General features: G+C 36.1%; 1 protein-coding gene and 1 long non-coding RNA gene across 3 annotated transcripts; one reads left to right on the top strand and one right to left on the bottom strand.

The window, feature by feature from the left end:
- Nucleotides 1-12,041: 12,041 nt before the first annotated feature.
- On the bottom strand, nucleotides 12,042-13,136 carry LOC118687586 (uncharacterized). Its single transcript, XR_004980351.1, has 2 exons — nucleotides 12,814-13,136; nucleotides 12,042-12,732 (listed from the first exon to the last, which is right to left on the bottom strand). It is a non-coding gene; the product is annotated as an uncharacterized LOC118687586 (long non-coding RNA).
- Nucleotides 13,137-26,616: 13,480 nt separating this feature from the next.
- Nucleotides 26,617-142,015, top strand: PRKD1 (protein kinase D1). 2 transcript variants are annotated; one of them, XM_036384735.1, is made up of 19 exons: nucleotides 26,617-27,032; nucleotides 83,715-83,853; nucleotides 99,320-99,451; nucleotides 100,141-100,301; nucleotides 103,026-103,049; nucleotides 112,251-112,461; nucleotides 114,127-114,204; nucleotides 117,130-117,334; nucleotides 119,795-119,918; nucleotides 120,691-120,768; nucleotides 121,344-121,623; nucleotides 123,834-123,886; nucleotides 124,964-125,036; nucleotides 126,018-126,124; nucleotides 126,547-126,708; nucleotides 128,052-128,150; nucleotides 129,190-129,457; nucleotides 138,746-138,831; nucleotides 141,046-142,015. In XM_036384735.1, the coding sequence occupies exons 1-19, from the start codon at nucleotides 26,844-26,846 to the stop codon at nucleotides 141,262-141,264; spliced, it is 2,688 nt and encodes an 895-aa protein (XP_036240628.1). In that variant the 5' UTR covers nucleotides 26,617-26,843; the 3' UTR covers nucleotides 141,265-142,015. The 2 variants fall into 2 exon arrangements, with proteins under 2 accessions (XP_036240628.1, XP_036240629.1); XM_036384736.1 differs by lacking the exon at nucleotides 103,026-103,049.
- The last annotated feature ends 2,164 nt before the right edge of the window (nucleotides 142,016-144,179 follow it).

Here is a 144,179-nt window from a genome sequence, read left to right as displayed (position 1 = left end):
TCTTCCTTTATAGCTTTTTTTTTTTTTTGGCAGCACTATTCTGACAATTATATAAAGATGCACTGAATATGCTATGCAAAGTTTAGAAGGACTACTCTAACAACCAGTACAATATGGAGAGTTTGAGAGTGGTTTAGTCCAGTCAGCCCATCTTTCCTTATTTTTCCTAGCTGTCCATTTGGAACAGATTTTCCAGAGAAATTGTGGAGTCTCCCTCATGGGAGTTATTCCAGAACTGCCTGGAGGCAATCCTGTGTCCTGTGCTCTAGGATGACCTTGCTTGTGGACCCACAGAAGCAGGAGTGGACCCATTCTGATTCTGTGGTTTGTCCAGTGCTTATTATTTCTGTCTTTCTGTTCCTGGTAATCTCCAAAAGATACAGAGAGGTTGGACCCAAAGAGGAACTCGACACTTAAAGTTACATTTAGCGACATTTTCAAAATGCAGACACAGAATGAGACTTTAAAGCCCAAAGACAAGATTTGTGACAGCAATAAGGCTATCCTGCTTTACTCAGTGGATGGTCAGGGCTTTCATTCATCACAGAGACCTGTGAGATTAGAATTTGCATCTAAGCAGCTCACTTTCACTTCTGTTATTCTGTGCACATACAGAATATTGACCGAGATATTTTTGGGTCAAACTGTCATTGTTTTACCTGCGCTGCAATCTCATTATATTGAAGTAGCTATAGAAGGGTTATCGCACAGCAGTGACCCACATTGCTTTTAAGGAAATTTCCTCCAAGTCTCCAGATTCAATGTGAAAGTATAGGGAAGAAAAAACTTATAGGCAATGCTGGTATGAATTCTTATTGTTTTAATCCCATTCAGAGACCCTGTTAAGAAGGGCTGCCACATTCAGCAAGAACATCTACAGCAGTCACTTTTTCAACTACTGTAATGTAATATCTAATTTATCTAGCTGTAATGCCTGAGGTAAGGGTTAATTTAGGGCTTCCTGATTCTTCCATAAAAGATATTATGAAAGTAAAGTACCATAAATGAAAGCCTGTATATGTACTTTAATTTAAAGTTTGTGTCTGTGTAATTGCTTCAACAGTGCACCAACAAATCTGTAAATGCAGTTTGAGTAAATGTTATAAACCTAAACACAGCAGCTGTTAAATCTCTTAACATCTGTAAAGCTTCTTTCAAACACTGGGAAACCTGCTCTCTCTCATGATTAACTCCTTGTTGGGTAATGTAATATAGCATGGATACACCAACTGGTGGGACTTTTTTGATTTCAGGAGTTATTTTCCCGCTTTAGTTGGAAACTTGTTTTTTCCTTTGTGAGGCAGTAACCTAGCAGGATTAGAAGTAGTGTACACATTTTATTTTCTGAGGGAATTTAAAACCATGCTTCTAATATATGCTTTGTCTTATTTATAAATAATCGCAATTGTTCTAAATGTTCCAAAAAAAGGTCTAGGGAACTAGGGAATATATGGAAATGTTAAACAGAATGATACCAGTTTATTAATATTATTTTTACTAAGGCTTTAGGTAAAATTACTGTTTATTTCCAAACAAAAATCTGTGTACCTTGAGAAACAGAAAATCAGAATCCTTCTTGGCACAGTAAGTCAACACCAGAGTCAATAGCTTTGTTCTTCATTTATAGAGATCTACCTCTCAACAGTGAATTATGAGACAATATAATAAATCTACATCAAACTGTCTTTACTTTTATACAAACTGAGTCTTACTGTGTCAGTCTTGTCAACACTGCTGAATATTAATGGGAATAAAGTTAATTGCTGGGTGTATAAAGGTCTGATGCAGTCAAAGTGAAAGAAAGCACTGAACAGAAATCTGTCAATTTTGACAAGCTGTAATTTATTTCTACTTCATGATATGTGCTGACACGTTTCAAATCTTACTCTAGTCTTTACCATAAATTGCAATTATTATAATTCACAGCGACATTTGACACAGAGGTTGGGACCTAGTTTACCATATATAAAAGAGTTTACATTTCAGGGAATTCACTTGCTAACTCCAGCATGTATTTCTCATTGTAAACCCAATTGTTTCCACTCATAGTGAACATGCACAATAAATTTTGTGACTTGCATGGCTTAAGAAAAGAAATAGCACATTGCTTTAGCTAAAAGATAAAGTGTTTATGACAAAATATTTACAGATATTTAAAAACTAAGATTACATTTCAGTGTGACTGTACAATTAAGTAAGTTTTATAATATTAGACACTGGTGACATATAAGTATAAATGGTGGATTTTTTGGAGTATTTTTATAACCAATCAACATTGGTATTAATAAGTGTTGTTAGTGGTACCATCAACAGCATAATGGAAGTTTACTCAGTTTAGTCCCTGAACTTTTGCTCCTCTCTTACTTAGTATAGTTTATAAGAAAGTTGTTGATGAGTATTCAGTTCTTGGACAGAAGAAAAATTCCCAAGATGACTGACTGAGTTTAAGGTGAATGTCTCTAGATCAATAACCCTAGTTTTGAAGTCTGGGTTTATTATGAGCCTCATCATTTCTAGTGCTTTATAACTGTAACTCGCAAATACAAATATCTCTGTTTAAAATTATATCAATCTAGACAGGATCAAAAAGATTGTAAAGGTCATGATGCAGGTTATAAGAAGAAATGTGCTACCTCTAAAACATCAGTCTTTTCAAAAGATTTAAAATTCTTCAGAAGACCCTATAATTCTAATAGTAGCACCTGTGAGTTATGATCATTTGGTATACTTTTAATTAACTACACAGCTTTATTTGTCTTGACTGTACCTTTGCCTTCTCAGGCCAACAGCTTGTCACCAAGCAACTATCAATGCTCTTCCTGCCATAAAAGTACCTTTTAAGAGAAACATAATCTGCATTTTCACAAAAGCTCCAAATTCCAATTTAATTCACTGAGATCAGAGTCAGTATTTTCTTCCTGCTTCTCATGACAATTGCACTAACACTGTAGAGACATTTAGAGAACCGTAAACAGAAAAAACAACAATAATAATAGTAATGATAATAATAATAATTTAACTGGGAATAACAGAAAGACCTATGTAAGATATCCACTTATTTTCTCTCAACAGAGCACATTTTCAACTGCTTCTAAACCATCAAGTGGCTTTACTGAGAAAGTAGTAGAGCCATCCACAGCATCACACAAGGGAAATCATATATGGAGGACTAGATTAAGCTGAGATATCACACTTTTTTTTTTTTTTTTGTTTTGGGCTTTCTGTGGATTCTTATCATAGCAAAAGCACAGAATAGTGAGCTGAAACCATTACTGTGTGTCTATTTACATAGATAAATGATGGATGTCAAGAATGGTGTTAGAGGAGAGAGGAGCAGGAATGTTTTCTATCAACCACAAGGACTGAATTTAGAAAATTTTAGGGTCACCAGAGGAGGGGAGAAGTGTAGTATAGTTTACAATATTTTAGGTATAATTTTGATATGCTTTTTTCAGTAAAAACTGTAAAGAGAAGATTTATGAAGCTACTATTGTTTGAGTCTTACATATGCTTGTTAGCCAGAACCCCTTCTGTCTTCCATTCCTTTTGCAGCCATTTGTTTTTTGTCAATAGAAGCAAACAGAAAAAGTAAATGTCTCTACAAACATTTAATTATATACTGGAAGAGGGTGTTGATTTGTTTTTGTGATAAAAGACACTAGTTTTTGACAGAAACATAATGGAATAGAACTGTGGCAAAATCATGTGGCCTTAGTGGACATCTCTATTATGCATTCTGTGTGAATTTTATTTGAAATACTGAAACTGTCTTACAATGAAGGCATTTGAATGCTTTTTTCCCCACATGTTTTTCTATGTGGTGCTAGAACTATTAAGATTTAAAAGTTTCAAATCAAAGTTGTTAACGGTTTACATCATTATTTTAGACATATAGAGAACAATAAGAAGAAAGAAATATTGTAAAAAAGACATCTGAATCTGAAAATTCAGATTCATATATGTGTTTTTTAAAAAAAATTGGGTATTCCAGAGACGATTCTCTATTTCATTATTTGCAGTACTGCTCTAGAACTTCAAGTTTACCAAATAGATGAAAAGCAGTGAGTTGGGTCACTATATGAGAGCAGTAATATCCAAAAGCATTTTTTTGGTCTTTACAGAATAATGAACATTAGAACATGGAAACTATTAACTCTGCAATTTAGAACTGAAGCAAACCTTTAGTGCAAGTTACATTATAACCTCTCCATTATGGCATTCTGAGTATCCCTTGTGCCAAGTACCCATTTAACCATGTGATTAGCCAAGGTTTCTGCAGCCTTTACAAAGATACTTCTGAAACTGATCCCCTATGGCAAATGAGCAAATGCAGGACATTCCAAATGAATACATTTCACATGTCCTCCCCTTCTGAATTATTTCACTTGAACACACATATACTTACTGAAATCCAGATTGCTTAGAATGTAAGTCCCTGAAGTATTGTTCTTCTTAGCTAAAAGGATCTGGATGAAACATTTAGAGCTGATCCTGGTTTAATTACCATGATCTAAAATAATTTCAACAGACACTTATAATAAATCCCTGCATATAACAAAGCTAGTTATAGCAGCTACTTGTCTGGAATTCATCATCTTATCCCACTGCCTACTGAGCATATGTCAGAATAAAAAATAGTGCTGAATGGTATGTTCACTAGAGCAATAGTATGTCAAAGTTTGGAGTGATGTAGCACATGACAATTCTTTTCCTCACTGGCTGGCCCTTCCAGCTGTGGTTGTGAAACATGCTTACTGTTATAAGGTAAAAGCTCCACCTTTTTTGATCCTGAAAAGCATTGTTACTGAAAATTCAATTTTATTATTACCAAGAACCTCTTTTGGTCATAATTTCTAACACTTAGGGAATTAAGCAAAGAATTCAGCATTTGACCATGGGATCAAATCTACTATACATAAACACCTTGTAAATCTGCCAGAAGGCATACATCTGAACAGCAAATCTTTGATTTTTTTGCTAGACATGCTAGGAAATGTTATGCTTTTAATAAGGACCTGGCTTGTTTTCAGGCTCACCTTTTTGTTAAGGGAGAACTGAAAGCAAAAGCCTTGGAAGTAGTTAGAAAAACAGCGTAATCACCAAGACACCATTATCCTGTCTCTTGTAGCTTTTATATTTGTGCTTCTCAAAGCTATGGACAGCAAATTACTCATTTGATACCTGAGCTGCATAAAGAACATTGAGTCTGGGCTGTTAATGATCTTTCCCTCTGTTAAGGCGTTTCTCTGTAAAAAGCTCACATGTAGCTCAGATGCTGGGTGTCTGTATTATTCCCAGGTACCCAACGAAATACAGAGATGGAAAGTGTCCTTCATTTCAGATACAGTACTGCTGAAAGAAATCTTATTTCTGTACGAAATTTTTTTTGAAGAAGGAGTTGGTTTTCTAGGACACCAGATACGACTTGCAGAAAAGCATTAGGTTCCTCTTTATTTTTTGGTAGTAAGTGACACACTTATTACTACTACTTATTACTAAATACCTCGAATTATCAACTCGGTTGCAACAGAAATTTTGGCTAGCAATTAGGTGGTGATTATTAAGAGTATAGACAGGGAAATTATTTACTCAAAACATTATTATCCTATTATACTATTTACTCAAAACATTATTATATTTTTATGCTTAATTAAAAATAAAAGCTTTAGGCAGAAATGAAATGTATAAGATAAAAGATCACTACTTATTATTTGGCTGAAGATACAAAGAATTTTTAATTTTTTTTTTTATGGTAATTTCAAGATAGAAGTTTTTACCGCAAACTTCTCCCAGGAACTCCAGAGAGATAGGAAAAATATCATCATTACTGATAGTACAAAGCTGGAGCTTACAAAAGATCAGCGGGTGTGCTTAAAGTTGGAGCATGCAGGCTTCATGCTGTGATCAACCATAACCACCTGACTTCTTCTCACTTCTCTTCCTGTGCCCTTTTATTAACCAGGTAAATGCAGCTGTTCCAGGATGACATTGCTAATTCCAAAAAAATTTATAGCAATCATTAATTTTCTATGATCCTTTATCAACTACTCTAGTTGGTGAAATGTGTGCATGTAGTCATATGATTTCACCCTTTTATCACCTTTAGATAGCACATATCAGACAGAAGTGCATCTGGTTCTGAATGGCCTCAACTGGAGGAAATCAAAGACAAGGCTTTCGAGTAGAACACCTTGATGAATAAATCAATTTTAAATTTTAAACTTCCTCTGTTAAAAAAGATACTAATGATCTCTTCTTTCTATCCTGGGAAGGTTTAACACAGAAAACCTCTGCAAAAAGAAAAAAAAAACGGTGGATTATCACTAGTTGACATGGTTGTAGGAAACTGTCACACTGACCCAAATTCTTTCTCAAGAAAACAAGATAAACATGGAAGATCTCATACTGTTTTGATAGTACATTAAGTAATAAAAATATTGATTTAGGACAACTCCTTGAAGCAAAAAGAAATTTTTAAAAATGAGTTCATCTATGGCAACCTCAAGAAATCAATATTTTTTTTTCTTTTTAATTAATAGCTAAATAACTTAGCAAAACCCATTGAGAGTTACACTCTTATAGGTAGACAGCATAACACCAAAATTGTGCTTCTTTTCTACTGATTTCTTTTCCTGGAATCCAACCCCAAAGGACAACTAGAATACTGAAAGGAAAGGAAAAAAACTATTCACTCCATGAAAAGACACACAGCTTAACTTAGTTCAGTTTATTTTAGTTCAGAAGAAATAAACATTTGCATGCATGAAGGTAATGGAAGCATTTTATTTTGCTTTTCCTCTGATTTCAATAAATCTAACTGTATGCTTGCATGCTTCCTTGCATGCTTGGAAAAATCTCACACAGTAGATCTCCATGACAAAAAAGTAACTTCAGACATTTATAGAACAAAGTGATTACAGAACCTTTACACAGTATTTGTGGGGAATCACTTGAACAGATCATGGTGATCCCTTTTTCTAGTAGGTGGCAGAAGATGCACATTTGTGGGGAAGCCAATAGCACAGAAATCTGCCTGATATAAAGTAAAAGAGCAGTTCTGATTGGGAAGTCTAGAACAAGCAAATGCCTGCTCCACACTGATATTAAACTTGGGATGATATTTGCCTTGAAAAAGAAAACAGTGTTTTAATATTTCCTCTTTTGCTGTGGACTACCCGCATCACTGCTTGGAATAATGTGCAAAACATCCTTCAGGCAGCATTTAACCTATCTAAATGCAGAAAGATGAATTTGGAACGCTATCAAAGCACATAAAGAATAAAAGAACCATTCTGTTTCAGCAGCAACACAAGAGGCCTGTTTTTCATTATGCATGTGAAGTGTTTAATTTAAACTGGTAATGGTTAACCAGGTCTTGCCTGGAGCTATGGAGAACTGGGGGAAACATCCATAAACAAAATCTCTTCTATCACTCTTCAGTTTTTTCTTCTCCAAAGTCAAAGAGAGAGAGAGAGAGAGAGAGAGAGGAGAGAAACATTTCTGGAAAATATGAAGATTGCTTATGTGTCTCCCTGATTGTGCAGAGAAAAAAGTTAAAAAGTGGATTGCTCATACAGAGAAGCCCAGCAGCCTTAGGGTTCCCTGTACTAAAATTGTAAGGAATACCTTCCAATGGAACCTGGAGTCAGAGGTCATCAGGGGAGCATACACAAAGCATTCATGCAAAAGGTATCTTGGATGTCTATGGTTTGCAGATGTTCAGGTGTATGTGGTTAGCTTTGCACAGAGCAATCCCAGCCTCAGCATGGGGCCTAACTGCATCTCTCAGATGAAGGAGTTTGCCACTATTCAAAAGGGGGTTTGCATATTTTATCAATAAATGACACTATTAAAGTGCATTTATAATTCACAATAAATGAGTTTATTTTAATAAACAAATAAATATTACTTCAATAAGAAAATAACTAATATAGAATCCATGCCCTGTGTATGCTTCCAAAATTAAACTAGCATATATACAGTTCAAACAGAAGGCAAAAGTTCAAGATCTTCTTTGCCTAAAGCATTTATATTTTCCAGTGAGATTAACTATTGTCCAACTCTGTCAGTTAGTGGTATAGAAATTTCAACTATTTCCTATCCCAGTGTGAGAAAGAAGAAATTTAATTTTAAGAGACAAAATAATTTTACTGCTTATTCATAGTTTCTCTGGTAAAGTAATAAATTATACTGTTATAGGTTATTAAACTAAAAGAAAGCAAACATAGAAGAATAAACATATATAATTTCTACCTTAGCAACAGAGTCTAGAAAAGCACTACAATTGAGTCATAAATTATTCACAATGTAGTACTCTCAGAGTGCCTTAATAATGGGCAATAAAAGTGAGTATTATTACCCCAAATTAAATGGTATTCAGTATTATAGTCTTATAAAATACCCTTCCCAGGGCTGAAAATTACATTCCATAATAATCTTTTAGGAATTCAGCAAAACTTCCTCAATGACAACTGGTGACCTTCTTTGTTTCCCTTTCAAGCCTGTCATGGTTTGTTTAACTATAGATTTAAAAAAGGTAAATAGACAATTAATTATTTCTCTTCCTTTTTGCAGTTTGATCTGATGGAAACTCATCTTACCAAGCAATTGATATTAGACTTTCTTGTTAATATGCAGGCAGAATACTGTTTCTCGTATCAAAATGGATCTTGGGAGGTCCTATTTCTTGGAAGCTGCCACTAATTCTTTTCTCTTTCTGTTCCAAGTACTTTGGAATTAGTAAACCAAATCAAATGGTGTTTTAGTCAGACTGTCCCAAATCCAGGGGCAACAAAAGACTAATACACATCTTTACATTTGAATGACTTTTTCTGATTTTAAGCAACCCTGAGTGACCGTACTGGAAAGAAATTACTGTGATAAATGGGACCAGAACTAAAAGACAAGAAGAGATGAAAATGGACCTAATGTAATTTACCAGTGTCTTAAAGATGAGACCTCAGTCAGAGTAAAATCACTTTAATAACAACAAGATCACTAGTTTATGTAGGTGTAATTTTAAAATACTGTAAGTATTCTTTTTTAAAGTATAAAAATAAAGACCTGAAAATTATTTGTCTGCCTTCACTTGTACACATTGTACATATCACGAAATGGATGTTCGTGTGGAATGGGTCAGGAAAGCTGGCAAAGGTTTTTCTTACACTTAATTCTTAATACTTGCTTAGATTAATTTAAAATTAATTCATTAACAATCTGAAATTTTAGGAGTTGAAAATCCGATTTAAATTTGAAGACTTCTACTTTTAAATAAAACAATAAATTAAATAATGAATGTTGAAGTTATTTTAATTTTTTTTTACTGAAAAAAGTAAGAGTGGTAGAATGATACATGTATTGGCTGAACAGCTAGCATGATAAAACTTAAATGCATTGTCCTTGTACTTCCAGTAGATGGCAGGTATAGTACTTCAAACTTTTAAAAAGTCATAAAACTCAAACTTTTTAAAACAATAATATACTATTATCTGGGAAATTTTACTTATAATACAACCCTTTCCATATGCATGTATTTTTACATTTAATATCATTATGGAAGATATGCCAAGATGAGAATAAATGTTTAATACAAACACATTAAGTACTGAAAACAAATTATAAGTTAAAACAAAACAGAAAGAACTCACTGGACAACATGCATAGAGAACTGGAATCCTCAGAATAATAGTCACAATAAAGTAAAAGTCACAATAAAATAAAATGGCAATCTTAAATAGGAACTTCAAAGCCTTTGTTTTTATTTTTATTTTTCATAAATTTGCCTCTTTCTAAAGCAATGGCTGTATCTTTTTCCATAACAGAACTTTCAATTTTCTGTTATGTGTCACTGCAAAACTAAGAACCATGTTATGACAGTCAAGCATTTATAAATTCAGAGATTCAAGCAGTAAGGTTGTTGGTTAAACCAAGATAAACATACACAAGAAATGATGACTCTTTTTTTGCTGCAAGATGGAGTTATTAAACTGTGCCTGAAGTAGAGGAGTTCCTCCTCTCTCAGAACACAGAACAGCTAATATTAAGTTACAGATTAGGGACAAAACCTTTAATTTTCTTTCCATTGCTCAGTATATGACTCCATGCCTTGTTCATTGCACATTGCTACAGCTTCAAACTACTCTGAAGTCTATCCTGCAAGTGCTTTTCTGTGTGCTATTCCACTTTAAAATGTCCTCAATGCCACTTTTTCTTGACTAAGTTTTAGTTAGTTGGCTTTCTGATATCATCTCTGTTTTAGAAAGTGGAAAACAGAGATACTTTGAAATTAAGGTCAAAAGTATTTGGAAATGTTCCTTGGATTGTCTGATGGTTTTTGGTAGTGGTGGTACATGTTACACATTATAATAGCACAAATATGTCAAAAAGATATTTTATTAATTTTTTTCAGTCATGCGTGCAACTTGAATGCAAACCAAGATAATTGTACACCTAGTGAGAATTTATGAGATGGATGGTTGAAAGAAAAAGACTAATATAACACACAAACTGCCATAAAAATCACCTAAACAGAAATTTTCAGGCAGATCTCCCCATTATCATAATGAAACCATATCTTGTGTTCTTTCTATTCCATGCCTCATTCTATCTTCTGCACAAAAGAGAACAGTACCTACTTTTTAGTAATTTTCTGTAGTTGTCCACTGTTTGGTCACACAGCACTGAAAGAAGGAGCAGAGTAATAATAGCAGCATGTTTACTGCCCTTGGTTTCTCACTCAGACTCACCATGTGAATATTAATTATGCTGTCTATTTCCTGTTTTGGACCTCATGTCCTCCAGCCAATTTCTCATGAAATTTCAGACAGTTTATCTTTGTACTTAGTAAACTCTTCTGTCCTCTAACCAATATTGGCATTCATTGTTTTTCCTCTTCATTTTCTTTCCATCCAACCTTCTCCCTGGCTTCTTATGTCCAGCTATCTGCTAGATTATTTCACTCCTTCCCCCTGTGTCAGGTCAAATCATTTTCTGTAGTTCTTATCCCTCCTCCAACCTTCCCTGAAAACAATGTACTGCTATCTTGTTTCAATATTCCTATGTAATCGATTTTGACTTTGAGTTTGACTTTGATTTTGTTCCAGCAATTCATTAGCCTGTCTTTTATGTTCTACAGTTTGGACACCTGTGTCCTTTCTCCTGCCTATACTGTTTCTTCTGGATTCAGGAGCTCTGAGTCCCTTCACTTCAGTTTTAAGGTGCCAGACTTGCATGAGATGCCTCCCTTACTTTTGTTGCCTGAAAATCACAAAACAAGGCAGGCACCATATAATGAAATAAACCAGTAACAGATGATCATGAACACATCAACACTTGTAATCTCTTCAGTCCAGAGCCCAATATTGACTTTCTAAATGAAGAAGCTCATGCAAGGAAACCTGGCTTTTGTCATGTACTCTAAAGTTTGCCTGCTCAGTTCCAGGGTGAAAATGGCAAAAGTCCCATCTTGTCAGTAATAAGAGGTGTGAGAGATATAAGCAATGATGGCATCAACAATTATGAAACATCTAGTGAGCACGCAGAAAGTGACATTCCCTAAAATCCTGTTACTTTAACAATTTTCCTTTTAAAAGAAATGGGAAGAATTTTTTTAGTAATAAAACGCTGTCAAATCTCGTCTTCTGTTTATAAATATGTGAGTTGCAAAGTTTTTCAAGGAAAAGATCAGGAAAGTTTTGTTCCTTGGCTTCATTCTTGGAAACCATGCAATTAGTTTTTGTTGAATTACAAAATAAATTCTCATGCAGGCACCAAACATGAAAGACTTCAGTGAAACGAATAAATTAAATAAAGTTGTATGACACAAATAACAGAGAAGTAACCATAGTAAAAAGTAGAAAACCTTGATGATAACCAGGTTTGCATTTAATATGTGTTCACAGAAAGCACAAGGTAGCCACAGCTTACACTGCTCATACCCTTCCCAGTGTTTCATCTGCACTCTGCCTACTTCCTGCCTTGGCCATTGCACTGAGGTCATAACTTGGATCACAAGAGTTGTTTTGATTTGAGTAGGAGAGTGATTTCTAGTGAAGACAATTATGACTTTATTGCAATCTTATTTATTTATCAAGAGTACAAAAATTTTCTCCTTTCTAGTTAGGAGTTACAATGTTTGTCTGGGCTGCCATGCCCCAGTTAAAAATCAGAACAAAAAGCTGCTTCCAAGCTTGAAATTCTGCAGCATTTAATTCATTTTTTGCAATATATTTTGTTGTCCCCTCATGCACATAGATATAACATGCAATATAATCACTTAATTAATCCACATTCAGATACAATTTTTAAAACCATTGAGACATTTCCTCTAATTATAAATACCATAAAAATATAGGTACCGATTATACATCCACTGCAACTGCTTAAGTTCTCAGACAGTAGCCACTTCTACAAGAATGTGAAACCAATACTAGCTTTTTAAAAGTGGAACTTCTTTAAATAAAAAAATGTGAGTTTGCACATATCATAAAAAATTCTAGCTAATCATTTTTTATTTAAATGGGTTACTGCATATACATGTTACATATAGGCTATGCAAAATAACACAAGGACACTGTTCAAATGTGAAAAGGACAATTTTCTTTTTGGATAATAAAGATGCCCAATGATGATGAAAGGACAGGATTTTTCTTTAGAACTAAGTAGCAGTATTAACCTCAGCCATCTTCCAGGTTTTTTGGTCACTTGACTTCACTTGGGAAAAATAATCTGTCCCTGAAAATATAGAAAGAAAAGGTGAGAAATAAAAGAACAAAAGACTTCAGGAAGTAGGCCAAAACAAATAATGTTCCCTACCTAATAATATTGCAAGACTTTGTCAGCCTGATTCAGTCCAGAGCCTTGAATCTATTCCCTGTGAACATATTACTGTTAAAAAAAGAGAGAATGGAGCTTTAACATGGCACTCTGTAGTCAGTTTATTTCACAAGTGTTGAAGGCTAGTTGAGAAAGTGGAAAATTTTTGAAGATCTTGTCACATGCTCTAAATATGTCAAACAGATCTAGAACTAAAGCTTTGAATGCGTATTTAGGGATAGCACTATACAACAATAACTTTTTTTTTACAGTGCTCTTGCAGCATGGTAGCAGTGAATGTATCCTGAATGCTTTGCATTTGATTATCAACTGCAAAATATTTCTGAGGAATTAATTTCCATCACATTTTCCTTCTTTTTCATATTGCCATACAGCAGCACAAAAACACAGAAAATTGCAAAATTCTCCTGTAATACAAATCTTCAATATGTCACAATCATATAAAGCAGTAAGCCCCACAGAAGATGCACAGTAACACATGACAAAGACTATGCAAAAGAGAACAATATCTGAAGCCAAATTAGTTTATGTAATATCCTGTGTACTTCAATGTGAATATACTGCCATGTAAATTTTCAGTAAATATTATGAGATTTTAAAAGTCCTAAAAATTTAAAAAAACCCCTCCACCCAACAATGAAAAAACCCAGAAACTACCTTGTTTGTGTAGTTTCAATAACCTGCAATGGGATACTGTTCAGAGTTATTAACAATCTAGGGATTAAAAAACCCCAAACAACCACAACCCCCACAAAAACAGATGAAGAAGCCAAACCCTTAGTAACCCACAAATCGTGGTGGTCAGGACTTTGAGTCCTTTTATTGGAAAACCACACCAACACTTTTACTACCTTCTTTCTCCTGAAATATTAAGCTCAGTCTTTTGTCACCTCTTCTCTCAGCAGGGCATAATAAAGATATTTTTCCCCTCCAAACAAAGGTCTTTAACTGAAATGTTCCAGGCTGCTACACATGTGTGGTGGAAATGGGCCTGGCCTAATCATTTTTCCTCCCTGTCCCGTGACAAATTCAGCAGAGAGTATCACTACCTCTAGAAGCTCTGCCCAGACAGAGCTGTCAGGCAGCCCATGGCTTCTTGTTTACATGTAGATGTCAAAACCAAGTTTCCTGTTCTCTAGGGGTTTAGGCCAAAAATCTAATCACAAACACATGCATGGAAGTGGTAGCCATCAGTCTTAGGAAATTAGGTCATTGAATTATAAGGAAAAAAGGTTCTGAAGTAGACATTTACTGGGATTTTCAAAATCATTATTTAAAAAACAGCAGCTAGCTCTCTCTGAAACTAGAGCGTGGCCAGACTAACAAGGCCATTTTGAAAACACTAAAATTCTTTTAAAAAACCATGAATGAATGCTGGCAGTATTTCCCCAAACAATGATAGAGGAATACAGGACTGGAGAACATGTTTGTTCAACGTGCCTGTATAGACAACGGAGAGAGACAAGAATCCCAGAGGCTGAGTTAGTTCATAAAGCAGAGAGTGCCTCTCTCACCACTGACTATATAAGACACCTAAAATAATTCACTTACAGGAGCCTTTGCTAAGTGCATTGAAAAACATGGTTTTCATCTGAACTAATGGACAAATGAATCTCTAATTTGATGAGTTCAAAAAATTAAAGGGGAAGGATGTAAAGTTGTTCAGTAGTACTGTGGGCCAGATACAGGATTTTGGATAACTTTTCAATAGTACTGAAACAGAGAAGGAGCACTGAAGCAAGAAATCAGATATAAACTAACTTAATGTGCATGGCCTTAGATATCTGGGGTCTTATTAATTCAATTGTTTCTGAAGTCACAGTCAAACTTTTCCAGAACAAAGAAAATTATTATTTCTCTTTACTCCCTCTTGCTATTAAGAGGGAGTAAAGAGAAATAATAATTTTCTTGATATTACAAAGGTGGAAATTTTATATATGAGCAACAAATGAAGACAAATATTTTCAGTCCTGAAAGGTTTCAATGTTTTTTTTGATGAAAAAAAGATAGCTGAATGAAGAAAAGAGGCATTTGAAGGGTGTGGTGAACTGACTCTAGCTAGACACCAGATGCCCACCAAAGCTTCTCTGTCACTTCCCTCCTCAGCTGAGAAGAGAGAATATAAAGGAAGGCTTGTGTGTCATGGTAAGGACAGTGAGAGACACCTACTATCACAGGCAAAACAGGCTTGACTTGAGGAAATTAGTGCCTGCTTTGGCCACATCCACCTGTTTCAGAGTGGGGTCCTCCATGATCAACAGGTGGATTTCTACTCACTGTGGCCCCCATGGGCTGCAGAGGCACAGCCGGACTCACCACGGTCTTCACCATGGGCTGCTTTGGCACTTGGGGCGCTTTCTCCCTCTCCTTCACTCATCTGGGTGCCTGCAGAGCTGTTCCTCTCAAATATTCTCACTCCTCTCTTCTGACTTCTGTTGGTCTGTGCAGGTTGTGCCCTCCCTTCTTAATTACGTTTTCAGAGAGGTGTTTCCACCATCACTGCAGGGCTCAGCCTTGGCCAGCGGTGGCTCTGTCCTGGAGCCACCTGGCATCCCTTCCTCCAGGAGCTTCCCAAAGAAGCAATGCCTGCAGACCTTTCACTACCAGAACCTTGCCACACAAACCCAATATGAAGGCATGAGGTTACCATCACCACAGATGATCCTGGCCATGCATTTATTCTTTGAGATTATAAAGCCTATTTGCCTTAATCATCACATCACCATGGATTTTGCTGTGAAACACACATTGGTTTAACTGTCTCTTCAGTACTGAGTAACACTCCTCTAACTTAGGGAAGTGATTGTGTTAAAATGGCTTGGAGCAAATGACAGAGAAAATAATAGTCTTAACTTTGAATTAATTGCTTGGAAACTAAAGTCAATGAAACTATTTCTCTTCTTACATTGAAGTGTAGTTAATTGTCTGTAGGTCATAGTACTCTTGCATAAACCTGGAATCTGCACATTTTGCACATAAACTAACCTATTAATTTTGTCTTCACCTCACTGTAACTAATTAAATTTTCAGATTTTCCAGGATAACTATATCCAGCTGCCATTACATTAAGGCAATTCTTGCTGTAAGCCATGCTAACAAATTTTCCTGTGTCTATTATAGAATCTCAAGTGTCACAGGCTGGAATGTGACATAGTTGAATATTTCTATTACAATGATTTCTCAGTCTACATGTTTCAATGCTGTTTTTTTAATTATGCTTCAGAACTGGGCCAGATCACAATTGTCTGTTTTGTTCAGGGTGTAGTAAAAATAATTAAATATATCTCTGCTCATTTAGTTAAGAACTGCGTGTAAAAATGATGAGTGAGTGTTGCAAAACAGATAATTGATATGCCTCCATTATAATTTATTCTTATTTCTAACCAACATTTCCCCCAAGGCAGAACAATACCAGTATTATGGAGGTTTTTGATGCAAAGCAACCCATGTACTAACCTTTGATCATGAAATAGGGTGGTTCTTAATCTTATTCTGTATCTCTACAGTTTCATTCACTGCAAGTGAAGTGCTGAATTTATAGAACAAACTGCCAGACAAATGCTACCCTGAGTAGGCTGTTCTTTGCAATATGTATATTTGAATTAGAAAGGTCAATTGCATCCAGAAAGAATGCTTAGAACTTTTGAAATCTTTAGATCAAAAGTGTACAATGTACATAAACACCAGAATCTCATATAAGAAGAGTCATATTTGTCTAAAAGCTACAGTTTTCAAGTGTAGAACATTTACAGGATCTCAAAGAAGTATGAAATTAATTTTTTTTCCTTTGCAGAAAGATTGTTTTGTCTGTAGAAATGTCTTTAAGCAGACTACAGTTAAGTCCAATCTATTCTTCAGCCATGATCATCTAATGGCTCTTTTCAAACTACTTTTTAAACATCTCTTTATCATGAACAGACATTAAAATTTGCTATCCATACTTCTTGCTTAAGAGTGATAGCTAAGATAAAACCTAACTGGATGAATTTATTGTAGGTTTTATTACAAGCACATATGACTGTAGTTGTTGAAGATTATTGACAGTCTGCAAATATTTTTGTCATTAAAATACACAGTACTGTGGAAAAAGAACAGAATAGGTATGCATATCAATGAAAATTTATTTAAAGTTTAAAATAAATTTAAGAAATATTTTTGAAATCCCTGTTTAAAATTTATGTAAAGCTTTCAAGGTAGTGGGACTTCAAAAGAAAATATAGTTCTATAGACCCAGCTAAAACTTTGAAACTACATTTTCAACATGGTAAGAAAGCCCTGTCTCTCTTCTGCAAATAACAATCTGTAGATAATGTTCGTGAGCATCATGTGATTCCTATCTCTCCAAACATTCGTTATTGTACTCATGAAAGGAATAAGGGAAGTGGTCTCAGACCTTTGCAATGAAACACTTCTGTGACAACAGCTGAACTTTATCCCAGGCAGAATAAACTTTTGACGAAGAGCTCTGGCGGAAATGTTGAACATCTATCTTCATGAACAGCATACAGGATAAATAATCCAAGTGATATTATTACAAGAAGCACTTTGTGAGTGTTAACTAGAGAATTCAGAGCTTAATCCAGTTTATTACCATATATTCAACATAAAGATTTAATTTAATCTAGTGTTATAGATGAAAATTTAAATATGCCAGACTCAGGAAATATAAAATTGAGGTTCTCACAGCCATTGGCATTGAGGCCCTTTGCAGAGGCATTGAATTTTATTAGATCAATGCTGTAAGGATATGCTGCTGGCTACAATGCAGTTAAGTGACAGGTGCTGTGAAAAACATAACATTCAAGTTCCCAGCTTCCCCACACTTTCCATATCCTCTTGAATTAACATAAATATTTGTAATGAATATAATATATGGCATTCCACACTGAATTATTTTGGCGTTTGGAAAAAAAGATAATTTTTCATTGGAAAGTACCTCTGTAATCTACCAACTACTGACTAAATTTAATGAGGTGCTATATACTAAATGTGCTTCAAATCTTTATGTTAATAGCTGTTATTTTCGGTTCCTGCTTTGTATGGGTTGTCTATTGCAAAATGCCTTAAAAGGTAATGTATTCTAAACTTTTATTGAAACCCATGAGGTAAAGGGATTTGGGTTGATGGAAATGAGAAAAAAATTTTCTGATAATTTGCTTCTCGCTTTTTCCTTCAAGGTCCCTAGAGTTTCCAGCAGAGCTTTGTACCTGTATGCTTTATATTTGCTTATATTAACTTTGAGATACCATGTTGCTGGTTGAGGATTCACGTAATTTATGAAATGTAACTGAATGCATTTAGGTGTTGTGGTGAACACAGAGAAGGAACCCTATGATGGCAAACAGCTGCAAGGGTCTACAGTGCACAAAGATCAACCATCCTAAAATTAAAGATGTGAGTCACTAAAAAAATATAATTAACTATTTCCTACACCACATCACCTGAGATTAGGTCAAAGTAATACTGACCAGCTGTTTCATGATCCCCTGACCCCAAACATCATTGCTGCAATTAATATGGACCAGCCAGACAGGACCACCTAGAATCCTAATGAACCAAGCCTTAGACAAATGCCTATTCTTTGCTAGGTCTGTGAGGACTTTCCCATCTCAGTGTCTTAAAGAAGGAAGATACAAATTATCTAAAACTATTATTTCACCACATTTCTTTAATCAGGTTTATTATAAAATGCCATCTTGTAACACATGCATTCAGACATTACTAAAGAGCTCTCTGCAATGCTGTGTGCTCAAGCCTGAATGGAAAGCAGCAGCTAAAGTTTTGCCCCAACACACACACATGTACAGTCTCCTCAGAGATTGCATTTTCTTTCTTTCTAGGTAGGAGGCAGGTGGGGGGCAAGTGGTTATTGAGTTAATTTGATACTGGTCATACCTAAATTCAATTGCCTGCTCTATTACAGAACAACGGGGTCCATAATTTATGAGAAATTTTCTCAGCTGTAAAGCACAGACCATTGGTATGAGATTAGCTTTAAATAAATTAATTTGCATCTCTGTAGCTGGCTAACTACAAAAGTATAACTCTTACATGTGTACAATGTTTTAATCAAGACTGCATACCTTTGTTTTCACAAAGTTCGTGAATTAAAAATATGCTCCATTCCATGGCACTCAATATGGAAATAATAGTCTTGCTCTGCTTTGCAAAGCTGCTGTAAAAATATACTTCAGAAACAGCAGTATATTGACATGGCATAGGACGAACATATACAACTCATGTTTGGAAGACATTCACATACATATTTGTCCACTTTGTGAAATTCAAAGGGAAAACCAAAAAAAATTGTGACTTATTTCTATGTTTGATTTCCACATGCAATTTTTGAAAATTTTTTTCTTAAAAAATCCTTTATTCTGGATAATATAAACCATGATCAAGATCAGATTAATTATGGGGGTTTTTTATATTCTTCTGTTTGTCTCTCTTTTCTTCTAATTTCGCACTGCTACATTCTTTTGTATCCCAAAAAAACATTATTCTAATCAAGTTACTTTTAAGACTCTCTTCACATGATTCATCGTGTCAAGATCCATTAAATTTAAGCATAATCAAACACAGTTAGAAATCTGTTTGAAATGTGTTTCTACTGTATCTTATGATTTCCTTGTTTATTTAACCCTGGGTGACAATGCTGCAGCATTGTTTAGAGCTTCATGTTGAGATGTTTGTCTATTATGACAGAGAAAAGATACACGTTTTTCTCCCTGTGATTAAACCTAAATTATGGTTTAAACGAAAGGGCCTTTTATTACCTGAAGAAGTTCACCAATTAAGTCTTTTTTATATTTTTTTGGTGTTTTTTATGTTGGAGTAAGATACATGAACAGAGGTTTTGTTTTCTGAGTGTATTTAGTTCTATGTGGTTATCCTAAATAAACATGTGATGCAATTGGTGTAAAAGTGAACTTTTATTTTTACAAACTTGTATGGAATAACTTTTAGTGTTCATACTATACGTAGTGTGTTTATCACTCTTTTATTAGTTGAAAATGAAATGAAATATTTCTTAATTTGAACCCCAAATTGAAAAGCTACATTAAGGTAAAGTTAATACTGCAAGGCAGTGACTGTAAATGAAGGGAAACTATTGTTTTAGTTATCATAAAACAGAGTCTGCTCAACTGTTAGGGTCAAATTTCAAAATCTCAATATTTTCCAGTAAGAAACTATGATGTACGACTGTAGTACTCCTTGCAATGAATTTTTCTTTTCTGTGTATCTTCTCTCTTTCCATTTTGCCATTTTTACCTTCTCCTCTTCTGCAGTTTCTTGTGATCCCCTGCATCATTCCATTCCTTCATCCTCTCTCCTCCTGTGTAAAATACTAGGTTTCCCCATAATGTTGTTCTTAGCTCTGCCTTTTCAGTGTCATGCAGTGAAACCAAAGCAGCAGCAGTAACCAACATCAATAAATATTAAAAGATCAATGATAATTTAGGTAAGAAAGCTATTGATTCTCTGTTCCTATACACAATCTCCCTTAAGTCATTAAATCATCACAGGTGAGGAAACTTGCACTTAAGAACACAGGAACAGAGTTTATCTACTGTATTATATCTTTGTCTTAACAATCCCACCTGTTTTACCTGGACCCATGTGTGGTCTTATTATTCATGCAACAATCATTATATAATTTAGGTTAACCACAGTTTTATTTATTCAAATTATATTGGACAACAAGGCTGTTTTTATAAATATATAAATATAAAATAAAAATATCGAACCACATAAAAGTATGTTAAAAATGGTCATAGAGAGACTAATCAGCCTGGCAAGATCAGTTAGCATATTTTTAAATACCAGAGCAGAAATTCAGTAAACATTTCAGGCATATCCAGCAGTTAGATAAATTTCTATCTCAGTTTTAAAACTGCTTGTAAACCTATGTCCTTTCTGTACTATCAGACATTGCTCAGCTCACAAATAAGACTCTGTCATCCTTACTTTCTCTTGGCCACTCTGCTTGTTATCTACTTTGTCTCCATAAGCTTTGGACACAGCTGTTGATAGACAGTTAACAGACTCTTTTTTCAGGCTGCATCCACTCACAGAAATATTAGGACAATGACACCTATTCCTACAGGTCAAAATCATGGATCAATTACAGCACACATATCTGATTCTGCAATGGCAGTATTTTCATTCCCAGGACCTGATGAAGGTCCCTTTTGAACTGATGAAGAACTTCAAAGATAATGAGAAGGAGATCTGGACAGTAGTCACAAAAATACTAGTGTTGAGTAACAGTACAATACCCTCCTGATGTGTAAAAGAACAAAGTTTGTAAATTTGTTATGTTTGTATGTACTAATAAGAGAAGCACATAGTGCTTCAAGAAATCTGCTATTATAATTTAAAAATAAGAAAATTCTGTATAATTGGTTTTCAATTAAATACATCTTTTACTAATGGGGTTATCAATCTAGTTTCAAGAAAATCACCAAAGTGCAGCAAACACACTAGCTGCTTATTGAAAATTATGCCCAGCTAAAAAGTGAAAATCATGCAATGATTTCTGAAGAGGGAATACATAATATGTATTATTAGAAGTATAGCTCTTGGACCCAGAGATTTCAAGTCACTGTAGAATTGTAAGATGGTACTATTCAGGACTGTTTAGTGAAATGGCAGTATGCAAGTGACAGTGTCCTTCACACAGGATACTCTGTTCAGAAATCACCTAAGAAGTAGCATTAAGAAATCACTGAATTAAACCTGTGCTTTGTCTTCCTTTAGGCACGATGACTACCTCACTTCAGTATCCCCAGAATGGGAAAAGTGCCTCAGCAGTTTCAAGCAGCAGTGACCATCTTGTTCCAGCCATACTGTGCTCCTCAGAACCAGAGAGCCAGTGAGAACAATTTGAGAACAATATGCACAAACAATGCCAAGATACTCATGTTTATCTGAATGCATCAGCTATTCTATCATCAAGCCATAACAAACATCCTCAGTTCATACTTTGGGATAAACAGAGCCTGCCATATGCCAAAAATTTTCAAGTATTGTGAGATCAGTTTGGTACACAGAGAGTAAATAAAACCAAAGAAACCTTTTCCCTCTCAAAGCAGCACACTTTTTGCTCAAAAAAAACCAGAGTATGCAGATATTTGACATAAAAATGCTTTATCCTGCAATATTTCAGATTCTATATTAATTTTATCTACCTTTTATGTCCATGATCAGTTTGGTTCAGGCCGGCAAAACTGTTTGCTGACTATGGAAGCCTATCACCGGGGCAGAGTTTAACTTCCAATTCCAAGATATAAAACGAGAAAAAAATCAGAATGTTTTGTGATCCATTTATAAAAAACACTACACTGAGTTGTATCAGATTATTGAACTTGAATTCTAAATTATTAGGCTGACTGTTTTTAAATGTTTTGTTACCAATTATCTACAACATTTACTAGAAAGCCATGGAAGATAATGCTCCTTTGCTTTTAGGAATGATGAAGCATTTTCAACAATTGGAAACATTTTTTTTAAAAAAAACAACAGAACCAAAACAACAAACAAAAAATTTGGAAGATTTACTGTATTCACAACAACCACTTAGATCCTGAAATGTTATCATTTTCTCAGGGACATAAGTAGCTTATCGGAAAATCCCTAACCAGTTGTACAGCTAACATCTGCTTCTCTCCAAATAAATACCCAGGAGCTTATCTGTGAAACTATGCTGTCACTATTTCAGATATCAGCTCCATTTTACTTATCAGTTCAGCCCTAACACAATACCAATCCCAGATTCAGTGACATTTGCATTGCTAACCCCAGTATCCTTTTACTTTCCATCATAGTCTACACAGTTCTTTCCAAATTTCATTCCATTGTATTTACCAGTCAGTTTTTCTCTTTTTTCCTTGGTTAATTAGTTTTCAATGCTTTGCTTTTGTTTCAGGAGAGAAATTATAGGAGCATGCAGTTCACTTTAAATATCATTTCAGCATCTGAAAACAGCAAAAAGAAAAAGTGTTTTCACTTTTGTAGACCTGTCTTTATTAAAGCACATTTTGCTGCTTAGTAAGAATGCAAATAACACAGTCTGTATTCAACTGTAGAAACAGGATATGTTCCCTTATTCTTACCATAAACTGATTTGGCTGCATATTCGATGTTAAAATCCTAGCCTATATAGAGAACATGTAACCCACCTCTAGATATGAGAGCTACTCCTCGTAAAATTTGAGGTTTCTGCTAAGCATAGACGTGTTTGAGTAGATTGGGAATAAGTAAGATGAATGAAGTGAAAAAATTTAGGGGCAGAATGCAAAAATGAGTATTGGCCTGATTCAGCAATGAAGTGTCTTTGCCCACTTAAACACTTGATCTGCTGTTGCATGCTGAAGAGATAAATTTTCAAGGATGAAAAATTGTTATCTTCAGTAGTGGCTTGGAAAGTAAATCTTCCACAGGCTCCTGCTCTGTGTGGAACTGCATATGGAGCCTCCAGCAGAAGTGCACAAGTGAATGTGACCTGAGGCACAAGGGATTTATGCCAAATCACTTTCTTCCTAGACAGGTGATGACTTCCTTCTGAAAAAAGATACATTTCTTACAAGGGAGAAAGAAAAATTACTATCTTTACATCCTTGAATTCATGTTGTCTGTCTTTTCTGGATCCCATTAGGAACATAACAAACAGCTAAAGTCAAATATCTTCCACTCTGACCTTGGGAAACCAAAGAAGTTACCACAGTACTGAGCCCAAAAAGCTTGTGAGTAAACATTCAGTCTAAACTTGCAAACATCATTAAAGGTTACCTGTCACTTTCATGGCCTATTAATTCTAAGGACTACTTGTTTTCACAGTGAAAATTTGAACTTTATTTTCAGTTGCACTTTCTATCCAGTGACTATGTCTTTTTACTCTTTTTTTTTCTTTTTTCTATTCTGTTCTCCTTGCCAAGTATTTTGAAAAATATTGCCAAGCAATTACCAAGAAAAATAGATTGAAAAATATTGCCAAGCAATCTATTTTTCAAAATACTGATCACATAATGAGATATGATATTCCACTACCTGCCTCACAAAACCAGCAGTAAATATCTCATTGCAATCACCTGTGTTCTACTCTCTTTGTAAACATACAGGAACTAAATTTTAGGTCAACAACTTTAACCTAGAAACTACCACCATCTAAGTCAAACTGACTTACAGAATATTCTCCATTGTTTAGGCATATTTTGCATTAATCTTTGCTGGCTGTTTGATATTTTTAGAAATTAAAACATATGTGACATAAAATTGCTTCTGTTGAAAATATGAAAGATAAATGGACTGTTCAAAAAATGACCAGTTACATCACAGACAGACAAAAGTAGAAAGAAATAAAAACTTTATGAAGGGGATGTTACTCACTCCTGATGAATTGAATAGAATATTATCTATGCAATGCAGAAAGAAGAGAAGATCACAGGTTCAGAAACACATCAAAGTGGAGGGTCAACTATACAGTGCATGAAAACATACAAGGGCCACTATTCACCCGTCATAGTCTGGCCATGTAGAGCAATTAGAAGTAACATTACAGCCACTGTACCTTGAGGGTAGCTTGGAGATGCTTTCACAATGTGATGTTACAGTGACATCCTCTGCTGACTGCCCTGTTCCTTCACATAGCCAGTTGCATAAACTGTGGAGATGTGTCTGACAAATTCATTTTTCCCCTGCAAGCTTGAGCGGTTCATGTATTGCTGAATTGATTTGTACAGGTGCAGTAAAACCCAAGCTTCCAATGTTTTTTCCCCTGTGCATGTACAGATTAGTAACCAGGCATGCACTCTGTATGAGGTCAGATACTGCTATGAATGATTTTTTCCCTTCCCTGTCATCAGCACAACAATTCCCTGATCTGGAAGGATCATGAAATAGATGACATTTCAGTAAGTACAACAGGCCAGGTTGTACTCAGGATCACATCATGTGGTTCCACTGAATGCTTTTATAAATGGCATTTGTATACGACTGGCTGACACAGCGCTGAAGAAATCCTGCCCTCATCAATTCTCATTACAAAGGTGTATTCAACACAGCTGACCCACTAAACAAATAACTCAGCAACCTACAGCTTTTAAAAAATACTGTAACCTTTCTTTTTGAAAAAATAGTTGTATTTATACAGATGATGTGGAGCTGCAGGTAAGTCATGACATATGAGCTCTATCACTTGATTTCACATACATGAGAAAACAAGGACATGTAATTCTCAACATTGATACTGCCACCTCTGCTCTGGTTATCTGAGGAATTGCAAAAGAGCTGTGTTGTGAATGAGTGGTTTAGGTTGCTCACAGAATTGCCATCAAATACATCAGCGAAAGTAGGTTTGATATGAATTTGTAAAAGCACAACTTTAAGTCTGATGGCAAGGTTCACTATATTACTTACAATATGGACGAAATACACAAAAGAAAATCTATTTCTAATTAAGTCTGCCTAGAAGACACATAAGGGAAAGGGAGACCCTCCCATTGAGTGCTTTAGGTATTATTTTATATCCTTTAAGATATGAGTCGTTGACTATGTCTGAGTCAAAGATTTGAACTAGCCACCTCTAAGCTCTCATTAGGAGTTTAGGAAGTAAGTGGGTCCACTCTGAACCTCAGATTCACCAATGAATGCAGCAGGGCTGCAGGATCTTCTAGTATGCTTCTCCTACGTTGACTCCTGTATAGAAAAGCTGGCTGGGCCATGAGGTCATGGGAAGTTTGCAGTACTTCCCAGGCTGGAAATAAGCTGACAACTGTAAAATGAGTCCTACTAACAGGATCAAAATAAAACAACGCTGCAGATGTAAATTTTGGCCAAAAAAAAAAAAAAAAGAAGCAATTTGCAATGAAACAAGTTGTAAATCAGATCAACTGCTGAATTTTCAAACGTACATGTATTATTTTCACACTACCTGTAGTAGTTCAAACAAAGCTACAGGTACCACATATACCTAGCTTAAGAGCCTTTCCGTTGGTGTTTCAAACATTTACCGCTCAGATTTCCACTGCCTTTGCACATCTTCAAGAGGAGGTTTTTAAGACTAAATATTGCCCTGCTATGAATGCTGCTTGTGCAAACGGGTGGGGCTTGCACCGATCCCAAAAGCTGGGAAGAGTAACTCATCCTGGTTTTGGGCGGTAGGGTGCTCCTCCTTAACACACACTGTATTTAAAACTGGAAGCTGGTTTAGAAAAGGGATGGGTGCAACCTGTGCCTTGCTTCTTCCCAAAAGGCGCGGGGACTGCTGGAAGCGGCTGCACGATGCTGACCGGAGATGCTGGCCGAGGCAGAAGAGCCGGACTCAGACGGGAGCTCCCGCTTCCCTGGCACTGCTTTCCGTCCTCGGGTGCAGCTGCCGCCCCGCCCGGGAAAGGGCACCGTGTTGCCTGCCAGCAAGGGAATCTCCGACTCTCCTCGGGCTCTGCTTCCACCTGGCCCTTGAGGTACTGCCCAACGGGGATCGCGGGGCAAGAGGAGGCTCTCAGCCCCGCCAGCACCGCAGCCTGGCCAGGTGGGGAGACAGAGCCGGCTCAGCCGAGCTCCGCCGCGGGGAACCAGCCGACAACGCCGCGCTCGCTCCTGCCCGGCCGAGCACGGCCGCCGTTTGGCGGCGGAGCGGTGCGGTGCGGCGGCCGGCCCGGCCCAGCGGGGCGCGGGCCCGTCCCGGCGGAGGGCGCGGCCCGTCCCGCCCCCGCGCCGCGCACGGCGCCAGCAGCCCGAGCGGCGGCACCACCTCGGCGGCGCTGGGCTGGGCTCCCCCCGCGCGTCTTTCTCGCCGCCTTTTCCTGTCTGCATCCTCCCCGGTCCTCCCCCCCTCCCCCCCCGCCATTTTCACCCGGGAGGAGCTCGGCGGGACTTTCCTGAAACTTCTCGGGGAAACTCGCCCGGCGCCTCCGGGGCGGCCGCAAACTTTTCGCGGCGGTGCCCGACTCTGCCCCCTCCGTCCGTGACTCCTCTGCTCCGGCGGCGGCTTCGGCGGGAAGTTTCCGATGAGTGCCCCTCCGCTGATCCGGCCGCCCAGCCCGCTGCCGCCGCCGGGCGCTGCTGCCGGCGGCGGCGTCGCCTTCCACCTCCAGATCGGGCTGAGCCGGGAGCCGGTGCTGCTGCTGCAGGACTCCTCGGGGGACTTCAGCCTCGCCCACGTCCGGGAAATGGCTTGCTCCATCGTAGACCAGAAGGTAAGAAGGCCCCAAAGCGAGCCCCCTCGCCGCCAGCCCGGACCCGCTTCCCGCGGCCGCTGTTGTTGGCTGTGAACTTTCCTTTCCCGGCGGCTCTGCTCCTGGGGTAAACGAAACCTATCCCAAGTTCCCCGCCGCCGGTCCCACTTCCTTCCCCCGGCGCCCCACTTGTCTCTCTGCCGTGCCCCCCACGACCCCGGTGCGGAGGAGGTTCTGTGTGGGATGCTCACATGCGAGCTTGACTTTTATTGCGCTGCCAGGGGGTGTAAGTGGCTGTGCGAACTAAAAGCCGTTATTAAAAACAAACTCCGGCCGGATCTATCCGCTGCTTTTTAATGCTGCGGAAGGGGGGGCGCGGGGGGCAGAAAGCTGTCAGCTCTGATGGCAGCGCGGCGCCCCGGGGCAGTTCACGCTCTCCCGGCCTCTCCTGGGAAAGGAAAGTTTCCATTAAAAAAAAAAAAAAAAGGCAAAAAAGCAAACAGTAACAAGGAAAAACCAACCCCGACAGCCCAGGATTCAAAGCGGCGCGCAGCCTTTCCTTGTGCCGGGCCGCCCGGCGGAGCTGCCGGCCGGGGCTGGGGCCCCGCGGTGCTGCCCGGCCGGGCCGGTGCTGGCGCTGGGGCGGGCGCCGGCCGGGGCTGCGCGGTGCGGGTGGCGCCGGGGGCAGCCCCCGCAGCTGGCAGGTGGCCGCGGCGCGGGAGGGGCTGAGTCAGCCCCGGCTGGCGGCTCTGGGTCACCGGGCCGGCGGGTGGGGAGCCCCGCTGCCCGCGCGGGTGGCGCTCACCGCAACCCCTCCGGAGCGGCACCGGCGTCAGGCGCGGTTCACCTGCGCTTCGGGGAAACTCGCGCTGTGCGCTGAAATCCACCGGGCTTCTGCCTGATCCACCGCTGCCTTTGTCTTCTCTGATTTCTCTGTTTTAACAATCCTATTGTGTAATTTACTTTATACGTGTTTGTTGTGTGAAAGGCCCATAGGTAAAAGTATCATAGTGATTCTAAATGATAAAAAAGTCTGCCTAAATATTCAGGATTATTAAAATGGAAAAAAATTCTTCCTCTTCCCCCTTTGTTTTTACCGAGGTAAAAAAATTTCAGACAGGGATTGACTTTATTTTTTGTTGTTCTTTAAGTTATAGCTTTGCCTTGTATCTCTCTGTAGATCATCAACCTGAACTTCACTGAATAGTGGAACTCCTTTTTTGTTGAAGAGCAACTCATGAAGCGTTTTCAAAAAAGTATAAAATATGCATCCATTTTCTAAATTGTGCATTCTTTATGGTTTAAGAAATTGCGACCTGCTTTTTAAAGTTAAATTTTGGAGAAAGGTGTACCCTTTCACGTTACTATATTTGTTTTTAAAGCTGGGCCAACCCTTTCACTCGGTTACATATACATCTGAAATAGCTTAAATGTATTCCATATTTCACCATTCAGAAGTTATTGTGCTAGCAATAATGGAAAAGCTAAGATTGTTGTTTCATTGGTTCTATTTACTGCTCTTGAATAGTTAATTAATTAATGGGCTTACTGCAAGCTTGATTTTAAACCTTATTTCCTAACAATATACCATTGTGTAAAGAAAATTACATGTGCTGGTCTGTGCTCAAACAGTCAAACTTACTTGAGTGAGTACTGACATAAAAATTTTGAACACTAGTTTGTTGTAGTTTCTTAATTGTATGAAAGAGAGCATCATGTAGCTGCTTCTCTGTAGGGCACATTTGAATGAGGAACTTTCTTCTAGTCAGTTTCTCATAGCTGAAATATCTGCCTTCCCAAGGCTGTCGAGAGGGAAGTGGCTCACAGAAAGGGAAAACTGGAAGAAAGGTTTTGGTTTGTTTGTTTTTAATTTCTTTTCTTGTTAAATTGTGGCCTCTACCTCCTCCACCCTGCAGAGCAATTCATATGTTGTTTAGTCCTTAGAGCCTCCATTTTCAGCTTTAGACTGCAAGTATGTACAGACTATATACATGATTTTATTGTTTCACTAATCCTGATGGGATTGTTTGCATATTCAGAGTTACTTGGCATACTGGCAGAGACTTAAAAAAAGTTATGTGATATCTAAAACTGTTACAAGATAACTATTTGTGTGTTGTAGGTTTATGATTTTATCTTTTCCTGAAATGATTTGCAATGGTGTCTACTCTTGATTTTATAACAAACATGCATTTGCTTATCACAATCAAGCAGGAGACTACACTGTGAAGAATTTTATATTGAAATCTCATGCTATTTTGGAAGTTTTTCTGGGTCTGTAGAGTAGTCGTCAACTAGGCAACAATTTCCTTCGAAACTTCCTATTTGGTCTGGACAGTTGAAGCAGTATATAAGGATGAGAAATTGTGGTTTTGATTTTCTCGATGGTTGTCATCTTAGACTGCTAAAATCAACACTGTGTCTGTAGTGTGCTGTTAAATATTTAAGCAGTCCTCTTGCACACAGCTTTTTTTTAGGATTGTGCTGACTTTTCTTCAGTATCAGAGTCAGATGATCTGCTTATAAGGGGCCTCTTCCATGGTGATGTGGGCGTACCTGATTTCAGGTGATTATGACCCTTACTCTGCTCAGGTTTATGCACCCATTTAATTTACTCCTGCTCAAAGTTTATGTTAAATTGAAATAAACCTCTCAAAGTGTGCAGAATGGAGCGTATGTAGGCCTGAGTAGGATGTTAATACAGTGTGTGTGTGTATATAGATACATTTATGGGTGTGTATATGTATAGACACTCTATATCTTTATATGGTGTTTTTGTATATAAATAATATACATGTGAGTTCACATGTATAAAACTTAATGCTATGTATAATTTAGAAGTTTACATTTCCTTATAAACATGTATTTGCATTTACTTACATTAGAGTAACTTTTGCACTTCAGATGCTGTCTTGTTTTTAATTTTGGTAGAGAGTATAATTGTACTGATGATCTAATGTACATGACGTGTAAAATGGAATGAGCAAAGTGTGGCTATTCCTCTGCTTTCAATGAGAGGCATTCCTTCAGAAGTTTTATCCTGAGATAACTATAAAGAAACTTCCTCTACAAATCGGAAGATGAAATGGTACATACTGATTTCTGGCATAAATTCAAACACATTTCAATCTGTTAAGAAGTGTTCTGAAGACAACAAAATTGGATTCCTTTGAGTTTGTGTGTTTTGCCTGTCTTGCCTAGAACCAGTGACATGAAAACTTTGAGACTTGTCAATGTGGGATTATTTCTTCTTCAGTTAAAATGGATCTTTAGCATTTAAATGATGATGTAGTTGACAAGAAATGAGGATCAACTTTAAAATATATGCCAGTGTTTGACTTCTAGGCTGATGTCCCACAAGAACAGTGGGAGGATATTGTAAAATACAATCTTTGTTTTCTGAAGACAATTAGTATGAATTATTGCCTTTTTTGTGTTAGCTGCCCACAGTAAAACCACTTCTCCAGGACAAGTGTAATGCAAAGTACACTTTAACTGTATATGGAATTACCATGTTACCAAAGACTTTTTATTCTAAAAAGACAAAGAAAGTAATCTTTATGCAACTTTTTAATACAAATTCATGCAAGTTTAATTTGAAGGAGATATTATTGTGTTTCGTGTTTCTTGAAATTCTTTGTCATCGTTATAGCTCACATATGATGAGTTGGGGTACTGTAGTGGCATTGCCAAGTTTTGGTAACTTAGACTTCTCAAGTAAATACATAAGGCAGTGTTATATGACTTGAGAATGTATTTTATAGAATAGCTCTTAGGTCAGCTGTTAGGATCATATGCTGGCTTAGGCCTTCAGCACTTGAAGACTTAGAAGTTATGAGGAATACAAAAATCGTAAATACAAGAAAAAATGTGATCAGAAACAGAGGAAATAAAATTTGAGCTGCATAGGCTGTGTAGTTCAGACTGATTTATTAAAGTGGTGTTGTGGATGATTTGCAGTGGTTTGAATAATTCTGCAATTTTACAGTGGGGAAAAAGTAATAAGGAGAGAGGCTATTTTGGGAAAGGGAAAGGACAAAAAGAAAAGTACTTGGTTCAAGTAGCATACTGCAGTTGGAATACTGTGCCCAGATTCATCTTTATGTAAGGTTATCTGGTGTTAAATTATGAGAATTGCTACAAATCAAATCAAAAACCATTTTAAGAGTATTCCTGAGAATTGAACCAAATTCAGGAGCACTGTTCGGGAGCAGGTATGCATTCACTTTTGCTTCTAGTTGTCATTATAAGGAAAATCTAACTTATTCTTAAATAAATAAAAAAGGAAAACAAAAATTAACTCAGTTTTGTTTTCTCAGGCTGGAATCTCTTGTGGCCTGAGCAGAGAAAGAATAAAACCTCTTCCAAAGGTTGATGTGAAAATATATTTATCTTTTTCTGCAATGTTTTTAAGCATTCATGAAAAACTTGTGGGGTTTGTTTATATGAATGATGGGGGATTTGTTTGTTTGTGGGTGTTTTTGTTTGGGTGGGATTTTTTGTTTGTTTTCCCCCCAAACCTACACATTCTCCTAAAATAAACAAAAGCCCGGTGGTAATGAAATCAATTCCCTGAGAGTCGGATGGAGACTCAGAGTACATGAGGTACTATAGAGATTTTTAGCTTCAGGATAAACAGAGAAACTGACAGGTTTTCACCATGCTGACCAAGAGTCATATATCTTCATCCAAACATACAAGTGTAAACATTTCATGTATTCACAACAATGTTGTCTATGCAAGTTGTTAAATTGAATTTAAAAATGCAAGGTGCCTTGTTACTGTGCACATAAACATCTTCCAAACTCAAGGGATACTTTTGATGTTTACAGTTTAATCCTTTATTGACTTTACATTTAGTGTTCTCCATTCTGAAAACTGTAAGCTGCTGTATGTAACATTAGTTTGTAACTTAGTTATAGTTACTTTTGAACCATATCTGAGAAGATGCTAGTAAAATGTAACTTCAGTGAAAGGGAGTCAGTCTGAATTACTTTAAAGGAACTAGAGGTTTAAGAAATGTTAACTCTGTTATGTAATCCATCATGCATCCAGATAAGGAAAATTGGTTTAATACCACAAACTGTGTAGAGTACTTGAGAACTTCCTAGCTCATGATTAAAGACTATTGAATGCATTGTCATAGAATAAAAAATAAGATGTAGCTTTGGATAGAGGACAGCCTTGTAACCAAAGCACTTTACATCTTAATTTTTAAAGGAATTACAGAAGGAATGTGTTGATCTTGTGTTATTGATGCTGCTGGGGAAAGCACTGATGCTTTCCCCAGGAAATACATAATTTCCATAATGATTTAAAGGAAGTAGAAGATGAATAGGCATTTGAGATACTTCTCTCACTGCTGATGAGATTCAGCTCTGTTGCTGGAGAAAGGATGGAATTTATTGAATGAAGTTTCAACATTTCCCAGACAGAGGTGCCATGTGGAGATAGTATGGCATGTGCTCAATGAATTTGAAATACCCACGGTCTGACTGTTCCATAGAAGACTTACTGAGTGTAAACCACATGATGACCTGAGAATGCACAGAAAGCCCAGTGTGTCCTGAAAGTGTGGTGGGTTTATGAGATCTCTGCTGTGGATTGTGGGAAACACCCTGGCATGTGTCAAATCCCTGTAAGGATTTGCTTGGACTTTGACTATAGGTGTTTTCCTGTCATTTCTGGAAATCTTTCACAAACATCTGAAATTAACTTGTTCTTCTTACCTTGATTTTATTTTCTCTCCTCTGTGTTTGGAGAAATCTGCCTGTATGTTCATACTGTGTTTACTTGCAAGGAAACAAACACGCTTAGTGAAGTCTGCATATTGTTACTTTTGGTTTCTTATTTTTACTGTATTTTGTATATGAAACTGTTTCAGTTAAAAACTTCTGCCAAATATGTGTTTGCCTTTTTTTTTAGTGATTATGCTAGCAATTATTTTTAAGATACAAAAATGTAAAATTAAAAATTAGAGTAGAGACAATTCTTGGTCTCAATGTACTCAGTGTATATCTCAAGCAACCTGTGATAAGCACATGCATTGTTTGTGGATTTTTTTAAATTACTGTTGTGTAGGCCATCTCTGGCTTCTGGACTGGTTGACATCAGACATGTTTACATTGATGTTATGTAATCTGGTTTTGGTTGCATAGTTGCAATCAAGTATATAATTAAAATGTCTCTTTTAAGTGTTTATCTGAAGTGCAGGTGAACTGTCATCTAAAATAGTTGATTAATCTTCCCTGTAGATACACCCTGTATATGTGGTGTATCTTTTTGTATATCTTTAGTCAGTGCTAGCTGTTGACTTGTATATGTTTCTTGGTGCTTGGAGGAAGACTTCCCTTTCTTCTGGAGCAATTACATGCCTTTTGCATACTGTCAAATTGTCATTTGTAAAGTCTTCCTTATGGTGTGTTCTGCTAAAATCATGGAATGATTAGTGGTTGGAAGGCATCTTAATGATCACAGAATCACAGAATGGGTAAGGTTGCTCAGAGTTGGCCTCTGGGCTGCAAGTGTACATTGACAGCTCATGTTGAGCTTTTTGGTCCACAAACATCCTGAAGTCTCTCCCCAGGGCTAGTCTTGATCTCTTCTCCACCCAGGCTGTGTTTATGCGGGGATTGCCTTGATCCAGGTGCAGGACCTTGCACTTGGCCTCTTTGAACTTCCTGAGGTTTGCACAAGCCCCCATTTAAAGCCTGTCGGGGACCCTCTGGATGGCTTCCCTTCCCTCCAGCTCATCAATTGCACCACACAGCTTGGTGTCAGCAGCAAGCTTGCTGAAGGTGCTCTCAGTCCTAACACCAGTAAAGATGTTAAAAATTTCCCTTTCAGTACCACCGCCTGAGGAGAATCCACTCCTCACTGCTTTCTGTTGGATATTGAGCTCACAACTCTGAGTCCATCCATCCAGCCAAATTTTATCTACCGAAAGGTCCATCCATTAAATCCACATCTCTTCACCTTACAGAAGAGGATGTCCTGCAGGACAGTGTCAACTGCTTTGCACAAGTCCATGTATATAGTGTCCTGTGCTCTTCCCTCATCCACTGCTGCTGTAACCCCATTGTAGAAGGCCACCAAATTTCTCAGCTATGATTTGCCTTTAGTGAAGCCATGGTAGCTGTCACCAATCACCTTATTATTTTCCATCTGCCTTAGCATAGTGTCCAAGAGAAGCATGGACCATGCTGCTGCATGATTTTGCCAGGCACTGGGGTGAGAAAATAGTTGTTTCATTTTTCCATATCAGACTTGAGTGTCACTTTTGCAGGGTTGATGGTAGAGGTTCTGCTAGAAAGGCTGCCTAAATTTTGTAATCCTGTCTCACTTGCTACAAAATAACCTGCTCTGCTCTGGCATCCCTTTTGTTTGCATTTTCCTTGCTTGTGGTTTTGGCATGAACCTCCAGGATTTTGCAGACCAAAACAGATTTCTTTCACAGACTTTCAACTTTTTCCTTCTTCATACACTTTTAGTACTGCTAAATGAGCTCTTGCTTTTTGAGACTTTTCTTTCTTTTTAAATATTTCTATCCAGGAAATGGTCTAAAATGATGGCAGACTTGTTGTCACTCAAAAACTATGTTTGCGATTAAAATGAATTGTGCATATCAGCTTTTGATAGTTGAAAGTATAGAATATTGATGTATTGATGTATGCACTTCATGGAAGTCAGCTACTTCATGAAGCAGATTTTTGTTTCTAAATGCTCTTCTAGTTTTATCTGCTAAAACAACATGTAAGGTTTGCAGGGTAGTGTAGTGCATCACCCTATGTTGAGATAGTACTATGGACATATTGCAGTGATTTATGCATAGACATAAAATTAGGCACAAATTACAGTGTATATCTCTGTCGTCTGCTTTCTCTTCCTCCACCTACTTGTGTCTTCCTTTTTCTTGTTCCTTGTATGTGTTTTCTTCAGCTGAGGAAAATTTTGTCAAGAGGTAAGCTTTCACTTCTCCAACTATACAATGTTTATATTCGTGTTGTGATTGTATCTCTTATGCAGTCTTTTGTGTGTGCCTCTTCTGGAGTCAGAACCATATCAGAAACAGTATTATGACATTCAAGATAAAGCATAGGTAATTATTTTGATTAAAAATATCATTTTTTTTTTAATTAAGAAGCATGAATGTACACCTGGTTCTTGGCTGTTTTCTAAGAGAGGAAAACAGGCATTCAAAGACTTTGATTACTGGTTGGCATAAAAATCCCAATGTGACTTTAGGCCCAAGGTGTATACTAAGATCTAAATAAAGATCTGTACTAAAGATCCACTAAGAGAAGCTGCAAACCATGACCATGGTTGCCAGCTCTAAGCCTCTACCTTGTACATTTTAAAAGAGCTGAATCTGAACATGTCCTGTGTAGTCTGAAAGAACGTTCTATTTCTTCTTTCTTCAAATTATTTTTAAAAAAGTCAACCTTGAGAAATAATTTTTCCCAAGTGTTAGAAGGAGTTTTTGTCGACAGCTTGTTAGATGCAAAAGCATAGACAGACACAGCTGGGTCTGGGAGAAACATTCTGGCTATGAGGCCATTTGCCTGAAAGATGCTTGTGCTTAAAAACATCAAATTACCTATTGTCTGATCTTTCCCTTTGAGACCTCCCTTTACATAATAGGAATACAAATGTATTCCTATTATACAATAGGAATACAAATACAATAGAAATACAAATGTATGTGGGCCATAGTGGTCAAGCATACCCTGTTCTCCCTGTCAGCAGTGCTGTATGTCCTTTTGTAATTTATGGGTCCTAGCCTAGGGTCTGAGTCAGGCTGAAACATTTCTTAAAGCCCCTTAGAACCTTGGGCCACAAAGGGTTAAACTTCTTAAATTGTGTTATTAATCCATGGAGTGAGGGTCTGTGCCATGAAGGAAACCTCACTGATAAGGAGATGACAATGTGAGCTGATGTTTTCTGTTAAGCTGTAATAATTTTCCCATTTTGTTTTGAGGTTCAGCCCCCTTTTGGATCAGCTTTTAAGGGCTGGTTTACAGGTTTGCTGTCTATGTGACAGGACTCCAGGTGTGCTGATCATGCTGTCTAATATTGTAAGTGCTGTTCTTATCTCTCTGAGGATTGTGTTGCCACCCAAAATCAAGTACATCTAGGAAAATGTGAAAATACCAGAATAATAAAAACACATATACTGTAGGTAGCTGAAAGGTTGAACTCCTGCCTTTGCTTTCTTATATTTATTGTACCTACCTCTAAATAGAAGGAATGCAGCAAAATATGTAGAATATGAGTAGGAGTCTGTTCAATTCCAAACCCACATGGTTTTCACTGCATTTTTTCCTAAAGATTTGGCTGTCCTATGCTTGAAAAAAAAGTTGAGTGAAAATTGAAACAATCTGGTCAAAGTCTGTGTGCACTTATATGGATGGAGGGAATTAAGTTAGGGAAAAAGATCTCTTGGTTTTAGACTATGTGATTTCCTGATTTCTGGAGGAAAGTTAAACATTGCTGTCTGTATGTTATCTTTCTCATGTAACAGTATACCTACAGGCCATTTTGTCACAAGGCAAATGGTCATAGCAGCAAGAGTTCAAGTAACTGTAACAGATTGTCAGGCAGAAAATATAGTCAAATCAAATAGTTCAGAAAATAAAAATACTTGTCTCCACATCTAGAAATGTCTCTCTGGTATATCTTTAATCTTTGTTTATGGTCATGTATCATGCCATGTGGACTTGACCCAGGGATTGACATGTTTTTCAAACCTTACGAAGAGATGCCAGTGTCCTGACTTTCAGTTCTTAAACTAGTGTAAATGGAAATCCAGTGTAAACCTCCTCTTTCTTTCTTTCATTTGATTACTTTTATTTAGCAACTCCCACAAGACTGGGGAGGTTCTGAGCTCTATTTTGGTGCTAAATTGGTTCTTGTGATGGGAACCCTTAAGAGGAGTTTACAAAGCTGATAGAGCTAAACTCTTCCAGCTGGTGACAGAGGCTGAATCAAAGAGCTGAGAGTTATGGTTTGAAAGAGATTCAGATTGGACACTAGGTTAAAATTTCTTTGATAGGAGAGCTGTGCAATATTGCAACAGGTACCTAGAGAGATGGTGGAGATGTCATCCTTCGTTTTTGCACTTGGGTAAACAAAACCTTGTGTCGATGATAGTTCAGCTATAAGAGAGAAGTCAGACTAGATAACTTTCAGAGGTTCTGATGTTTCTGTGATTCTCAGAGTATGCAGTGAATCTTTGTTTATATTTGTCCATTTGTTACATTAATGCCTAATAGATATTAGGTGGCCTGTAGTATAATAGAACCTTATTATATATATTGCTATATTTTTGTGTACAGGGAATAAGTCCCTCCCCTCAGTACTTTGCAGTCAAGGGGTAGTGGAACAGGTGGTGATTTCACCACATCTTAAACTGTATTGAATGATATCTCAGCATATAAAGCCAGCAGTTTATTGGCAGTATCTTTGAAAAAAACTCTATGAGAAATCCATTAGGTGGTGGGCAAAAGCACAGTAATTCCTTAAGGAAAATTATTAATAAAAACGACACCAATCCTTTCCATATGAAATAAAGACCTCAAATCTTACAGATTAGACATAAAGAATAGTTAGAGGAATGGTCTGCTAAGTTATCTCTTGTTATGGAATGGTGGTGGGTTGGTCTGTGCAGAAATGAAGGGAAGGGTTGATACACTGAAGTAACACGCCCATCTACTGCAAAATTTGTTTCAAAGGGAACAATGTACAACTTTTCAATGAAGGAAGATGATACAGTGCTTAAGAAGTGAACTGAAGAGTACATGTTTGATTTATCTGTCTTTGCAGGAAGGACACGTGCATGTTAGAGGTGTTTTGCGGGGCAGAAGATGCATTATTTATTAGGGCTTAGGGGGAAGACCAAGGTAACAGCCCAGCTAAAATTGGTGTTTGTTGTATTGCTTCTTATTTTAACTCCTCTTTCACCTGTGCTTATTTTTCCTGTGCTTCTTAACAGGCTCTTATTGACTGGTGACATTATGTAATCTAGGCATCTAAAATTAATGTCCTGGACTGGTAGACAGTTGAGTAAACTAAGGGCATGCAGTTCAACCTAAAATTTGGCTGCTGATTTTTCAACATATTTTAATGTGCTGTGCATTCCCAGTTAGCACATATGTGCAATTGTATGTTTAAATGGAAGAATGTTAAGAAAACTTGGTAACATTCAGAGCACTGTGTCATACTGCAGTCACGTAATTTTGTTAAATACCTTAGTCTGCCCAGAAGTAAATAATTTATGTTGTTTAAAAAGGGAAAAATAAATTCGTGTGAGTTTTACTAACAGTTGAGCAAGTCTCGTTTTCTTAGGTATAATATAGTGAAGAGAGTATAGTCCTTTTGGAGACTGATATGTGAAACAATAATTTCTAAACTTTTTTTAAAGATACTTAATATCACACCTGTTTGTTCAAAGGTGGCCTAAGAACAAAAAATTTCATCTCATCAATTAAAAAGGTCAGCAAATATCTGCTTCCTTATTTGAGAGGTAAATAATCCCTATGTAAAAACTTGCCTCAGGAAAAGATCTGAAGGGAAAAATAACTTGTTTGTTAGTCTCAGTGATATACAGAGTGTATCTCCATCAATTGCTGATGAGTGAAGCTACGCTGCTTAATTTAGAAAGCATATTTTTTTTTCTGTTAACTGAATTTTTGAGTAATAATGTCACTGTTTCCCCCCTCTATATAGCAGTACAAGACTTTCTGAAAACAACAAAAAATCGTTACATAATGAGAGGGGCTTTCCAAACAGCAAGTCAAAGCTTAACTTCCATCTTTTGAATAGCAATGCATAAAAATCTTTCACTAGTATGACTTGATTGTTATCCCCTTCTTTTCCTTATGTGTTTCAAACAAAAAATGAATGTTGAATATCACTTGCCATGTTGAAAACATGCTTAAATGAGTACAGATAAACTGTAGGACAAGAGTTAAAAAAAATTGAATCTGCACCTTATGATAACTACATTTCTAAATATTACTATTTCCTTTTAATCCAAGAACGATGCTATTTTTTTTATTCCAAAGTTTGCATTCAGATTCTTATAAAATGGTAATCAACCAGCTCTGTGACAATTTGAAAATGCATGAAGCTTTAAATTAGAATAATCTGTTTTTTTGTTCTTTCTTTGGACATCAGTGGGGGAATGGGAACAAATGACAGGTGAATTGAGTGGACACTGTTGAAAGAACTAGATCTTGTTTTTTTATGAGAATTAAGTTGCTTTTTATTCTTTAATCCCTGCCCTCTCATGCTCAGGTTTTTTTGGTTTTTTTTTTTTTTTTGGTTTTTTTTGCTTTTTTTTCATATTTATCAAGTTCAGTTACATTTGGTGAAAAACTAGTAATATCAAAGAAAAGTTAGTTCTGTTTTTTTCAAAATGGCCAACATTTGGGTAGAACAAGGGGCAAAATGATGTTACTGAAGGTAGGCTGCCTTGGACTTCAGGTTTTTAGTTAGGAGAGGATTCATATGGGATTCAAATATTTCAGCAAGGTTAAGCATAGAAAAATTTGTGTCAGAATTCACAAACTATTGTGAGACAAATACTTTGGAAATCAAGCTTTATTATTACCAGATTAAATGGATGCAAATCATTGAGCATCCTTGGATTTAATTTTGCCTTCTAATTTGCCTCAGCAGATAACATTAAAGAAGATTGTTACTGGGTTCTCTAGTTATGTGTAAATTCTTAAAATATTGATAGAATGTTAATATGTTTTCCTAAATTAGTTGTTTATTATAAAGGCTTTTCATCCCTGCACTCAGCTTACAGGACTGGCTCCATGGAGAGCAAACTGATGTGAAGATGAAATTTAACCTCTTGCTGGTTTTGATAGAATTTGAGCTTTCCTGTGGTACCTGCAGTGTTCAAAAGTTTAATTCTGAAATCAATTTGGACCAATTAAAGATAGTCTTTCAAGTTAATAAACAATCTAAAAGTTCGAATAAAAATCTAAGTTAGTGATCTGTTCTAGGCAATGTTCTGAGTTTTTACTGTCTTACTTTTAGACTTCCCCCATTCCCCATCTGGTCCCAAGTGTATTTGGTACCTACATTCTTATGTTTTCCATTTTTATTACTTGGGTTATGTATGATGTCAAGGATTTCTGAGTAGTGTTGAAGTCATTTACAGGGCTGCCAGGTGCAAATGAGGTCTGGTGCACTCAGCCCAAGAAGGCTCTGGGTAGCAGTTGTGTGGAGAAAGGTAGATAAATGGCCATTGGAGATTTCCCTGGTTAGGTGTTATACTGTCAGTGAGCAGTGTATTGGCAACTCTTGTCCCTGATTTTAGGTAATGATCAACTTATAATGTTTGTTAATTATAAAATAGAAACCAAAAAGCCTTTAAATACATACATTGAAATAAATTGTTGTGAGGGGAGGAAGTTTTAAAATTTTTTTGGTTGAATTTTTATTCAGGAAGAAAAGTGAAGCGCACTTGTTCTTTGTGTAATATGTATATATCTGCTCTGCATCTTCAGATGTGTGCCAGGTTGTAGTACAGCCAGGTAAGCAAGCTGCTATTGCTACAAAGCCAAATTTCAGCTAGCAGCTCTAGAAACAGAGGCACGATTTGAAAGTGGTTGTTTGTCTTAGTAGGTATTTGTTTTCTTCTGACAGGAGGGGGAAAAAAGATCTTTCCGCCACTTTACCTGTATTTATTTTCACATTTCTGTTTCCTTGTGTGCAGACTTGATTATGTCACACAGTTTCAAACACTGTTTATCTTCTACCCGCTGCTTTCTGAAACTACATTGATGTGTCTCAGCTGTCTTTTCTTCTGCCAAATCCTTAACTAATGACAAAATGGTGCTTTAAAAATTAATCAGACCATTTCTGGGGGAATGAAAGAGTGATCTGCATGTAATCACTTTATCCAAAGAGAAGAAAAATAGTCAAATACATAAATTAATAGTACATAAAAAAGCATAAGACTTAGAAGTGTGTACTCTGCTGTATTTTGTTAAAAGTTCTTACAGCTCCTCAATTTTATTTTTCAACCCATTTTTAAAATGTATTACTACAAGTGAATCAAATGTGACTCATAAATCTGAAGGCATATTGGATATAGTTGTGTTAGAGTATTCAAAAATTTCTTGAAATTCAAATTTTGAATTTTGAAGTGTTTATAAAGCTGTGTAGCATCATGGTTTTCAAAGCAAAATGTTCTCATTTTCCACTTTTTTTGGTCCTACTTAAAGATTTGTAAATTAATTATGTATTTTTAAATCTTACCAGCAAGTACCAGCTTGCTGCAGGTAGGAAATAAATGACTAGTTTATCTTGTGTTATTTTTCCTACTGAATATGTTGCATTTTTTTTCGAGTGTCATTATGGCTATGCTGACCCTTTTTCTTGATAAAAAATAATAATCAAGAAAGTCTCAATTTCACTGTAACTGACCAAGAAAAGAGCCTGAGAGAGTTAAGAAAAGATGATGAATTCTGTATTTTTCCTCATGTGTTTCCACTACTTGGTTTTAGAAATGGATTTGAGTGAAGTTATGGATCATCTGAGACAGTAGTTTATCTTGTCTGGATTATGTGGAAATCAGTTGTATTTTCCCTGAAGAATGCCTCTACCTTACAGGTTTTTTTGTAAAATCCAGCCGAACATTTTGCATACTGATGAAATTTGAAAATGTGCTAATTTTGCAGACTTTCTCAATGATATTTTGTGCAATCTCTCTAGAGGCCTTTTAAAAATAGATGTAGTATAATTAGGATTTATCAACAGAAATCCAGCCATACATACAAAAATTATAATGTGCTCTCTCCTCCCCAAAATCAAGACAGTGAAAATCAGTTTCATGAACCTGAGGGCTACGACTTCTTTTCCATCAGTAATATTCTCTGTAGGAGTTAAGTAAATGGGATGGTTGTTGAACAATGCCTATTCAGTCAGCTTAACATTTACAGCCTAAAACTATCAACTCTGTCTCTCAGTATCCTAAGTGGTCTCCTTTTTCATATTGGATGAGATTCAGAAAAGTGCAGCCTTGACTTTTGCTAAATATTTAGGATGTCTCCAAGATCAATTAGACTTTGCAATATGGTAGCAGGTGCAGATATGTTGCATATGGTAAGGCATACTGTATTTCAGTTGTAAACTGATTTAAGTTTTTTGTATTTGTGAGGTTGCTTCTTGAAAGGTTGGAAAATCCTTCTGGTTGAAAGCAGCAAGCTGGAGTGATTTTCCAGAATCTTCTGGTCTAAACTGACCAGTGTGTCTATAAATGTGCAGAAAATTGCCATGCTTTAATAGGATAAATTGGTTCATGCTTCGCATATATTGGGCACTTTGATATAGCAGTAAAATGTACATTTAAAACCTTTGGTCATATTATTTCTGCTTATAGCCATAAATCTGAGCAAAAACTAGATCCTCTGAAGTTATCTTCAATTTGAGCGTTTTGTTGTTATCATATTAGTATGCATGAATGCTTATGAAAAAGGGTGTGCAGCTGAATGGGTGTGCTCTTGCTCATCATACACTAAACCTAATTTGTTTGGTCTTTGTCTCATGAAATGTGGAGGAAATCTCAACTAGAGTTCTTGTAATTGTTGATTGCATCCATTTTTTTTCCTCTCTCTCCAATTAAAAATGGAATTACATTTTGTGTGACCTGCTTAGGATAATCATGAAGCAGATTCATGATTGAATCTGCTGTGTTGTCATGACATAAGAAATAAGTTGAGTAAGCAATGACCAATGCAATTAGAATAGGTAACTCAATTTAAAAAGTAGGGGGCAAGGTGAGAAAAAATAGCTGGAAATGTGTTTATGTTTTGGGAATATTTGACTGAGAGCAAGGGCAATTTGTTTTGAACTACAGAAACTACAAAAATACAGGTCTAGGTTAGATATGTAGCGTTTTGGATCATTTTGGTTTATCTTTATGGAGAGGGGATTGTAGAGGAAGAATTCTGCAACAAAATTAAAGATTTGGCTTACCAAATTAATTTAGTTCAAAAAGCCTTTACAACTTAATCTGAGGAACATAACTGAAGAGTATCAGTTACATTTTTATTTCCAGCTTTTTGTTAAGAGAATGTAATTTATTCCCACAGACAAGCATAAATATTACATTTTATGCAATGGACAATGTATAATTAAACTCAGGAATAGTATGCTAAAAAACATACAAGGAAATGCTGGGCACAGTTTTAGCCCAGAATGAATCTTGTGTTTTAATCTTGACTGTGTTCTTCCAAGGAGAACAAATTTGATTTAAACTGACTTGGAAAAACACTGCACTTTTACTTTGGTTAGAGTTTGAAGCTGTAAAACTTTAATGTGATTTGACTTTACATCTTAAGAATATAATTATATTTAAAGCAAGGCTTTTACTGAACAGTAAGGTAGTAATGTCCTTAATGCTCTCTGTAGCTGCCAGAGATTTTCTCTTTCTGTCAAGATGAGGATAGTCACCTGCATTCCTTAAAGTAAATTAAGCAACAGTAAAATAAATACTTGAGCCTGGATGGAAGTGGTCATTTAGATCTGATCTCAAAGCCTTGAGAAATAGTTGCCTGTGAACTTTTTAATTTGCCATACACTTCCAGTGTTAGGTTGTTTTGTATTTGTTTTTCCATCAACTGTTTGCACATGCATGCTTCTTGCGTAGCTCCCTGAATGTCAGCCAGCACTTGAGGGCACTTGAGATTGTGTATCTACAAAAGGAATCTGTTTCCTGGGGAACCTGAAGTTTTTTCTTCTTTTAAGTTTTGAATTCTTTTTGTGCAAGCCCAACAATTCTTTCAGAGCTGTAGAAATACTTAGATACTAGTTTTGGGAGACACAAGTAATATGTGAGTGAGTTCTTACTAGTCAGTGCATGTGCTACTGTAGCTGCAAGAAACAGCCCTTGGAAGAAACAAATTTTCAGAGCCTCTCCCCAGCATTACATGAGTGAATAGGATTTTTGGAATGAAAACTGGGGAACAAAAACATAGTGGAATTTACTGATTGAAATAATGCAAGAAGAAGTGTACCCATTTAAAAAAAAATTAATAATATATATTAATTTTTTTTAAACCTGAGAATAAGATGCTCTATAAAATGTGCAAACTGAGGTTGACCTTTGAAAAAGTAGAAGACAATTAGGGCAGAGCTGTAAAACTGTTGACATCTGGTTCTTTATGCAACATCTGTATCTGGAACCACTTACATGCTGTGTTCTAACTTATTTGCAATAGTAGAGCAGGAAATCATGTTTGTACAGCTCACTGTACAAATACATTGAAGTAGTGAATATCTAGTGGATTTAAAGTGATAGGACCATGCTAGAGAAGGCCAACATGAAAGCATAGAATCATAGAATGTTAAGGGGTTAGAAGGGAACTTGAAGATCATCATCATCTAGTCCCACCCTGCTGCCATGGGCAGGGACACCAAGATCACTAGGCCAGGCCTTGTCCACTCTGGCCTTGAACACTGCCAGGGTTGGGGCACCCGCAGCGTCCCTGGGTAACCTGTGGGTTGTCTGACCACCCTCACAGTCAAAAGTCTTTCTAATATCACACTCAAGTTTCCTCTCTTTCAATGTGTGCCCATTGCTCCTTCTCCTATCAGTAGAGTTCCTGATGAAGAGTCCCTCTCCAGCTTTCCTGTAGGTCCCATTGAGATACTGAAAGGTTGCTGTGAGCTCTCCATGCAACCTTCTCTTTTCCAGTCTGAGTTGTTGCAGATCTTGAAGTGTATCTGGTGAATAAGGCAGGGAGAAAACTGGTAAAGAGAAGAGATAATGGCATAGTTTATAAAGTTGAGTGCCGTTTTTTGTGTTTGTATTTCTTCCCGTACCTGCTGCCAAATTGCTTTGTGGAGCAAGTCAAGTAGCTAATACTGCTCTGTTGCTTTCTGTCTGCTCAATCCATGAGACCTGACTTGCTAAAGCATCAGAGCCTGCAACTGCTACTTCAAGAAGTGCTTCATTTTGAATGAATTAATCATGATATAACAAATACAGACTTATTTTGGGTGTAGGGAAGGAGCAAAAGGGAAGAAGGTATTGTGGCTTTATCTTCTCAATTACCTTCCATCATCCTTCATGTCTATAGCCATATATATTTATATAACTGTGTACATTTATATAAATGTATAAAAAAGTGTTTTCCCTTAGTGTTCATGCTGTGGCTCTAACCACATCCCTTCCTTATATTTTGTCACACAAGAGGGTGTGCCACCTTCATTTCTTGGTTTGCACTTGCTGCATATAATGGGAAGTACTTTGGAAGCCAGACAAAACAACTAAGATCAAACTGGGCACAGGCAGCTACTTTTGGCTTACTCTTCCTTGGACTAAGTTCCTGACAATTCACAGACCTAATCATATTTCTCATTTCATGTGCCTGTTAACACAACAATATTAAAAAAAAATATTGATATACTCTAGCAAACAGTATCATACAAAAGCAATTAAGAAATTTTTTCTCAATTGTTATTTACAAAAATGATCAGCATCTTCAAATAAGTTGCTCCATACTGTATCCAAACAGTAAAGGGAAAACAAACCAATTAATTCCAGGCATGGATTGATGGAGGCATCACAAGTAGTATAATTACAAGTGTAGTGACTCAGTAGTATGGTCCTGCAGAGCAGATGGAGTTTTCATAGACAGCCTTAATTTTGGCACTTTGAATTTTTAAATGTCTGGCTTTGCAAACCTAAACATCTTTTTGTGTATATTCAGATACATATACTGTTATACTGATTCAGAAACATACAAAGAGAATAGAATTTATTTGTACCAATGTTCATGTGCTTTATCACTGGGTTTGAAAAACTGAAATGCTTCTTAGAGTTTGCCAATTGACCTAATAATCCAGAGAAATATGTGTAATGTTTTTGTTTTCATCCTGCAGCTGGTCATATCATCACATTCAGTGATGAAATATTCTATGTTTAGAAAATATCTGTAAATGCTTCACATTTAGAGAAATTCTCAGATAGTGTTCTAGTTAAATACTTTTGCCAAATTGGTTTTGGGTAAGTAGTTCAGGTGATCAAACATTGTTTCTCTTTTACTGGGTCATTTGTTGAACAGTATAGCAGAAGAAAATCAGTGCCAGAAAAAAGACTCAGTGATCAAGTCGTGTGGTTCTTATGAATTGCACTATTTGTACATTAGTCAGATTCATACTCAGAAACAATTCTAATTTGTACTTAGGTTCTCTAATAAAAAAGTATATTATATGCATTTGGTTTAAGAGCACTAATATCTTAAATGAATGTATTTTATATAGAATTTTCTCCCAGTAAATGGTATCCAATGCTGATGAGTGGCATAGTAAATTGAATCCAGCCTCATCATCTTAGGTCAAGTCCACCCATCACTCATTCCAATGACTTGGAACTACTTGGTGCAGTTAACTTTGCTTCTTCTAGGAGATTAGATGTGTCAGCTGTCCCTTCTGCAAATCTGTGCAGGCCTTCAAAGGTCCTTTAAAATGGATACCCTGAGGCAACTACTTTCTGTACTAGGAATAAGGTTTAAAGAATTACCTGCCTTGTGAAGGACGTTAAGTGTGGATGCTATTACTGACATTCTTCTACTTAGAACATCTGCAGCAGGAATTCTGTTTCCTTTCTCCTCACGTGCCTTCATTTATTTTTGGTTAAGGGAGGAACGCAGGAAATGGATTGAATTGACCATTGCATATGTAGCTCTTGTGGTGAACAATTAAAATGTTTCTTTTGGGTTTTTAAATTTTATTAAATGATACTTTGTTTTTCTTCTGGTCTCCATGCTGCACCAATTTGCCTCTTGGATCTAAGTTTTTCAGTACATCAAAGATCTCAAGAGTCAGACTGGCTGTTTTTTACCCCAGTACATTGGTTCCCAGCAGTAATAGTGACATCATTAAAGAGGCGTCTCATGTCTGGCCCCCTCTTATAAGCTTATTTCTCATGCTGCCCCCCAAGTTCCTGTCATTTATTAGGGATTTTAAAGAGCATATCCATATTTATTTCAGCTTTGGACCTATGGTCCATTTATTTGTGTAATGTGTTCTTGATTCTGTTGATACTTCTGCTTCTACACTTTTTTCATATAATTTCCAGAAGATCCCTATATGATCTGTAAGAAAAGAGCTTAGAAATTTTCTCTAAGTCTTGTCTGCTCTCTGTGTAAGGAACTAAACTTTTCTTGCTAGAGTGGTATTTCCAGTTAGAGGCAAAGAGATGTCAGTACTTGTTAGATGGAATATTCTGAGAGCAGTGTGTGTAAACCTTTTCCTCCCATTTTCTCATATCTCATAGTCCTCTTAAGTATTTTGCACTGTATTCTGGGAATACAGTAGAAGGTTTTGGAACTATGGGCCTGAATAAAGTGAATGATTGATGCAGCCAAATCAGTTGGTCTGTTGTGTCACAGCTGTGCCTTGCACCCTCTTTCATGAGCTCCTTGCAGATATTCAGGAGTTGTGTGTACATTTTTAATGTGGGGAAAAGAGCAGTCATCCTTTGCCTTGTGATGGATAATCTGCTTAGGTTCATTTGGTGTGAGCTAACTGGAGAGTTAATGAAGCATGGCTAAATTATCTTAGCCACATTTGATGCTGTAACTGTTTCTTTTTGGCTCATCTAAGTTTCAAAGTAAAACATGTTTTAGCCATAATGTAAGCATCAATCATTTGTTTGTCCATCAATCACAGTTCATCATGACTTGGGTTCTTTGGTACTGAATTGAATATTGCAAGAATAATAGATTTTTCAGTGCTTTGGTTTTGTTTTTTTTTTTAATCCCAGGAAGCATGAAAAACTCAATACATGTAATGCCTCACTGTGATACTGTATATAGAAGCCTCCTGTATATTTACCATAATTGTTGCTTCTGAACAAATTATGACAAGTCTCCTTACATTTTTGGCTAGGTGAGGGTATCATACAGGAAAACAACAGTTTCCAATTTGATATTTGTCGCCCCTTTTTTCCAAGATTTATTCTTTCTTTTGTGTTTCTTCTGGCTGTAAATTAAATGTTTCTTTAAATTTTGGAGTTTCCTTATGCATCTCTTAGGCATCCTAATTCAGAAAAAGATGTAGAAAGAGATATAACTGGATGTATACACTAGCAAATATGATAGCTTTAAAATTATGTTTATTAATAGGTAAATAGAAAGAAAAGTTTCTGGATGAAGCACTAATCTGCGGCATTTTTTGTATCGTGATGTATTTGAAGTTTGCATTTTTTTTGTAACTCAGTTGATCTGCTGTTAAAAAAACAGTGACTTGGACAATTACAGCTTTTCCAGATGAGGAAATAAGGGAATGTCTGCACTGCAGTCATGTAGAGATTTGCCTTCTGAAGGCCAGTGAGGATATATGGTGCTCACAAGGTGGTAGGATGACTGTACACTCTAAGTGGCAATGGACAGGCTATCAAGTTTTTATGCATTTTTCTTTCCCCTCATCTCCCAAAAAAGGTCACCAATTTATTTTGACATCTGTCTCATCAGACTGAATACTTTGTGATGTGCTGTACAGATAGGGTTCCACAGCTGAAAAAGACAATCTGGCAAGTTGTTTTGGTTTTCATCTGTTTTACTAATTGCTATGTATGTAAAAAACATTAAGTGGAAATAGAACTGCAACATATGAATTTTCATTATCCTGAAATAAAAGCCCCTACTGTTTTTTAGAAAAAAACAAAAAAATAATGATTTTACCTACTGATAGTGGTTTTTTTTTTCATGGTGTAGATTACATGGTGTAGATCTTTCTTTGTATATTTAATGTAGAATTATTGTCATGTGATTCAAAAACTGAAAGGTCATCGTTACTTCCTTGAAAAACAATTATTCCTAAGAAGTTTGGCTGTGTAGCAGCAAGGCATTTCAATACAAAATGACTGTATATTTTGTTTGGTTGGGTTTTTTTTTTGGCTGTTGCACCTGAATGAGGTCAAAACATATTTTATATCAAATCTCTTTAAAATGTTTTGCTTTCTGATTCTTTATCTCTTCTCTCTTATGGTAAAAAATATTTATTTCACATACTATGTTTTACAAAACTCCTTAGGAAATTTCCTTAACTGTCTTCTAAAGATTGCACTTAAATGAAGAAGGGAATGTACGTACACTTGTTTTATATGTGTCTGGCTAATGTGTTTCAAAGTGTGTCTAAAACCTGTAAAAATTTTAAAACATAAGCCTTTCTTCTCTAAATCTTTGATCTCTCTGTTTTGACATACTGCTGTAGATAGAACTGGCCTTACATATGGACTGTGATGTCAAATGTGGCATGAAAGTGCTGACATTAAGTTACTATTGCTTTCAATATTTTGTCTCTGTTGTGAAAATTTTACTCTTTGATGCTTTCATGTAAGTGACAGAGTCATTACATCACTCTGTGCCTTGTTTGGAAAGGACAATTATATTTCAGTCTTTTTTCAGTTATGTATTTTGAGATCAATGGGCAAAGCTTACTGGAGCATTACTGCTAATAGTACTGGTAATTAGCTATTAAAAATTATTTATATTCAGAATAAGAATGGGTGATTAATAAAGGGTATAGAAACAACTAGTGCTATGAGGACAAAGTTTATATGTGGAATATGGTGTAAAGATGTATGTTTTTAAAATGTATGTTTAAACATAAGATGTATGTTTTAGATGTAATGTAAAGATGTATATTTAATCATTCTTATAGGAATACAATTAATTTGTTATAGTGCATATCAAGAAAAAAGCATTGAATTTTAGTTCATATCAGTTCTGAAATCATAAAAGATAAAGACTGATGCTTTAGGCTTTACTATAAAGAAGTGACATTTCTGTTTAGATTTTGGAATGCTAACATGTGTCTTTGTGCTATGGTGTCTCTTTTTGCCATAGGTCATGTACTTGACTCCTTGCATTCACACCTCTTTCAGTGATGCACAATTGAGCGTTTATGTAAAAATATGGGGGCCAATGTCTCGGTTTTTGCTTTTTTCCCATGGTGTATTGCTAAGCAACATGTGTAGAAACAACAGTCTTTGCTTTCATTTTATCTTTTCACTGTCCCCTTCAGCACCCCACTTCACTTAATAGTGATACAAGTTTGAAAGGTATGTATTACCTTGTCAGGCAAAACAGTAGTTTTAGTTTGTAGTCTGTGAAAAATGAAAGATGCAGTAGATAGTGAGGATTTTGGATGTTGGATGCTCTTCAGTTTCACTACTTAAATATTGATCACATTCCCAGCAATTACTTCATTCTCCTTGCAATCACCTTTTTTTTTTTCTTCTGGAAGCAATGCCTCATTAGGATATTTTTACACATTCTCAGCCATATTCACTGAGGAAAATAGTTTTGGAATACTGTTGTCTCATGTATATTGTTATATATATACATGAGATATATATATATATATATATACATATATATATACCTGTTATATTGTACCTGTACAAGGTATGGGTAAATTATAGATGTGTTTATTTTTGATATTGCTGAAGACATTTTATTGCGCTTTTCTAGATTCCTGAAGTGTAAATGGTAGAACATGATGCAAATGTGTGTGTGTGTAAAGAGAGAGACAGGATTTCCTGTAACTAGAGCTTATGATGTATGGCATTTTACATTCATGTATAGCAAATTAGATTCTGGTGAGAGAATTGAGGATGGAAACCTCAATAGTCAACTGAATTGAAAAACAACTCATAGTCAACAGAGCTGAGAAAAAATGGAAGTAAAGGGCACGTTTTCTTGCCTGAGCTATCACTAAAGGCAAAACTCAGGAAGGGGATATATTCAAAGATGTTTGATCAATTTCATTTTTATTTTCTGAGCAATAACTTTATTTTTCAGTATTAATTTTACTTGTATTGTGAAAAGAATGTCTGAGATTTCTCCCCACTGTGTGGACTTCTCTGTTTATGTATTGCTAGGTTTTTATGTGGTGGTGTGTTCTGACTACCTTGTCTTGTTTTTCCTGGTTTTCTAGAAGGAACAGTTTCAGAATTTCTGAATATGAGCTGTCATTGCTTGTCCTGCTTGGACTAGGAACAGTTGAGTATGTTGTTTACTGATGGCTTGCTTTGTAACTGTACTGGATTTCAAATCTGGTATTCAAAATCTGAACTGCTTTCACAGATTTTGCCATTAAAATTATCTTACGGAAGTGAAATCTTGCACATATTTGATACTACCATTTGCATGTAACATATAGCTGAAGGCGATCACTAGTATACTTATTTGATTTACAGTTTCTACTTTTATTGGAAGACTGGTAGCTTTGTTCCTATTTGCCTTTCCTTTTATTTTTCCAATTTTTGAGGAGAAAAAGAATGTCTTTCCCAGAATGTTTGATTATACAAAGGTGAACTCCATTATTCTTCTCATTTGATATTCATCAATTTGCATGTTAATGTTTTCAGTGGAGACTAAATATGCTAATTTCACAGCTTCTTAGCAGATTCCTTAATCATGAAGATATTTATTTGTATGTCTAAAAAGAAATGAGGTAAACTGCCAACATTGCTTCATAAAATTATGCTACAGGTCAATCTGAAAATTGTGACTGCTCCAGGGACCTTGTCACCATAGGGACTAGAACCAGCTATCACTGAAGTTGAAGTTAACTATAAGATTTGGGCTGGTTCTGGGTTGGTTGATTCCTCTGTCTTTTAGCTATGGTTTAGGTAAACAGTTAAGCAAATGTTCAGTCAGCAAGTCAGTCAACAGGTCTTCCAATTGTTTTTGTGCATGTTCTTCAAAAATATGTTTGTACACATAGTAAATATAGGTAGCTTCTTTACATTCAGTTGTGATTAGATGGATAAGGACTTCAATGCTTTTGTCTGTTGTAAAATGGAGTTAGCCTGATGAAAGCCAAGAAGCAATGTTTTAGAATTAATATACGTTAGAAAAACTAAAATGTTTTGGTAAGACTTTCAAAGCTTCTCTTATGAAGCTAACTGAATTTTTTGCTTAGCATGAAGTTAATCCCTTCCATGTCTGCAGAGATAAGACTGTAATGTTAAGGTGCAATAAGCTAAAACACATTAAAATAGTGGTACAATTAACAGGTTTGCTGTCCTGGTAGCATAGTAAGCAGGGCCACTGTAGGGTTGGGAGCATATTTGAGATATACTTAAAATACATTGGGCTCTTCTGCATAGTGATGGGGGGAAGTAAGTTTCAGAAAACAGTTCAGAGTACCTCTGTTAGGATTTACACTAATGGCCTGTATTACCCCTAATAGAGTCACCCTCCTGGGCAGCTGGCAGTGGTGGGACTGAGTACTATCAAATGACTGGGAGCTCTTTTAAATATATTGAGAATTTTTTCAATAATATTAGATCACAGAACAGTTTAATTTGAACTGCTTGCAGAATATTATTACTAACTTGCTGGATATCATTTGTGCCACATTATCATTGTATTTAAACTTGATTAATATGTCTCCTGACTTAATTTTCTTATACTGTATGGTAAATGCTGAATAATTAGGTCTGTAAATTCATGCAGTTTAGAGCTTATTCATTGCATTTTGTAGTCAAATTTTACAATCGTCATTCAAATGTCCTCATTTAAATGAGATATGCATCTCATGAGGCTATCCCAATAAGAAAAATTTAAATAAAATGTATGTTGTCTTGTCATTATGGTCTCTATGAAGAGGTTTTTCTCTTCAGCTGTGTTTCAGTGTGAACCCAATTCACCATAGTAATTCCAGTAACATTGTTGTTTCAAAGGAATAAAACATTAATTACATGCTTTTCCTTTAAAATGTACTCCAACCTTTAAACAATCTATCTATAATATGTATTAAGCACTGTTACTATTTTAATAATAACTAGTTGAACCTTGACTATAGGCTGATGTCTGGAAATGGATATTTTGGTGTCCCTTAAATTAATAATTGCTGCCCCTTGTTGCAAAAAGATTACAAAGGCAGACTGATACTGTACAATCTCTTGGAGCTAAGTTAATATTTAAAAATCACATATTTTAAATAGTTTCTTAACAGGAATAATTTTGTGACCTTCAATAAGTAGATTTGATGAGGTGAATGCCTTTTCCAGACCAGATTTCAAATAAGACTAAGTAAAATCAATACTTTAAAAAAAAAATGTGTTCAGCAGAAATAAGTGCAGTTTGCAACAAAAATACTGTTTCAAACAATTTCTATGAACAGACTAAGACAGATTTTTATTCTCTAATCATATGTTTAGGGGGTCGGCTATTTAGCAGATTTTTAGCTTTCCAGATGCTCAAACAATGCACTCTTAAGTACAGTATCCATAGATTATCCCCAGAATGCTGTAGATTAGCTATTTTAAGATTTGAATTGTGACTAAAAGCTGAGAAAAAGCAACAGCAGTTGCAGTTGCAAATGTGTTGTCTCCATTAGCTCATTTAAAATGTATTTATCAGGGAAAGAGACAAAGTAGGCTGTGTCTGCATGTAACACTGGTACTTCATTAATATTTTACATACATATGTGTGTATCTATAAATAAAACCTTTATGTGAATTCTGTCAACAACAAAGAGTATCCAAATGCGAGGCCGGTTTTGTTTGTTTATTTCACTAGGAGGGCAGTACAAATTGTGATCACCAAGGACTGATTAGCAAATTTTGGACAATAATGAACATAGTTAAATTTTAAGTAGAGCTTCTTTCTGTTTGTTTAGATGCTCAGAATTTTACAGTTTTGGCAGATAGGTTATTTTACTGAACAGTGAAATACAGTACTTTTAATTTGCGTTAATTTAGTAATTGTAACTCTTGCAAAAATATCTTTTCATTGAATAGTTTGTAACATGTAATTTTTAATCCTTAAAATTAATGATAACATATGTTTAATTTAGGATAATTTGCTTTAAATGTTTTTCTTACTAACAAACCATACTTGCTGGATCTAGGTCTTGCTGGGCTACCTGATTTAGTCAACTTAAGGCAAATCAAGTTTGAAGCTCTGCTTCTTAAAATATTTAGATTGAAAAAATCTCATAGGGTGACAGCTTCCTCCCAAGCATCCACTCGCTCCAGCATGGGGCTTCTCCACAGGCTGCCGGCTGATCCCTGCATCCTCTCTGGGAACAGCCAGCTTCACTGTGGTCTGCACTACAGGCTGCAGGGGAATGAATCTCTGCTCCTTTTCCACTGATCTGGCTGTCTGCATGTTGTTCTGCTCACATATTCTCACTCTTCTCTGACTGGAATTAAAACTGTGCAACATTTGTTATGATTTCTTCTTAAATGTGTTATCACAGAGGCGTCGCCACCATCTCTGATTGGCCAGCCTTGGCCAGTGGCGTGTCCATCTTCAGAGCCATCCGGGATTGGCTCTGCCAGACATGAAGGAAGCTTCTGGCAGCTTCTCACAGAAGCCACAACTGTAGCCCCTCAGTTCCAAAAAGCAGACCATGAGAGCACTTAGATTGAGGTAGAACATTTCCTCATGCAGCTTCTACCTGTTACCCATATTTTTCTGCGTGGCTTCTTGTGAAGAGGGAAGTTTCTGTCCTCATTGTACCCACCCTTTAAGTACTCAAATATGGGTACGAGTGGGTTAGTACTGTTGATGTTTTTGCCTCTATTTTGGGGAATTTTCACCCAAGTATCTGGGACACTGCAAAATATAAATTAAAAATATATATCTCTGAGCAAAAAAGAGGATGATAATTAAGACATTTTTTGCAGTTCTGAATTTAAGAATGTATAATATCAGCATGCTGAAAGCTAAGCTTCAGTATTTTTTGAGCAGTCCAGCTGCAGTTGCTGGAAACAATAGTTCAGATACATCAGATTTGTCTTGTCAACCTATAAGCTGGTCATATTACCAACTGTATTTCACATCCAGCACTGACCATGAGTTAAATGCACAGAGGAGTTGGAGGCATCGAAGTGTCAGCTATCAGTGGAGTACTGATAACCATCTGAAGAGTATTTTAAAAAAAAGCATTGTTTCATTTTTTCCATACCTCACATTCTCTAATATGAAAACATTTTTTGCTCTCTGTTGTTTGCTCAGAATAACACTGTAGGCACTGCTGGGACTATAGGACTGTTCTTGCTGCAGATAACTCACTTGAAATGCGCGTGGATTGATTAAAGCGCTGAAGTGCCCTGAGCGCTGACTCCCAGCTGTGCTCGTTCTGATTGCTGCTCACGGTGTGTGCTGGGAGCTCTGCTCATGGAGAACTGGCAGGCATTTGGTATAACCCTGCTCAATACTCATTGTGTAATAAAACTGGGAATAGGGAAGAATGGGCCTAATATCCTCAGGTATGAATGGCCTTCTGAAAGAAAAGGAAAAACCTGGCATTACCACATAAAATCAGTGTGGAGATGTTGAATTTTCATGTACTTTTTATATATAAATGCTAGCTGTATAACTAAGAGCACAAACTAGATGGTTTACTGAATCCTGTTGTCATAGTGGAATTTTTCCTCAATTTTGCCTATCAAGGCTAATTTTTTGTAAGATCTTGTGAGTTTTTTTTATTTTTACTGGACTGATCTTATTTGCATTCTTGTTTACTGAAAAATACTGAAGGCAACATGACAGCAGTTTCTGAAGGAGGAATATTAGTTATTTTTTAGTATTAATCATTACTATGAAATTGGAAATTACAGAGGGAATCCTGTTATAGATTATCATATTTTATTGTTAAGGTGCAAACTATGTTGCTGGTATTTAAGATGGGCAGGTGACTGTCAGTGATACCAGATCATCACATTGTGACACTTAGGAGGTCAAAAAGACTGTAGTGAAGCCATTGTGTTAATTGTTGGAGTTACTAAATTTGATCTGTTGGTGACTGAGGTCTTCATCTTGAACGTAATGAATACTTAGCACTAAACAACTATGTATTATTTATTCAAATCTTTCATCCAGAAAACTAGATCATTTTCTGGGCTGATGGGAAAAGAGTGACTGTGAGTGTAATCCATGAGCTAGATACTAGTAGAAGCAGAGGCAAGGAATAAATATCCTTAAATATACAGAGAATTGGATTCACTGAGTTTTCAGCAGAAGTTCACGGTAATTGATTACAAGTATGTACTTGTTGTGTAAGTACTGATTTTGACAATAAATTGGTGTGAGATGTGAGTCAAGAAAGCTAAGACTAGTCCTTTATTTTATGGTATGTTTTTTTTGTTTGTACATGTGGTTTGGTTCCAGCTAAGAATTTTCTGGCTTATTTTTTATAGTACAGACATATTTCAGATATTGCCCCACAAAGAAAGAAATTTTATGCAAACTAAATAGGCTTTTTTCTTTTAGAAAATCTAGCTATTGGCTAGAGTCACTGTTTTGAAATGTGAAAGATTTCTCACCAACACTGGGTTGGATTTTTCACTTAAATAAGCTTCTCAGTGTTATTACTGAATGAATAGTAAACTTACAATCTAAAATCTGGTAACTGTTCCATGATTTTATTTTTACTTCTACATGAATTTAAGGTTGAAGTAGTTGAAATTAATGTTCAAGAACTGTTTAGCCAACCCTCTTGCTAGCAAATGGCTGGCAGTAATAGTTCCACTTTCTTTGTTCTTAAGGAAATTAGATTTCAAATAAAGTTAGTAATGAAATTGAAGCTCCAGATTTCTCCTATAGTGATCATATATGACTTAAAATTCTTGTATTTAAAAATGGGTTTGAGACTAGCAGCAGTTCAATAAAATTGCTTGCAGTTTCCTTATTAGTAGATAAACTTTTTGGAGATCACCATTTAGTACTGTCTCCAGTAGGCCTAAAACTGCAGAATGAAAGATGGCTCTTATTTCACTGAAGCTTTGCTGTCGTACCTTTCAACTTTCGAGCCTGCCAGTGTGTGTGATAGAAGGCATCAAAATGTGTGAGAAGTGACCCAAATGCAGAGCTGTTATTTGCAGTTATCAATACAAACTGTTATTTTGCCATAATTGACAGATGGTTTTGCACTCTAATATCTGTTTTTAAGGATATTTTTACACTGATTTAGACAGAGTCGTGTTGCGGGTTGTGGGGGTTTTGTGTGTTTTTGTGTGTTGGTTTTTTTGGTTTGGTTTTGTTTTGTTTTTGTTGTGGGAGGGTATGTTTTTTTTGTTTTGTTCTTTTTCCCCCTAACGCAGCAGACGCAAACCCCACAAATTAATGGTACTCAGCAAGAAGGAATTGCACTGTAAAAAATTGGGGACATATAGTAACAAATTGGAATTTGTTATTTGAGCTGGGGAGCACAAAGGCTGAAACACACTCTGAACCCTCCTAAAAATTCTGGTGAATAGCTGGATGTTCTAGTTTGAAATATATTTTTTTTCTTTCTGTAAAACTCTCTAACATCTGAAATTTATTTTCCTGCAGAGAGGAAAAACTACTTGAGAATTTATAAAGCTGGATAAAATGAAAACTGATTTGTTTCTAGTTCCCTGGCAGGCTCATTTTGCTAAAGCAGTGACAAAGTCTACTGTTAAAGTGGCTTCACCCAGTTCTTCCCTCCTGTCCAGTTATTTACTTGGAGTGAACAAATGGTAATTGTAGCTCTGCTTGAACACTGGCAAACACTGGCATTAAAATTAATGTGTTCTTAGAAAGTTCTTATTTTCATACAGGGCACATCTTGTTTTCCTTAGGTGTACCATTTCAAAACTAATGTCAGGACCAAAAGTAGATTTCTCCAATTTGATGTAATTTCTACTTGAATTTTCTCAGAACATTAAATTGTATATTTTAAAACTAAATTAAAAATTTCTTGGTTGAAAATCAACAGTTTACAGTTCATTGCTTGAGATGTTTGTAATATAGAAAAGCATTGCAGTTATTAGGGAGGTAGATGTTAGGGTTTGCTGGCCTGTTATGAATATTGCTGTGTTTCAGTGGAGGGTGTTGCTTTTTGGGGAGCTCTATAAAAACCCACGTGGTTTGCAATTATGTTCTGTTACAGAGAGTTTTGTAACTTCCATTGTGCTCCTTCGACAGATTAATCTGATTAATCTTTTTGGCTCATGTCTTAACTGTTGATGGATAAGAAGACAATGTGAGCAGTAGAACTATATTTCTGCAACACCATAAAATTTCCATAGATCCTTTACTGGTGTTAATTACAGCAGAATTCCCCATGAGAAGAATTTAAATGACTGGTTTGAAACGTCTTCAGTCTCGCTGTCAGCAAGGTTTTCTTCTAAAGGTTACTTCTGCAAAGTAGAAATACAGGAAGCTGTGTTGGCTGTGGAAGCTGTGGTGTTGCTGTGGCTCTTGGGTGAAATGGTGGTGGAATTAAAGAACCTACTTGATAGTCTGAGGATCTACCTAAATCTGGAGCTTGGTGTTTCCACCTGAAATGGGATTTTTTTTGTGGAGAATAGAAGAAAGTTGATCTTAAGAGACATTTAAGTGAGGTAAAATGATAGGGTCCAGGTCAGGGAGGCAACTGTTTGAAGGAAATCTGAGAGGAGAAGTAGAAGCAGAAAGGAAGAATCATGTAAGATGAGAATAAGATGATAAGGAATGTTAAGCTGGTGTACAACTACAGAAAGTACAAAAAACTGAGCTCTGAAATGTTTTCTTTTTGTCTATGAAACAAGCCATATTAGGTATTGGGGAGAAGAAGAGACAAAGCCCACAAAGAAGCCCCAGCAGTAGAGGGAAATAAGAAGCACGAAGACGGAGCATTTGGGAATACGGACTTGTCACCGTTACTTCATACTGCACATGCTCACAACTCTTCTTCCCTAACGTGGCCTTCTTGTATAATTGCTAGTCCAAAGTTGTTTATATGCAGATCTCTCCTCAGGCCCTTCTGTGTGTCAGTAGAACCATTTCTGGTATTTAAAAGTCCAGAAAACTAATTTCTTACTACACCAATCCATCTCTCCATATTCTAAGTCTGCAGCTTTGCTTACTCCCAGTGGGTTTTAGGGGTTTTCCTCAGCATTTACTGAAGGTAAATGTTAGTTGTGTATCAGTGACAGCTGCATGGAATGTGTTCATAGCAGCCACCTTTAAGCACTATTTGAAATTGCTAGATGCATTTCCTGAAATTTTAGTAGAAAACTGTCACCCAATATGTTTAGTTTCCTACACATGTGCATAAATATACATATATATAGTTTATCTCTTTGTGTTTTTATTGCCTTTAACCCATTGAAGATCTAATGCTTGGAGCTGTCACAGGAGGTTGCTTTGTCTCCTGTCAGTTGCTATAAATATTTCTGTCATAATCTTAACAACAATCTGTAATGATACAAAATTTGCCAGTTTGCAAAAGTATTCTCAGAGCTACATTTGTGGGCTAACAATGAGTTTGGTATTAAAAGAATGAAGAATGAGCTCCAGAAATAGCTTGTTTGTGATCTAGTATCACTTCCTACCCTTGCATGCATGCATGTTTTTTTTTTTATACTGTGGGTTGTTTTTTTTTTTCTTCTCTGTTTTATATACCTTCTGGGGGACTACTGGAACCTTTGTACAGGGATTAAAAAAGTGATAAAAGCAAGTGTCAAATATGTTGGTGCTTTATGTAAACCAGAGTTTTAGTATGATGAACAGCAACACCTAGCCTTTAGGCATGAATGTTCAGCTGCTGAGAGCTTCAGCACTAGGTACTAATGTGGGCATTCATACCCACTGCCCCTTGCTGTAGTAATTCCCTGTAACTTATTTACTTTATCAAAGACACCAACTCTAATCTAACAGCATTTGCAATCTGCCAAAGTGTAAAACTGTCACAAGATGCATTTACATATATAGCAGAATCTGCATAGCTGTACAGGAGGTGAAAATCAGCCGATATAAACCTGTGTCAGTGAAGATGGGATTTTGTGTACAAAATCTGGCAAAACAGTTTATCAGATTTTGAGCTGTCCTTGGTGCCGGATGAGAAATGGAAAATTTTATGAGGGAACAAATGACAAAATTTTGTATTGGTTTATTATAGGCCAAAGTACAAACAGTAAACTAGCCACTCCAGTATTAAAAGCACACAGTACATGGATATTAACCACTGCCTAGAACATGTTGCTAATTTATAATTCTCTTTCAGAGGCTAGCTACTTTTCAAGGTGACCATGCTTTCCATCAAAGCTTTGACTTTATTTTAGGGTTTGATATCTTGATGTAGTTGTTGAAATGCTCAAAGAAGATAAAAATAAAATAACTGAGAAATCCCAAACAATTCTATGTAACATGAGGATCAGACTAATGGCGTTGATTTTTGTTTTGGTGTTTGGGGTTTTTTTTTGTGTGTATGTTTAGTTTTGTGAGTTTTTTGGTGTTTTTTGGTGTCTAAAATTGTTAAAATGGTGCAATAAAATGCTTCAGATATTAAAATACAAGGCATGTCTGTGAATCCTCTGTCTGGTAACATTAGCTAGCGAAAAATGAATGTTGCATGATGGGACTATAAATACACATCTATTGTGTTAAATTATCCTGGATGGAGGAGTAACGTGGAATTGCATAGCATCACATAGCTTTTTAAATGCAAACTTGTAACTAATTGTAACTAATTGTAACTAATAGAATCATCATTAGTTTCTAAAATTACTGTTTCTATTAAAAGATGTGGAATTCAGTGACACTTTTTCGGTCGAAATGTAGCTGTTTTTGCTAGATAAAATTGTGAGTTGTTGCAGAAAGTGGAGTGTCAGGAAACTGAAACTTTGGAAAACAGGAGATGAAGCATTAACCACCATGCTGACATAGGAAGGTCAAACCCTTAATTTACTCACAGTTAGCTTTACTTAGAAGTTGGAAATACATGTGCTTTATATTGTAATGAGAATTCATGTAGATTTGTTCCAGACTCACTAATTAAGTACCACTTGAAATTAATGATTGTTTTATGCTGAAAGCATATTTATATTTTTTCTTTTTGTTGTGGCAAGGGATAGTCCAACATGAATATTTATCATAACTTTTCAATTTTTTTAACAATTTTACACAGTGCTTCTTTATTAGTGCTTCTTTTAGCAGTTTGTTTTTCCCATATCAGTTTTAGAGCAGGAATGCAAGAAGAGATTTTTGTTGAGATACTGAAATTGAGCAAAACGTTTGTTCCTTGTCCCCCTTGAGAAAACAATGTGAACTTTTGCGCTTGGGTTTTTTGTTTGCTTAGATTTATTTTAATGTTTATAGATTACATGCATAATTTTTTTAGTAGATGTCAGATCACGTGCCTTGAAAGCATCTGGGTTTTTTTGTCATATAGCTGGATAACACATCACGTATTCACACCTTCAAGTTAGTGGTATTTAACCTTTCAATTTCCAGTACTTTTCATTACAAGAGACATTTAATGGCATATGCGTTACTCATGGGGATTTTGAATGTATGTTCCTCAGGTGTACCCTGTCTTTGCATAAAAGTACTCAAAAATTGCTTCTAATTTTTCAGTAAGAGATATCTAAGAAGGGGGATACATTCCTGTTTAATGGCCCCCTTAAATTTAATGAACCTGAAAATTTAGGTAAGTTCTAGATTTGGTAATGTAATGTAATCACTAATATACTATAATTTTTTCCCAGACTGCTACAGAGAAAATATATATTTTGATTTCTGTCCGTTACTTTGGAGTAAACATCTTTCTGATACTTTTAGGCACTTGATTTTGCAAGAATACTAGGTTAAAACTTGTAAGCAAGGAATACAGAGGAAGAGCTTACAGGAGAAGTAGTCAATATAATGCATAATTTATCTCGGACTGTGTTTTTGAAAACAAAAAGATAATACTTTAGTATTTGTCAGACCATTGAGAGGGGACTTTGGTAAGTAAAGGAAATAAGAATTTTTCTTTTCCTCATCCAATTACATTGTGTTGCCTATGTATTCAGCTTTAAAATCTTGTGCTTTGACAGTCCATGTTTTCTGCTCTTGGCTAGTAGAACTGACTTTATTCTTCCAAGCTATTTTGTACTGTTTTACAGGTGAGGTGTGTAACCTGTATCATTGACACAAAAAATGAGAGATGAATGCTTTCTCCAGCTACCAATACAAACAGAAATGTTATAGTGCAATGATGACTTACAGTGAAATCTAGTATTGTGCAAAAATGTCTTTGTCATGTCTTAGCAGAATGAATCTTAAAAAGGTGATAGATTTTTATTTTAAAATTCTGTTGCACTGGTTTTGGACCAGGTGGTGCGACAGGTAATTAAATTTGTTTGTCCATTCCATCATGCTTAGTGTTCTTTTTTTGTATCTCAGTCACACTGTTAAAAGATGCCTCTGATAAGTGCCTGTGGATAAGTGTCTGATAAGCCTCTGTGGAGACTTAGATACATTACAGAAGGTTATGATGTGAGGTTGTGGACATTATAAGCTTGGATCGTGAGCTCTTGTATGGCTTTAGATTTGAAAGACTTTGTATTTTCATGTAACAGTTTTGAAGGACAATCTATTTTCATGTAATAACTTGAAAAACAGGTGATCTGACTGTCCAAGTATTTATCATTGTGTGTAAAGCATAACTTCAGTGAGTCTTTATGGTGTGCACTGGGTGGATGGGACAGGTGAGAAAGGACTGGACTACCAAGATGTATACTGACTGATGCTGCAGTCTCTCAGAAGCTGGTAGATGGGTCATCAGCAAAATATTCTGCCCAGATAAGACAAGTGCTTTCCCATGAACTTTACCCTTCTCCTTCCTCCAGTCGTTGATGAGGTGTGAGAGTGCTGGTCCATTTTCGTTACAAAGATGTAGCAAGCAAGAGACATCAGAAAGTGCCTTTATTGTGGTGCTTTTATACAGCAGAGACAGAATGACTAGAGTTGGTGCTTTCCTCCAGTGTTCTGTGGCTAAAGAATCCTTACTTTTCCTTTTTCTCAAGCTTAAGCTGCAGGCTGCAGCCTGTCTCCTAGACAGGACTCTGCTACTGCTCCATCCTTCTGCTCTTAAGGAAACTTGTTTGAGCTTTCTGGCTTGGACTTCTTGGCATTTATGTTTCTATTCACTGTAACTTTTTATGTTGATGTGTGAAGTAAGACCTAAGTGTTGGCATACCAGAAAGATGTCAGTGTCTTGGGGAGGTTGGACTGTGCATTGTGTTCTGGTTTGCAGTGGTTTGCCCAAGGAAAATTCTTGTCCTGTGCTAATGGGATCTCTTTCATCCCTCTCTTCATGGTTACAAATACTAAGCCTAAACATATTTTATTTTGTGTATCCAAGCATGTGTTCAGATGTAAATACATACATGTATGTCTATATGTGTATATAACAACGTTTAAACTTTTGTCATCCACAAGAGAGGGCGGGGGAGAATGGTGGTAAAACTTGTCACATATATTCCACTGGGAATGATGGCTGTTGGAAAGTCTCTTGGGTAAAATCATGTAGTCAATCAGCTAAAGTTCTTACTAAATTATTTTTACTTTTCCTGTAACTCTTGGTGTCTGATGGTAATTAAATTATTTGATGTATTTCCCCATATAATACTTAAATTATTTGATGTAGTGTCGGCGAACTCTGCTCTGCAATGGCACACATCCACTGATGGTGTTAGCTGCTGGATAGATGTTCACTTGTTGATGTCCTGAGGAGCAGGAGAATGAACAGGGAGATCTTGTATAACAATGGTTTCCTTGTGATGCTGACTATGTACAAATGCCAGAGCAAAATTAATATTCCTTAAACCACCATGGATGTTTTAGAGATCATATTCAATTAAAAGAGAAATGGGAGATTTGACTCTATAGAAATTCAAACTTGATTTTGGTTTTTGTCTCTTAGACTGAAATGCAACATTGCTTTGCCTTTCATTTGCTTCCAGGCTGAAGTTCCCACAGGGAGGAATTTCTGGCAGTAAGTGATTAGGTATTGTGTCAGGTAGCTTTAGAAGGCAAAGGAATACACTGTTTATTCAGAGGGCAATCAAAAGTTATGTGATGTTACTGTAGCCTCTTTAGCTTGAGGTGCTTAAAAAGCAGAAGTATTAACTGAATTCCCACAGAGTGGTGTAAACCCCTCAAAGATTGATTGAAACCCCTTATTGTTTCTCAAGCTGTGACAAAATGCTGCTTGTTGTTTCTGTGCAGTGGTATTGCTAAGCATGTCTGCATTTATTATGGTATAAATACAGGATGTGGTTGTGCTACTGTAGCCTCTTTCTTTAAGTTTGATTTGACTGTTTTCAGAGGTATGACTAAGATGGTGTTAATGCAGAAAACTGCCTTTAAAAAAGTAAACTGTAGATCATTCTATAGAACTGTATACTTTTTTCAAGTATAAAGTTAAGACCAGATACATGGAACTAAATGCAATGATGCAGCTCTGTCAACTCTCAGTCCCAATTAATTTGCTTCATATTTACTTTGAATCTCTTTAGACTAAAATTGATAAGCAGATGGGGGGAGTTGTCAGTGGACTTGATGGAGATGAAAGATATGAGGTTATGAAAATAATTAGATAGAAATGAATTATTTTAAAATACTAAATAAATGTATGTTATAGAATATAAAATTACTACAATTATAATAAAATCAAAAGAAACTATAAAACCATGAAATTATATAATCAGATTTAATAATTCTCATATGAAGAATGCAGAAAACATTAATCAGAATTTTGTAACAGTTGCCCATTGGTATGGGAAATTGCAATATCCAGCCCATTGAAAAAGCCATACCATCACACTAGAAGAGAATAAAACTTAAAGCAGGAATGACAATTTGAATGATATTTGAAATACTACAGAAGGAATGGATGTCAGTGGTAGCAATGGAGCTTTATTGAAAGTAAGTACTAAAGCCTGGTGAAGATAGCACCTCTGTTGTAAATGAGAGAAGATTTATGTTGTTTGATTATGAAATTAAAAAAGGGACAGATAACTATGATCTTTGACTTCTGTGGTAGGAAGTGGTAACGTTTTTGTGCATGCATTAATTGAGATATTTGGTAACATCACGCCAGCCCTTCATTAGGGTTGGCATGATGTTACGTCTAAGTGGCTGTACAGCTAAGTAGAACTGAGAACATCTGCTCTGAACTTTTGTTAGTTATGTTAATCCAGTTTTCAGTGAAAAGAAGCTTGGAACAGCTCTTGGGCAGAGAGAAATATTAGCAAAGGGAGTGGCAGTAAGTTTGTCAGCCTGTGTAAAAAAAGGGAGCAAGACAAGTAATTATTGCTTGTACAACACTAAGAACTGTTTGAAGTTCTACATCATCACAACTGCAGCACTAATTAATTTTTCTTCGCTTCTTTCTGCCAGTAGCTCATTTGCCAGCTGACTGATAAGTCAGTCCAGTTTGGGATTCCAGTTCATCTGGTGAGATGGCACCTCAGAAATAAATCATCTGTGTACAAAAAACTCACTTGAGCATTACTATTAACAGAAGTAGCTTGATGTAAAAATACCTAAACAAAATTTTAATTTAGTATCTAGATAGTGAAACAACAGAGAGAATATAATAGACATATTTTATATATATTAGATATTACTATGTTGTAATGCAGCTAGGTATATAGAAAAAGGTTACGAAAGTTCTCAGGTCAATAGGAAAGAGTTTCTGGGCTGATGAAAGTAGAATTAATGAGTTTGGTTTTATATTTCTATTAATCTTCAAGAACTTTCTGGAGGAAAGCTGCATTATTTGATTTATTATTGTACATATTAAAACTTAGCAAAAGTTAATGCTTTCTACATTATTTCTTTGTCATAAGCCAGTATAAAACGTGAAAATTTAGCTCTGGGAGATTTCAGCTTTTGTATTCGCATGGTTCAAAAGATTTTACATTGCTTCAGCAGCTTATTCTTTATGCCTACTTCTAAGAGGATAAAACTGATTAACAGATTAGTAATAATTTAGTATTTTGGTAAGATTAATGGCAATGTGGATGTCTTGGAGTTTTTTGGGTTTTTCTCCTTCTTAAACTCTAAATAGGATTCTAGAACTGGCAAGGATCTCCTGTGTTAGTGTCTGCCATTGCAGACAGTCGTATCATTTAACTTTGTCATAAAATTGTCAAACTTGACTTTTAAGAAGATTTGGGTTTCTATCCTGGGGATTTACTTGGAAAAACTGTCCAAAAGATAAATTTCTTTGTAGCTATGGAATTATTTTTAAATATGCAGCATGATTCTCTTCCTAGTCACCTGATAGTCACTTTTGTTGGCTGTATCTTGGGTTTTGTTGTTATTTTTCTTCTTTTCTAGATCACTACCTCTGGAAGCTTGTCTTACTTTCTTTTCAAGTTCATTCAGACAGATTAACCAAGCAAAACTTTTTCTCACCCCATAAGATATATTATGTATTTCCTTAATTCTGTTAATTTTACCTTATTTCCAAATATTCTATTTGATATTTTTTTATTTATTTATTTATTTATTTCTTGGCAGAGGAGTTTAGGGATTATGCATCATACCTACATTGAATTCTACCAGTGGTTTTTACTAAAGCATGAACAGATCACTTTACTGAATATATGCTATAACTATACTTATAGTCAAAGGTGCAGATTTTCATCTGTAGAGGCACATCTCCATTCTCATAGTTAGCTTCTGTTGAAGGTGAGGTCAGCTGGCCATTGTTTAACAATACATTTCTGCTGGATACTAGGCCAAATGCTGATGTCTAATTTAGTAAGAGATTGTGAACACAAAAGTTGTTTCTGAAGGAGTTTTGATGTGTTCAAAAGGGGGTTAAAGAGGCTACTTGACATGACCTGACTCTTTTTTGACTTGCCAGTCTAAATCAGAATTTTATAACTGCTGTTTTTCCTGATAGTGGAGGCAACAGTGTCTCTGCAATGTACTGGTAACACATGGAATATATGAGATGACAACAAGAATATGGTGAAGCAGAGCTTTCCAATGCATTTCACAAATTATACAAATTATGAAACTTACTAAACCCTAATGGTAGAAATAAAAATTATATATGGCATGTGTCAGAAGTCAGGGTACAGGTGCTGGAAGTCTTTGGGTTTAGTCCATATGTATGTCTGTCCCAGTTTCTAGCCTAGCATTTTACTTCCTTTTGAGCAGTCTATAACAGCACTAGATTGTTTTGTACTTTAATGTCTCATTTTATGTACTTTTTGTGTCTCCTTCATTCTAGAATATTTGCTACACCTTGTGCTGCTAGTAGCCATACAAAGGATACCACTACCTTGTCAGGTCTGGTGTGCTAGATTTTTATCAGTCTTATTAACAAACAGTCAAAGAGTATTTTTGTGTTTTATTGCTGAAAGGGTAGACTGGCTCATATAGTAGGTAGCGATGTGTAAAGGAAATCACTAGTATATTAAAAAGAGTGAGCATGGCGTAAATGAAACAGCTAAACAAATGTATCAACCTTAGAAGTTTTTGAATTTGAACTATCAGTGGCCTTTGATATAATATAATTGTGGATAGAAATGTGAAATACATGCCCTTTTTCATTGTCAGGCCCTGCAAAGAACCCAAGTCAGATGACAGAGTCTGAAATGTTTCTTTCTACTTTTCTTTAGGGGTAGGAGAGGGATAGTTGTTGAATATGAGATTAAGAGTTTTCTTCATTCTAATTCTGAAATCTGTGGTCAAGGAACTTTGTGCCCTGTTCTCCTTGTATCACACTCATTCACTGGCATTGACCAAACCTAATGTTCTTGTTGTTTAAATGATTTTTCAATATTCCTTTGTTTTTCTTCTTCCTCTAGTCATAGTTGTAGAGGTTAAACATCAGAATCAATTAGTGAAATTAATCTATGTAGCAATTTTGCTTTTTTTATTAGGGAAAAAGCTTTTTGAGCTGATTACCTACTCAAGCCACTGTAAAGAGATGCATTGCATTGTATGCTTGTATGACGACACAAACTCATCTTTTTTAGTAAAGAACAATTCGTTGTTAAAAGATTTTAAAATTTTCTCATATAATTTCAGTGATCGTTTTGCTGTGTGCATTTTTATTTGTTTCAAAATCTCAAGGAATACATTTGTGTAAAATGCTGCTGATACATGGCGAGCTATTCAGCCATTGTGGTTGGCAGGCATGGCACCCTGTGGTTTAGTGGCTTCTTATATCTTTGTGCAGGCACAGACTTCGGAGGAAGGAGAAGGGGGGAAGGGAGAGGTTAATATGTTTCCTTATGATTATGTTTTTATTAAAAAAGAGTTGCTAAGTGTTGTTTTTTGACTAATTTGCTTCTTGCTATTTTGAAATTTTCTTCAAGAACCTGTTTCAGAGATGACTGCTGCATTTAAAATACAGGATTGGGTGTCTCTTTGAAATGCCATTCTGTTTTGAAAGAACACCTACCATTTAAGTAAAATTATAGTGCTCTGAAAGCAAAAAAATAGTCTTTTGTCACTCCTGTATATTTATGCATATTTCATTTTAAACAAAGAGGAATTTTTTTCTAGCTTGGCAGAAGTAATCATTGGCAAATTTTATTTTGTTTTTTTTTTACTTTTTCACATACCAGTGTGAAGACTTCTCTTTCTGTTTCATAATTAATCTTAACAGCGTAGATTTTTTTATTTTTTTTTTTTTTTAGCTTCAGCTTTTTCATAAACACAACCAGTTCCATTCAGGATTGGATGATTCCATTGTTTTGGTTGTGTGGGCTTTTGGGTGAAATTAAATGCTTTTCTCTTGGATCCAGCTGTAGTTCAGGGGAAGGGAGGAGGAGGCTGATGTGATGTGGGGAAGTTGGCATGGACTCTTGGTTGTTATACGGAGTGGGCAGAGTAGCTATGAGTGATTTGGCCAGCTTTTTTTTTTTTTTTTATGAGACAACCACTGCAAAATGGTCACTTTCCTCCACTTACATGGTTATAAAAGCTTTAGAACAAAAAAGAAACTGGACTGTATTAGGATAAGATTTAGCAAAATATCGGTAAGTTTGCAAATTGGAAACAGCCTGAGTGATGGTGAGGTATGACAGATGTATTATTGCACTAAAGAACATAAAACATTTTGTCTTCTTCCTTTTACTAGTAAATAGAAATACACAGTTGCAAAGAATATTTCTAGATTATTTCGAGACTACTCAAACCTTTTTATATCTATATTTTCAGCTGTATCATTGTAAGCATCCAGTTGTTACAGTTTTCTCTGTAATTTACCTTTTTCTGTGGTGTATTTTTTGCATGTTGAGGGAGATTATCTGCACAGACTTCCGTAGGCTGTAAACAGAACTTTTTGCTGCAACCAGGTTTGTGGCTGTGGGCTGAGATGATCTTCAGTCTCTAATCAGATCAGTCCAAAGAGGGAGCAGTGGGCAGGAAGGGAGGGAGTGGTCAGAAAACAAGAAGTACAATGTTCATGTGCCTGTAATTTAAATATGCACCTGCCCATGGTGCCACGTCTGTGCATGCAAAATTGTTCCTGGCCCTAGAAAATGGTCTATATTTAGCTTTGGCTTTACCTGACTTCTTTTTGCTACTTGTTAATTTTTCTTCATTTTTTAGTGGGTTTTGAATGTGAATAATTAAAATCCCATTCTCCTTCCATGCATAATTATCAATGGTAGAAATGATGATGCTGGTGAATCTTTTTGTGTGGAAAATGTGATCCAATATACATAGAATCTTTGCTTATATGCATCCATTTAATGGACAGGTTTGACTTTTTTTAGCTTTCTTATTACATTTTAAGTTTTAGTGTGGTACAGGTTACAAATGCTTAGCACAGCAATAAGAAATAAATGTAAACCAAATTAATCTAGTTCCTAAAGGTCAATTTTCACTTACTGTACATAGGAGCAATGACCAGATGCTTTAAAAAATCATGGCCTCAGCTGTTATTTTACCTTGCTGAAAATTCCAGAAATTCAAACTGATATGTCAGTGCATTGTATCCAGTTTCAACTGCTCATTTACCTTATTGGAGCATAGTAATTAATGACCACTGTATGTTTCTAATGGTACATTGCATAAAGTGAATCAAAGGTGACATATCCCATGAAGCATTCTTCAGTGACTGCTTTAGGGTTTTGAAATGTCATTTGTTGTTGCTGAAGCTATACATGTTGGCAGTTCAGCTTAGCATGCTTGATCACTGCAGTCAGATGAGCGCTTATTTGAAATGTTTATAGCTTTGTTCTCACACAGTTGTGCACTTGCTGGGTTTAAAGGCAAAAAATAATTGAGGCAAAATTACCTGCTGATAATATGTTATTAGTTGAGTAAAAGTACTTGTTGGTGTGAGGGGAAAAAAATGAGAAGCCATTCACGAAGCACAAATATTACCTGTACAGAACTTTGGTAAACATTGCTAGGACAACCCCCCCCCCCCCCCCAGTTTTGTTATTCAGGTACAGAGGATCTGATGCAGCGAAACAGATCTGTTTGTCATAATAACACATCCATCCATTATTTCATGCTTTGATTGTGTATAGTAAGAATACTGCCACTTACAGAGAATCAGAACTGTTGAACAGGTCATGGGAAACTATGTAGCTTTATACTTCCAAATGATTATTAAAATGTTTTATGATAATAGTGACCTTTTCAGTGCTTGTGGAGAGAGTAAAGTATTGGAGCTGGTTGGCATGAAGGGTGTTAGGTAGCATGTGGCAGTAGGTGTTTCTGTATGGAGCCCTTGAATTCAGTATTGGGAAACACTGGTGGGTTTCACACAGAGAGAGTGGAGAGCAGAAGCACCCAGCTGCAGCCAGGCTGGCTTGGTTTGGACTCTGGCATATTGTCAGAATCTGTGGGCCAGGAGTCTCCTTGTGAGGGGACACTGAGAATTTGTGGCTTGCTGCCACACAAGTAAAATGCATGTGGTCAGTACCAAATGGATTAACCACCACTGTTTTTGAATAAAAAAATGGCATTACTTTTTTTTTTTAACTTGTCACTTTACTTGTTGCCTCTTCTCAATGTTTTTCTTGTCTTGCCAGGAAAGATGTGTGTCTCAGCTATGAGAGGAAGATTCAAGCAGCTTAACTAAGTTACTAGATTTTAAAATGATGGTGAAAGAGGCTAGCTGTGTTGGTCCCTCTGTTTTCCTTTCATCAGAAGTTAAACTCCTAATGTTTCTACTCACATTTGTAGGGTCACACAGCTTATGGGACATACGGGTGTCTGCCCCCTTTGACTATGAACTCCACTGCCCATCTTCCTGCCTCTGATCTATTCCAAAAGACAAAGGTGGCCCTTGAGCACACAGTTTTGTATATTCCTTCTCAGTGTATGAGATCTTGATCACTCAGCTGCTGGCAATACAATCCCCTGCTCCCTGCAGACTACTAGTTGCTAGGATCTTTGTATATTAAGTGTCTGTCTTTTCACCCTGGCTGGCTGGGTGCCAAATGGCCGAGACTTCAAGCAAATAAGATTATTTTACAATGACTGGTTTGTTTTTAGAACTTAGAAGGGTTTCTTTATATGTTAAATGAAGGTCTAAAAAGTTTTCTAACTTCGTGACAGCTGCTTTTTCCCTGGCAGGAATAGAATTTTGACTTTGCTTGTAGTGCTCTTCAAATATTGTGGTTAATGCCAAAGACTTCAATTTCTCTATGAAAGGAAGGAAGCCATAATTTCCTTGCTCTAAGTGATATATTTTTAATGTATGAAAATACCCTTGTGAACAAGATGCTTCAAGGAGCTGATTCACTTTTTTGTTCTCAGTGTAAATTTCTTCTCTGCATCATTTGTAAGTTAGCTGTTCTGATTTTAAGTAAGAAAAAAAAATCTTTATTTTATGGCCTTGTTTAAAAAATTGTTAGGAAGATGACTATAAAAGAGGAAAAAAAGAAGCTTTCTTAAAAACTTCTAGCATCAGTTGTGGAACAGTTCCAGAACTGAAAATTGTAACACTGCTCAATGAATGGATAGTGCATTAAAAAAGACTTTTTTAAAATAGAGTTTTCAGGAAGGCAGGAGCCAACAGTTGAAATTAAATATTCAGAGACATGATTAAGTCAATGTCTTTTCACAAAGGCATTTATAATTTTTTTAGCAGCAGCAGAACTTCCATCTCTTCAAAAACAATAGGGAGGAAGCTACCTAAAGTTTAAAATTAGAGGGGAAGAGCCACGAGAAATGTTCCAGTCCCTTGTTGTGCCCGAGAACAATAGTGTCAAATATCCTCTTTATGGTAGTGAAAGAAGTCAAATTTAATGAGTGTGAAATTCTGTACTGGAAAAATTAAGTACTTAAGTAGGGCAATATGATGGAAGTGGATATTTGAACAACCAAACCCATGCAGGAGTTTAGGGTTGACAGTGTGCTCATTTCATGTGTTAGATACATGTTTTCAAAGATGCACATCCCAGACACATTAAACTCCAAGACAACTTTTGTCTTGATGTTTAAAAATATTCTTGAGGCAGATAGGTCTGACTGAAACTAAACTGTCAAATAATCTGTCAGTACTAGTTGGATGGGGGTGGACATGTATTCACCCACGCTGAGATGCAAATACTTCCCTTGTGAAATCTGGCAGCTATTTAGGAGCTCTGCACAACCGTTCAGAGTAAAAAATGGGGAAGTATTTATCCAGTTGAACTTACAATGAGAGTTTTAGATAATCAGAAAGGAAAGTCACAGGAATGTGATTTGCAGAAAGGAACATTAAGCATGGGAATTTATATTACATAGTTCCTTACTTTGCACTGGAAGTTGGGAGTTTTTTATGTCTTACAGGAGAGATACCGACTTTCAAAGACCCAAAAGGATTTCTTCCTATTTCAAGTCAGAATGAGCTCTGTCTGCACCTATCTTTGTCTAACCTGTTCTGGGAACCTCCAGTGATGGAAATATCACACGCACCCTCCAAAAGATATTGCTGGTGTTTAAGCTATCCTGTTCTCTTGATATTGAAGTTTAATTCACTTTATATGCATGTATTACTGCCTATCTAGAGGCAGAAGTAAGGACTGTCAAAGTTTCCTTCTGTCTATCTTCTTTCACCTCATCTTCACCTTTTGTAGCACATTCTGCAAAATTTTTTCTGCTGATCCTTGGACTGTCTTTGGACACACAGAACAAGACTGATGACATTTGAGGTGTCAGGATAATTTCAGATACCTGTTGTATTAAATACCTCTTTTTATGCCCTGAGACTGAAAGAAAAGGATGTTCTGAGAAGTGTCAAGCTCCACCTCCTGTTTGTCCCAAGAAACCTGTTAGGCAATCTCTCCAATTTAGCCTTACACTGAGTGTTGTTGCAGAATATGACATTATAGTAATTTGTTCCAATACCTTTTTGTATAAGAAAGCCATAGGAGTTGTCTAAATTAACTCCTTTTTAAATACAGTGTCTCTATTAGAAACAAAAATCCTATAATGTGGAAATAGCACAGCCATATTTGTTTTTCACTAAGCATTTGTTTTAGATACTTAAATTAAGCAAGAAAAGAAGTTGGACCAGCAAAATAATTGTTGTGTAATCTAATTCTACATAGCCTCAGCTGCTAGAAATTGGAACTTGCAGTTTCTTTGTCTGCTAGGCAGATGAATCAATAGAAAATCAGATTTCACTTTCTAGGACTGATGCTTATCAAAGATTATCAAATCCTGACCTGCCTTTAGAAATTAAACAGTTTAATCTCCTTTTGCCATGGACGGGAGAGCATGTCTTTCAGTTCCTTAATTATTCTATTAGTCCTTCCTGAATCCTTTTGCCAATGGCCTAGTTTTTTAAATTTTAAATGCTTGGTGTGAGAAGATTTCTGATTGCATTTATATCACTGCCAAAAGCAAAGGTAGTAAATCCATATGCTTTTGATATTCCCCAATTTATGGCAAAAACTATGTTCACTACATGTGTTTAAGTGCATGTTCACCTAATGATCTATTACACTGACTAAATTTCATTGTTGTTTTTTAGAATAGAGTCCCTTTTACATCAGAGCAGTTTATATTCCATGTTTCCATGTGTCTGAAATAATATTTTGCAAAGACTGAATCTGTGTCAGTGTTAAGCTATGCTTGCATTTTCCTCATTACATAACCAAGTTATCTAGTTCTGCAAAAGCAAAGGTAGTTAAATAGTAATAGTGTCTGTCATGTTTTCATTTGCTCTATTATTTTGAGGAGCCTACAGCTCTGTGCCCCTTTATGAAGAGGAGCAAATAAGTTTTCTTCATCTTGATTACTCTAGAACCCAATCACTGACTTTTCAGCTATTTCAGTTTTGCCTTTTTGGACTTGAAAATATGCGTACAGCTTTTGTGAGTCCTCTCCAGCATCCATATCAACTGATGCTAGGGTACAAAGTGTTTAATCATTAATATTCAGTAATATCTTTTCCCCAAATGGGAAGGTGATTGATAAATCTATGTGGGTGGTAGAATTGTTAAAGTTCTTTTTGTTCCTAAAGTATTAGCAAAATTTTTAGTGTGCTTTAAGTGTGCTCACAGTGATATTTCCACATTACTTTGGGCCTCTTCCTTGGTTTTCTACAACTCTTCATGTTTTCTATTTATATCTGTTGCTATCAAGTTTCTGTTTTGAACATTATAGTTCTATATATGTATATAGATACATGGAGGACATACCTTAAAAGCTCCTTTTTGTGACCTGGCAATTTCTGTGTTTAATGCAGTTATTGTTTTGAAAGCAATAAAAAAATAGAAAATTATCCTTAAGGTTTATTCATATACTTATCTTTTGTGTGTTTCTAGATTAACAGAAGGCTTAAACATATGTGAATCTTTATGCCTCTTTGTGCTGTGTGTTCCTGCAATGAATACCTACAACTAAAGGAAGCACTGGGTGCGAATGGTCCCATTACAGAGACAGAAACTTTGTTGTGATCTGCTTCTGATCCATTCTCCTTTCAGTGGTTTCATTTTCTTTACTGACAGTGTCCTGGTATCGTGATTAGGAGTCCATTCAGAAAGTTGTACACTCCACCTTTGAAATGCTAAGGTAGGAAGGTGTGGAACCCAAATGGCCTCTTCCCAAATGATTCACTCTCTAGAAGCCTATATATAGATTTTGTATTACTATATAAAAGCTGCCATTTTTTGTCATGTTAAAAAAAGAAAAAAACCTCATGTTGTTTTCCTATCCCTAAACAGGTGTTTGGCAAGGGAAATCCTTTTGGGTGTTGGAGACAATGAAACTCAAAACTTCCTATGACATGGCTTACTCAGAGCTACAAAGCAATGCTAAATCTGCATAAAACAATAATTTACAGGCACGTTTGTCCTAATGTTTTTACTAGCTCTTATGGACAGCTTCCTTGTAATGTTTTGGAATGGGGAATTAGTGTGTATAACCTGGCATTATGAGTTGTTTTTTCTAAGTTAGTTATCTTATGCCCAATACAGACCTGGTTCTAGGCATGTGTGCTCATGTTTGAACTGGTGTCCAGCATGAGTGCCCTCAGCCTTTTCTTCTGCTAGAATTCCCTCCTGACTATAGTCCTTACAGAATTAGGCAGCCCAGTAATCCTTCGGGCTGCCTAATTCTTTTTGGGCTAATCACCACTGTTACTTGGTGATGTCACTTTATGCTTTATTAAAAAGGACACTAGTTACTGATAAATGGAAGTTTTGTCCTTTATTAATAAGGATCCTAATTATTAGTAATAAATGGAAGCCAAACTGACAACTAAGGAGCAAACTAATTATTAGTATTAAAAACTGAACCAATATGACCATTAAACGTTCACATTTCTGTCACATTCAGTATGAGAGTGCCCTTTACAAGTATTTTTCAAATGACTCTTAGTGTATTTCCTGAAATATAGAATTAATATTGGGAGGGGATGAAAGAGTAAGTAATTTTCAGATTCTCTCTTAATATTTTACTTAAAGTGTGTGGGAATTCTGCTTTTTCAGGATTAAACCACATACTTGCAATACTTTATTTAAAATAGTACTCTTGATCAGAGATATTTTGTTTCCTGTTTCTGTGCAAAACAAAAAAATATTTTAAGCAGTTATGTAGACTGGCATCTATCTGGAAGGAAATGAAGTTGAATTTGAAAGTACAGCAGAGGTATAAGGAAGTGAAAGGTCTCTTACCTTCATTAGATCTTTTGAGATCTCTTACCTCAGGAACAGAAGCTTTGACTGCATGTAAGCAGTTTGTGTTGTGCAATCTGTAAAAAGATCAAAGACACTTGTTCTGCATCTGTGTAGTCTGTTGAGTGAGGTACGTGACTGGTGACTGAGTCTCCTGAGTTGATGTAATGCATCAAAAAATGATGCTGGAACATATCTGGTGGTAGACTCTCACAGAAATGGGAGGTTTGGGGTTTGTTTTGTTTTGGTTTGGTTATTTTATTAATAGTGTATGGAATTGGCTCTTGAATTGTTTTCTTAATCTTTCTTAAATTACGAATCCCAGATGTAGTATATGGCATAGAACTAGTAAGACTACAGGTTCAGAAGCAGTCAATACTTGTGAGAAGGGGCTCTTTAGATGGTTTTATGTTAATGGAACTAGAAAAAAACACTTGAATTTTTTTAGTGATTCATCATCCTTTTTCTGCCTGTTTGCTGAAGGGCACGGAAGTTTCTGCTCCATTTCTCAACCTCCTTGGTGAGAAATGCAATCTGTTCGTGAAGTGTCTATATAAATGCATGCCTGTCAACAATCTGGCACTTGTTGTCACGTTCTTCTCCTAAACATTGCACAGGAAGCTCCGTGATTCTACACTAGGGTGGACAGTGTTGAGCTGCACAGAGAATGTGTATAGGAACTGTGGGAGCCTTTCTGCTGAGGTCCCCCTGTTGTCTTAGAGAAATGTGGATTAATAGATCAGCGTAGATCTCAAACTCTCAGCACGAAACAACTGAGAAGACAGAAACTCAAAGTGGTCTCCCTCACTGCTTCTGCTCATGAAAATTTTCAATTCAATAATGCTGTATATGCAGATGTGGTAGATGTGATAATATTTTTGCCACCAACAGGATGCAAAGACCAGTTTATATTCTGAGTCTCTTTGTGATTTAATTGCAATTTTTTTTTCTAAATATTTCTATTGAATTACCCTCTTAATCTACATGACAGAGCAGTCAGCTATGCAAGTGTGTTTTGATTTGCATGGGACATTGACTTATAGGATTTTTATGTGACAAAATTGAGTGTTTTCTCAATTTCTGAGTTATTGAACTTATTCTTTCTTTACAGCTTCTTGACTCTGCATTGTCTCCATTGCATTGGAAGTTTTAATAGAATATTCACAAAATGCTGAGGAAATAATAGTAAAAAAGATTAGTCTTGGAGAAGAGACATTATATCTGAGAGACAAAGGCTACTTTAAATTAAGGTAGCCTTTGTATGCTATCAATGAAAATCAACTTCAAAGACAATCAACATATTTTTGGTAATCCATTGCATGTGGTAATTCAGAATAAAGTACTTCATAGAAGTTTCATTGAAAAATATATCAAATATTTTCAATGGAAATGGAGATGTATTTGTATCTTGTGATAGAACAAATAGAGAAACACTAATTATGCTAAAGTTCTCTTTGTTTGAGGGAAAAGTGTTATTATTTTAGATTTTTCATGTTCAGTTGCCATGGTGGATTGACCCCAGCCAGCAGCCACTTGCCAGACACAGTCCAGGAGCAGTGAGAGGAGACTCAGGTCTGGTTGCCCGGAACTGGGAGTTCTTAAATCTGCACGGAAGTAGCATGAATAATGGTGGTGTATACTCTGTAATTTTGGCAGTGAGCAATTTGCGTGACAGAAGGCAAACTGACATACAGTGACAGGAAGCATAGGTAGCAAGAGAACCTGTTTGTTTGAAGCAATACAAAGGAAACAACTCCTACCCTGAATGGGCAGGGTAGGAAACAACCTGTACTAAAAAAGGCTGATGAATAGATTGTTCAGCGTTCAGGCTCTCTCCAGAAAAGCCATATTTTTATGTTTCACCATGGCCATATTTTTCTTTTTCATGAGTAGTTCTGTGAAGGAGCTCAGCTGTGTTTTAACTCTGTGGATCTTCATTGTTCCGCAGCCAGTCCATGTGAGTATGTGTGGGCAACATACTCTGTTCCTGCTGTAAGAGAGATGGAAGAATCTGATTTCTGCAGCAGATCACTGCTGCAGAGATAGAAAAATGTTTGTATGTATGTATTTGTTATCTAAAATACTGTTTACACCATGAAGCAGTCAGTAAGAAGTTTGGTGTTTTCAGATGGCCCATTTGGAAGCTGCTTATATATATTTATATAAGCAGCTTCCAATATTAATATAACTGGTATTCTACAGGTAATGAGTCCTTTATAAAACATGTTTGTATATCAATCATTGTAGTAAAAATGTAAAAGGAATAATGAATACTGTAAGTAAGGAATGATACTGCCCACAGTAAAGCATTAGGAAGCTTCACTGATGTTCAGAATGTACCACATGGTGATCGCTCCTGAGGTTATATCTAAAAATATATTTATAAATAAACTGAAATGAGGATACAGGCTCAAGCATTGGCCCAAAATCACATAAACTTTTCAGTTGTTTAATTGCATGCTTCCTGATGCAGTTTGATCTGTGCCAAATCGCATTCCTTCAGATGATGCTCAGACAGTTTGGGTCCTAGCATGTGTAAGAGACTGTTTAAAATAAGGAGTGGCAATGTCATCTCCCTGCTTCTGGGGAAAGAGGTCATCTGTGTGGCTGTGAGCCATTTCCATGCCACTTAGCTGTGGATCCAGAGAATGGTTCCTGGCTGGTATAGTCAGTATATTCTTAGTAACTTGTCTGTTTCACTTAGCAGTTAGCTTGGAAGGAAATTGCTAATACATTTTTAGGAATGCAAAGGCAAAAAGGGATCAAAGACCTATATTGCTGTTCCCATTTACCACTTTAACCCTTGTGAATCTTGGCTCTTGGCGATCCTCAAGGGTCATGAGACAATCAAGGTCTTTCCTGTGTCTCTCTTCTAAGTGTATTTTTCTTGCTCTGGTCATCTCTTCCTCACCTTTCCAGATTTCTTCAGTTGCCCCTTTGCCTTTCCAAATCAAGATATTTGTTCTTGATTTGGAAAGGCATAGGGATAGACGTATCATTTGTCTGTTTTTCTGAACCTGTGACAAACGGGTTTGACCTGAGCCTGTCTTGGGTAGTACTGCAACATAGGCAGCATCAAGTTGATTGGTACTACTCGCTATATTTTCCTTTTCCTCCCTATATAACTGAAGACTGATTGCCTGGGAAAAATAAAAAAATAAGGAAAAAAAGATTAGGAAATAATTCGTTGCCTGTCCTTGCTGTTTGTCTGCCTGGCAAGTGCAAATGAAGTTACTGGAAAGGTCTAGGGTGAGTCACCATTTCTGAGATGTCTTAAGCATGGAATGTGATATCCTGGATTGAGGTGGAGATGCCACTGCTGCTGGAACAAGCTCCACCTCCTGTTTGTACTCAGATGTTGCTACGTTATTCTGTATAACGTCCTTTAAACTTCTGTTTAAACTCCAGAGTTTGTGTTCCTTTGTAGTAACTGTAGTGGTGTAAGTGTGGAGGAAGTCTTTGAACACTAACTGATGTTTCTTGCCACAAAACCTTGAAGTCTTGTGATATTTCTTTATGCATAAGACTAATATTTTCATGATAGCATTGGTAAATAGAGCCTTTTAAAAATCTCTTGAGTTTTGCTAAAGAGTTAATAATGACTGCCACAACCAAGTGAAAATTTAGGCAGTCCTCTTAATGAAACATTGGCTTTTCAGGGTTATGATTTTGCTGTGCTCTGACCTCTAGAGAAAGGAAATTCTGACTTCTAAAAATAAAGTGCACTCTTATTTTAAGACTATAAAAGAAAAATGTTTCAGTTTGGTTGGTATGATTGTTGAAGTTTTGTATGTGTATATCTTTATACTAAAACAGGAATATTGATGTAAGACTATTTATTTACTTATTTATTTATGTATGTTAGGGTCAGATCAACAGTCTTGTTCAAGTTAGATCAAGGTTACTTGTGTTTTAGCCAGTTAAGTTAACAAACATTCAGTGTGACTCAGCTTCTTCACATGCTGTGAAGACATTGTTCAGCCCACAGCCCTTATGTGTGCTGGATCAATATCTTGGTGCTGTAAAAGAATTCCAGATTTTATCAAAGTTTTTGTTGCTGATGCTGATATGAAAATCACTAAGGGCTTCTAAAAACCTAACTAATCTAGAAGAAAAAAACCAGTCATCACTAAAAGAGACAGTTAAATTTAATTTTAAGGAAAAGTTCAATGATGACTGAAAAAAGTAAAAAAACAACTGTCATGACTTCCTAGAATAAAGCAACAGAAACTAAACCTTACAGAAGATGTGCAAAATTGTAGTAATATAAAAAGACAAAAACAGGAAGATGACTTTTTTTTTCACTCTTAGCAGTGAGTATCTGTCTGCCTGTATGTTTCAATTTTATTATGTCAAAAGAAGTATTTTTGCAAAATTATCACAGAAACAGACTTTTTTGACTGTTGGACCACATTATTAATTGAAATGAAGCATCATCATTGTTTAGAGTATATGTTTTCCAGTTCTTCTAGGTTAAGTTCTTCAGTGGAAGAAATTTATTTTTCATGTGGTTTTCATTTGACATAGCTACTATGCTAATCTTTCTAATACATATTTATTAAACCAAACTGGTGAAGTGTTGTCTCACCTTAGAGACTCTTATCTTTCTTTGAAGTTAATTTCCATTCTAAATTGTGGTTTACCCGAAAAGGAGGCAGAGTAGGTTTCCATTCAGATAACCGTGTATATGATTTGTTATTATTAATTAATTTTTGAAAGCTTCACAATTCAATTTGGAAATATGTTAGCATTTAGATATATCAGGTCTTGTAAAGTTTCTGTCTCTAATAATAAAACCATTTGATTGTCACAATAAATAGAGTGTTAAATATAACCAACATTTTCTTCTGTCAGCTGCTCTTTGATCCTTATTTTGAGAAAAACTGTTAATAACAGCACAGTTATGACTGTACATAGTTCAGCTCATATTCGCATGTGGAGGGACCAATGCCATTGAAATTACTGACTGATATGATGGATAGTGGATTAAATGAATTATTGAATATTTAAAATTAGATGTTCTAGTTATTGAAATTTGAATCTACTTTTTTTTTTTTTGTAGTAACACTTGAAGGCTTTTTAATTGAAAATCCAGAATTTGCATAATCACTTGTCTTCTATATGGTTATTGGTAAAAATATTTTGGTGGATTTTCTTGAGATTTACAGTTGCTAAGGGTAAAAACACTTCATTGCTTCTGTGTTTCTGAGGAAAGATTAGTGCTCCTCTTTCTCTGTTTTATGGATGATCTGCTGCCAAAGTGCCCACAATCTGGGCAGTAAAAAATTGACTTATAATAACTTGAGATCCTGATCAGCAGTCTTTTTCATCTGAAAACATGATTTTATTTTGTATTTCTTTAAAGTCTTATGGGTTAGATAATCGTGATGTAATATTTTTAGAAAATAAAAGGAGCACACAGTTTCAGTGTGCTTATTACATACAGGTGACTTCAAATGCTAGTAGCACTTCCTGTTTTTACCATAAAAGCTACTACAATATCATATAAGATATGTTCTATACAGGTATTTAGACAGCATTTCTTTTAATGCTCAGTGTTTGGAATAAAAGTCTGTTATTTGCCTGTTGCAGTTTTACTTGTTAGCAAATTTATTTTTTCACTTATATCTGGTCATATTTTGTTTCTGCTTATTGGTGGAAAGGGATTGGTTAAAACAAAGGGGGAGAACTCATTTTAGAGTGTTTCCCTTCATTTTCTCAAACCAAGACAGGAGGGTATCTAATAAATAACACTGAGGATAGAGTTGAGTTGACTTAGTAATTTTGCTAAATTTTAAATCTTGAACCTACAATTTCTGGTAATCGATCACGTTAAAAATCGAATATTTCTGTTTCTAAAAAGGGGGAGGCAGGAGATGTTTGAAATACACAGCTAAACTGTAGCAGTTAAGCAAGTTATTATGCTGTAAAGGTCATTTACCCAGTTGCACTTGTAAACTAAGGCACCTTTGACTGAAGCATACTGAAAGGCCATTAAAGTGATTCATTTTGCTTCTCACTTGGAGTAGGCAAACAAGGTGTTTATGGACAGCTTTGATATCTTAATTGCTACTGAAGACTTGTTAAGCAGCCAGAAATACATCCTGTTTCTGAATCTGTAAGCAAGTCTTCCACTCCTGATTCTTACAGATGTGCTGTATTTCCTCACTATGGCCATTATAATGACCATTTAACTCTGAGAATTCTGCTTTAAGCAGCTATTGTAGTGAAAGAAGGCCTTCTCTTGGTATTGGGGAGTTTAGCTCCAATACCATAAATTCCCTGCTTTGTCTCCTGTTTAGCAGAACTGAATGCTGTTTGTACTGGTGTAATACCAAAAGCATCGTGGCTTCTTTTTGTTTACTTTGGTCTGTGCCTATCAGCATTATTGTTGGCAAGAATAAGTTTAGCTGAGGGAATTTCTGTCACTGTTGCAACAGTTGGTCCTTATATAATGTTTGAGAATCACACCATCAAAATGACTGTTTTGACATGAGAGTAGTGTATCTGGGGAAAACTAATTCAAACAGAAGCTTTCTTGTATGTAATTTATCAAAAAATGCTGTGGTTGAATTTACTTTTTTCTACAGAATATAAAAACTTGTACCTCATGATACACATATTTCTACATACATACATAGAATGTGTAATATTGCAAATATTTTTTTAGGTAGAAAAAGTTGAGATATTTAAAAAAAGCAAATGGAATGGGAATGTAAAGAGAGAGCAAGCAATTTAAATCATAATGAATTTAGAGGGAAATGCCTCTGGTATTTCTGAAATCCAGTGAAATGAGGAAAATTTTGCAGTTTTTGAAAAGGATCAGCAGTTCCCATTTTGAATAATATTTCACTGCCTCTATAAAGAAAATTCTTAGGAATACCACTGTGTTTGTGTATAACCTCAAAACATACCAGTTTATTTCTCTGGCTGTACTTGTCATTGTGTTTTTTTCATTGCATGTTGCCAAAACATGGAGTAGTGCATTGATGTAAAATTGAGTGGATTCTCCTCTAACACAAAAAAGGTTTCTTGGTTGTGTTTTCAGAACAAAGTCTAAGTTCTTTAGGCTGGGAGTATGAAGAAAGCACAAATTTTTTTTGCTTCAGAAAACAAAAAAAAAAAGAGGAAAAAAGTCACCTAGATGATAATCTCCAGTGTATAACCTCAGAGTTTTTAAAAAAACCTTTTTTAGTTTAAATAGGACTTAATATGATTTTGAAGCTCCAGTTTCTCTGCATTGAAACAAAAGATTATGATTAAATTTTGAAATATTGTTTTGAAACATTGTTTTATGTGCCTGGTAACTTCGAGCTCAAAAACCAGATATTTCATATTGAGTTGTTGTTTAAGCATTGCATCTTAAGCAGAGCTAAAATATATTTCTTTTGGCTTCAAGGCATCTTTTGGGCAGACATCTGGGGAGAGATCATAGAATCATGGAATAATATAATATAGACTAGAAGGGCACTCCAAAGAACATCTAGTCCAAACAACTGCTCCAGGTCTAATTAAATCATCTTACTCAGGAACTCGTGTGAGGAAAAAGTTACCAGTGGTGGCTGCAAGATACATTTGCTTCTCTCTCATTTCCTAGTGGATACTGCATTGTTCACAGGAAGAAAAAGGCAAATGAGCTTACTTGCTTGGTGGTAAAAACATTTCAGAATATAGTGATAAATATTTTCATAGATGAAAAAATATATAACCTATTTGATACTAGTGTGAGAAGTGATCCAGTCTGCCCTCAAAATTTCATTAGACGTTCATTGTGTTTTACAGTTTTGTATTTTACAGTTATGTGTTTTACAGCATAGTGAATTCTCATGGGTTTGTGTTTGCAGTTTCCCGAATGTGGTTTTTATGGAATGTACGACAAAATCTTGCTCTTCCGCCATGACCCTACCTCTGAAAACATTCTCCAGTTGGTGAAATCAGCTGCAGATATCCAAGAAGGAGACCTAGTTGAAGTTGTCTTATCAGGTAACTAAAAAACAATGAAAATTACTATCATTCTTTTGCAAATGAAAGTATCCAGAGAAGTTTTCTCCCAATTGGATTTTAACCCAGCATAGGTGAGAGTCCATACAACCAAAATTTCCTTTTTCTTGATTCCTTTCTCAGACGTATATTAGGCATATTATGCCTTTTACTTTTTTTTTCCTATTGCCCTGTGTATTTTGTAGCAACTCCTTTCATCCATATTACTAGTTAAGCAACAGGTTAACTAGTTAATAGTGTTAATAAGCTAGTTAACTAGTTAATATTAGCATTAATAAGCTTTTTGCTAGAGTGCTATGAAAGTGTCCACTGGAAATAGAGTAATTGCTTTTTCAAAGCTCTGCATAGTTTTGCTTGCCAAGACTGCTCCGACTCTTTACATGATCTATTTTTTGGAATTATGAGAGGAAGAGGAGAGCACAATAATGTGACTCAAATACAGAAGTCTGAGGATGTCATTAGGTGTCAATAGGACTTGTCAAAAGCTTAGATGTAAGATATGAGCTTTGTGACTTAGAATGGTGCAGAGTTTGCATGGGTGTGCAGTAGAGTGAATGCTGGAATCTTAAAGATGTAAAGCTGCTATTTGGCAAGTAAAACTTGGAAGATGGTTGAAAGGCTGAATTTTTGCAGTTGGAACATGCAGTTAGAGCATCTGGAAAGATGCTTAAATAGAGAGACATGTATGCCATATGAAAGTAAAAATTGCAACTGTAGAAGGGTGTAGGGTAGTGAAGAGAAAGGCCAAGTCCTAATGGATGCTGAAAAGAGTGGAAGTAAGGTCATATAATCTAGCCAACTGAGCTTTTAAACACATTTGATATGCTTTTATCAAATATCATAGCTTTTATTTGATATATTGTTTATATGAAGTGTAGATCACATACCTTCTAGTTTGCCAAAATCAGGCAACTAACTGTTTAAATCTTTAGGAGCAAAGGACAGCAAATGAAACTTCTAATATGTCATGGCCTAACTGATGGCACTATTACAAATTAAACACATTTCCTCAATAAACACTTAAAAGCATTAGTGTCCTCCCTCAAATGAGCTTAAGCTAAATGCAGCAATTCATTTTTGCAGACAATTCCTGTGTCATGTAAAGCGGGGGAAGTATTCCCAGTTCTGCAACACTGAAAATGAGAAAGAAATGTACAAACAATCTGTAATGTTTAAGGAATTATTCAAACTAATGCAGACAGTTTTTTATTGAAAAATATTCAGTTAAAATAGTTTAAAATTATTATGGATTTTGACCATAGTGCATATCAAAGTAGCTGTAGATGGTTTATCTCCTTTTTAATTAAAGGACAAAGTCTATCTAAATACAGGGCCATAAGAAGTCTTTTTCAGGATGTTTAATAATATGCATTGAAAATTTATTTTGAAGGGATTAAAAAAACCTTCTGGAAACAGAAGAGATTGGCCTTCAGCACAACAGTGTTTGATATTGAGTGCTTGAGTGGTGGAAGGACAAATGAAATACAATATGTGTTCAGCTGCATATGCTGAACTGATCGAAGTGTTTCATTTCTGACCTTCATTATAGAGAGCTAAACAGAATATACCTTCTAAAGTTCTGTCGATTCAAGGTATATTTTGGTAATTGTTTTTGAGTGTCACGTCCAAAAGAGGCAGTAGAACACATTGTTGCTGCTCTGGCTTTGCTGCTTAAAACTCCTTGTGCTTTGGGTCAGCATCCCCTGAGGCACTGGTATCTGATGTCAAAAGCTGTACTGATCCACTGCATTCATTTTTTATTGCTCAGGTCAATACTGTTCAGAGTACAGAAAGCTGAACTGTCAGTCCTTGTATTCAGGATTGTACATTCATTAGTATGCGTTTTCTTTTTTTCATTGTAGTTTAATTAAAACTTTATTAATAAAGCTGGACCACCCATGATTTTTTTCCTACTGCATATGTTCTTGGCAGTTTAAGGATTACTAAACATGATTGTTTGCTGGTTTAGAGCTTATATTACAAGTTCTTGAAAGAGCTGAAATTTATCTACAGAAACTTAGAGGTGTTGCTCACTGTAGCTGAAGCTGCTTAGTCTGTTTTAGTGAATAAAATTGGACCTGTAGATGTCATGCAATGTAACTGAAACAGTTTGTGTTAGAGCAAAAAATTTCTGGTGAAACACAAGAAATTTACTCAGCTCACATTGCAGCACCTGCTGTGCTTTTTTATTCCAAATGAAAATTATTATTTGCATTTTTCATTGGTGCAATACAATGTGGTATTTTAATGGACTGCAAGAATCATGTAATGTGCTGAACAAATGTTGTGTGTCTGTCTGCTGACTCCTCCAGAGGAGATAAGCACAGGCTGTTGCAGTCAGCCAGATGAATTGTGGTTCAGTGCCAATATAGATTCTGGCATTTTGGAACTGAAAGGTCAAACATTATTATAAGGGTAGAAGCAAAAGTGTATGTTGAGTGTATGAGATTTGGTTAGCTGCACACTAAAAGAGGAAAATGGAAATTTTATTATGAATGTAGTAGCCCAAATAAATAAATAGTTTTACTTCTATTACTTTTTCCATTTATTTTATGTATTTTTAAAAATATCTGTTTGAACACTTTTTATTTATGTTTTTTATTTTTATTGTTTTTTATTTATGGGATTCTGATAGTGTTGGTATAGGAATATGGGAACACTTCAGAAATGTAGTAGAACCAGAAATGTTGAATACATTTGGTTTATTAGGCTGCACTCCTGGGCATTCATTGAACAGTATCACTAACACCCTTCTGGCTGTAACATATAACTCACCATGTTTCTGTTTTCTTAGCTGTGGATTTTCTATATTATTTTTTCTTAAAATATTGGAAGGTTCATCTTTTCTTCAGATGCCCAAAGGAAGAAAATTCTTTACTGCTTCTGTGGAAATCTCTGCTAATGTGTTCATTGAATCCAGTATATACTTATTTCTATGCATTTCAGACTGAAAAGGGTCTGAATCTTTGGAGAAAGGATTTTATTAAAGTGTATTTGTAGGAAGGATTCCTTTTATTAGAATACCATCAAAAATTAGTAGGCAGCCCAGAATCAGGAAGCAAGGTACAGAAGTGGCAGTTTAAGTTACAGTCAAAAGATGGCTGGAAATGAGTTGTCAGTCATTAAAAACACTTAAAGGAATAGAAACCAGAAGTTACATCTTTTTAGATCTCTCTCTCTCTCTCTCTCTCTCTCTCAAATGTAGTTTTCCTGTTTGCTCAAGAGAAGGAAACATATTTATGTAAAGTAAGTTTAAGTTGAAAAATATCCTTCAGTCTTGATGTGATCAAGTAGTATTTGAAAATCTTCAGCTGGACCTCTGAGAAGTTAACTTTCATGTTCCACTCATGAAATAAAGGATGCAAACATTAATTACCAAAATAGCATAATGTAAAATTCACAATAAATTTGAACAGAACGGATTATTTTTGCTGTGATAAACTCACTTCTTTAAGTTAACTCCTAGGTTTTTGGAGATCTTCAGTGTTGTTTTGACTAGATTATAAAAATAACTTATTTCAACTGCAATTTGTTGATGCCGATGAATTGATATTAATGATATGTGCTGCCCTATGTACCCTTTCTTTGCAGAGAAGGTAAATAGTTAACAAGTTTTTAATTTAAGTTGTTACATGAGATCTGGAAAGTAGATCAGTTAGCCCCTTTATTAAATGAATGATGTGTTGAAGATATTATTTAAAGCTGTTTGTAGATGCAATTGCCACCCTCCATCTGTGTATCTGTGACTTTTTTCAGAATAACTGTATTTGTTTTTTTTTAAATGGAGGCACAGACTCTATAGAAGAAGCTGACAGATGAGAATTGCTGTGCTTCTGTACATCTGTATTCTCTTTTTGAGTTCTGATTTTGAGGGCTTCAAGGAAACAATTACTTAAGATGTCTTTAGACTTGTTTTCTGTCAGCATAGTATGTCCTCTTCTGTACCTTGTTCATGAAGTTTATTAAAAACTGCTGTGTAAATTTGCCAAGTCTATTCATGATATAGAGGGAAAAAATTGTATATTTACAGTTTTAAGATGGGTTTGTTTATAAAAATTCTATCTTGTTTTTACTGGGCAAAGTTCCATTGAGATGTAAGAGGTTTTTGTCTGCTGCTGAGAAGCAGACAGGGAAACGTTAGCATCTTGTGTGAATTAGTGGAATGTACTTCATCTGCTTGCTGTGACCAGTTGTGCTCAACTTGGCAGGATTCCTGAAGCAAGAAAGTCAAATAGCAGCTATTTTACGTTCCCTTGCTGAGCTGATGAGGGCAGGAATTGATCCAGTGCTTTTGTTAAGAAGCTGTTTCTGTTGTAATACCACATAGTTGGTAGATCACCTGGTTGTTAGATGTGGACCATTTATTTTGATTCAGTTCAGTTTCAGTATATACTGTCTATGATAAAATATACTGGGCTGAATAAAAGCTGTGGATAGCTGTACAATTACAGTAAATGCCATTTATCAACACATAGTGTTGATAGTAGTGTTAGTTCAACTTGAGATGAGACACTGTGGTATTGTATCTCTGAACATAATTTTATAGTACTTATATAGTTGGTCACAATTTGTGATTTTGCTTTGTTGTGATTGAAGAGCATCCTTCTCTTGGTGCCTTCATGGCTATCTTAGCATGCAGTTTTTTGGTGTCTTGAGAAATACAAATATCTTTATTCTGTCTAAGATGAAATCTTTAGCAATTATTCTTCCTTTGTGTCCTTTCAATTTTCTCTATATGTCATTTTTCTTATTTCTTTAGAGGTAAGGCTCATTCGTGATTAGGTTAAAGTTGATTGATTTTGTATCCCTCTCTGTTCATTAGTCTAATACTGTTCTTGAGTCATGAATTTCAGATAGATGACTGTTTGAAGTTGTCAGAACTGAAAGATTCTTTCTTTTTTTTTGTTTATGTTTGCATCATTGTCTTTTTTTCCATATATAACTGTGTTAATTGTTAGTTTCTGGACAGTGCCTGTATATGAGAAGTGACTGTTCCACTGCTAGCTAATAGATCAAACATCCAAGCTCATACATCTCCAACTGTCTGATCTTTTGAGAGAATACATTTTTGGTTTGTGTGGTCTTTAATGAAATTGTTGGTTCATTTGAGATATTTAACTTGGTTTTCCAGATTTAATGCAAACACTTTCAGTCCAAATGCTCATAAAGAAATGATGTTTTCATGAGAGAACGGGGTGAATGCTCAAATGGATAAATCACTGTTTATGACTTAGGAAGCAAAGGGTAGAAGTGCATGGTATTTTCACAGTGGAAGTAGGTTACCAGCAAGGCACTTAAGTCTGTGCTGTTAAATACATTAATGAATGATCTGGAAAGCATTACTAGTAAAGTGTCAGGTGTAGCAATGGAACAGAAAATGGCTTGTAATGTCACTGCCCTTGTGTCATCTACCTTTGTCACCTTTTCTGCTTCAGAGAATGCTGATGTTGCTTTGAGAACTCCTCTTTCAAAATAGGATTCCAGGCTTACTGGATTTTTGTCTGATCCAGTAATTCTTACACTTTTGTATTCCTATCACGTGATTTCACTGAAAAGAGACATAATTCATGTCACACCACTTTAACAGGCCTCACCTCAATAAGTTGTACCAGCTGGCTTTTCAAGAAAGGTGGAATTGAAGCTGATTAGCTACATTAATTGCACTTAATGGGTTAAAAAAAATGCCTGTCAACTTCCAAAGTGGACCAAATTAAATCTTGATTTTATTTGTATATTATCTTTATTTCAAAGCCTCTGGAATTTAAAAAAAACCCTTTATTCTCCTTAAAGTATTCTTAGTTCAGTGAGGTAATTTTTTTACCTTTCTTATTAATTTTTTCTCAGTTTTGTTAATATGATATATATCACATTTACCCTTTTAAAAAAGATTTTAGATACTATGATTTTGACTGAGTTTAGCACAATCCACTTAGTAACAGTATCTCAGTATGTTATTCATGGTTAATACTTCAGCAGCCCCATGTCAGCTGATCCTTTCTCAAAAGACTTGAGGTGATGAATGAAATCTGGAGTCTGCAAAAGTTGTCCAATGTTTTAATGGATATTTGTGTGCTCATTTAGACTTACAATGCAATGCTATAATCTGATTAGCATTCAGAATCAAATGGAAGGCTTATAATTAAAAAGGCATTGGTGGAAAAAAGTGCATGATAATAAAAACCATATTTTCATAAAAGGACTCTGTTTATTGTTTTAAAAATTTATTTGCTATTTAGTCTTTCATCACATCTATGGTATGTGAAACTTGCATATAGCTATAAATTATTTCACTGGATATGTCTTTAATAGCATTTGAACTTTTCTTAAAGATAGTCTGGCAAAGTCCAGATTTCTTTTTGTGCACCTCATCACTAAAAATCTTCAAGCATATACTTTCAATATGTGTGTGTTTATTTATTTAAAATTTATATATGTAGCTGAAATGATAAGATTTTCCTTCTGTACCCTAATGGGTTGTCTTTTGTGTGCACCTCGCTTTGGAGACCACTGCTATATGTTCAGTTGAAGTTGTATATAAGGAAAAAAAATTCATCTATTTTTGAAATTTTTTTAACTATTTGGGTAAGAAACCTTCAATTAGTTTTTTTTCTCCTTTTCACAGTTCTTCATAGTCTGCCAGTTGTTTTTGCTACTAACACAGATTTTAATTATAAAACTGCCACTATTCAAAGAATTCTCTTTTCCTCACTAGTCGCCATCCCCTTTCATCAAATAATTACCTCCCCAGTAGGTAATTCTTGCCAACTACTAATTTAATGGGGAGCAAGCTTTGCTTCAGCTAAGCAGAAAACTCTTTGATTTATCATAAAGGGTTTTGTTTGATTGCTTTGTTCAATAGTTTGTTCGACCAGTATGTGCTTGATGAAACATTTGTATCAGTGTGTTTGTTAAATGACAGTAGTGGTACTGAAGAGAGAGTAGCTATAAATGATTCAGCACATTGAAAAATAATGGGTAACCCACTTGGAATAACTTGCCCTCTTGGAATAGCATCAGACAACTTATATACATGGTCAACAGTGTATTCTAGACTGCTCAGATGTATGTCAGGAAAAAAAATCTAGTGTTTGGAGAGTGTTTGGAGGATCTCTCTGCTTTTTTTAGTTTTTATTAAGTTGTTGTCTCAATAACTCAATACTTCACTAGGCTTCAAATAAAATATGGCTTATGTAAAAAATATATCTTTCAATATCACTATTGAACTCATCGAATTTATTTCCATTGGCTGACTGCTGGCTTTGATTTTGAAAGAGCAAATAGAAATACACAGTCTCATAGTAGTTTCCAAAAAATTGTGGTTGCAGCCCTTTGTGCTGAGATACACATCTTCTAGGAAGTGCTTGAGGTTTGTAGCTAAAAGTGGCCTGAATACAAACAACCAATCCTCCTTCCCTTGGGGAATATAACAATTTGAAATGGCAACCAATGAGTAGGAACTCAGGAACTGCCACAGATTACAGTCTGCTGGTTTTTATATCTCGATGGTAGTTGTGACTCAAGCCTGGAGATATTGTCATTCCAGCTGAAATCTGGCTCGCTCTGACTTTTAAAGAGGCCCCAAGAATGTTTCTGTTAACATAGCTAAGATGTGACTTGTTGCCAAAAAGAAGGTTGGAGAGCTTTCCTGCCTCTTAGGACATGAAGACTCCTATCACTGTAGTTAGGTAGTGCAGAAGGTTATTCTGCAGCAGTTATGTTTGTTTCCTGGTTTGTTGTTTTTTTTGTTTTGTTTTGGGGTTTTTTGTTTGTTTGTTTTTGTTTGGGTCTTTTGGGTTTTTTTTCTTCTTCTGCTTCTTGAGTCCAGTAAACTCTTACTCATTTCCTCTTCAAACAAAACAATTCCAGTCTTCCAGTCTTTTAATCTCCCTTTATTTGTAAGTCTCTTCCATGCCTCTAGAGGTTTTCCTCATCTGTCACAGCTGTTTAAAGCAACTGAACGCAGAATGTCCTATAGGGAATATTAGTATCACCATTTCCTAGTGTTAATTTCCAGTTATTTATGTGCATGGGTGAAATATTGGGTAAACATGTTGTGAGTAGAACACTTCTGTTGTCTTTAGTGAGGAACTAAACATTTTACTTATGTAATTTTGACCTTCTGATCTACCTGGCTAGGCACTGGAGGTGTTTCTAGGATGAGTCATTATTGAAGTTTTGTAAACAATTTAAAAAAATCAACCACAATTCAGAACAATAATTAATTTATTTCTTCCAGGTTATGTCATCTTGTGCATTTCTTTATCATTTTTAATTTCCCTTTTTCCTTTTCTAGTGTTATCCTAGAAGAATTCAAGTGGGGCTGAGAAAACTGGATGCTTATATACAGTCATGCTTCTGTTCCATATCTCTGATGGTCTCATCAAAGATCTGAGACCTTAAAAAAGCATTATTAATCAGATAGACACTAAAGCATGTTTCAGAATGGTCATACTAGGATTTGTTGTTTCATCACCTTTCAGAGGCTTCAGGTGAGGCTGTCTGGCATTTAGTTCCCTTTGGTCTTCTTTCTCACCCTTCTTGAAGGTGGAAATGACATTTGCTTTCCTCCAGGATTCAGGCATTTCTCCCAATCACCATGATCATTCAAAGATTGTTGAGATTGGCCTCACAAAGGACATGAGCCAGTTCCCTCAGTATTGCTAAGTGCATCCCATCAGGGCATCCAATAGAACTATGCAAAAAAAACCCCAAAACAACCCACTTGTATTTGTTCTGTAATGGTATACGTTTATAAATTCTTGGGGTAATTCTAAAAGATATCTAAACCTCTGCAGATAAGTAACAGTATAGTTAAAAATAATTTAATGTATGCAGATGTGGTTCTTTCATTCCTTACTGAGTTCAACATAAGATTGTACTTTAAATTCCATTATACTTTTAGCCAGTAGCATTTATTCACCATATAACAAAAAAAAATCTTAACCTTTTATGAAAGAAACTTGTGGGAATTAAATATGTTTTACAAGTGCTATTAATTCTTTTTGAGCACCTCTTCTTTTTGAGCTTTTTTTCAGAATCCTTGGAAAATAACTGTGAAGATCATTAAAAAAAAGTCAGAGGAAATAAAAATGTAAAAGACTCACAGCATTTACTTTAAGATAATAGATTAGTCAGAGCATGGAAAAGGAGCAAGAGCCTTTTTTTTTTTTTCATTTGGGCTCCTTAATGCCCGAAGTCAGAATCAATTTTTAACACTGCATCAGTAGCTCCAGTAAACCTGAAGAGTATTTAATTTTGTTTACTATGCTAAATTGATACCTTTGCAGTGTTTTGTGATTAACAGGGCCTGAAGCTGTGAAGTAAGGTATTGCTCTTTTTTCCACTTGGGTGAGAAATGGGTAAATCCATAATGAAAGAATTGTGTGATGGGATTTCAAATGAACTTAGACCTAGTGAGCTATATAGTTTGTAGATTTGAAACTGTGAAATCATTCACAAACAAATAGAAGTACATAAAAATCGAGCTTTAAAAATTCAGAGTGTATAGTTGAATCACATTGACTCATAAATGTTAATCTTTTATTATCATTCCTTTAAATTCTGAGCTAGCACTGGACAAATGCTTGCAAATTGTTTATTGTCCCCTTCAGTTTATTAGTTAAATCTCACGTCACTGATGAGACAGTGTAAACAACAGCCCATAGGGAATCTGGATACTGGGACTTAAGAAGGAAGGAGATGAGAGCTTTACTTGGATGCCTCCCATGCTGGCTCATTTGCTCCCTTCTCAGCCTTACATTTGCCAGCTTCCCACTGCCCCTCTTAGTAAGGAGGCAGCTGCTGGCCAGAGAAGGCACAAAGTCTTGTTTGTTCATGCTGTGCCACCACTTGCAGCTACCAACCTTGGGCATCATTGATCAAAACTATGGTGGAGGTTCTCTGGCTTCCATCTCTCTCTGATCTCTGGGATCTTCCCCTATTTCCAGCATCTTCCCCTTCTTTCTGTCATTACTGTTTCTTTCTGGGACCTTTCTTTTCTTTTTCCATGGCTTTCTGGACACCCAAGCTCATGTTTCCAAATTAAATGGTCCAGGTGCAGCAGGACACCATGCTATCAGCCTTGTAGCAGGTGATTCAGTTTCTTGTATCTCTGTCACTGGAGGATTGAGGACATGCAGCTTTTTATAAATCTGGTTATTATAAAAAAATTGCAGGTAGCCTGTACCAGTTGCATTTAGAAAGTAGCAGGCTTCTGCTCTAGAGTTCTGAATTCATTTCTGAAAATGTACCTCTCTCCTCTGTCCCCACCTCCTACCTGAATGTCAATTTAGCATTCCTAATTAGAACTGTTTTTACCTAAAGCATTGGGATAAAGCAATAATAGGTAAAGAAAACAAAATGAAATTTATTGTATTAGAAGGATTTTCCCTGTATGTAAAATCTAGAGTGGTAAAATACTCACATTCATATCCAGAAAGGATTCAAATTTTCCATATTAAAGTTACCCTACTTCAAAGCAGAACAAATAAAGAAACAGAATGATTATAAATGTACACATGTTTATAATTTAGGAAGTAGTTAGTTTAGTTTTTAATTCACATTAAAGGATGGAGATCAGATATGGAGTCTTTGGTCTGTATGAACTGCCAGAACTCTGCTAACTTAAATGAGACTCTGGAAACTCAAACTGTATTTGATTGCCAGGATTGGAACATTGAAAAAAATAAAATTGTTTCCTTTCTCTTAGTCCAGCTGAGCTGTATACTCAGTCAATAATTGTTATTGTTTAACCAGTGCCTGAAGTTTAGTAGTGTATAGTTGTGAGTTATATTATTTTTTAAGTGATGGATGCCAGCACTTCTTGTAAGTAAGGACTCAAGTTACAAATGCCTGCAGGAACTCAACAGAATACATTACTCTTAAATGCATTCCAAATGGGAGAAGGTAGCAGGAGAATGCCTGCTTTTTCTAGCTGCAAGATATTGCTAGTCTTGTTATTGATGGTTTCTTCTGCCGTGAGAGGCAGGGATGCAAGTTGTCAGTGGCCATTATGTGAAGCTCTGTTACTGATAATAGCAGGATCTCGCCTCTGCTTATAGTTCAGAGTGCTTTTGGACTTGGAACACAAAATGGTGAAGTAAATCATTTGCCTCTTTCTGAATGCAAGACCTTGCCTCTCTGACTTGTAATGTTTTACTTTCCAGCTGTGCTGAATGATAGGTCTGCTACCGAGCCCAGAACAAGGAGTACTAGCCATTAACAGCCAAGTCATTAATAGACCTGATGAAATAGTCTTGTCAAAACTGCTGCAGTTTCAATGCCTGTGTTTTGGTGATACTAGGAAAGCTTAAATCGATGATGATAAGGTAATCTGAGAGTTAACAGTGCAAATTGCAAACTTTTCTGCAGAGTAATTAAGTTTTTTAGGATGTGCTTATAGCCATATTTAGAGGCCTCCCTTTTTTTACAGCACAATTTTACATACAGCACAATTTTACATACAATATTGTCTTCACCCCATCAATACATTGTCAAAGCAAAAGGGTAGCCTCATTACAGAAGGTTTTTACCAAGAAAAGCCTCAATTTAATTTGGAAAAAAAACCCCATATCTTTCTCTTCATCAGCAGGGCTTTGGTTTTGGGTTTTTTTTTCAGTGAATAACAGGAATATTCTGAAGGTTAAAGCTTTGAGCATTAATGGCTATATGAAAGGTTTCCTAGACATGTAATTTAAAAAAAGTTGACTGACTAGATGATAGGAAGAAGTTTGAAAGGAGGACCTAATTTATAAATCACTTCCTAGGGCAAAACTACTCATGGGAGATTTTGATTTCAGGTTTGCTTCTACAGGGGAAAGAATATATACTTCTCACAATCCCCAGTTTTTTAAAGCTATTTCAAGATAATACATTTTTAATCCATTATCTAAATTATTAAACTAATTGAAGTTAACTGAGTTACTGATTTTTATCAGGCTTTTTGTGGTTTTGGTGCACTTTTCATACTATTTGTAAAACTACCCAGTAAATCAATGTACAACTCCTCTCCAGTCTTCCAATTTAGTAAGCATCTTTGATTCAAAATAAAACTTGAATACAGGCATAATATTAGGTTATTCAATGCAATTATCATGGACTTAGATACATAAATCCTTTGCTAGATTGAGATGTGGACTATTTTCATTGTACATATCTCTTGTTTTAATAGTGGTTTGGTTGTTACTTGTATGTTTCTAGAAACAGCCACAGGAAAATCTATTTTTATAAACAGAACGTTCACATCTCTAAAATGGACATAAATGTTACCAAAATTCATGGCTATCATGTCTTGAGGGTGTTAATAGTAGAGTCTTCCTTGTCTTCTCCTAGGAGAGCAGTGCATACTCACTGAGTATCTTGTTTCCATCAACTTCTTGATTTTATATTTCCACATGTAAATTTAAGGTAGAGACACAGTAGCAAAGAAGGGTACATTGCAGTTCTATTGGAAGGTGGTAGTGCATTGTGTTCCAGTTTTGGTCTGTATCCTTGAAAAGGCTCCTATGTACATGTATACATATCTTTTCCCTTATCATTTCATTTGCAAAGAATCAGAGATGTAAATCACAATATTCTTCATAAAGCTGTAGGTAAATATTCTATGCAAAATCCATGAACAAAAGCCTGGAACAGAAGAGATGAGGCTCGAAACTCCAGATGGAAAGTCTGAAGGAGACAAGTGGAGAGATGGGAAGGCTTAGTGATATGTTTATAGTTGAGTTCCTGAGCAGATGTCGTAGCATGTTGTAGTGTGCTGTGTGACAGGAGTTTCCAAAATGTTGAAGACCATGTCTTCATCTCATATATATCATGATTTCATAGACCAGACTAGAGAAGAAGAAGTGAATTATCGAGGGTCAGTATGATTTGCATCTATAATTTGATCTTATCCACCTGCTGACCTATCACAGCTCAGTTGGTACCCATATGTGATAGGACCAGAGAGGCATCTGCTGCCTGACTGGGACAACTTTTCCTCCTGTGGCTGCTGATGATAATAGAGGCCCCGAAAAAGAAATCCTTCTTAAACTTCACAGATCAGTGATCTGCTGGGGAAGGTGTTGTCTGAATTCCTATCTTCAATATGAAATTAAAGAAGGAAGTTAATATGCCTGTATTTTTTTTTCTTTGTACAGTGAAATATACAAATGTATATTTGTATTTTAACATCAAAATATATTTTGAAGCTTTGAGTGCTTGACCCTTCCAACATATTCTTCATATTCCAACAATTCCATTGATTTGGTTGGAAGTGCAGAAAAACATCTGTCAGTGTCCACAAAAAGACGATTCACTCTAAGTCCTAAAGTCGAATCACAAGAAATCTGTTGAACATCTCAAATGTGTTCTGAAGGGAGGGTATCAAGAAGCTGGAGCCAGGCTCTTTTTGGTGTTGCCAAGCATTAGGACAAGAGGTGATGCACAAAAACCGATGCATGGGAAGTTCCACCTGAATATAAGGAAGAATTTCTTTACTGTGCAGGTGACCGAGCACCGGAACAGATTGCACAGAGAGACTGAGGAGTCTCCCACACCAGAGATGTTCAAGAACCATCTGGAGCAATCCTGTGCCATGTGCTCTAGGATGACCCTGTTTGAGCAGGGAAGTTGGACCAGAAGACCACTGTGGTGTATTTCAGACCCAACCCATTCTGTGATGAGCTGTGTTTTCTAAGTAGACCACTTTAGTATGGAAAAAAAAAAGGAAAATAATATATTTGAACGAATGTTTGAAAGCCCTTGAGTGGAAAATATGCCTTACCTAACATTTTTAGATAAATACAAAACTATTTAATTTAGTTTCAGGATATTTCTAATATGTTGGGCTATTTTATGAGGTCCTAGTGTTATGAATTAGGTAAAATTTTGTAATAGAGCTTTTTATGACATAATGCCGAGAGAAGAAAGGGAAATCCTGAAATAAACAAACTGTTACATGATTTGCATTGTTCTAGTAGAAACAATTTGAAAAAGTGCAGTTTGATATGATTAGAATGATTGGATCCTACTTTTGGGGTGGTATTCTAAATACTTTTATTAATAGATCTCAAGATTGGTTGAGACTAGAAACTTATTTTTCTGTGGACACTTTTGGAAAAGAGTAGCAGGTGCAGAGAAGCAACTGAGACCAGGACATAAGTCTTTATTGATACCCTCTTCTTGTTAATTAAAAATGTTTTCTTGGCTGGTATGCAGATTTTTGGTTCTCTTTTCATTAGTAGACAAAGTAGGAAGCCAGGGTATTTGTATCTTTTAGGAATTCCTCTGAATTGAACCATTAAAAACCAGGGCTGGGTGGGGGAAGGGTTGTTTTGGGTGTGGTTTTTTTTTTTTTGTTCCTTTTTTTTTTGTTGTTGTTATTGTTGTTTTTTGTTGGTTTGGTTGAGGTTTTTTCTCTCTTTCTTTCTTTCTGTCAATTGCAAATCAGGAATGTATTTCTGTTGAAAGACAAAGTATTTCTGTTAAATGCCTACATACCTATTACATTCACTCTGATATCAGTGAAGAGTAAGCACACAAATAGCTTGTTTAAATGGCAATCTGAATGAGATCAAATGTTTGCATATGTGATTAGTATTTACAACATTTGACAGATATTTCTTTAGACTATCTATGTTTGAGATAATAAGAAAAGGAAAATATTTCATTTAAGTCTGTTTTTCAAAGTGTTGTGGTACTGTGTCTGTGTTATAAATAGTTTAAAAAACAGTTATTTTTAAAGTTTGCACTAATGCCTTTAACTAGCCCCTCTAACTTTTGCAGCTGTTACACCAGTTGCAGCCTCATGTCACTTTGTAAGAAATGCACAGCCATCTTCCAGGTTACCCTGCAAGGTTTTTTTTCTCTATTGAAATTTGGGTTGTATCATTACATATTTTGTTCTTAAGCTCTAATATATGTCTTTAACTTGTGTGATCAATTCACTGATACCAACATAGGCTGCTGAATTAATTATACCAAGTGATCCACAGAAACAGACTATTTTAGATGCACTTCCATTTGTCAAAAAAACCTTGCAGTATTTCTTTACTGGTTGTGTTCAGTTTATTTTATGTACATGCACCTTGAAAGTGTAGTGAGTAAAGCCTGTAAAAGAGTATTTTGAAGAATTTCTGACGCTTGATTGAACTGTGACAATTTTGGTAAATGTTGATATGCTGTTATACTCCTGTGTTTGATTGGAAAAATGTTGTCAGAGATGTCATTGCTGCAGGTTTGTAAATGCAGCTTTAAGCTTTTTCCAGTGGTCATTGTAGTATGAAGGCATATCATCACTCTTTTTGTCTTCAAAATATTATGCAGTGAACAATTCCAAATCCAAGGTTCAGCATCATAGTGGCCAAAAGGAGTTTTGCATTGTTCTGTGGTGAAGTACCTAATAAGTGAAGAACAGTAGTTATGTTACTTTTTATTTATGTTAATTTTGTGTATGATCTTACTGCTATAGCTTCTGCTACATTTGAAGACTTCCAAATCCGGCCCCATGCTCTGTTTGTTCATTCATATCGGGCTCCAGCCTTCTGTGACCATTGTGGAGAGATGCTCTGGGGGCTGGTGCGTCAGGGACTCAAATGTGAAGGTAAGCTGCGGTGAGATGTAATTTTTCAGTCTAAAGAAGAGACTTTTCCATTCTACTTCTGTGTGTTGTGTCTAATGCTGCTTTTAAATTAGTTGGAGACAGTAAGACCTGTCAAAGGAATTAACTGATTAAAGAACTTATCTTTTTGACTGCTCTGAGGCATCTTAGATATGGCTCTGTAACCTTGAGTGTAAAAAACTTTGGTTGATATGTAGTTTTAAGAAAAGACTGCATGTCTTACTCTTTCCTTACAATTTTTAATGAGCCTGTGTCTTGCAGTAAGTCAGCTTATTTAACTGAAATTACTGTCAATCCATATGAAGTTGTAATAGCTAATTTTCTCACTTTGCCACACCTGTTTGACTTCTGGTAGACGAAATCAAATAGAATATACCATTTGCAGTGAGACTTCCTTACCTTCCAAGTGCTGGTCATGGAAATTTCCTGCACTTTGAGACCATAAATTTTGAAAAATCAGAGAAAAACCACTGGTTGTAGATGTATCTATTTGGAGCTGATAACATTGTCTCTCTAACAATTTGCTAGAATAAAAAAGCAGGGTAGAGGGAAAAGTTTCATCAAATTTAAGGCTAATGTTTTTGAATTTGTGTTGTTTTTGAAAAATCCAAAATTACTTGCTTTTTTGACTAGTAAACCATAATGGGATGGTTTTAAATTTCTCTTTTCAGGATGTGGTCTGAACTACCATAAGAGATGTGCATTTAAAATTCCTAACAACTGCAGTGGTGTACGGAAAAGACGCCTGTCAAATGTATCCCTGACAGGAGTCAGCACCATTCGGACAGTTTCTGCAGAGCCCTCACCCAGTGTGACGGATGAAGCCCTTCTGGTATGGGATTCCCTAGCTGTAGAGGCCATGGGAGGAGCTGAGAAACAATGATATTTAGTGCTATAGAATCTGGTTTTGCCTGTTACAGACTACAGAGGAGGATGGTATGTAAATTATAAATTAAGGGAAGGCATCTTGACGTAAAAGGGAGGTCACCAGCTTAAAGTATGTGGGTTTAAGGTATGTGTCACTTCTGATACTCCCAGGAGTCTCCTCATTTGTCAAGAATTAGGTTATTTTTAAAGGCCTAAAGCTGCCACCCATGCTAAATAAGTAGCTGGATCTTGAAGAATCTCTTCTGGAACTAGATGTTGAATTTCTTCTGTATCGGACCATTATTTCCCTTGGCTTATTGAATAGGAAAGGTTTGCCTCATTAGAGCTCTGTGACCCAGACACCACAGCTCTAAACTGGATGTCTGTCACAGTCAGGTCTGTCCTTAGTTAGTTGGAGCCTGTGTGTTTGTCATATTTCTGGGTGTTCAGAAGAAAGTGGGAGAAATCTCCATTCGATCCTTAAATGGCTCTTTGTGGTGAATGTATTTATATGTCTGTATTTAGATGTGTAGAGGGATATATAGGTGTACAGTATACACAAAAGCACATTAATATATGGTATACTGTATATTCATTTATATATTAGTTTTCTGAAATGAAAGCAAAATGCTGATTGGAGTAAATGACCTATTTTTTATTTTTAGCATGTTTGTTCTTTTTAGTACTCATGGTCATAATATACTTGAATAGTTAAGATTTTACACAGTATATAAATGAATCCACTGCTAAGTGAAGGTTTTGAAAACCTTAAGGTTTAAAAGAGAGGAAAGAATTTATAAGTACACAGAACAATTATCATGTTTTCCTCTCAATTAGAATATTAAACTTATTAAACTTGACATACTAAAAGGACACTATTGCAAATTATGTAGACATGGTGTTAGATGCAGTACCATCTATGAACCATAATTATGCACTTATGCTACTGATTATCATTAGTCTAAAGCTACTTGGAAATTAAGGTTAACATTATGAATCTGTATTTTTAATTGAAAAGCTGCATAAATGAGTAAGGTGCTTAAGTTCTCTAAACTACAGCAACAAATGTTTACAGATTAATCATAATCCTCAGCAGGTTGTTTCAGAAATTATTTAGGCCAAGACAGAAAATTTTGAGGAAGACTGGCCCTAATTCTTATCTCATTTTTAAAAAAAAATTTCTTAAAACTACTGTGTGAGTGAGCATCCTGGTATACCATCTATAAATATTCACTTCACTGTATACAGTTAAAATGTAGCAAAAATTTTTCAATTTGAAAACATTTTAAATTGTATGACTGTTTTGTTTGCTGACACATTCTTATACAAAACACCTGTTTTGCAAAGCTATATATTTCAAAATGTTTGACAGCATTAAAATTGCCAGTGAAGAGATGCAGTAAGTATTGTCCATACTGCAGGTTATACTTCTCTGAGACCTTGTAAACATTGGAGTCCCTGTGTTGACGATTCAGAACATCACACATGCTCACACACGTGCACGCCCAAAGAAAATATATTTGCAGTAGGTAAAGGGATGGGCCTGGAGAAATCAAGTAGTTTTCTTATCTCACTTTTATTTCATGAAATTCAGGTATCATTTACCAGCGTTTTGGAAATGCTCTAACACATGGCTTCTGTATGTCTTTTTTTCCGTTTAGTTTTTTTTCCTTTAAATGTATTTCCATTCCCATCCTCCCACCCTGCTTTTTTTAAGTGGCATAAGCTTTGTCAGTTCTCATGTACCAGATCTGTCCTTTGGACTCATTTCTTCTACAGTGCTTATGAGATAAGTTTTATGGCAGTTCATATGGTGATGCCAAACAAACCACGCACTTTGGAATGTCTTTCATTTTTCTACAGTGTGTGTGAATATACTGAAAAAACATCAACTTTGTTCATAAAAGTGTACCATTCATTAATAATATTGATGTGTTACTTGAATCATTGCTAACAAAATATAATCTCTGTTATAGCTATCAGTTCTTCAAATAGGACTAAAATAAATGTATTTTTACCCCTAATTACCATGTAGAGTCAGAGCAGTTGAGAAAGAATAATTTCTGGAGATATTTGATAGAAGATGTAATTATCAAACTTAGTTGTTTCTTATTTTTTTGTTCATGCTGTGGGCACCTGATAGGAGACACAGCATGTAAACCTGCCTTCTGGAAAAATGGCATGTATAAAGTGAATAAGTTATGTCCTGTCTTTTGAAATTTTGTAATCTAAAAATCTTTGAGGCAGGATAGTATGGAATAATGCAAAATGTACCTATACTTTAATTATCCTTGCATAGGGAACCACAGAAACAGTTTCAGTTTGGGTATAAATGTTTTCATTACCAATAAAACATTTCATTTGAGCTGAAAATTGAATGGGGACTATATTTGAGTACAGCTTTAAAAATCTACCTCCAAAGAATAAAACCTTCTTTTGATTCTTAACTTAGTAGTGTAAAACTCATCAACAGAAATACTAAAAACAAAGTAGAACTAGGAGGATACAATGCAACCCAGATTTTTAAGTCTCAGCTCAAATGCCATTTTAAGCATTTATTCTATAAAAAAGAATGAGAGTATAATATGATCCCACATTCATGCTTGCTTCTAAAATAACATTATTTTCTGTCTTTTTCTCCCCCTTCTTTCTTTGTTCTGTTTTTTTCTTCTTTCCAACTACCTGTCAGTCTCCTGTCAGCCCTGGCTATGAGGTATGTACTGAATTTACGCCCTACCATGCTATTCGCAGGATCATCTTTTATGATTATCAGTACGAATTCGAAGGCATGCAGGAATTAAATCAGATTTCTTAAGTCCAGATTCCAAGTGACGATCATGATTCTTATGCTAAACAGTAAAATTGGTAAACATTAAAATATTTCAATACAAAAGTGACTTTTGCATTTGGTAGGCATCAAAGAGGTCATGGGTTAGACTTGAAGCCTTATTTATATTGTAGTAACGCATGGGAAAAAAAAATTACCTTCACTTTCAGGACTTGGTAATTTGCTGGAGTAGAAAATAAACTTTTATTTTTAAGCTGAACAAACCTCACATTCAAATGCTCACCAGCATACACCATACTACCGTTGGAGCAGGTCTTTCTTTCAGACTGTGGTGGAATTAAAAAATTTTTTTAAAAAATTAAAAAAAAAAGCCCAAACAGTCCAGGATTCTATATTTCTGTGGAAATAGCCATGAACATTGTACAAATAAGTTACAGCTCTATATGAAAAGAGTATCAAGTCTAAATAAATAAAAAAAAGAAATTTAAGTGGGTGATTCATTTCAAAGGTCGTTCTCTTTGACTTTCATACGGATTTTCTAAAGAAGTTTGGTCTGTGTTTAAAGTTTCAAAAGCTTTCGAAACTAAGAAGTGTTGGCATCTTTCCCTTGCAGCATGTATTTGGGATGCACATGTTAAAAATACTACATTTTAGAAATAAGACATAGTTAGTCTGAGGAATATTTTGTTGTGCTAAAATGAAGATTTCCATGGCCAAATAACTATTTCTTTGAAATAAATAACTTTATTTCCTGTCATCATAGGATGGCTTAGGCTGGAAGGGACCTTAACCATCCTATGTTTCCAACTCTCTACAATGGTTAGGATCATCTTCCACTAGAGCAGTTGCTCAAAGCCCCACTGAACACTTGCAGGGATGAAGTTTCTATTTCTTTTTAAAACACATACATTCTTACTGTGTGGCCCAGAATTCCAGCTCCACAGAATATCCATAAAGCAATACAAACATGTATATATAAACCAGTTTTTGTAACATCTAAGATAATTGTGTTCTAAATACAGTCTGATAAATGATGAGTCCACCAATCTGGATGATGGTGGTTTACCCTAAAGTAGCAGTAATTAAGGGTAGGTGTGAAAAAAAAGGAATTTGGAGGAAAAACAAAATTGTATTCTTCTTGTGAAAAGATGTTAGCTATGTATGGTTTTGCTTCAAACTATATTTATATGACACAATAGTATTTTATTTCTATTTTTTAATATATGTTTCCATTATTTTGGGAAGTTTTATTTGTGTTCTAGAAGTAACAAATATAGTAAGGTCATTTTATAAACACACCTGAAGTGATTTTTCAGAAAAAGTCTAGCTGAGCTTTGTTTTTAGAATAGGAATGATGTGTCTCATGGGGCATAGGTAAGTGGAGTGTTACATATTATCTTTGCTTTTTGATGAAGAATCAGGATTTACAGTTCTTTTTTGCTAAATAATTTAAAATTTAAAATGTATATAGTTTTAGTTGAAAAGACTACTTATGTATCATTGACAGAATACAAAGCACCAGGTGTTGCTTGCCTCTGTAGATTTGTTATAAGCAGAGCTGGCTTGAGGCTTTTTAGCTATATATAGAAGAGTGATTCTGCAGAACTAGGACAGTAGATGCTCTGGGACAGAATTGTCTTGAGTCGTGGGTGGCCATTTTCTCTTTCTTCCCTCACACCCAACACTTAATACAGACGCCCTTTTGTCTTAGCCCACTGAAATAAGGAGTCCTTGTTTCCAGTGACTCAGAAATAGCCACTCTAAGAAGCCTTTGTTTTCCACTCTCCTACAGAAGATGCATCTCCTTTTCCAAGTTCAGTCCCTACAGTCTTGTGCAGGGACTCCCTCCCCAGCTCACTGAACTGGAAAAAAAAAAGGCCCTTGAGGGAGGGAATAAGAAAGAGCTGGGGTGTTGCAGCTGAGGGCATCTTGGTGCCTTAAACGACTTCTAATTACAAGTCCTTTTCTAATGGCTGAAGTAGAGTTCATTAGCCCAAAGATCCTCAAAGGCAAAATTAATATTTTCATTTGAAGGCACTTGAGTTAACTGTGAATTAATACTGTTCTGTTATGTTTATTCCTGTCACCCTCAAGTTATCTTTCCATGCTCCAGTGATACACACTGCACATTCCTCTGTGTCTGAATGGGAATTTGCTTTCATTGTGCCCATATGTTTAATAAAAACCCCTAAAGATAGAGCTCCTGGAGTTTGCTCCAAAATCTAGAGTTTATTTAAAAATAATAGAAGGTGAAATAGAGGCTTTGAGTAATTAAACTGATTAGTGCCAGATGCATCAGGTGAATACAGAGTCATGCACTAAACAGAACTAAGAATCGAGAACTCAGTGATTCGGACACTGAAAATTGAATATAGGAATTTTAATTAATTCCACAATCTTTTATGTATTTTTAAATTTTCTTGCCTTTTTACAATAACTTAAAATAGTTAAACAAATTAAAAGTCAAAATCAAAAAATATTTCAGATGTAATTCTCTTGAAGTGTTGCATATCTATGATATTTAAAGTGGTACATCTCAGGAAAATTAGGAACTAGGTTCTTAGTTTCTAAGTGCTAGCAATATTGAAAATTGCCAAATGCTGCAGCACACATTTAATTTCCCTGTTGTATCTCTGAGACATCATTCATGATTATTTGGGTTATTGTGGATTGGTAAAACATCCCAAAACATTATTTTGAGGAATAATGGGAATCAACACAACCTTTTATCTCTCACTACGTGGTCTAGGTGTGTTCAATGGTGCTTTCCCTCCCTTCTAATATATAATCTTGATTTTTTGTTGTGGTAACATAGTACTGCCCCCAAACTTACTGCAGGCCTCACCTAGTAGGTTTTTCTATATCTCCTCTGTCCAGACTCAAAACTTTCCAAACCAGTGTCTGTGGTTAAGCCTAAAGACATGTCAGTTATCCCTGATTTGGTAAGGACGGTATGTAGACACTGACAGATGGGACACATTTATACAGGCATTGGGGGGGAAAAAAAACCCAAGATTTTATATGGTAGGATGAATCAGAATAGTGCAAAGACTATCTTAAGGGTTTTGTATTGAACTATAATTTAGCTGTGATACCTTTGTGTCATCATGTGTGCTTTTTCTCCCCTTTTTATTAGCTTTATTCAGCAAGCATAACGAAGCTGCCAGGTCTGGCTTCTGATGTGGGCATTCTAATACTGCATGATACTTCCATGGAAATAACTTATTAATTAATATACTTAAAATTATGAAGTACATGATACAAGATCAAACTAAACCTAATATTTTTTAATGAACTTGTGTCTATAAGATGCTGGAAAAAAAGCCTTGTACTATGTAAGTCTTACTATGGCTGCTGGTACTAGCAAATCCAAAAAGAAAGGGCTTTTGTTTCGGGAATCCCCTGGTTCTGAGGAGTCAGCATAGTCCTACAATGCCTTCTGAAACCCAGTAATCTTCTATTGGTACTTTCCAAAATAAGGCAGGTTACAGACAGAGCATTCAAACCACTGTCTGCTGCTATTGATATCTGAGTAGAAGAACGGTGTATATAATAATAGCCATCTGTGGATAGTTTAATATTAAACAGCTTGTACTGAAGTCAGTTCTTTGATGTGTTTACACATAGGAAAGTGAAATGTTTTTCAGACCATAGCTATCTAACTGTGCTGCTTGTGGGATTAAATCATACACTTGACTTGGAGAGGAGTGCAAGAAGCCTTGAAAGACAACACAGTTGATTGCAGTCTAAGTGTGGTATTTCAGTATATTTAACTGAAGATTTCTTTCTTTGAATTCACTTAATTGCAGTCACATAGTTTAATTTGTAAAAGAAAGTCAACATTTGCATTGCATTAAAAACAGAGTTCCTGTGGTTACATAGATATCTAGCATCTCACTTGACAGTAGCTTCCTGTGAGGAAATTGTGTGTGAACATATTAAGGCTTTATCCTCTGCCTTTAATATCGGAAGGAAATGCATGTTTCAACAAGTCTGTTTCAACACTAAAAATGAAACTTCATCCAAACAGTTGCTGCTGTTTGTTTATTTAAAATAGACATCACTTTTCTCTGTTGTCCAAGTAAATAAAAATCCCTAGATTGTAAAAGTTTATTCTTTTGTTGAGGCAAACATTTCAATATTGTAGGAATACTTTTGTTATTTCTGATTGAATATCTCAGTGTAAACTATAGGAATAATGTTGCAACACTTCTTAGATGTTGAGCCTGCAAAAGGTTTGCACTTCTTTGTGTAAGTTTTGAACAAAACCAAATATTTAGTATAGGTTGTGTAGCCTGTTCTCTTCTGAGTGAAGGTTACTGAATGGAGCATGTTTCCACAAGCATGATTGCCAAAATGGAAGTAGTTGTTTTCTGGCTCTTACAGAACATGAAGGTTTTGGTAAAGCTTTTCAGAATCCCTGGGATGTATTTAGTGGGATTGTCAAAACCTTTTCAAAGGGGTGAGGCAAACAGCAGTCTCTCTTACGTTCTAGACTAGTCCATGCAGCTGGATTGCAGAGCTGGTCCTTGTCTTTGTTCCCAAGAGCCCACTGGGTCCGAGCAGTCAGCTTTTATTGCTTCCCATTAGTCCCTTCAGCATCTCCCTACAGTTTCTTTCACTTCTGTGCCTGGAAGGAATAGATGTGAATGCTGCATGATGGTCAAACTCATCCAGGTAATAGGAGCAGCTTAACCCATTGGTGGGGAAATCAGTATTTATTTCAGTTTCTTAATTGCAGTGTAATTTTGCAGTGTATTTGGACAAGGTAGAAAAGACAGGAAAGATCTGCTGAGCTATTTTTACCTTTGGGGATTGTCTTCTTCCTGCAATCGCTGTACAATGATTTTATGCTTCTGGCTAATGTGGACAAATTGTTGTGTCTTCTAGTAGCTTTCAATGAAGCTCACCAGAACTCACATGAGGGGCTTCAATGTATTCCAAAAATTCAAAGAAATTGAACAAGAAGATGAAGAAGCAAGCCATCAGTTAAATAAAAGTCATGGGGAGTGCCCCATGTTGGGGAAAAGATTGGCACATCTGCCTTCTTGGAATTAAAAAACCAAAAAAAAACCTAAACGTTTTCTTTTTTTCCCCCAAATTAAGAGTAAGCAAACTGGGTTCTATTAGATATTGTCACAGTTAAAGAATTATTGAAGTATCTGGATGTGATCAGTGTCACTGGCTTAGTCAGACCGTCCAGTATTCAGTACATGCACACATTTCTTGGTGTTTGTTGTCACTTGAAAAATCATACTCTTGAGCTCTTAAAGTATAGATTACCTTGCTGGGATGATTGTTCTAAAGGACTATTTAGTATTTGGAACTGTGCAGGCTGTTAGTTTCCATGGTGTAATCTGGTTAAGCAATCATTTCCTGGGAAGTTTCCAGACTTGCTGAGTCAGTAGTCTGGCTGGCTACCAGGAAAAACTCATTTATCTTTCTAACAAACAGAGGAGGTGCTTTGTGGAGGAGATTCTTGCTTTTCCAGTGAAAATAGTATAGTTCCTGGTTTCCTATGCTTTCAGGGGCTTAACATTGTGGCATCTGATGCTGGGAGAGCTAGAAGTTAGAGTTGAGGGATCTTGACAGGACTTTCAGACAATATTGGGAGGAGAAGCTTATCTGGCAAGAGAGAGGAGGTGCTCCTCCTAATCAATCAGTCATCAGAGGGTGTGGAAGATGCTCCAGCTGCTACTGCCATGAGTTATCTGTCACCAGCTTCCCTTCCCCTGCTACCTTTGAGCAGGACCCAGGGGACACATTGCCTCTGGCTGCAAGAGGGAGGGAATGGAGTCAGGCATATCAAGACTGGGCATACAGGGGTGAGACCAGATCCATGAATTCTGATGTCTTTTCTAGCATGGGAGAAGGTAAAACTTGGCTTTACCTCTTGACCTTAAGTCACTGTAAGTTGAGGATTGCTGGTGCCTTACATGGTGTGCTACGGTGCTGGCACGTAGCAGCCCAGCACTTGTGGAATGGCAAAGAAAAGCTGAAATACTTTTCTCTATAAATTTGACTTGAAGACTGACATCTAGCAGTAGGTTTTCCAGTGTTATATGTTTTGTTTAGTATGCATTACTGCTTGAGCTGTAGAGAACACTTATGAATTACTAACAAAAGCTTAGTTAATTGTCTGTTCAGGAACACAACTTTGCAGCCATGTGAAATGAGACTTGAAGTAGTTATTTCAGAATTATAACTGTGCATTGACTAATACAAATTTTGAGAAAAAACCACTACCAAACAACACAACAAAAGCTTTATTAATCATAAGTCTATTTGATCAAGGCTGATGGTATGATGAGTAACTGTTTCAGAGTTATCTCAGAAACAATCAATTCAATGTAGAGCATCTAGGATTCACTTTTTGTTCAACCTGACATTTTCTCAGAAACATACACTAGCACATTAAAACTGAAAAATTTGCCATCAATCTGAACAAAAAAAAGCAAATAATTTGCCCCATACACCTGAGATTTGATCAGACATCTAGGTCAGAGCCAAAGCTGTAGGGAAGACTGTCTCTCTCTGTTAAACATAACTGCCCAAGATTAGTCTCAGTACATTTCAGCAACACAGCTGAAGTTTCTAAAATCTGCAAGGCATTTGGTGAGGAAAACAGCCAAACCAGTTTTCTAAAATCTTTTAAGCATGAAGTCACCTAGGTATAAATAATTTGGACTTTGCAGTATTCGGTAGCCAAAATAATTTTTGATTAGGCAGAATTTGGAAAATGAAGGCAAAGAGTGATCATAGAAAATAGGTTTAATTTAGATTATATTACTCGGGATTCTAAGACAGATGATAGCATTAGGAGATATTTGGATCACTTTTACTGCAGGCAAGGGTAAGTTTGTCAAGAAATAGCTCTAGTGATAAGAAAGGTAAACTGAAATATTAGTTTGTTGCAGTGACATAATGAAAGCAATCATTAGAACTCTTTTCCTTACCTAGTCTCACTCCTTTTCAGTTAAACTTCATTTTAAGAGACTAGCATCACTACATGTCCACCAAATGTCTATTGCAAGTAGTGATTAGAAGTAAGAACCCTTTAGGATTTTTTTTATTCAAAAAGAAAATATGTACATTAAATTGTAGTATGTCACAAGTAAAACTTTTCTTGTGGACACTGAAGAGCAAACTCAGGGCTAACTTCTTGGTCATAGGGTAGGGTTGAGGCTGTAACTTGTAAGGCACTGAACTAGGACTATAAGCTAGCATCAGTCTGGACCAAAATTGTTTCTATTCTACACAGGCATAAAACTCTGAGAACTGCATTTCTGTTTCTCACTGCTCCTTGTGAGCTTTGCCCCATCCACAGACACTGAGGGCTGTAATTTCCTACTAGCTGAGCAATGCAGTTTGTGCAGAATATGTGGCTCATTCTTCTGTCCTGATGGTCTTCTGCCTTCCATTTTGCAGCCTGTCCATGTTGACTTCATAAAACTTAGTGCAATCTGCCTTAGAAATATTAGGTGAATTTTATGAGTAGGTAATAAATATGGGAGAAATTTTATCTCAAATTGAGACTAATTAATTGTTTGGACTTTTTTAATATGCACAAGTGCTTTGCAGAGCATGAAGATTTAAACCTCAGGAAGTAATAAACCCATAATATCAGAGTATGTACTCAGAGTTTTTCCAATTTTATTGTGATAAAGAAAAGACAGATGCTTTCTTCTTTCAACCTAGTTTCTTTGTGGTGGCCATATGTACCTGGCTCATACAACGTATTTTGCATATTTTTCCTTTATTTGAAAGGACTGTGTTAGTACAGTGGATCTTTATGCCTCTTGGAAAAGACACCTAATTCTACAGTATAATCAAAGAATTCATTTTTGCAGCAAGAAATCTTTATGAACTTTGTAAGGAAGAAATTTTTTTTCCCCCCATGGTAAATACACTGTGAAGGCAAAGCTGGAAACTAATTCCTTAGGTGGTTCTACCATTAAAATGGCTTCTCAAGTCCTCTTTACTCCAAAAGATAGAAGCATACAAAAATGTATTTTTCTATATTTTCATGACTGGGAAATAGTAATCAGATGGAGGAATTTCTATAGCATTATGTATTTGAATCTGAGCAGTGTTTCAAGTTAATGTCTACGTGAAGCTTCAGCTACTACAGTTTTTGAACAGTGCAGGCTCACTCTGAGTGATTTGTTTTCTGGTGTTCAGTTATCTGATTATTTGTGGATGATAATGAGAAGGTGTTTTAAATAATCAAGCTGCATTTTCTCTTTTTTTATTCTCTTTTTTTTTTCTCTTTTTTTTCTCTTTTTTTTTCTCTTTTTTTCTCTTCTTTTCTCTCTTATTTCAGTGTTAATTGTAGGTGTAGTTTGGTTGTTTCTCAACAGCAAGTATTAGAAGAAAGCAGTTTTCTAGGCGAGTTGTTTTCTAGGTCAATTATCATAAGTACATCTAAATTTAATAGAGAAAATATGGTAACTCATTTATTCCAGAAATTCTTTGGATTTCATGCCTTAAACTGTGTGTCTCACAAATATATATATATAGATATATACACACAGATACACATATATATATATACATATACATAATAGGTATTTAAAAGGATGTGTGTGTGTATATATATATATACACACACACCTTTAAATACCTGTTGTGATCTATTGTGCATAATCTAAATGTAGTAAGGTTAGCAATAGCAAAAATGATAAAGAAATATTTTTCTATCATTAACCTACATCCTACATGCACACAGAATAACATAATAATTTTTTAATGTTTATACAAAAATGCAGCCTTTAAAAGTTACTTTTGATGTAAAACAGAAAATAGGAGGTAAAAATGGTTTTTATCAGAATGTAAAATTCTTTTCTGAGAAATTTTGATGAGCATTTTAATTTTGATTTTTTTTTATAAAAACCTGCTTCAGTCACAACACAAAGTATATGATAGTAGTGTTGGCAAAAGGGTTGTTCAGTACCATTCAAATTTTTCATAAGCAGTCTGAGAGGGGCATGATGCATGTTCTATTAGTGTTTAAAGGCACTTACATGACTTTTTATGACATATGACAGTATTATGGAAGAGAGGGAATCTATGAATATGATATTCTTTAAAAAATGAATACAAAACTCCTTTTTATGTATTTTACAGCAAAAGACACCATCAGAATCATACACGGGGCGAGAGAAGAGGTCGAACTCACAGTCCTACATTGGACGCCCTATTCAACTAGACAAGATTTTACTGTCTAAAGTTAAAGTGCCTCATACTTTTGTCATCCACTCCTACACACGTCCAACAGTTTGCCAGTACTGCAAGAAGCTTCTCAAAGGGCTTTTTAGACAGGGTTTGCAGTGCAAAGGTAAGTAAATATCCTTTAGGAACATAAAAGCTAAGCATAATAAAATTAATAAATTAGTGTTTGAGTGGTTACTATGTAGCCTTATTCATGATTTCCTCACTAAACTGTCTGCATGTAGGCACATGTACAATTACACTGGATTAAGCTGCAGTCAAAATTACAGTAATTGGTGTTCTGTAGGAGCTGGCTGCGTGGCTGTTCATTCTTACCCTTTGGTGTATGTGCAGTAGCTCACATTTTTCATTCAGGTGTAAATGATCTTGTATTTGACATAGGGGAACCTGTGCTTAGAGCAGAATAGTTAACATAATGGACTATATTCTTATCTTCATTGTTGTTGATCTACAAAGTCCTGTGTGGAAATTGAAGAAGCATATGCCTGAGCCTCAGCAGCTCAGTGCTTTGGGGAAGTTGTAATGGAAGTAAAATACGATGGGGTTATATGAGAATTTAAACCCACATTTTTTGTGTGACTAATGTGCTCTCAAGTGTCATGGCATTGTGTACCTTAGTAGGTGCTGAAGTGAGTCAGGCCCCTTGGATTGTAGCCTAGATTGCTGGCTCACCTTAGCCAGCCTTAGCCAGTAAATACAAAGCATTGTGCATGCTATGGGGTTGGAATGGTGGCTAATGGAGGCTTAAAATCACCTTCCTTCTATTACAATAAATAATAACTATCATAAAATTAATCAGTATACTTTGTGTTACTTCTTTAAACTCTGCAAAATTCAAAGTTGCATTAATTTAGCTTAAGGTGTGATTCTGATGCAATTTAACTAAAATAAAATATCTATCAAAGCATCACCTATTTCAGTTAATTTTGAATCCTGGTGATCTAAGCAAATATTAACCTAGTTAAAAAAAAAATAATATTTATCTGTAGTTTGGCACTCCTGTACCTCTAGTTGGTGTTTGGATCAATCGTAAATAATTGCAAGGTATGGACAGCCTTAGAATATTTTTTTCTTTTTGTCTCTGGTTTTCCTGGTGTGTTAATAACTTACAACTCTTAGTTTAGGTAAAATGTGTTCATAAGCCAAAAGAAAACAATTCCCATGACATATAGTGAAGTGCTACTTACACATATGGAAGAAGTAAAAAAAAAAAAAATTGAAAAATAGGGAGAGGACTGAAGGAACCCATAGTTGGAAGCTGTCCAGAAGTTGCCTTGTGATGTAAAAAACCAAATATTTTGTTTTGTGATGTAAAAACCAAAAAATTTCTTAAAGTTTTTGGCTAGGGTTCTCCTGTTTCAATTTTCAGTCATCAGTATTTCCTATGTAGTCAGTTCCTTAAACTGCAACTGACACACTGCAGCCCATTCTGCTTCTTTCACTGGAAAGGCAGCTCTGGCTTTGGAGCCAGGCACTTGTGTCTCCTCATCACTTGCCTAGATGAGCTGAGCACCACTTTGGCTGCTGTAGTGCTGTTGCACCCAGCTACCCTTGGAAAGGCATTTTTTCCCCTCAGAAATGTGCTTCTAGCATCTTCATCCTGTCCCTTCCACTGACAGGCAGCATGGAGCCAGGCTAGTGCACACTCTCTGAACATACGACTTGTATTAATGAAATGATAGGGCCTAATAGCTATAGGCTGGGTAGCAGGGAAAATATAATTGTCACTGAAAAAGAAATAATTTGGCTGTTTTCCTTTTTCACTTACCAGACTGTAGATTCAACTGTCACAAACGCTGCGCTCCAAAAGTGCCAAATAACTGCCTGGGGGAAGTTGCCATTAATGGAGGTAAGTTGCATTTACAATTGTTCCTGTCATTGTTTAAACCATCAGTTAAATAAAAGAAATGTAAAACTGTGACGTGTACAAACACACATTTTTCCATTGCTTGGGAGTGGTCTTTCCTCTGCAATATTTCTGTTGTATGTCGAAGATGAAGTGTGGGAGGAATGCTGCGAGTAGCTCATACACCATCCTTTAGGAGGGTTTCTTCCAAATGGGTAGCACTGGCAGACAGGCTAAGCTCTGCCGCAGAGGTGATGTCAGCAGCAAAATGGCCCTGTGATAACACCTGGTAAATGCAGAATGCCAGAGGAAAGCCAAGCATGTGAGAAGTTGGCGCTCACCTGTCAGCTAGAAGCACAACATACTCTTTTATTGGGAGTGGAGAAAAAGGTGGTTATGGATGATCTTCCTGAGAAGGAAAAACATACCTAGAAGGACTAGGAATGCCCTTCAGAAAAAAATCCGCCATTCACTGGTGGCATAAAACTAATCATACCAGCTGCCACAAATCAGGTCTTGACTATCGGCTGATTTTCCCATGCATGTGCTGCTGGTGTTTGAGTTAAGTATAAGGGTGTATGGGTAGGCTTGACAGACAGTACTGGAGAAAAAGGAGCGGCTGTGGATGAGTTGTTGATTGCCTTGAAAATGTCACTTTCCTGTGTGATAAGGGAATGAGAAATGTGGTGAAGTGCTCACTTTCTGATGTATATTACTGTGTTGTCAGCCTAAACTGCTTCTGAGGTTAAGTATTACCTTATGCTGCCTTCTTTTTCCTTTAAATCAGTGGTCTACTTTATTGAAGACATATCAAGAAAGTCCAAAGTTAGGAACATTAACTAATATTTTTCACAGTATTTCTCATAGTAGTGTTACTGTATCACTATGAAGTTTTATGTTTAATAGGAAAATTCCTACAGGTACTAAGTATTCCACTTGAAATGTGACAAAATGCATGATTTTCTGGAAAGTAGATGATGTCTTCCTATTGAATGTCCTTTCTGATGCACTTCTCATTGGACTCTTGGAGTCACTGTTTTTTTCTTTTTTTTTAGTCTTGCACCATTTATACCTCACTTAACTATTTTAGTCTTGCACCATTTATACCTCACTTAACCATCAACCATCCCACAACACAACTATTTCTTCAGGAGTGCAAGTAATGTTGCTAATGGAAATTTGTGGTTTGGTTTTCAAAAACTAAAATATACACTATGAAATGTTAATTCCATTGATAGGAGTGTAAAGTTTGCCCTGAGATTTGTAGTCAGAGAAAGTAACTAAATCTCATAAATGATAAACGTTTTTCCATATAGATGCAGTTTTAGAGAGGAGTGATTGATCTAAAGTGCTGTGAAAAGACAGGAAGGAACATAAATTTTGTTTCTGCACAATGGAACTAAATGAACAAATTTTACATTTTTTTCTGAATTACTCCTCCAAATTCCCCCTTTCCATCTGAGACAGGTGTATTTCATCCCTACAACGCACCCCCTCTGCCCTCTCCCCACCTTTGCTACACAAGCAACACCCTACTTTTGTTTGAACTTTCCTCCTGACATGTGAATCTGATGCTGAGCTCATGGGAAGTGATAGTTTGTCTCAGGACAGCTTGTGGGGAGTCACTTGGGGTGAGAACACATATTCTGGGCTTATTCCAAGTATATTCCTTGAAGATTGCAATCTTAAAATTTATAGAACTTGGCTTTTATACACCAAATAATATTCTTAGTATGGTATACATAGAATCCTTATAGAACTCTGAATTGTGTGTCCTGGATGATTGATAGAGGGTCCCTGGGATTAGCAAGGGCAATTTTATCTTGTATCCCATTTGTATTTCCTCAGTAATTTGGTTCACATTATTTTCAAACTTAATAAACAAAATACAGTATCTGTCATTTTGTCCATCTGCTGTGTGATGCATCTTCCCTGAAATAGTAAGTGAAAGAAGAGTTGAGTAATGAAATTTCAAGTGTGGTCTCATTAGTAAATGCATTATATACAAAATGTAAGGAGTTATTTTTAACTGATTGCAAGTTTATTAAAAATAGATATTTTAAAAGTGTTGTAGGAATAACAAAGAGAGAGAGAGCTTTGCACTGTGGAGTATCATTCATGACTGAATGACTGGTTCTGCTAGAGATGAAGTATGTGTCTCTTAATCACACATCAGTAGTTTATATCCAAATATCTTAAGACTACTGTACATGAAAACAAACTTTTCTGATGTGTCCTTCTAATTTCAGTGAAGTGCCATCTATTCCAAACATTTTGCTGTCAGACAATTCAATGTGCTTCTTCTTGTGTTACACTGGCTGTCAAGAACCTTCCTCCACACAATTAGGCAAAAGTTGCTAGGAGAAACTATTTCATGTGTTCCATGTGATTTTAACCTTACTTCAAATTTCTGAAACATTGCAACATCCCAGAGAAACCAATGATGTCTTTACCCTCTGACTGGACTAATGATATTATATTCCAAATAAACCCATTCACAAGCAACAACGCAACAAAAAATTGTTTCTTACTCTGATCTTGCTTAGGCATATTTAATTTGGAAACAGGAAAGTTTAATATAATTTAAATGTAAGATGGATGGTGCTATTAATGCTATGCCATAGTCAAATCAGTTAAACCCTAAGACTTTAGTTTTGCTACTTGTTTAGTATTTCTTTTCTAATGGCAGGGAGCACTGTTTCAGTGATATTGATGATTGTGCTGTTTTGTGCAGACTTCACAGAAGACACTGTTCCTGTGCAAAGGAATATACAGTTCACATGATAAGTAATTGTCTACTTATATTGTATAGATGCAGGCAATAGACTTCCAAAGAGAACTTGAGTTTTTTGGAAGCTTAACATGTGCCAGGATGTCGTAGTTGGAGTATCACATGTTTTTAGATAATAACTTGAAATTGTATTCCAGACCTTCTTAGTCCTGGGGCTGAGTCTGATGTGGTCATGGAAGAAGGGAGTGATGACAATGACAGTGAAAGAAACAGTGGCTTTATAGATGACATGGAAGAATCTATGGCTCATGATTCAGAGATGTCAATGACAGGATGCCATAGTGACAATGGAGAAATGCAGGATGCTGATCTGGATCACGATGAATCTAACAGGATGATCAGGTGAGCCGGGGAATGAGTGTACCTTCCATCTTCCTTTGTATTTATTTCTACAAATCATGTCTAGGGCTCAAGGGGGAATGTACACAGTCACTGTTCTCACTCATTTAGAATGGGGAATGCTGGTGAAATGTAGTGAGACTGCTTCACTGGTTATATGCATTTGTAATTTAAGAGAAGCTTTATTGTCAAGTTGAAGTAGCATTTGAAAACTTATGCAAAAGTAGTTCTTACAGGTCTGTTCTCATAGGAAAATGATGTGAAACTATTTGTGCATAATTACTAGTAAAATATTTATTTATTGTTTACTTAATTTCCAAGGCATTCCTTCCCTGGTTTAACAGTGCAGTGCCTTGACATTTAGATAAATAAACAAAACGTGTAAGTGGCTATGGTATAATTGGATCTAGATTTTTGTATTTTTAGATGCCTTTATTAAAAAGGAAAGTTTGACAAACTTAAAGTAGTAATTTGAAGCAAGTTAAAAAATAGATTAGTGTTTTGAAATGACTATTCAGGAAAGAAAACAGGAACTGAGTTGTGCAGTGTACCTCAGAAGTGAATTAAGAAGAAACATTGATTTATTGGAACTGTCCAAATAGTATGGAAAAAATAGGGATTATTCCTTATAACTAATGAGGAACTTAAATGAGGAACATCAATGAGGAAATTTAGGGAACCTAAAATGAATTAAGGAAATTTCAACTGTAATTTCCTTGATGCAAGGGGTCTATAACTTATAAAACATTTTTCTTTCACATGTCTGTTTGACTTGCAATTTCCTCTTTTATTTTGCTTGTTGGGAGTCTCTCTCAGTAATATGTTCTTATTTCTTATTTATGTTCCCTTATTTCTGTGTTGCTGTCATACACCTGTTGCACTAATAGAAGGCAATCCATTTCAACAATGCGTGGTTTTACTTCATGCAGCAGTAAACTACTTCCATATTTATCTGCATAGATAGGTATGATATATGTATGATGTATAGACACCTTGTATCATTGGATTATGAGCCTGTGCTTAGATCACTAAATCATTGTCACAGAACATTGTAAATTTCCAAGTTTTATGAAGCAGACAGCATTGCAAGTTTTCAAAATAAAAATACCCAATTGTGCTAATAAAACATTTATAACTAAGGTACAGGTTTTACTTATGTAAGAGAGATTCCTCCAGTAATACCTCTCTGCACTTATTTCTAAGGGTAGTTTCTGTATCCATGGATATTTTTTAAGTGATCTATATAAGGCAAATAAAAAATAAACCTCTTGTCAGCACAGACAAGAATAGCGGAATAGAAACTGCAGATGGTTAAATGATTTTTAGGCAGAAAAGAGATATTAACTATATGTTATATACTTAATTAAACTTTCAGACAGTGCTTTCTGCATTTTGATGGGAAACTACCAATTCATAAAGCTTATTTCCAGGATGCATTACAGCGAAGCAGGGCCATCTGCAGACATCTACAGTCACAACAACTTTGGGAAATTACCATATTATTCTTTTCCTAACCACTATCAGCCCCTTTTTGTTGGAGTTGTTGCACCAATAGCTTTGCTAGCAGGGCATAATACAGAAGCAGTGCTGTGCTCTGTTTTCACAATGCAGCATCACTGTTTAAATTTCTGCCAGAAACAGCCAAGTATTCATGTCTAGGACTGAACAGATTGAGTCCATATTCCATTACACAGAATCTGCTTTAGGAGTTGCTAACTCTAACAGCAAGGATGATGGGCTGGGTTGTCTCTGGTTACTACCAGATTTTATCTGCTGTGCTATCAGGCATCCTGTCACATTCCCATGGCTTCCCAGCTTACTGTGTGTTGGCTGAATGGTAGAAAGTTGCAGTGTGCGTATCCTACAAAGCAATAGGGTTTCACCTTAAGTCTTTGACCGTAGAGTAGCTTAAATCTCTTTCTCTGAGAGGTTCCAGTAGATTCTCTGCTGTGCCTGGCCAGGGTGTGTGCAGCTGGGCAGCTGACATGTTTTCTACTCTGTAAAGTAGCATCACTCCATTGTGTGTTTGAGCCCAGGCAAGATCACAGGACAGTGATCTGATGGACAGTGTCTGTGTAGGTTATGAGAGATTCAAGATCAAGTACTGCTCTGAATCATGCATAGCACAAGCTTGAGCAGTGCTCCCAGAGCCTAGCTAAGGCCCTAGTCATTTGCCCATTTTCTTAGCTCATCTTTAGAAATATTTTGGAATAGTGTATGTAAGCCTTCAGAAGGTCTCTGACGTTCCCTTGGTGTAGCATTACAGCCTTTTTTCTTTGTATTCTCAAGATAATTTGAATGACAAAACAAAACAGTGTACAAACCAGGTCGGCTAACAATGATAAAAATAAATGTGGGTATTTTCTATGTGTGTGTATACATGTATTCTGATTTTAAAGGTTTTTTTTCCTTTCTGTCGAAAGTTATCTTCTTTTTAAAAGCCTTTAATGATTTATTCTTAAGCCCTTCAACCAGCAACAATATTCCATTAATGAGAGTGGTACAGTCTGTGAAGCACACAAAAAGGAGAAGTAGCACAGTAATGAAGGAGGGTTGGATGGTTCACTATACAAGCAAGGACACACTGGTAAGAATCGTTACAGAAGACCTGTCTTCCAGTAAATGTTATGTTGTAGTGTAGAATCAAATTCTAACAACACTCAGACAATTTACAGTCATTCATGTAAGGCGTTTTTTGCAATTTTTATGATTCCTAAAGTCCCAATACTTATCATAGCTGGGACTGGCACTGCTTGTAAGAACAGGAGACAGTTAAAACATGCAAAAACCATCTGAATAGATCTGTTGCATTATCATAGGCAGCCAAATGTAAAATCATTCTTAAGGAAGTGAAACCTAATGTTAAGGGGTTCTGTAAAGTAGCTTTACTTTCCAGCTGCACTTTCTATGATACCTTACTGCCAGTTGAATTGAGACTTTTGTAAAGTAGGTTTAGTGTAGAAAAAGGCTATTTTCATTCTATCCTGCTAAAAAATGAATAAAGGCTTCAGTATGTGACCTTCAAAATTGAACTGGGGTGTTAGAAGGGATACAAAAAGAAATTTCAATTGCATTAGGATCATGCATATCAGCAAATTGTGCTGAATGTAATGCAGACAACAGAATGACATTTTAAATTTTTAAAACTTGTACAATTTTAACAGAGCTATTCCTGAAATAGCAGAGCATAAAAAGAGGTCTATAAATTCTAAATTCAATTAGAAAGTTTTCATTAAAATCTTGTAATAGTAATTGGGTCTTTATCGTTCACAGTACATCTCTTCAAACTAAGGAAACGTTTTGGCAGTGGTGCTTTTGCAAAATGAACATTTCATTAATTTACTTGTTTTTCACTGCAGAGAAAGCGACACTACTGGAGGCTGGACAGCAAATGCATTACACTTTTTCAAAATGATACTGGAAGCAAATATTACAAAGTAAGAAATATTTTTCAACCTCTTTTCATACCAGCAGAATATAAGGACTAAATTGCTAAATTGATGCTTACTAAAAATGCAATAATAGTGTAACTTCTCTCTAGGTTTTGGTTCTTCGGGTTTTTTTTATTATTTAAGCTGTGTATGTGTGTTCTGCTTTTCAAAAACAAGTCTCTGATCAGAAAAGTATCAGCTCACGAGGACCTATAAGATGTGTGTTGTGGAAATGAAAAGTTTTTATATGAGAAGTCAACAAGGTTTTATTTTCTAAAGGAGTTTTCTTAATATATGGATGGCCCTGCTTTTTCTCTGAAGGTACCTCTCTACTCTCTTTGATAAGTTCAGTTAAATAATTAAAGTTCTATTTAGTCTTGGAAAGAAACTTTTAGTATTTTACCATCAACAGTTGTCTGTGTCACAAAGTTTCAGGTTACAAGAGGCTTTTTCTTTGTACAAGAAGCATGTGGTAAAAGGCAACAACTGATATCATAAACTAATCAAATAAAGCTCATGCTGAAGTTCTTTATATTGATAATCTTTGCACCACAGAAAATAAAATATTTTTTTCATTTTAGGAAATCCCATTGTCTGAAATTTTGTCTCTGGAACCTGCAAAAACTTTCACTTTGTTGCCTCAAGGAGCCAATCCTCATTGTTTTGAAATAAGCACAGCAAATATAGTCTATTATGTTGGAGAAAACATAGACAACCTCTCAAGTGTTCCACTGAACAACAGCGTTATCAGCAGTGGTGTCGGCATTGACGTGGCGCGAATGTGGGAGATGGCCATACAGCACGCCCTGATGCCTGTCATCCCCAAAGGGGCATCCACGGGGTCAGGAGCCAGCCTGCACAGTAAGTCTGCTCATTTCCTCTGTTTCTGATGAGGAGAATCACCTCTCAAATGGCATTGCTCAGTCCTCTGCACACATTGAAAGGATGTATTGCACAGCTGGTAAAGGCTATTCTGTCATGGGTTGTCACTTGTCTTCCATATTTTAAACACCACGGTTTCTCATCCATGTGTTTTCAGTAGGACATCTGTATTGGTATACAAGATATAGATATTTTAGTAAGCAAATAGTTGTGGAATTAGTAAGGCTTTGAATTCAAGTTTATGTTGCTGGTGTGAGGAATTGCCTCCTTGTGCAGAGGGATGAAATTTTCTGAGCTCCACTTCAGAACTGATAGATTTTTTTTCTCATCCTGACTGTAATTTATGTTTCTAGCTGTCTGCAGAAGCAGCTCTTCAGTCTTTAGGTCACTGCAGCACAGATGCTATGCTCCCTTTCATCATATTTGGCTGTACAGCTGCCTCAAACATTGTCCCATGCTGAAATGAAAAGAGCTCAAGTGTGAAAAACAGCTATTCTAGGCTCAACAAGGCATGTGTGTTATCCAGGACCAAAAGAACTGAATATATCTTAGCTTCCAATTTACATACCTTTGTGTAATTCTCTGGCAATGGTGACAGTTTATGTAAACCAAATATGAGACCTGTTTAAATCTGTCTTGGGTACTGATAATAAAGTACCACAGAGCAAACAATTCCTCACTACTAGCTGTGTGCTGCTGTGGTTGCTCTGTACTTCTCTTCAGCCTAGTGAGTGTAAAGAGAATTTGGATATGTCTACATAATTTGGATTAGACCTTTTGTTGCAATATGCACCCACTTTGGCACTTGACATCTGGATGCTGTTAATGCAGCACAAATGCTAATGAGACCACAAGCCCTTCAGGAACCAAGTAATACAACAGGCTGTGGCATTGCTTCTCCAGGCACAAAAGCTCACATATCAGATTAGATCAGCAATGTCCTTTGCTTTGTCAAATGGGATCTTGTATAAAATAGTGTCAAATTCTGGATGTCATTTCTGTCAGACTAGTTGCCTAGTGCCCCTGGTGTGAGTCCACTGTAGCTAAACAAATCACCTAAAATACTGTACTGTGCATGACAGCTGTCTTATCTCCCTCTTGGGAAGTTTGAAAAATTTCTTTACAAGTTAGTAGCTATCTTTGGGTTATATGTGCAAAAATTAAGGTTGTTTGAGACCTTCAGAGCAATTTCTTGTGGACAATGAGAATGATAGCAACCTTCTTTCTTTTGCTCAAACCCTAAGACTTGTCTTGGTCCATGCTTTTTTTCATGTAAACACAGCAGTACATATATTTGAAGACAAATTGGCAATGATTAAAAACCTCTCCATAACTGAAACATTCTATGCCAAAAGCACTCCTCCTAAGGAAAGGGAATAGGCCATGTTACTCCTGTTACTTACAGCAACTAGGACTAGTGCTGATGAGTAGTAGCAAGTGTCTTCAGTGTGTAGTATAGGCCTTATAATAGGGGACACAGTTTTGAAATTTTTACTTAAACAAATGGAAATTCAGCATGAATGGGACTCTACATAGAAGTAGGAGACAGAAGTGACCATGCTCCACAGATGCATGCTTTCCTTCCCAAAGTATTGTCTTTGTGTAATGCAATTAGCAGTAGGCATATGCTGAATTTTGCCTCAGTAAGTTTGCAGTTCAAATGCTTATGACATGCTTATAACATCCTAAGCTCCACCTTGATAGAAGCTGGATCTGGTGTATCTTGTACTACAATGCAGGTACAAGTTTTTGTTTCCATTATGTCTGTTTTAATTTTTAAGTTTTAATAATGTCTGTTAAGCCAGTTCAAATGTGTATTACTTGTTACACTATGAAGTCTAATTTGAATGTGTATTTGCTTTCATCTGAATATCATCAAATATCTTGTAGGTGACTAAATAAATCAAAATTATTATTAAATCCCTAAATTAAATCACTAAATAAAGCCAGTTTAGTTGCAGTTGTTACTTGGGTGCAATTCAAAGCCTCAAAATAAAATGGGAAAAAGCAATAAGAAGCTTATTATGAGACTTCACTATTAAAAAAATAGTAGACAAATGAGCTGACCTAATTGGTCCAATTTCTAGAGCTGTCAGTAGATACTGATGTAATATGAATGTCATTTCCTATTACTACTTGTTTGAACTAAAAGCACAGCAATCTAAAGTATACTTTGCTTTCTTCCCCAGGGGATATATCCATCAGTATTTCTGTGTCAAACTGCCAAGTCCAAGAAAATGTGGTGAGTGTTCTCTTGATGCTGGTGCTAGACATGCTATTATTAAGCTGGCAAAGTCATTGATCTGCTTTTCAAGAGGAGTGTTAGGGGAGTTCCCATCAGCCATTTCTCATTTACTTTGAAGAAATTAACAAACAATTAGCTTTTTAACTTTTGACAAAAACCATCTTCGCGGCAGCTTTTCTCGAGATGCAAGAATTACGTGTGGGTAATTTCACAGGCTTTAACTGTGGGTCTGTGTAGGATGTTAATTACTAAATGGAAAAGTGAGGTGTAGAAATACTGGTTCATGGAATTTGCCAACTGAACTTTGTAAAACTGATCACAAAACTTGATAAATATACCATTTCCTGTCATAACTGAGAAATCAGATATTCTTGGTTGTACAAAGATGAAACTCTATGTATGCAAAGGAAGAGTTGCATATATTGAAACACATACATAGAGAATTCTGAGTATCTTTTACTCTAGGACAGTTGGTCATAGGTCATGTAGTCAAGTTAAGCAGTCACACTGCTTGCTTTCTATCTCATGGCAGATGGAAAAAGTAGATTCTCCCTGCAGCCAGCTAAAGCTTTGGGACAGCTCTGGTAGTTGTCAGAAAAAGATTGCAAAAAGATTGCCTGCTAGGGATGTGTCCATTTGTTTCCTAAAAAGTAAGACAGCCTTTATTATGAGCTAGACCCTCTTTTACTCTGTTGTACATGCTTCTGGTTAAATATCAGGAAAATAAAGCTGAGCTGCAAGATTTGATGTTTGTTTGAGTCTCCCAAATGAATCTGCTAACAGCTTGTGCTTTAGCCTGTGTTACAGCACTGAGAAATAGTGAGACATGAGACTGCCTCTCTGGCACAAATGGAATATTTTACCCCTCTCAGTGAACCTGTTGAAGATTCATCAGCTTTTACAGCAGTTACAGTTACTATGGCTTGTAAGAAAACACACCGGAAATTTTTGGCAGATAATATATTTTAAATGTTCTGTACTAAAAGGATGCTACTTCCCACTAGAAAAAGCAAATGAAATGCAAATTTTCTTTCCATATTCTTAGGGCTTAATATCTGTTGTTTGTATAAACAGGATATTAGCACTGTATACCAGATCTTCCCAGATGAAGTTTTGGGATCAGGACAGTTTGGAATTGTTTATGGAGGTAAGGCTTTGGTGTGTTGTAAAATTGTGCTTAAGATAAAAATTTTCTTAAATGGGGAAAATATTTGGACTCTGAAATGTTTTGTTGCAGAAATTAGCTGTCTGTTGTTTCATTTAAGACATATACGTTCAACAAAATATATGTTTAGATATACTGCAGAAATTGCATATATGTTTATATTTTATATGTTTATATTTTATATGTTTATATTTTGTGTTGCCGAAGTAATTTTGTAGATTGAAGTTTACTGTCCAGTGTGGGTCAATGTCTATCAATAGCTTCATATTCTCTGTAAGTTCTAATAAAGCTGTTCTTTTTGAGAAATGTAATGCATGAAAAAAACCATTATTTTCCCTCTGTGTTTCTTTACATATTCCAGTGAGGCATTTTTTTGTTTGTTCAGTAGCTTGTTAGAATTGTTTATCTTTTTATTTTCTTATTAATTTTTCCTCTCTCTTTTCTCCTTTTTTTCTGCAGTTTTTTGGGTGATGTATTTAGTTACAGCTGTTGTTTGAGACAGTGTGAAGTGAGAACTAACAACAAATTTCTCACTGAGGTATCTCTGACTCTCTGATAAACCTGGGACAGGCACTAACATGCCTGAAGGCTGTCACATATTTCATTATTTGCTAGTGTGGAGCTATCAGTGAAGGACTAAGCCTACAACCAGCCAGTTGCACAGAATGCAGCTGCAGCTTACACATATATGAGAAAGTTAACTTTGCATCTATACTGTTGAAATGTAGAGCTAACTTTCTCATATGTTTGTTTCTTACATGTTTAAATGGCTTTGTCAGGTGATTGCAAGTTCAATTGTCAAAGAGTAGAAAGAAGAGAAATGACAGAAAACTTTTAATGTCTTACCTGCAAACCGGCTCTGAGGATTACTTGGTTATGGCCATTTGTGCAACCCGTGAAAAGGGAACGCTTTTCATAATTAATCATGTTAATTGATAGAGAGCTTTTCTTTTATTAATACAGGGAAGCATCGCAAAACTGGAAGAGATGTTGCCATTAAAATAATTGATAAACTAAGATTTCCAACTAAACAGGAAAGTCAACTTCGTAATGAAGTTGCCATTTTACAGGTACTTTTCTGTTATTTTTTACTGTATTAGCTCCATTATTTATTTCTGTAAATACCAGATGTTAATATAATGATTTTAATTTATAATCATTAGTGCCTTTGCAAAAATATTAGTATCTTTGCTGTGTATTTTCCATAAAAAGCCAAATGGGTCAGCAATGTCACACAAGGAGTTACAATTTCTGCAGTTTTAAGCACCAGACCACAATAAGGAAAATGTATGTTAAACTAATTTGAAATTCATACATTCTTCTGTACTTCCCATAGAAATTTTGTCCCTGTGGCCTACAGGTTAGGCACACAGTTTAAATTACTGAATACTGAAACATCGTCTAGTTTAGGTGGCAGTGTGAAGTCTGAATATGCAATGATAAAAGCTACTGATCATATTGAGAAATCCAGTGCTGTATTTATCTTCAACAGAATCTTCATCATCCTGGGGTTGTAAATCTGGAGTGTATGTTTGAGACGCCAGAGAGAGTCTTTGTTGTTATGGAAAAACTCCATGGAGACATGCTGGAGATGATCTTGTCAAGTGAAAAGGGCAGACTGCCAGAGAGAATAACTAAGTTTTTAATTACTCAGGTAAGAAATTAATTATAGACCTGGAAGGACATTTGAGGTCAATTATTATCACTATCAACATTATGTTTCTTCTGTTTTCCTTTTGACATAATTTACCTGGCTGGTTTATGAAAATCTGAGTAAAACAGGGTTGATAAAACAGCTTTCTTTACATGACTCTATGTTACTATCTACATTAGTAACCCATTAAGAGGACTTAAAACTTGACACATATAGAGCTGTTGGCTGCTGGGTGGAGGGGACATCAACCTACAGTTTCTCATATGATGGAAGAATTAAGCACAAGAAAGGAAAGCACTAAAAGCAAACCGTTGGAGAGCTACAAAAAGAAATTTGGGCCTCTTGAACTGCCTGATATCAAACCACTGCAGTTCATACTATACACTGTTAAACCTATTTTCTGTGCTGAGATTGGATCTCAGTGCTACCTGTGTCTGAGTCTGGATTCTATTATTACTTCTATTAACAATTTGGTATGGGATTTATTTGAGCTTCCTGTTGTTACATTCCTGTAATATTACCATACTGTTTCTTTGGCTGCCCAAAATACAGGTTTAAATTTAGATACGCACATTGGTAGTGAGCCACCTCACAGTCAGAGAAGCCCATGTTTCTGCAGTCAGGAAAAATGAAAGTAGCAGGAGCAACTCTACTATGGTGTTTAATATTATAAATTCCTTATTTGTTGTAGAACTTAACAGGTTTCCTAGTTTCCAGGCTTTAATGGGCAAAACTGCCACGAGCTTTAGAATTTGATTTCTTCTGTTCACAGGTTCATTCAGCCTCCTCACCATTCACTGCTCTAATGCAGTGGCAAATTCTGTCAGCCCCTGACCAAACAGAAATTGAGTTAAAGCCACACAAAAAGGACGGATATGTCACACTGTCACTATATTTATGTGTTTGTAACAGAACAGAAATACATACAACAGTCTCCATTCTTTCTGCCATCAAAAACACTTCAATTGGATCATGTAATATTTCTGTGAAATGTTTTTGGTTGAATCTAGATATGAAAGGTCATTCTGCAAATGTTGCTACATTTAAAGATTTCATGCACAAAAAAGTAAACAAATACTTAGAACCCAGTTTTTAAAAGATGTTTATAGTGTAAGCTCTTGGAGAAGGAAAAATATTTGATGCAGTGAAACATCACGAAAACTTGAGGCACAGCATTTTGGTTTTTGTTAAGTTTTTTGGTTTTTTTTTCATTGTTGATATTCTTGTAAAAGGTACATTCTTATTGAATTGTTTTTCTTGACACCAGTCCTTGCTTCTCTGGTCACTGATACTGTTCAAACAATATAAAACAAACAACCATAATTTGATTTCTTTATTCACAGATCCTTGTTGCTTTAAGACATCTTCATTTCAAAAATATTGTTCATTGTGACCTCAAACCAGAAAATGTGTTACTCGCATCAGCTGATCCTTTCCCACAGGCAAGTAGAAAATACCCTTTCTTAAGATAAATTGTTGTAACTAATAAGTATTTATGTAACCTGTCTGCACAGAATTTTAAGGTAAGAAAAAGTTGATCACTTATTCAAGCTACCTCATAAAGAAGTTATGTTTGAAAATCCTTGATTCTTGTCATTTGTTGAACTAGACATAATTAAAATATTGAACTAGATTTTCAAGTGTGACGTAGCTACTTGTGTGATCATTTCTAATTTGCTCACCCTTAAGCACAAATTACCTTGCTGGTTGATTTGCTCCAGAAAGAAAGTAATTTTTCTGAAAGTTCGAATAGGGCTCATGAAGAACAAGAGCTTTCTCTTTAATTCTATACATTTAAATGCCATGTAGATCACAGGATATTTAAATACACATTCTGACTGGTTATATTTCTCATTAAAAGGTGTTTTTATCAGCTTCTGTTACCTTCAGTCTACAGAGGTCATCTATAATTTCCTCAATCACCCATTTTCAAAATGAGTGCTATTGATAATTTTTAGATAATATCAGTATCAATAATTGGAAGGGAAGGATCTGTACTGAGTTGTTTTAAGCGAGAATTTTCAAGCTGCCTAATTTGTAGAACTCAGACAAGGAAGTTTGCAGAGAGGCAGAGTATAGCTAGATCCATAATAAAATAAGAGTGGAAGTTTAACAACTAACTTTTGTTGCTAGTTTTAAGAGAAAGCCATAGGTAAAACATTTTTTCTGTTTGCTGTGTTCTTATGCTATGAATGAAAACTATTACTATTTATTACTACTTTCATCACAAACCTGAGCTGTTGAGCCTATCCACAACAGTGTTTTATTCATGGAATGAAGGAACAGAAGAGATACAATGGACTGGTATTCCAGTCTACTGTTTCAGTGGAATAAGAATATTCCTCTCAAAGAGGAGTTTAAAAAAAAAGTACCCTTGAAGGAACAATAGAGATGCATCTTGCAACTAACTGATGATTCCCCAACTGTGTATTTGATAATAAAATTAATGTATGTCTTACTATAGAATTTTTCATTAAACAGGTAAAACTTTGTGACTTTGGCTTTGCCCGAATCATTGGAGAGAAATCATTTAGGCGTTCAGTTGTAGGAACACCAGCCTACCTTGCTCCAGAGGTTCTGAGAAACAAAGGCTATAACAGATCTCTGGATATGTGGTCAGTGGGTGTCATCATTTATGTAAGCCTCAGTGGTACCTTTCCATTCAATGAAGATGAAGACATACATGACCAAATCCAGAATGCTGCTTTCATGTATCCACCTAATCCATGGAAGGAAATTTCTCTTGAAGGTAATACCTGTTTGTGGTTGTTCTTATTTAAGTGCTCAAAAGAGTAGATGTATTTTGCTTTTATATTTTTTCCTGTAGAAAAATAGAATTTAAAAAAGAAAAAAAAAATCCCAGTAATGTAATGTGTCTGTTTTGTGCTATCAGCTGCTTTAGACATTTCCTACAGAGCATGTATAGACTGCATATGGCATAATCTCCTAGCATGGGATCGCTCCAGGAGGTGTTGAAGGAGGCACATAACCACCTACAGATGAGATTGCTATAGAATCTGTGGGGAGCTGAAGCTGCTGTAATTCATCTTGTGTATATTCATTTATGTACCTCATCATTCAGCTCTATTGCATCTGCAGTCTGTTTCTTGTTCTACTTGTTCCAGTAATTGAGTTTGGTTTCAATTGGATGCTGTACTCCGATATCTTTGTGTGGAGAAGACAAAAGCAAACAATTCCATAGATGAGATTTCAGGAACTGTGTGAGAAAATGTCATATAACAGACTTTATGCAGGAGGAAAGGGCCGGGAGATAACTGTGAGACCTTTGAAACTCGAGTTCTGGTCAATGACATCAAAGACTTTTGATAAAAAACAAAAGAACAATGTGACTAGTTCACTAGGAGCATCTTTAAAGAAGGTATATTAGTTCTATTAAAAATGTGTCTAAACACAACTAAGTAGGCCATTTAAAAAAACAGGCACTTCTGGTTTCTCTAACATTTTCACATATGTAACATTTTCAGGCAGTTTGATTTTCTTTGGGATTTTTTTTAGTCCAGAGTTCTGCAGGATTGTAAGTCTTAAAGCAAAGAAACATTATAAGCATCCGATCTTATATACTTTTCTGAATTGTAATATGTGCCAAACTGAATTCCAATATTAACATTTATAATTTCTGGTATTTACAGTACCGTTTTTCTGCTTTTCAGGTGATGTGTTTAACATACCTGTTAAGCATAGTTTAGAGTAGTGTGCCTAATGCTTACTAAATATTGCAGCCATGTGAGATTCTCTTCTGAAAATGCTCAGAGAGCATTGTTTGTTATTTAACTCAGTGGCAGATGAAGTTTGAAATCTGTTGGAAAAAAAAAAAGCTATAAATCTGCACAATTACACACTGAAGTTCTCCTGAACCTCCACACACTTTGATATGTAAGCTGACAGAATCTGTTGGCAGCAATGCTTTATCTGTCGCTAGAGATAAGCAAACAGCAATCAACACAGGGGAAGCTGCAAGAAATTGTCTCCCACAAGTTTCTACTGTGGTAGACAGAAGATCAATTTTTGCACTCAGAGGTGAAGATTCAGTAGAGCACCTACAGAAAACTCACCTACTTGGGTGTTATCTCTCCATTTGTAGAATCACAGCCTTCATTAATGGTTGATGGATAGCAGGCTGCAAGCATGCAGAAGGGAGGGAAACACACTTTAACGAATTACTAAATTAAAATCTGCTTATACATTGTGATTTTATTATATATTTTGGATTGCTTGGTGATGAACCACTCTATTTACTCTAAATGAAAACCTGGAAAATGTCTGAAGAGATTCCATTATGTCCAACAGAGGGAGTTGAGGTCTAGATCTCTGTACAAATATTACTCGATAAGGCTTATTTTTAGAGCTCAATTTTGAACTCAAATTCCATATTACTTAGGGAAAATAAAGGAATGTTTTTCTCAAGTCCTGCTTCACTCTCCTGCACAGATTGTGAGAGGGCAGGAGCTGCCCCTGTGGACCTGCTGGCTCCATCCAGTTTCTGTTACCTCTGACAGTGCAGCATGGTTAAAATGCAAACCTGTCCTGGTGTCCTAATGCATCTGATCTGGATTGCAGTTCTGAACAGTGCCATGTTAATTAATGCCACAAATGATTGGATCATTTAGGGGACAAACACAGATTATTTTAGAGATTTTATGGAGGAACTTCTGCATGCCTATTGCAGAGATTGGTGCTAAGGAAAGGTGAACAGCAGTTAAACCTTTCTTGTCATGTCCATGATTATTACTGTGACTCAGAGAGCCAAATGTCTAAAACCTCTTGCAACTGTAGCTATTCCAGTGCTCTCTTCAGACCACTGTTCATGTAAAAAGTTTAAGAATGGCTAAACTTCTTTATTCCCATCTTCTATTTTTATTGTAATCAGAGAGGGAAAAGCATTTATTTCTTTGAATTCAAAAGATAGCACAGCAGTTATAGTGAATTATGCTGTGTTTAGCACCACTTTGGCTTTAGTGCACACCACATTCTTTTCCTGATACTTCCCAAACAACAGCATATTAATTTGTGAGCTAGGAGGCAGAGGGTAGCGAAACTTTAAAAGAAAAAAAAATGTGATTGATCATATGTAAACAATGTGTCTGGAAAAGTAACAGCAATGGTAAAGTAGCCTTAATATTCCCAATACAAGTTACTTAGTCAATTACTGGTCTTTAAGTAAAATTGGCTTTTCAAATTTTAAATTGCACTGATGAGGTGATAGATTAATAAAAATCACATGACCCATAACAATTTAAACTGCATGGTAATATAAATAATATACTTAATGTCTAATGGATTCAGAGGAAAAGCACATGGAAATAAGTTGTGTCTTGGAGGAAAAGTGTGCCATATTGGGTAATATTCTGGTCAGCGTTAATTTTCTTGATAGTAACTTTTTCTGTAGCATTTTATGGCAATTCTTAAAATCTGCAGTCATAAGCCAAGAAAAAAGACAGAACTTTTTTGAAGATAATATTTTCTGAATGCTTAATGTTTTTAAGTCACCATCTACAGTTGTCTTCTCTGCCAGTCATTTATATGGTCTAGTGATTCACTGAGTCCTCTCTTTCCATAATGTGTCTGTCTGATGTCATAACCCCTAGATAAATTTCATCAACTCTTCCTGATGAGAAATTTAGCTTTTTTGTGTAATGCTTTGTCCTTCCTTTTATCCATTTAAGATATCCTTTTATCCAACTTAAGAAAGCGAAGACTTTTCAGTTTTGTAGGCTTCTCCATAGGGAGCTCTGATTTTTACCTGAGTGGCTGCATTTTTCCATATTTTTCCAGTAACTTCACTCTTTCAAAAGAACACATCCCAAAATCTGATCCTGTTTTGGGATGTCTAAATAAGATTGTAACACATTACTGGAGATAGGTAGTTTTTGTGGTAGATGTTTGGTATGTTTTAGAAAACCTGGTTTTGTCAGAGCCATTCAGCAATTCATTGCCCAGTCTATTTCTGCTCTCTTTCAATGTTTGTTGCAGCCAGGCTGCATTTCCAAATTCACTGAATTGCTGTATGACAATTTGAACTTAATTCAGTCCTCATTGTGGCATTTTGCTAGATACTGATATAGAGGACTCTACTTGCAGAATTCCTGTCTATTTTATAGCTTTAAATTTCACATATCTCAAACATGGAACCTGTTTTCAACAGCTTTGCTGTTTGTTTCCAGTTTTAACCTTCCAGTCTACCAAATTTGCATCATCTCAAGAGATTTATTTTTACTTCACTACATGACACAAGAAATAAATACTACTAAATATAAGGATAGAACTCCATGATGGATTTTTTCTCTCTATCTGTTAGTATATTTTATGTACTATGACTTCACTGTGGTAGCTATTCTTTTGAACTGTATGGTCCTAAAATGTGCTGTATCAAGATTGGAATTATTCATAGGGTGTTTCATTCTGCTGCCCTATTTTCATAAAACATTGTATTCATAATTCTTTTTTCATCAGCTACCACCAGCACAGCTATTGCTACTAACATAATGGGCTGTGTGATGTACATCACACATCGTTAATTAGGTGCTTCACATTACTTAATATTATTAAAATAACTTGGGAAGAAACAATGCCATTCCTATCATGCATTAAATTTGGTCATGGTGTCCCTGTTACAATGCTTTGTAGTCATATATAAACACCATGGCTGCCTTTGAGTCAGTATTTATTTGTATTTCCAGCATAATGTGAATAGAAACTCTGAGTGCTTCACACATTAATGAGAAAGTCACATGAATGAATGAGCATTGAGTATCAGGAGGTCAATGCATGTTATAGCTCAAAGATGCTCTCTGCCTCTGTAAATGTTTAGCTAGCTGTTAAAAAGGAGGTCTTGGCTCTTCTTACACATTTGGTTGGATAAATTAGTATTAGGAAACCTCTCTTGTAGGGTACAGCTTAGAATTGATAAGGATTTCTTTTGAGAGTACAGCTGAATCTGTGTGCCTGAAAATCTCAGCCAACTGAAGATCATTTTATGCTAAAATAACTGCATGTACACTGGAGCATTTGTCAACAAAGCTGTATTGACTAGCAGCAGGAAAAGGATTTGTGTGTATGAAAAAATTATAATAATGATGACCTCTAATCAATTAACCTATTCCTAGAAAAATCCAGGGTCTAGGAAGTCCTGGACATCCTGTATTAGTGGAAGCAGCTTAAATATGTACAAATGATGGCAGTAAGAGTAGGTAGCATTCTAGGTGTACTTTTAAAATTCTTAATCAATTATAAATTTATCATTAATTTAGGACTGCTTTTTTTTATATCCTTCAGGTGATTTCTTGTTTATAACTTATGTAAAAAGTTTAAATCTGTAGGGAAAGACTAAATTAATGATATGTTTGTAATAGGGTTTTTAAGATATTTTGTAAACTTTTGCATTTATGTGCAGGGCACATCCTAGCTGAGTTAAAGCAGTCATTCCTGTGAAAAGCAATTATTCTGTTAATTTGATACTTAGAGTGATAATTGTGACTTTGTCCGTACTACAATTAATTACTTGGTTAAATTAAATTTGGTCATGGTGTCCCTGTTACAATGCTTTGTAGTCATATATAAACACCATGGCTGCCTTTGAGTCAGTATTTATTTCTATTTCCAGCACATTGTCCGTACTACAATTAATTATTTGGCATATTAATAAACTTGCATAAGCAGTATAGAGTCATGAACCTCCTGACTGTGGAAGTTCTTTCTAGTGAATTGAAAGAGCTATCCTAAAATCAAAGGGATACAGAGCTTTCTAAAGTTAGACCGTACAGAGGAATACTATAAAATTTTGGAAAGCTCCTCAAATGTCTGATAAGGATTACTTTAAAACGTGATTTAAAATAAAAAATCAGTGAAAATTAATGAAAATACTTAAAAATACTATGTAGTTACTGCCCTCTCCTCAAAACTGCTTCATCTTCCTAGACAGAATATTTAATTTTGTAACAGATGATGCCCAAATTTGGCCCCCTGAAGTTGTATGTCTAAAAGAAATGTTAATGCCTTCCAATTTTTTATCTTCAGTGTTTTTAAGCATTACAATTTAAAATTTAATCATCAAACAATTATTTTTTTTAAATTCAGAAATTGAGTGAACATGAATCTTGCTGTTCACTCATTTTACATGAATTCAAGCCAGACTAAACTTTGTAAGATAGTGGCTGTCAGGATGCTGTCAGAACAGGATGGGGGTTTTGTGAATTTAAACACGGAGAAAAATAGTGAACCTTCCAGAAGTCTTTTAAGCATTTTGATTCCAGTACTCACAATGTCATTATTAAACTTCCTAGATTCTTCCTTGCTTTACACTGCCCTGTTCTTTTGTTGCCCTGCCTGTATCACTTGCATCTTGGATTCTGTTACTCAGACAGAACTCTTACAGGTTCAACAAGTGGCATTTCTTGAATTGCATGATTTCCTGATAAAAAGTAGCAAAGACTCTTTGCTGTTGAAGCTCATGTTTTCTTCATTCACCTAAGTTTGAAAACTTTGAATAACAAAGCAAATAAAATTCTATCAGATAGTTTGAGTTTCTACTTCAGGTGTACTTCTAGTAGTCATGCTGCATTTCTGCTTATTTATTTATTTGTGCTTACTCCTTAAGAAGCAAGGGATAGGCAAAACTTTCCTGGCAAAAAGAACTCTAGATAAAAAATGAAACAAAACAGCAAAACTTCTTACAGAGACAGCAATATTGCAGTGGTGAAACAAGCAGCCTGTCTGTGTAAACTGTTTTCAAGTGCTTGGTACTGACAATTGTAACCATCCAGGGAAACTGCCTTTTCACCCTCGTCATAGTTTTCTTTCCTGTCTTTTTTTTTGCACCTTCTCTAGTGATTTTTTCTAGACCAGTGCCTTTCTGGTCTGTTCAACAAGCCATTGGTAATTTCCCCCAAGAATACAAAGAAATATGTTATTACACATAATACATCCTTGTCCTGAAGTGAAAAAAGGGGCAAAGGGGCCCCTAGTCCTGTTGTAACTTGAGGGAGGTTGAATAGTTAAATATGATATCATCACTTGTGAGGCTTACAGTCATATCTGCTTCCAGTTGGTTGCACAGAAGGAATGTAATAGAGGCATTATCAACCCTCAGTGGGTACTTGACAGTTACCGAGGCATATGCTGGGATATGTGCACCCACATCACAGCAGTTACCAGGACAATCAACCTCTCATCAACTTCTTGACCTATTTTCCAAACTGAGATTCATAGTAAATGATAGAAAAATGAACTCTGAAGATCATACACACCCAAATACCACTGAAAATAATAAAGAAATGGTAGCCCTACTAAATTCACATTCAGCACTGGCTTATATATCAAAAGACAGACTGAAGTCTTACTTTAATACTGCTGAATTTAAGGGTAAGTTGGACAGTGTTGCAGAAGATGCTGATTTTTGTTGATACCCAGATCTTCTGCAGTGGGTAAAGGACTATGTTTTCCTCTTTGAAACATCAGATAAAAACAACGGTCACTACTTTTTGATAGGTGGCATCAAAGCCATTGTGTATGACTGACTTCCTAATCTCTTCCCCATAGCTTGGAACCTGAGAATGTCTCCTATGAATAAAGAGGAAGATTACCCCACTATTTTGGAAAACAAATGAGTTTTAAGAATTGTGCCATCTGTCAGTAATGGTCCTACTGGATATCCACTGACTTTCTTATCCTACATACAGTTCACCAGCATTTTGAGAGGGAGCAAAATAAACACAAGTTAGAGAATTTAGCATTAACTGTACTTGATGCTAAAAGAGTCAGTAGATAACAATCTGTTTGTCCACAATAGAAAAGTAAAATTAGGACCATCTGTTCCAGGAAAAGAATGGCTCAAAGCCTCTGGCAATGCTTTCTTTGTCAAAAGTCTTGAGATGTATTTTTTTATCATTCCCATGATTGCTTTGATTTCCAAGACAGTATTCATCACCAGGAAGTCAGGGCTGCTTTAGTGATAGTCTCCCATTGCCAAGAATAGGCTTGTCTATCAAATTAACTGCATAAATTCAGATAGACGGCCATGTGTATTCTCATTTTCCTGGATATTGTTTCCATTGTTTTCTGCCCCATGGCAGAAGCACACATAAAGCCCTAGATGGCAAATCCAGCCTGCAGAGAGGAAGTTTCTGTTAAAAAAGAAAAGCTTTTCCATATTGTTGTACAAAATACAACCTCAGAGATAATTGGTTTAAAGAATTCTGTCCCATCTCATACTCTTAAAAAAGACAAGATGATTATTCAGCTCCCTTAATACCCAGCTGGCAACAATATTCATCTGACGTGTTTCAGACACGGTGCCCCTCAGTGATGCCATGAGTCTGTGTTACTTTCAAGACCATCTTTCCCTGTCACCATGATATAAACAGAGAAATAAAGATGTAAACCAGCATACTTTGGACAAGCCAAAGGATAATGTGATGAAATGGAAAAATTGCAGGAATATTATCATTCCTTGTGGCTAGTCAGTTATTCTGGAATAGCAGTAACTTTCCACCAGAACTCATGCTGAACATTTAGCACCACCTAATATGATTTAACCTTTCATTATAGCCTCTTTTTTTTTTTTAATGTTTTTCTGTAATTGCATTCAAAGCTCAGCACTCTCATTACAGAGATTTTTCCAAATGGGTCACTCATTGCAGTTCCATGCATTGGTCATTGGCTCATGGGTCTCATCCCTTCAGGCACCACAGCACACATACCTACAGGGTGAAAGAGTTGGCTTTGTTCAGCCTGGAGAAGTTTGCAGGGGAGTCCATATAGTGCCTTGAACTACCTAAAGGAGGCTACAAGAGACCTTTTACAAGGGCATGTAGTGATAGGACATGGGGTAATTACTTTTAACTGAAAAGAGGGCAGGTTTATGTTGGTTATTAGGAGAAAATTCTTGACTCTGACGGTGATGATACAGTGGCACAGGTTGCTCCGAGAGGTTGTGCATGCCCCATCTGTGGAAGTGCTCAAGATCAATTGAGCAATCCAGTCTAGTAGAAGGTCTCCCTACCCATGGTAGTAGAGTTGGATCTTTAAGGACCTTTCCAACCTAAACTGTTCTGTGATTCTGTGAACCTCAGTGAATCATTGACTCCAAAACCACAGAAGTCATGAAATTGTTAAAGATGCCCTTCTCACTTTTCGGACACTGCCTACTGTTGACTAGCAAGCAGAAGCAATGCTCAGTTCAAAAGAATAGTATTGCAAGACTTGATGACTTACAAAACCTAATTTCTCCACTCAGGGACTGGGAAGGTGCTGCTGTCAGTTGTGACACTGAAAGTCTCAGAAAAATATGTACATATATATTGTTTACTGTGGTACCTGAAGAATGCTGTTCTTGGAAGGAAAATGTTAAAGCTGGAAGATTTGCCAACGAGGGAGTATTTTTACTTGAAGTGACCTTGCACCTTGCTGCTAAAATTGTTGGTGTAGGAAAACTCCATTTATTATGCCTAGTGTTGCTCATTCTCTGCCTCTTTTGAGAAGTAGAATTCGCACGTAGAGATAACACACTCTCGCAGACAGGCTTGAGCCTCGTGCTGGGAGAGAGATCACAGAAGCACAGCCTTGAGATGAACTGGGGGTGCACACAGCCCTTTGATATATTGGGGCAGGCAGTGCCCCCCTTCTGCCAGGATGAGCTGAGCCTAGCAGAGCTGGTGTCCCCATGCCTGTGCAATGGAATAGACCTTCTCCTTGCATTTCAGCTTTGTGGTGGTTGCTTTGGTTGCCTCTATGTGTCAAATCACACAACTGTAGACCTCACATGAGTTTTTTTTCTCTTGAGCAGGATACGTGTGAGAATTATTTTCAGGCAACTGTTCAGTAAGAGTTGTAATCCCATTAGGAAGGGTTGCATGGGTGCCTTCAGGTACATCAGCATTGACTGCAATTTGTAAAGAACTGGAGTAAGAAGGGATAACTGCCCTCTTTTTACAGTCACCATGTCTGTGTAGCTCTCTGTTTGCATGTCCTAGTTGAAACAAATACATTTTAACTAACATTTTCAAATATTATTTGTTTTCAGCTATTGATCTCATAAATAATTTATTGCAAGTGAAAATGAGAAAGCGCTACAGTGTGGACAAGACGTTAAGCCACCCATGGTTACAGGTATTTCTCTAAATTCCATGGTTTTACTTTTGCATTTGGACTCTAAACATATAGAAAAATCTTTATCTTTAAGCACAGTGGAATCTAAGAAAATCTACTAACCTCAATATGATTTTAGGTCCTTAGAAGCTCATGCTTGTTCACCAATTTACCTATGGTTTCTCATTAATTTCTGAAGTATTAGATTCCAATACTAAACATCCTCATGCTGTCAAAATACATTAAAAAATATTTTATCATTTTTGTCTACTTAGAAAATCATGTATATTAAAAAGTCCTTGTAGTCATTTGACTTACATTATTTCATTGCCTGCAGTTTACTCTGATTCACTTCTTATTAAAATTAATCAACGGGCTTTCACTTCACAGTCATCACAAAAACTAATGAAATTGTGTGCTTGCCAGGAAAATACATTAACCACATTCAACTGAATTCTTCAAGTAAAAACTGAGATGTAAGGAATTTTTAAGATGCCAGCAGTCTCTGTCTTGTGCTCACCATATGATATGGTAATTTTTTTTTTATCCTGGCGGCAGTGTTTACTGCAAGTTTAAGGCCTAAGACAAAGCAGTGAGGAGCCAGGGCCTGTTCCATCATTCCAGCCAAGGAGCAGGGAGGCCTGGGGTCAGCCCAGGCCAGGGCATTGTGTCCCCTCCCTGGAGATGAGGACAGGCTAAGGCCAGACAGATGCATTAGCCTGTCGGATCTCCCAAGGGAGATTTGTTTGCGTCTAGGAAAGTAATCATGGCACAGGCATGGCATAGACCAGATGCATAATCCCCAATCCCAAAGGAATTCTTTATCAAATCAGAAAACTGAGTCCTACTTCAGTATGTTATAGCTGATACTGTGTCTCAAAGTAGATGGTGACCTTCTGGTATAGGAGGAAAAGGGCTGTAACTGCCCATGCTGCACCCCACCTTTCTCAGGGATGTTTATCTGGAGCTTGCTCTCTTCCCCTCAGATTTCCTGCCCCTCACTAGTTTTTTTCTTCCAAGACCACTCCTCTGCCTGTCAACCATCGCAGAATGCATTTGCTTGAGTCTGTGGGGACCAGAAGTGTCTGGGCTGAGGTCTACAGCAAGGATGCTGGCTGTCTCATGTGACAGGACAGGGTCCTTCTCCTCTAGATCCACTTTTATTGCTTGTGTACTAGTGAGTGGATGTGAGCTAAGATGAGGCAGTTCAGCAGCAGCTCTAGCCCCAGGGATGGGATGAGCCCTCTGTCTAGAAGAGTCCTGCCTTGCAGGCTAAGGAAAGATAACAGTGGTTATTTTTCCTTACAGGGCAGTGAGTGGAGGACACTTAGCGGTGTTCTCTGAGAGGATGACTCTAAGAAATGGGCCAAAGTATATGTGATACTAAAGATGAAAGCTTTATGCGTTTACTTTGTTTAGGCTTTCTGGTGCTTTGGCTATGTGGTTAGGGTTGTGTCTTAGGCTGAGACAAGGTGAAGGAGAAAAAAGAAAACTGGATACAGAATCATGAGGAGACATTAGTCTGCATGGGGCTAGCATTGGCTCTATTACTGCAGGTTCATGTGTGCTTTGGGTGGGAATAAGAAAGGAAATTATTAAACTTGCATACTTTGGACAGATGAGAGGCTGCAGAGCATAATGGTCTAAATAGCATGAGACTCAAACTAACTTCCATCCTTACATTTGACTGTCAACATGGAGCTCCAAACTACCTTAATGTTTAGATGTATACATTTCTTTGAGGAAACCAGTAATTGCCCAAGTTCGGAAAAGGAGATTTTTCTAGCCCAAGCTGAATTTATGTTCTGCATTATTATAAAGAGATACAGACTTAGCTGTCTTGACTGATACAGATCACTAGAATGTATTTGTATGATTTAAAGATGTTTCTTCTTCCTTATTCATCTTGTGACTAGAAGGAGGAATTGCTTTACCACCATGCCTCAGTTAGATATTATGGCAATCTATACATATCTGTACATTTTGCAAAACGACCTGTAACAGCTCAATACTATAATTGTGACAATTCAATTAAATTAATTTATTAAAAAATCCTCTAGAGATGAAATTTATATCTTTGGGCAGATTTCACATTTATATAAGATTTTTTCCATTCTAGAGCAATAGGGATGATCCTTAGATAGCTGAGTTAATAGCACTTTGAGTGTTATTGATAACAAAGGGAGTATAATTTATTTTAGGAAATCTAAAAGTATTACTGTTACTCTTTTTCAGGACTACCAAACCTGGTTAGATTTAAGGGAACTGGAATGTAAAATGGGGGAACGTTACATCACCCATGAAAGTGATGACTCCCGGTGGGAACAGTATTCAGAAGAACATGGATTGCAGTATCCAGCACACCTTATCAGTCCAAGTGCTAACCATAACGAAAACACCAAGCTAGAAGAAACAGAAATGAAAGCCCTCAGTGAGCGTGTCAGCATCCTTTAAGTTACATCCCCTATAATCTGTCAAAACACTGTGGAATTAATAAATACATACGGTCAGGTTTAACGTTTGCCTTGCAGAACTGCCATTATTTTCTGTCAGATGGGAACAAAGCTGTTATGCTGTTACACTGTTGATATATCTGAGTTGCCAAGACAAATCAACAGAAACATTTTTGTGTGACCAACTGTGTTGTATTTACAAAAGTTCCCAGAAACACTAAACTTGTTATTGTGAATGATTCATGTTGTATTTAATGTATTAAAACCTGTCTCCACGGTGCCTTTGCAAACTAGTGTTTTTCTTACTTGAGCCTCATTTTGGTAAGAGAGAACTTTCCCGGGAAGATCTCGGGGGTATTTTGTGCATTGTTAGTATTGTAATTGTAAGCAAACTCTTGAAGAGTAGATTATAACTGCTGTTCTGTGAACAACTTCTACCATTTGGATAAAAGCTTTATTTGGTGTTCTAAAAATAGAAAAGGCAAAAAATAATGAATTGCATAGAATTGTACAGTTTCAGATAACCTGTGTATTTGTAAGTTCCTGTATATAGATACACATGCACACAGTATAACTTGCTCTTAAGCCTAAATGCCTTAGTAAAATATAAACTGCAGCATGTCAGTTGTATTTCCCCTTTTCTTAAAATATTCTTCTCTATTATGAATATTCTCTAATATGTACATTCAAAAGCTAAATAACATGTTGACTTTGTGTATGTTTTCAATAAAATTCTTGTTAAAATAGGTTAATTGATGAAACTTTCTGTTTAAAATAACCCTGGAGTGGCATCAGAAGTATGTAGAATAAATTAATTCATCATTAAGAAGACAGCGTTGGAGGTAGGAGGGAAAATGCTGGACAACATCTGTTCCTTTCACACATATTTTATAAGAACCTAATGGGTCTGATTTTGTTCAGTTTTGAAACACATTGAGGGAGTGGGGAAGTTGATGCATTAACAGAATTTTAGTTTTTTGAGAAATGCGCTGCTTCTGCTTTTCCACTGAGTTCCACTGAACTGCAGATCTTTCTTGCTCTTCTTCCCCTGAAAACTTTAAAGATGATAATTTTCATTTCTAACTATTACTTAGACTACCAATGCTAAGCTATTTAGTTTTAACAGTGAGAGATGTTCAGGCTGCACTGTAAAAACACGTGACAGAGGAATTCACTGAAAAGCTGAAGTTTATTCTACGCTGTTGTCTGTCTTGGAAAAAAAAACAGTTAATGTATAGGTTGTAGTGTAAGACTTAGGTTAAAAATGTAAAGATGCATTGGGCTAGAGGCAGAAGTACGCAAAGATAAGAGCTAATAGCCACATATGGTAAAGCTCCACTGCTCAAATATTGGCTTTATGTTAGTCATGAGCTCTTCTTTAGATAAATTCATTCTTTAATTGAAGAAGAGCTTGGTCCTGAGAAAATTTTTGCCAGATACACAACATCACTAAAACCAGAAGATTTTTTCCTCTGTATTTTACACCTCTGCTGGACGTTTAGTATGTACTATAGAGGAAATGAAGAAAAGGCACCTCTATTCAAACAGAAAAAATTATATTATAGAAAATTTAAAAGTATTGTGAAAAATTATTTATTAATCTCTTCTCCTTCCTCCCCACTTTCTTTCACTTCTTCCACTTCCAAAAAACCAAAATCCTTTTTTGCTTAAGGTCATTTATAATCATGGCCTTTTGACGTGTTCTGAAGAAGTTCTTGTTGGGCAAGGTCAAACGTGTCGACTATTCTGCCATGCTGTATTTTTCTGCCATATCCATATTTTTTGTCAGGATGTTCCTACAAGACTAAATATTGGCTAATCATTGGCCATTGTTTATTTTTCTTTCAGCCTTAAGCTTAATCGTCAATTGACTATAAAGTAAACATGAAAATAGAGTTGGGCTAAGTATCAAGTTTTCTGTTAGTAAAAGTGCATGTGCTTGAGTACATTTAAAAGTAAGTCCACTTACAGGTGCACTCTTGACTCATGGATATAGGAAGATTATATCTATTCCATTCTATGAGTACTCCAGGGGTCAAGTCAAAGAAACTAACTTTTCTAAGAGGAAATTAGGAGAATTACCAGAGTCATATAAACTTTTTTCAGATGCTGATATCATGACTGCTCATAAGGAGCCCAGATATGACAGAAGTGCATTAATTGTGTTGTGTCATTCCCTTAGTATTAACCAGTAACAGATTTAAAGCTCTGCTTTCATATTGATCAATTTAGATGAATTGGGATTTTAGTAGTTGACTTGGTTTCATTTACAATTAATGTACTAATTCTTGAGCAAAGGTGGTTTTCAACAAAAAAAATTCTCAGAAATATGAAAGAACATACTGGCACTCTGTTCTTAATCATGGACCGTAGTGTAGAAATTAAGTGAGAAAGCAAAACACTATAACTTTCAACAGCATGTGTAAGAAGGTGGGTGACAAAAACTGCAACTTTCAGTGAAAAATGAAGAATATTGAGTACTTACACTAAATCCCAGTGTCTGCTGATTTCTTCCATAACAAAGGTTGGCATGCACATGAGTTTGCTCAGCACAGACCTATGTTAATCAACTTTTTCAATCTCATGGAGCACTTCCAATAAACTGTTTGCCAGTGGAGCAGAGACAAAAGTATAAATAAATTTCTTTCCTAAGAAACTTTCTGACTAGTCACTAAACATGGCTTCCAAGAAACTCTTATTACTAGGGGCACATTTCACTTATTTTCCTCTCCATGGCTGTTTTATTTTTGTTAGGGTTTTTGAGTGCTGAAGCTCGCTTCATCACTTTAAGAAACTTGTGCAATATTCATTGCTTTTCAAAAATAATCTGCCTTTAGCCAATATAATACATTAATTTTTCCCTGCTGTTGTTCAAAAATATTACACTGTGAAATCTGAGTTGTTTGCATTTGTGCC

Source organism: Molothrus ater, chromosome 6 (assembly GCF_012460135.2).
Source record: "Molothrus ater isolate BHLD 08-10-18 breed brown headed cowbird chromosome 6, BPBGC_Mater_1.1, whole genome shotgun sequence".
Taxonomy (NCBI): Eukaryota; Metazoa; Chordata; class Aves; order Passeriformes; family Icteridae; genus Molothrus; species Molothrus ater.
The sequence above is the reverse complement of the archived record's forward strand: the minus strand, read 5'-3'. Positions and strand labels throughout refer to the sequence as shown.

What these genes read in the sequence shown, in the direction of transcription:
- PRKD1 (XM_036384735.1), top strand. Translation starts at nt 26,844, where the DNA reads ATGAGTGCCCCTCCGCTGATCCGGCCGCCCAGCCCGCTGCCGCCGCCG. An exon ending in AGTTGAAGTTGTCTTATCAG is followed by an intron (nt 83,854 to 99,319) that starts GTAACTAAAAAA and finishes TTACTGCTATAG; the next exon opens with CTTCTGCTACATTTGAAGAC. An exon ending in CAGCTGATCCTTTCCCACAG is followed by an intron (nt 128,151 to 129,189) that starts GCAAGTAGAAAA and finishes TTCATTAAACAG; the next exon opens with GTAAAACTTTGTGACTTTGG.